General features: G+C 42.2%; 1 pseudogene; it reads right to left on the bottom strand.

Annotated features, from left to right (window-relative positions):
• Nucleotides 1-114,454: 114,454 nt before the first annotated feature.
• LOC126089643 (5S ribosomal RNA) lies at nucleotides 114,455-114,571 on the bottom strand (annotated as a pseudogene).
• Nucleotides 114,572-144,179: the final 29,608 nt, after the last annotated feature.

Raw genomic sequence — 144,179 nt, 5'->3', positions numbered from 1 at the left:
CTGCAGGCTACCTTTCTATTCGTAATGAACCCTACTCCTTTTCTACCGTTCTCTGGCGCAGTTGATATTATTCTATACTCGTCTGACCACAAATCCTTATCTTCTTTTCCGTTCAATTCACTAACGCCTGCTATATCAAGACTGAAACATTGCGTTTCCATTTTCACATTTCCTGGATTCCCTACCACATTCAGGGTTTCGACGTTACATGTTGCAACTCGTATCGTGTTTCCTTTTCATTGGTTATTCAATCATTTTCCCGCTTTTATTTCACTATTGGCAGCCGCTTCCAGAGATCGGTGTGGGGTATCATCCGGAATGTTTATCAATGGAGAGAACATCACGATAGTTTTATAGCCCACATGTCCTGTGGATAAATCATTGAGTCTTTAACACAGTGGTGACCGATGTCTTATTGATGCTCATGTGTTGATTAACGCTGATTCTGCCGGCTTGTAGGGACAATTTCCGATCCGAAGGGCAAGAGGTACTTTGAAACGCGGTCCACTCCTTGACTCTCTTTGGTATGATCGTTGACAGAACGAGGGTGACTCCTTATTTCGGAAGTCTTCGGTCTCTAGTTCTGATGGTTTTTATTCAAAATTTAAACCGTGACTAGGTTCAAATCCGAGATCCAGGACGTTTTGGTAACAAGTAAAAGAAGCTACACCAAAGCCGTGGATGCACATTGTATAGTACAGAAGTATTGGGCTGGTAAAAATTAGATGAAAAAATTTAAACAGAAAGGTGATTGAATGTTTTGTGAAGTGATTTGTCGAAAAGTAAGAAATGAAGTGGATCAGGGAAACATGTGACTCAAGTCATTTGCTGTACATTCTTTCTACCACCATTCAGAGGTGCGTCAAATATTTCTCTCTTCTCTTTTATTTCCTACTTTTAGACAAATAATTTCAGAAAACATTTGACCAATTTTTAATTCTTTCAAGACCAGAAAGAATGATAATATTGTCAACTCTGTTACTTTATCCAGCGTCTTCCGTACTCCAAATGTCGTGAATTTAGTACTTAATTGGAAAGAAGTAATTTTGACAGTATGTACCTTTTCTTGCGGTGAACAGTAAGCATTGAAGAGATGAGCTTATTGGCACTTTATTGGAGTGCCTAGCAGCAGCTGTTCATGAAATATTTTAACTTTCAGTCAAATCAGCCATTAAACTTTTTTCAACTACGTCAATAACTTTAACACAATTCAAACCTTTTATCACAATTAGGCATCACGCTGGTCAGTGTGATTCCCCGTTCGTCCATTCCCCACTCTTTGTTTACTTATGAAAATTTGGACAAATACCCATTTTGTTATTCGTATGGGGACTTGGTTTTGCTCCGCTCAAAATATTTAACCCAGAAAAGGATATCTAGTGACGGAATCAAATTCTTCAATTCTAGTAGTATAAACTGTAGCCACTACACTAAGAGGGCATCGCAACTTTACTCTTTTGAATGAAGACGCGTGTACTATATGTGACTGCAGTGTAGCCAAAATTTCTGTCTTTCACGGCAGTTTTAATTTAAAATTTGAACAGGATGAAGTACGATGAGAGATATTTCTGCACTGAGTACACACAAGGAAAGTCGCCGTGGCATACGAGTTTCCGAATTTTGGTTCACCGTCTGTATGAAAACTACAACCTCTAAAATACAGTAAAACGCCAGTTAGATCAGAACAACTGACATACCAACCACAAGTGAAATCGTCTTAAGCAGTAGTTAATAACTGCTCTCCACATCGTCAATCCAGCCAGAAACTTTTTGCTATAGCAATGAAAGTGGAAATACAATGACGGAAAAAAGTCGCAACACCGAGAATTAATTAATGTAGAGTAGTGAAATATCGGGAAAACATTTGTCTAGGTAACAAATTTAAGTTATTAACATTCCAAGATCACAAGTTAATGTAATCGGTAGATAAGCCATAGTAAAAGTGAAATACTGTACATTAATAATCGGTGTAACCACCAGAACGTAGACTGCGCGCATGCAGACGAGCGTGAATATAGTTATACATGTGCCGGATGTCGGTTTATGAGAGGGAGTTCCATGCCCGTAGCACTATGTCTGAGAGTGCTGGGACGGTTAATGACGCTTATGAATGACGCTCGAGTTGCCGTCCGATTATTTGATTGAAGACATGTCTTTGTGTCTTAGCAGTGCGAGTCAACAAGTCGTCGAAGAGCTTGTTAGATTACAACAGCGCTATGTGGGCGAGCATTATCCTGCTGGAAAACACCCCTTCGAATGCAATTCACGAACGACAGCACAATCGATCAAATCGCCAGACTGAGGTACAGATTTGCAGTCACAGTGCGTGGGGATAACCACGTGAGTGCTAGTGCCGTCATGCGAGTTCGTACTCCAGGCGATAACTCCAGGAGTAGGCGTAGTGTGTGTAGCAAGCAGACAGGTTGGGTGCAAACTGGCCTCCTCTTAAATAACATACGACCATGAGTGTTACAGAAGCAGAACCAGGTTTCATCAGAAAACACAATAGACTTTCACACTACCTTCCAATGAGCGCTCCTTTGACACTACTGAAGCTGCAAATGGCGGTGATTTGATATCAGTGGAATGCACGTTACAGGGCATCTGGTTCGTAACCGATTTGTAACAGTTCGTTGCAACACTGTGGTGCCAACTGTTGCTGAAATTCATACTGCAGATGGAGTACGATGCGACATAGGCATGACACAAACACGATTGTCGTCCTCTCTGTAGTGCCACGTTGCTATACGGAGCCTGGTCTTCTTGTGATCGCATATTCTCGTGACCACTGGTACCAGTAATCAAGTACAGTTGCTACATTCCCACCAAGTCTTTCTAAAATATAGTAGAAGGAACATCCAGCTTCTCTTAGCGCTATAATATGACGCCTTTCAGAGGTGTTCAAATGGGTCAAATGGCTCCGAGCACTATGGGAGTTAACATCGGAGGTCATCAGTCACCTAGACTTAGAACTACTTAAACCTAACTAACCTAAGGACATCACACACATCCATGCCCGAGGCAGGATTCGAACCTGTGAGCGTAGCAGCAGTGCGGTTCCGAACTGAAGCGCCTAGAACCGCTCAGCCACAACGGCCGGCAGAGGTGTCTTAAAGGCAGGTCACCATGTACAATCTCAGTGGTAAATAACGCTCACGACCGTTAAAGCATGCATTTAAAGCAAACTTAATTGGCATTCTCACAGTGGCGTTACTAGCGCTGCTGTTATGCGACTGGCACAAAATTTGGACAGACATTATCTTCCAGATGTAGAAACACGCCTACCTACTTAGGTTGTTGTCGCGCAACCCCATCTTTATACTGCAATTTTTTCCGTCAGTGAATTAAATAGGTTTAAACAAAAGGCATGAATAGTGATTATAGTCTTCACGGATGCCAGATATATACTTCGTAGAACGATTGGTATCTTAACTTAGTAGGGACGTCACCACTAATGTATACAAATTTTTGTAGACGGGGAAAGCTGATTCTATACCAGGACTGGAGCGGAGCCGTAACGCGCACTCTATTTGCGGATGATGTGGGTGTAGGGGTGGGAAGAGCAAATCCCCCTTAAGCGGCGCGCTTTCCAGCGGCGTAAAGGTAGTGGCAGTTCATTTTGCCTTGCCTTGCCTTGCCGTACGGTCTCCTCCGCGTAGGTCGGCATCTGGGTTGGAATAGAACGATTTGCCAAGCCAGCCCTCAGCGTACGACCTCGTTCCCCCACCAAAGTTCCCAAGGTTTAACGTGTTTTTTGCTGATTTTATGCATTGGCTACTACGCAGTCAATCTCAGAGCCCTGCACGTCGTTTCTTACTTCGTCCCCAACCTTCCCTGGGTCACTGTATCAGCTGGAGATAAATGCAGAATGTACGAAATGTAGGCGGTGGCTTTGTCTCATAGATGTACGTCTACATCTATACTCCCCAAGCCGCATTATGGTGTTCAGCGGTGGGTACTTTATGTACGACTGTCATTTCGCCCTGTTTCAGTCTTGAATGGGATAACGACTGTTGGTGAACTTCGGTGTGAACTCGAAACCGTCAGATTTGAACCTCTAGGGACTGTTATGCGCTAATGACTACAGCAAGATCACTGCATGGCGATAATGTGTGTGTAGGTTACCGCAGATGTGCTGGCAGATGAAATATGCATGTGATAACAGTGCCACACTTAGTTCGGAAGTTTCAAGAAATTAAGAAAGCGGTAAGCGAAAGCAGAGCCTACGCGCCAAGAAGCGTGTGAACACGAAATTAGCAGTTGTTACCGTACTATAAGTAAGGAGCCATAACACACATGAGTACCAGTATGGTACCCATCGCAGTGCAGTATCAGTTTGTTGTTGGGAAGCGTAAATGGACGCCTAGGAATTCAGCAGCGAAGCCTCGACGTCAGAGCATTGAGAGCCATGTGGTAAGGTGCAGTCTGAAAAGTATTCCACTTTGGCCAGCAACTGACTACAATAAGTAAAGTATAATAGTAATACTGGGTTTGCTTCTGTGTCAGATAATGGAATAAAAAGATCGGTCTGTACTTGCCTCTATTATTGACCTAATATACATGTTTCTGCGAGTAGTTATAAAATGTAGTGGCATGGTACTCATCTCGCATAAATCTGAATAACGAAGGGTACAATGTGTGGTATACGCATTTGCCATAAGTAAGCAGAACGAGTCATGGAACAGCACTTACCCCTGTTGGCCAAGAGTATTCGGAACAGCTTGCTATTACGCAGCTGTCTCACGCAACTATACTTTGTCTAACAAGGATTAGACAAAGTATGGAAACAACAAAAATACAGCACATTACTATAGGGAAACCGTTGGTATTTAAAAGCGTTTCCAGCAATCCCGAAATGGATAAGTAATGATCTCATATTGTTTTCAGGGAATGCAAACGTCTCAAAACTGAGATCGACAGGAAGTGCAAAATGGCTAAGCACGGATGGCTAGAGGACAAATGTAAGGATGTAGAGGCTTATCTCACGAGGGGTAAGATAGATACTGCCTACAGGAATATTAAAGATACCTTCGGATAAAAGACAACCACTTGCATGAATATCAAAAGCTCAGATGGAAACCCAGTTCTAAGCAAAGAGGGGAAAGCAGAAAGATGGAAGGAGTATATGGAGGGTCTATACAAGGGCGATGTACGTGAGGACAATATAATGGAAATGGAAGAGGATGTAGATGAAGATGAAATGGGAGATATGATACTGGGTGAAGAGTTTGACAGAACACTGGAAGACCTGAGTCGAAACAAGGCCCCGGAAATAGACAACATTCCATCAGAACTACTGACGGTCTGGGGAGAGCCATTCCTGACAAAACTCTACCATCTGGTGAGCAAGATGTATGAGACAGGCGAAATTCCCTCAGACTTCAAGAAGAACATAATAATTCCAATCCCAAAGAAAGCAGGTGTTGACAGATGTGAAAATTACCGAACTATCAGTTTAATAAGTCACAGCTGCAAAATACTAACGCGAATTCCTTACAGACGAGTGGAAAAACTGGTAGAAGCCGACCTCGGGGAAGATCAGTTTGGATTCCGCAGAAATGTTGGAACACGTGAGGCAATACTGACCCTACGACTTATCTTAGAAGAAAGATTAAGGAAAGGCAAACCTACATTTCTAGCATTTGTAGACTTAGAGAAAGCTTTTGACGATGTTGATTGGAATACTCTCTTTCAAATTCTGAAGGTGGCAAGGGTAAAATACAAGGAGCGAAAGGCTACTTACAATTTGTATAGAATACAGATGGCAGTTATAAGAGTCGAGGGACATAAAGGGAAGCAGTGATTGGGAAGGGAGTGAGACACGGTTGTAGCCCCTCCACGATGCTATTCAATCTGTATATTGAGCAAGCAGTAAAGGAAACAAAAGAAAAGTTCGGAGTAGGCATTAACATCCATGGAGAAGGAATAAAAACTTTGAGGTTCGCCGATGACATTGTAATTCTGTCAGAGACAGCAAAGGACTTGGAAGAGCAGTTTAACGGAATGGACAGTGTCTTGAAAGGAGGGTATAAGATGAACATCAACAAAAGCAAAACGAGGATAATGGAATGTAGTCGAATTAAGTCGGGTGATGCTGAGGGAATTAGATTAGGAAATGAGAAACTTAAAGTAGTAAAGGAGTTTTGCTATTAGGGGAGCAAAGTAACTGATAATGGTCGAAGTAGAGAGGATATAAAATGTAGCCTGGCAAAAGCCAAGGAAAGCGTTTCTGAAGAAGAAAAATTTGTTAACATTGAGTATAGATTCTAGTGTCAGGAAGTCGTTTCTGCGAGTATTTGTATGAAGTGTAGCCATGTATGGAAGTGCAACATGGCCGATAAATAGTTCGGAAAAGAAGAGAATAGAAGCTTTCGAAATGTGGTGCTACAGAAGAATGCTGAAGATTAGATGGGTAGATCACATAACTAATGAGGAGGTATTGAATAGGTTTGGGGAGAAGAGATGTTTCTGCCACAACTTGACTAGAAGAAGGGATCGGTTGGTAGGACAGCTTCTCAGTCATCAGGGGATCACTAATTTAGTACTGGAGGGCAGCGTGGAGGGTAAAAATCGTAGAGGGAGACCAAGAGATGAATACACTAAGCAGATTCAGAAGAAGGTAGGTTGCAATAGGTACTGGGACATGAAGAAGCTTGCACAGGATAGAGTAGCATGGAGAGCTGCATCAAACCAGTCTCAGGACTGAAGACCACAACAAAAACAACAACATCGTTTACAAAGGAGTCTTACACCGTTCTTGATGTCAAACAGTTGCAAGTTCGGGTACGATGACGGAGGTTGAAAGCAGTCACGCAGCTCCCTATAGCACGTGGCCGACAGGGGCTCAATACCATTGGGGTCTGGTGTCTGTGGTGCCCTAGGGAGATACGACAGTTCATCCTCGTGATCAAAACACCAGTCCGGGATGATGCGAGCGGTGCTGACAGGGCATGTCATGAAACTTCCCGTCGAATCAAAACTGTGTGGCGGACAGAAACTCGAACTCTGGACTTTTGCCATCCGCGACAAATGCCCCATCGACTGAGTTGTCCAAGCACACTCACGACCCATCCTCACAGCTTTACTTCCACCAGTACCTCGTCTCCTACCTTCCTAACTTGGCACAAATTCTCCTGCGAACCTTGCAAGTTTCCAAAATGAAAGGGGCCCTGTTTTGGAACACAGGATCACCATTGAGGAAAGAATGATGTCTCGTGGTTTGGACCTGATCAAAAATTTTCACTTAATCCTTGGTAATAATGCGACCCTCCAACGTGGCAAACTAATCATGAGACCTGTGGAGTACTACGATATGACTATCGAAATCACCAAACCTCGCCATGTTTCACTCATCGGACGTGAACTCGACCGGAAGTTGGAAAAAGCGAAACAAGACTTAGCGGTTCAAATTCATTTCTTCTGTTGCTCCACAGTTCAGGTTTTGTGGCTTGGACGTCATTTTCTTTTCTTGTGGTAATTTGCATCACTGATGAGTAGTTTTGGAAGTCCAACTCGCCTGCAACTCCATGGCTATGGAGCTCCTGTCCTGTGTTTTGATGCTGAGAGGATTAGCGAGTGCGGGATTCAGTTCTCCAGTGGCTGTTGTAGATATAGTCCTCAAATTTCATGAGACTCCTCTTCAGCAATGTCTGTTGTCATCATTCAACACATATTTTCATCTGCTTTTGAATTAGCGAATTTTTGTTTCTTCGTTTCCCTTTATGCAGTATAAGTCGAGGCCTCTTGAAACGGCAAAGACCTTTCTTCCCTGGTTACAGAAGCATCTACCACACGAGCACGAACAGTCTACCCACTTTATAATTCGCTTCCTTTCTACATAATGTACTCCCTACTACATCTACATCTACATCTACATTTATACTCCGCAAGCCACCCAACGGTGTGTGGCGGAGGGCACTTTACGTGCCACTGTCAGTACCTCCCTTTCCTGTTCCAGTCGCGTATGGTTCGCGGGAAGAACGACTGTCTGAAAGCCTCCGTGCGCGCTCTGATCTCTCTAATTTTACATTCGTGATCTCCTCGGTAAGGGGAAGCAATATATTCGATACCTCATCCAGAAACGCACCCTCTCGAAACCTGGCGAGCAAGCTACACCGCGATGCAGAGCGCCTCTCTTGCAGAGTCTGCCACTTGAGATTGTTGAACATCTCCGTAACGCTATCACGGTTACCAAATAACCCTGTGACGAAACGCGCCGCTCTTCTTTGGATCTTCTCTATCTCCTCTGTCAACCCGATCTGGTACGGATCCCACACTGATGCGCAATACTCAAGTATAGGTCGAACGAGTGTTTTGTAAGCCACCTCCTTTGTTGATGGACTACATTTTCTAAGGACTCTCCCAATGAATCTCAACCTTGTACCCGCCTTACCAACAATTAATTTTATATGATCATTCCACTTCAAATCGTTCCGCACGCATACTCCCAGATATTTTACAGAAGTAACTGCTACCAGTGTTTGTTCTGCTATCATATAATCCTACAATAAAGGATCCTTCTTTCTATGTATTCGCAATACGTTACATTTGTCTATGTTAAGGGTCAGTTGCCACTGCCTGCACCAAGTGCCTATCCGCTGCAGATCATCCTGCATTTCGCTACAATTTTCTAATGCTGCAACTTCTCTGTATATTACAGCATCATCCGCGAAAAGCCGCATGGAACTTCCGACACTATCTACTAGGTCATTTATATATATTGTGAAAAGCAATGGTCCCATAACACTCTCCTGTGGCACGCCAGAGGTTACTTTAACGTCTGTAGACGTTTCTCCATTGGTAACAACATGCTGTGTTCTGTTTGCTAAAAACTCTTCAATCCAGCCACACAGCTGGTCTGATATTCCGTAGGCTCTTACTTTGTTTATCAGGCGACAGTGCGGAACTGTATCGAACGCCTTCCGGAAGTCAAGGAAAATAGCATCTACCTGGGAGCCTGTATCTAATATTTTCTGGGTCTCATGAACAAATAAAGCGAGTTGGGTCTCACACGATCGCTGTTTCCGGAATCCATGTTGATTCCTACATAGTAGATTCTGGGTTTCCAAAAACGACATGATACTCGAGCAAAAAACATGTTCTAAAATTCTACAACAGATCGACGTCAGAGATATAGGTCTATAGTTCTGCGCATCTGCTCGACGACCCTTCTTGAAGACTGGGACTACCTGTGCTCTTTTCCAATCATTTGGAACCTTCCGTTCCTCTAGAGACTTGCGGTAGACGGCTGTTAGAAGGGGGCTACATAGAACGACCGACACTTACAATGTACTGAGGACGTTGAAAAAGTCCGTTTCGTGGTCAAATACAATAACGCAACCTGCAAGTTTGGCTAGTATCTGTATTTGTATTCAAGATACATTTATCGTAGTGTATCGATATTTTTGTCCAACTCTTGTAAGTCAGAGAGCCGTAATGGTAAAGTCACTGTGAGGAACCTCTCACAGTAGAGTAGATGCTTGAAATAAATTAGCTGTTTAGACGATAACTGTTTAAAATCCCGAATATATGCTACTATGAAAACAATCCTCTCAGTTAAACTCAGGAAGCCTAGGCAACAGGAGGCTTGCAGTGCTCGTCAGTTGTTGTGACTTTATTAAGGCGTCATCCCATAATTCATTGCCAATGAAGTTCAGTCTGCAGCTAATGCGGACGTTACTCGGAAGTGTGAAACTGTATGGAACGCTTTCTGGGAATAACAGAACATGGCGTCGACCTGAGTGCTGGTATCTACTGCATTTTGGATCTTATTGGCAAATAAAGATAATTGGATTTTACTCTTTTTTTATCCGTATTGATTTCTGTGGAGGAACATATCAATATCTGTGTCTTAATACGAAAGCATAGAAAATGTTCCAAATTCCTACAATACTGATGTTAGACGTGCAGATCAGTAGTTCACAGCGTCTGTTCGATGTCCCTTCTTGAAATTTGTGCCATCTAAGCTTTTGTAAAATCACCACAAGAGCTTGCTGCTGCGTTGAATTTATTGTAAATTGCTGCTAAAAGTGGAGGAGATTCTTTCGCATAGCCTACGTAGTATCGTACAGGTATCCCAATATGTTTTTCCTCAGCTGAATTTGTATCTCGTGGTCACTTCGATATCTGTCATTTTGACATTCGTGCGTCACAGAGCGATATTGTAACATAACTCTGTCAGATTCATCACCTTATGTTGAAATGTAATGATTGGCAGCGTGTAAAGAAACGTAGCACTCCATGTGAACACACGGCATTCGGCCCAGGATAAGCGATTTTTTGGATACGGACTGCAGATATGATAAATTTGTTGCTGTATTCACCAGTTATATTAGAGTTAGCCGAGAACAGGTAAGTTGTTAGTGAGATTTGTTGTGACTCTGATTTGTTCATAGTGTAATAACGAAGTGTGAAAGATTATTTCCATGCATTCAGAAATGTTCCTAACGCGGACTCGGAATAACCAGAACTTAGAGCAGCTCTTAAAGTGGAAGAAACAAGAATTATGAGACCCTTAAATAACTAACCTTTCAATCAAAGCTAAGTATTAATACCCAACGTGCGAACGCGGAATGTGTATTTCACATTGTCAGGTAGGGGAGAAACGTGAACGGATGATGCGTCAAAGTCTCTCTCCAATATTACGAACACAACCATTGAGTGGAGCTTGTGTCCCGAGTGGTACTTCCGATAACTAGCAACGAAACTAGGAGCAATGGTGTATTCTGCCATGGCTTTACACTTAGCCTTTATTAGTACCTCAACTGATAAGAAAAATCCACTACACATGTCGCCCAAGATTTAATACGACTCTTGCTCACAGATTCTACAAATGCGAAGATATATAGGAGCCCAGTGGAATCATCCTGTAGGGATATAAAAGAACTACTAGCTGATGAAAACTGGCCTTTTCGTAACTTAGAATCCAGAATATCAACGACATTTAAAAATGTGTTACGAAGTTGGAGAATGAAATCTCCTTACCCACTAGTGCAAAAATCTTATCCGAATCTAAGCACTGAAATCAAAACAGGCACCGGAAAATGGTTTTGCAGAGCGAGATGTTCGGAGCGAGAAAACGTTGCACTGGCGATGCAAAAACTGAAAATTTACTATGTGATTGCGATGTATATGTGTAAAACTATTTTCTTTGACATTTATAATAAATTATAACCTCTGTTTCGCAATATGTTTTGGGAAAGTATTGTATATTCTTCATCTTCGTATGAGTTGTTCTGTCTAACCGATTCATTCGTTAAAAAACCATTCAAAAGCCATGATCGCACAATATATTTTTTATTCAAGAAAACCGGTTTCAACAGTCTTAGCTGCGATCTTCAGGTCGTAAATACTTTTTGTAGTAAAACATGTTTATTTTACGCTGACCTCATGTACAGCAACATGTTTTGCTACAAAAAATGTTTAAGACCTAAAGACGACAGCGAAGACTGTTGAAATCGTTCGATTTGAATAAAAAAAATTGTGCAGTTTTGGTTTCTAAATGGTTTTCAACAGTTAAAACAGATCGCCCTTTCATATTCCACATAATGAGAAAATTCAGTTGATTTCTTCATTTCGTTTTGTAGTCGAATAGGCGTTAACGCACAGTAATTAGAACTGCGCAAGTTAAATTGCTGAAAAAGCTACAGATTTAAAATTCTTAAGACACAACACGTTATTCATTCGAAGTAACTGGCTGAGTTGCTTATTTTCGGTATGTTTAAGCAAATCATATGGAAGTTCTAGACAACAAGTGCAATTCATAATTACCTCGGAGAGATGGTCGCAATTTGGCTAAACAAAGATCGCCCAAGCCGGTTATTGGTGCTCATGCAGTAAGACTCTGTTTCCGCTTGGGAACTAGTCAGTTGCATATCAAAGAGGTTAACGTTAAGAAGCAATAATACAAAAGTCATTACTTGAAATAATTCTTCCCACTTATATGCGTTTATAATTATACAGGCACAGTAACACACCAAAGCCAGGAGGGAGAATGGTAACGAAGGAAGTACCAGAAGAAGAAAGTAAGGCAAAAAATATAGATCATATCACAACGATAATCTAATTTATATCTCTGGCTCCAGACTTTGAAACACTATGAATTTAATGAATCAAGGCACAATCATATTTGGTTGAAACGTCCCCTTAGAAAAATTTATGAATGACTGTGCTGATAAACCTCTTACATTATTTTATTTTCAAACAGCTGAGCAGAACTGAACGTACTCAGACATTTCGCTCTTTACCTATTCTCATCAACACTAAACTGACACAATATTTTTAGCGCAACGTAATCTGACTTTCACAAATCCCTACAAAAGAATGTCTCTGACTAATAATAACCTATAGCTTTCACAAATCACTTACCTCACAAAAATCTTCGTTACTCGAACTACTGCAATACAGCGAGCGCCACTACTGCCATCTAAATAAAAGATTCAAACTACTGAAGGCACTAACTACTGATAGGCATAGTTAGCAAATGAAAGACATTGATAGAGAACAAACAATGTATTTACCTTAAAAGTGTTCAAAAGTCATATTATATATATCAGTTCATGACATCCAGTCTTACAAATTTACTCTCTCTGATGGACACACGTCCAGATCATCCTCTCTCAAAACTCCATGTCTCTACCCACATTCACCACTGCTGGCGGCTCACCTCCAACTGCGCAACGCTAGGCGCTGTTCACATCCAACTGCCCAACACTACAATAGCGAATATTACAACCATGCTAACCAGCCACAGACCGCACACAGCACAGCCAGTGATTTTCATATAGAGCTCTACGTGGCGTTACCAACATAAAAACCTAAACAGCCTACTTACATGGTGAAAGTAATTTTACTAGCACAAGAAAAATACTGACATGTCTTTATACATCCATCTTTGACTGAGGCAAGGAAGTATTTACTTGACGAAATCAATCTTAAAATTCTTTCACTAATAACAGAGGTCCATAAATGATAAGTATTCAGCATCTGCATTAGACCAAAATTTCAAATAAATGCTTATTCGTGCGCAGAAATAAAGTTTTTCACTATTTTCGTTATCAAACGCATACATTGTTCAGATGCACATAGATAAAAGGTAAGATTATTCTATATTGTATTGAATGGTTACGTTCAGTATTCTTAATATTCACAAAGTCACAGTAGTTTGGTAATTATCACAAAGAATTGCTGCATACTACACTCAGTTCTGATTATTTAACGCTTAGCACGTACTCCCAAATGGTTTGATTTCGATTATAGTCTTTTCATTAAAAACTATGGATAAAGTTGGGTTAGTCGTATTGTTAAAAAAAAATTTAATTAGAAACCTCTTTCGGATAGGACGCGTGATGTTTCCACTGCAGACGATGGACGAGGTGCGTAGGATTGCAGATGCAATGGCACTATGTTCTTGGAACCGTCATTGAAACCAAAACCGTCCTGCAAGTTTACTCGGAATTAGTGGATGGGAATCTCGAGGTCGTTTAGGCAAGGATTTCATGGAGATAATTATGACATCCACATTCGGTGGATTATATGAAAAACATACAAACATTGTTGCAAACACGAAATACAGACCTTATATTTCTGTACAGTTAATTTATTTTCTCTTCGTCTTGTAATGGTCTTTCGTATTCTCATCTTGATTTGTTTGTAAGAAGTTCTTGAGAGTATAATTTGAAGCCATAATATTATAATATGAAGATAACAACCGTACAATTTAGGTACAGAAAACCGTAGGCAGTCTGTAAATCGTGTTTATTAGTTACGAATCAATCTATGAACAATCAAATACAGGGACAGTATACAGTATCTCTGCACATTTTTTGCATCATTTTGTCAACTTTAAAAACACTTCTTATTGTTACGTAGAACGTCGTGGATGCAGGTGTTAGAGGTAGTGCACCGACAGCAATTGAGTTTAAAGCTACCACACCACCTGTGCCTCAGTCTGAGTCGTGTAATGCTGCCAAACTGACTCGTGCTCATATGTAGCGTCGATTTAGTGAACAGTCTGGATGCGCGTGACTGGTGATTTTACAGCACTTGGCACAATTCTTTGCGTGAAGCGGTGACTCCGTTTGTGACGGGAATTACCCTCTGTCTCTACAACAGATCAGCTCTAGTAGGTGAAACGCACCTTCCTTTACAAAATATTTATTCAGTAGGCGACAAAAGTACTTCACAGTACCGCCAATTACTGTTTCACCTTTTATTCAGCACTAACAATCATAGATGCAGATACCACAAATAACTGCTTCGAATGGATAAAATAAGTTTATTCTTTACTTCTTCACTTACCTGCATCACACACAATATGCATTAGGCCTCAGTCGCGAGTAGTTTAATTTACTATTCTTCTAAGAATTCATCTGCTGTCTATATTGCGTTACAAATTATTATTGAGCACAACTTTCTTTCTCTATGCGGGGAGATGATTCAGTTAATTTAACGGATAAAATTTTCTGTGTAATTTCTGCTCGGACGGGCACACAGCTTTATACATATAGTGCTTCCGTCAGTCACTCTCAGTAAGACAGTAATATTCATTAATTTATTGATTACCCAGCTGTTAATTAAAGCTATAACTTCGTTCCTTTATTTATTCACATATAAAATAATGCCTTAGTAACCATTTTTGTGTAAGATTATTCACTAACTACAACAAATATGAAATAGTGCAGTTACCTTGCCCTATTCAACATTCTGCACTTTATTCAAAATTTGAAACAGAAGCATCTGTGTAACACACCAAACATCATATTATTATTCATAAATAACAGTAATTTGATAAATTAATTATTTATTGGATTGATTCTTTAAAATGACATTGCAAAGTTTCATAATCGAATTGTTTGGGCGTCAGCGTGGGGCACGACCCCTCTTTCTATACTGTAATCCACACCTTCTCTACACTAGAAAATTTTGCGCGTTAATTTTTCGCTCACACAAGCAGATGAGTCTAGAAGGCTGTGAGAAAGATTATCTTTGTTTGTTCCTTTGTTTACGACGTGGTTTCTTTTAATAATACGTACTACAAACTTATTGCTGATTTTAGTTTTGTTTATATCAACCTGTTTTGCTTGAAAGAGGACTCTTATTAAAAAAGTGAGGCAATGTCGAATTTCAAATTTAAAAGGTACAGGATATTTAAATAAGTGTCACATATGCTGCTCCTTAGTGTGAAGAACAATTTTCGAAAAAGTCACTGAGTTCTTTGAAGAAGAAGGTTAGGGAAGTAACTAATGACGTTGTGTACAGTATCGAACACCAGTTTTACAGTGGGTTTCGGTTAAATGACTTAGAAATATTTGCCCATATGATTAATTTTTCACGTGTATGTGGTAATTCTGGGTCAAAGCTCCTTAGACTGTATGATGGCAGTGACATATTGACATTGTAAGTAACTTACGCATTTTTTGTAAACTTTGTAAATGTGATGTTCAGTCCAACACTTAAGCTCTCCATGGGAAGATGTATGAAGCGAATACGAGATTGTGTAACACCTCTAGATGCTTAGTTGTAGGCAGAGAAGGAACAAATTTGTTTCGTGGCTTGATGAACATGACTTAGCAGCGACTAAATTCTGTAATTGCAACAGAACATTCTTCAGTGCTCTTGAAGTTGAATGCAATAAGGGCACGTAAGCAACTTTTGAGGAAGCTGTAGACATTAACAGTGAAGGGGAAGGAGGATACCATGAAGTGAAGACAGAACAGTGTGTGTCTTATGACGGAACCTGGATGAAGAGGAGCCATATGTCACTTCATTAGTGTGAATACAAGGAAAATATTAGACTTCCAAATAATGAGCAAAGACTGCTCTCAGTGTGACACAAGAAAGAACAGTGATGGCAGTGAACAATATGGTGTTAGGTATGTGAGGTATATAGGTAACTGAAATTACAGTGCTTTTAAGACTGTTTAGAGAGTTGTCCTTATGGCTCACTCAAAAACTAAAATTGAAAAATTGGAATGTGTAGGGCATGTTCAAAACCGAATGGGAAGCAGATTTCTCAGAGTGAAGAAAGAAGTGAAAGGAAAGAAATTAGAAGATGGAAAGCCGCTGGTAGGTGTTGAGATACTGACAGACAAGGAAATTCACATTTTCCAAATATATTATGGAAAAGCTATCAGGGATAACTTACATAGTGTGGGAACGAAGCGGCAAGCCGTGTGGACAATATTCTTTGACAAACTTTCCCTAGATTATAATCCTCAACATTCTCTTTGTGACATACCATGTCGCAAATACCTTCAGGCAGAACTCAGTGGAAAGCCATACAACCACAAACATCGTTTGCCACATGATGTTGTACATGTTATAAAACCGACTTTCAGTTAGATAGCCAATCCTTAGCGTCTGAAAAAGTGTGTACATGGAAAAACACAAAATACAAATGAGAGTTATAGTCACCTTATATGAATGCGTTGCCCAAAATCTGCATTTGTGTCCTCGATCGTTATGAAGATAGCTAATGTTCAATACCAGAAATGTAGTTATGATGAAGTGCCTTCAGAGACTAGGCTTCCATCCAGGTGGTCCCATCAACTGAAGATACTCAGAAGCATTGATGAGGCGCCACTGGACGAGTCTCAGGCAGCAGAAGAAAAAATGCAAAATATGGCTTGGCAAAGGAGGCAGGGATGAGATTATTCCAGGAAGACGAAGAAGAAAATAAAAATTATGGATACTGGAGGTACAGCAATATAGTCAAAAATTTAAATAAAAACTTTAAATGCTATTGCCATAAATTGACTTATTTGATCTATAAAGTACATTTTCTCAGGAACTATAAACGCTAACATGATGAAATTTGGCATAGTTCTTAACAATTATTTACTGTACAGTCTTGTGCAGCACTTTTCTGTTATCTTTTTCCTGAGAAAAGTTCTCCTTCAGAATTTGAGAAAAATAGAGCAGTCCTGGGTAAGACAAAACTACAAAATAAATTTCAAAGCAGCTGTTACCTTAAACAAAAATCTGTCCACACGTTTTATTAGTCTCTTTATGTTGATTTAAACTATGAAATTCCAGTTTTATTTCATGATTAGTTTACGAAAAGAAGTACATTATAGAAACAATGGAAATTGAAATTTCAAATCGTTATAAAATGTATGTCGATGCACATTTTCAAAAACGAATTTTACTGAACATCAAGTATTATGTTGTTTTATTCTTCTGGGAAATGTGCGTCTCATACTCAGTGATGTACGTCTCATACTCAGTGACTTCAAGGACAAAAATATATTAATATTTTCAATTACTTTATTAATGCATGTAGTTTATGGTGAAATTTCCGTATCATTGCTTTTACAGCTTCTATCCATTAACCTGAGGAAGTTACTTATATATTAGAAAAAAATCTCCAAATAACTCTTCTGATTGCGTTTAGTAAGTTAAACGGTTTCCATAATACTTAGCTTTTTCACTCTGGCTGTCATCAGTTCACTTTAATCTATCGAGTATCAATGGAATATTTTCATTCAGAGATTTTGAATAAAAACTAAGGCTTCAGACTAGGTTATGCTTACTTATTTTATTACTTCTCACAAGTAAATGTCTATTTTGGCAAGAGTTTGCCACTGCACTATTCATTCACTCAGGTGTCTAAGAACAATTCCATTTAAATTTTTTAGCTTACATAGATAATATTAATCTTCTTGTCCTTTCTTTTAGATAAGGCAGCGTTAGCTCTATTTCATACGTATTTCAAAAAATTCTTACACATTTATTTCATATCTTCCAAAAATTCCAAATTTCAGCACAAACCGTATCTAACTGCTAACGTGTCATTCGACTCCAGTTCCCTTCAATAAATCTATCCTCAAACTGCAATGGTCGCAGTACTAATTTTTCTTCACAATGCAAGGACATACCGACAGAATTGCAGCAAATAGCCACCAATGTATCCTATTTACACATAAAATAGCGTTATTACTTACACAGTGATATATAATCAAAGTATTTCAGAGATAAATAGGATGCCTATCTCATCATTGAGGTGAGTTTGGACATTTTCTTGCCACTGAGGAAAAGCTTTTTGTAGAAGTTCCAATTCATTCATAGCTGTCAGTGCAGAAGTGCTCTGTTCGGAATACACTTTGGCAATAGATTGCTGCACTGTTTTCTTTAATTCGATCTCTGATATTTCTGTAATTTGATCGTACTTTCCCCTAAATATTCATCTATTCTCGTTTCGTGATCAATGGAAAGATTTTCTACTTGGGTTACTGCCTGCAAAAGTATGGATTTCGGAGGTCGTTGCGCCAGTTGTAAAGTAATAATATTTTCAGTCGGTTTCTCTACTGTTCAAGAATACCACTAATGGTGGTACTCAAGCCTGTAATCTTGCTGGTTATGGTTTCTAGATAGGTGAGCAACACTTTGGTCGCGTAACTAGCAACCTCGGTTTTTAATTGCTGAACATGATTTCCTACCTGTTCACTAATTTGTGCAACATGACTAGTCAAATTATCCTGTTGTTCCTTCATAGGGGTAAAATGATTGGTCATAGTATTGGTTTCTGTTAAATTGACGTAATAGAATGTGTCGCGACACTAACAGTTTGAGTATTCGTCTCGTCTATAGCCGGCGACGTAATTTCACTAGCAGCAGCTATCATTTTATTTCAATTTGCCCGGCGTCGTTCAGCAACTCGACGTGGCGTGGACTCAACAAGTATTTCGGAGTAGCCTGCAGAAATATGCTACCTCTAAAGCCGTCCATAACTGCAAAAGTGTGTCAACTCTATTATGTTCCTTAAATCTTCAGTGGATGGCCAAATCATTCGCTTGATTTGTCCAGAGCGTTCTTCAAATGATCGCTATCATATGTGGTCCAGTGACATTTTTGGGAACATGAAGTCTCTTGATGGCTGGAAATTGTCCCCAAGTAGACGAACATAAAGGTTTCCCATCGATGATAGGTACATTTGGACCAGAAGACCCAGTCCACTCCATGTAAAGACAGCTCACACCATTATGGAGCTGCCAACAGATTGCAAAGTGCTTTGTTGACAATTTGAGTCCATGGCTTCGTGTGGTCGGCGCCACACTCGAACCAGCTCTTACCAACTGAAGTTGGGACTGATCTGAACAGACTGCGCCTTTCCAGTCGTCTAGGTTTCAGCCATTGTGGTCATGAGCTCAGAAGAGGTGCTGCAGGCGATGTCGTGCTGTTGCAAAGGCACCGCGTCGGTCGTCTGCTGCCATAGGCCATTTACGTCAAACTTCGCCGCACCGTCCTAACGAATACGTTCGTCGTACGTACCACATTGATTTCTGCGTTTCCTTCACGCAGTGTTGCTTGTCTGTTAGCAGTACTAACTCTAGTCAGATTCCAACATTCTCGGCCGTTAAGTAAAAACGTCGGCCACTGCGCCGTCCATGGTGAGAGGTAAGGCCTGAAATTTGGTTCAAAAATGGTTCAAATGGCTCTGAGCACTATAGGACTTAACTTCTGAGGTCATCAGTCCCCCATAACTTTGAACTACTTAAACCTAACTAACCTAAGGACATCACACAGATCCATGCCCGAGGCAGGATTCGAATCTGGGACCGTAGCGGTCACGCGGTTCCAGACTGTAGCGCCTAGAACCTCTCGGCCACTCCGGCCGGTTGAAATTTGGTATTCTCGGAACTCTCTTGACACTGTGGATCCCGGAATATTGAATTCCCTAACGATTTCCGAAACGGAATGTCCTATGCGTCTAGTTCCAACTACCATTTCGCGTTCAAAGTCTATTAATTCCTGTCGTGCAGGCATAATCACATAGGACCCTTTTTCACATGAATCACCTGAGTATAAATTACAGCTCCGCCAACGTACTGCAGTTTTATATCTTGTATATGTCACACTGTATATGTGCATATACCTATCCCATGACTGATGTCATCTCAGTGTGTAATATTTCTTTGCAAGGCAAATGTTAATCCCTACTGCAAGCCGCAAACACATAATCATGTTTATACACCATCTGGTGACCTTCTTTAACAAAATCTGCAGTAATTAAGTAATAACTGCAAATTTTACCACTGACTAGAATTCCTACTTTTCCAGTCTCTAATAAGCAAATTTTACAGCTGCAGAAAGCAGACCTAAGCGAAATGTGTAGTATTATCTTACTTCGTGTTGCACCTGCTAAAAATGTCTTGGCAGATGTGTGTTAATTGTATTATTTCCTCCTTTTTAATATTCTTTCTTTAATTTCGTTGCAGATTTCCAATAAATCCAGTTCCCCTTTAATTTTTATGAGCTTTTCGATATTAATTTGTACGTCTCGTTGGGTTACATGAAAAAGAAAGAAACACTCCTTAAATATACATATTTTGAAATGAAATTACATATACAGCATATTAATGTTCGATTTTAAGTAGTAATAGGAGCGGTCGCTAGTTTAATTGGCCGTAATTAGAAAAAAATCTGAGACACTAAATATAATTTTCTCGAAATTACTGCCTGGGCTTCGTATTTTCGAGACCGTGAAAATTTCGAATGTTGAAGTACACCAATTTGATTAGCACTGGGTAAGATGATTTTTTAATCATGTGATATGCAGTTTCTGAGCAATTACTACAATTCATAGTTATCCCGGCGAGGTGGCCACAATGGTTGCTAAACAAATATCGTCCAAGCCTGTTATGCACGCTAGTACAATGCGACTCAACTACATTACCCATTGGGAAACCGCCAGTAACATATTAAAGACGTTAATGTTGAGAAATAATAATACAGAAGTCTTTACCTGAAAAAAGTAAATAGTTCTTCACACTTACAAGGTGACAATCATTGAACTATATGACAAAATAACGTAAATTAGTTACAGATTACGGCGTGTACACTTCATTCAACAAGCAAGCATCAATACAGTTATACGGATTTAGTTTACGACATGTTCGATATGCCTACCACTATTCGCGATGATGTAACGCGGACGAATAGCGAAATTTTGCGTGACCCGCTGAAGTGTCGGAACGTCGATGCTGTCGATCACCTCCTGAGTGGCTGTTTTCAGCTGATTAATGGTTTTGTTGTTATTTCTGTGCACCTTGTCTCTAACATAGCCCTACCAAAATGAGTCGCATGCTTTCAAATCCGGAGAATATGGCGGCCAATTGAGGCACATGCTAATGGCCTCTGGCTACATCAGAGCTAGAATGTGATTCCCAAAGTGCTCCTCCAGGACATAAGACTCTCGTGCTTCGATAGGGTCGAGCTCCGTCTTTCATGAACCTCATCCTGTCGAAATTAGGATCACTTCGGATAATGGGGATTAAATCATCTTCCAAAACCTTCACGTACCATTCGGAAGTCACCGTGCCATCAAGGAATATCGCACCAGATATTCCGTGACTGGACATTGCCCACCACACAATCATTCGTTGAGGGTGAAGAGACTTCTACATCGCGAATTGCGGATTGTCGTTCCCCCGAATGCGCCCATTTGTTGACCAACAAACCCATCCAAATGAAAGTGAACTTCGTGGCTAAACCAAACTATACATGCGCATACTAATTCCCATCATGCCCCGCTGCAAACTGTACAGGTGGAACGTCTTAAGGCAAACCGTTTAGAAGCTATGACGATTTTATTTCATCCAGTTCAATAATTGTCACGCTGTTTATCTGTATACAATGATACATAGGCGTTAATAGACCATGCCAGAAGAAGAAGACAGACGGAAGACAGATATGACATCATAAAGATAGTGTAACTTGTATCTCTTACTCCAGATTTATAAACACCATCGATTTAATGGCTGTGTGCATAATTACATTTGGCAAAATTAATATTACCAGCAAAGAAAAAATGGTCAAATCTGTGTGAAATCTTATGGGACTTAACTGCTAAGGTCATCATTCCCTAATCTTACACACTACTTAACCTAAATTATTCTAAGGACAAACACACACACCCATTCCCGAGGAAGAACTCGAACCTCCGCCGGGGCCAGCCGCACAATCCATGACTGCAGTTCCCTAGACCGCTCGGCTAATCTCGCACGGCCCAGCACAAGACGAACAAGAAAAAATACTAATAGATTCTTATAAAACCCTATACAATGCTTTAACCTTGAAGTTCCTCATTCTGTCCTATTTTTCTTAAGTATTCTAGTGTTCTTGTTGTTGTGGTCTTCAGTCCTGAGACTGGTTCGATGCAGCTCTCCATGCTACTCTATCCTGTACAAGCTTCTTCATCTCCCAGTACCTACTGCAACCTACATCTTTCTGAATCTGCTTAGTGTATTCGTCTCTTGGTCTCCCTCTACGATTTTTACCCTCCACGCTGCCCTCCAATACTAAATTGGTGATCCCTCGATGTCTCAGAACATGTCCTACCAACAGATCCCTTCTTCTAGTCAAGTTGTGCCACAAACTCCTCTTCTCCCCAATTCTATTCAATACCTCCTCATTAGGTATGTGATCTACCCGTCCAATCTTCAGCATTCTTCTGTGGCACCACATTTCGAAAGCTTCTATTCTCTTCTTGTCTAAACTATTTATCGTCCACGTTTCACTTCCATACATGGCTACACTCCGTACAAATACTTTAAGAAACGACTTCCTGACATTTTAATCTATACTCGATGTTAACAAATTTTTCTTCTTCAGAAACGCTTTCCTTGCCATTGCCAGTCTACATTTTATATGCTCTCTACTTCGACCATCATCAGTTATTTTCCTCCCGAAATAGCAAAACTCCTTTACTACCTTAAGTGTCTCCTTTCCTAATCTAATTCCCTCAGCATCACCCAACTTAATTCGACTACATTCCATTATCCTCGTTTTGCTTTTGTTGATGTTCATCTTATACCTTCCTTTCAAGACACTGTCCATTCCGTTCAACTGCTCTTCCAAGTCCCTTGCTGTCTCTGACAGAATTACCATGTCATTAGCGAACCTCAAAGTTTTTACTTCTTCTCCATGGATTTTAATACCTACTCCGAAATTTTCTTTTGTTTCCTTTATTGCTTGCTGAATATACAGATTGAATAACATCGGGGATAGGCTACAACCCTGTTTTACTCCCTTCCCAACCATTGCTTCCCTTTCATGGTCCTCGACCCTTACAACTGCCATCTGGTTTCTGTAAAAATTGTAAATAGCTTTTCGCTCCTTGTATTTTACCGCTGCCACCTTCAGTATTTGAAAGATAGTATTGCAATCAAGATTGTCAAAAGCTTTCTCTAAGTCTACAAATGCTAGAAACGTAGGTTTGCCTTCTCTTAATCTTTCTTCTAAGATAAGTCGTAGGGTCAGTATTGCCTCACGTGTGCTAACATTTCTACGAAATCCAAACTGATCTTTCCCGAGGTCGGCTTCTACCAGTTTTTCCATTAGTCTGTAAAGAATTCACGTTAGTATTTTGCAGCTGTGTCTTCTTAAACTGATAGTTCGGTAATTTTCACATCTGTCAACACCTGCTTTCTTTGGGATTTGAATTAGTATTCTAGTATGCTTTTCATAATCGCCACATCTGTTGCATGCAGCTAACATTTGTTTCAGTTGCGATGAAACCCTAGTTTTACGTAAAGCATTCACATCTGTTTCAGACTGCTGATAAGCTGGCTGTATCGCTACTACGAATCTTTCAGACTCTTCCAAAGGTCAATTTTGAACAGTTGTGATACCTTTCCTGCAAACGCCATCCTTATTCTCAGCTACAGCTGCAGGATATTAAATATCCGCGCTCTTGAGATCTGTGCAGTTTATTCTATGCCTCCGAACTGCAGGAGAAGGTGAATCGCTTCTTTCGTCCTATCTTGGAAGCTTCTGTAGCGTTACACGATATCACATTTACGGTCACTGCCAGAATCCATGCGTTCTTGACAACCTCCTGCGTGCGACCCAAATTACGTGACGTACAGCTCCACAGATTTGATCAGAAACGTTTTTTCGCAGAGCTGGATTAATTCTCAGCACTTCTAGACATTTGGCATCTGCTTAAATATGAGTTGACAACCTCTCTTTGACCTGCTAGACAGGTGTAAACGTTTCACTACTCCAGAATAAATAATTAAACTCGTGCAGAAATCTGAGTGCCATAAGAAAGATTCCAAAAGCCAACCACTGGTCTGTGAAATGTACACCGCTAACAGTTCAGTACACCTGTTTAGTAGCAACACCTGTCGATAATATGCACAGCAAAAAAACTACACTTAGTTTTAATGAGGCTCCGACGGTGATTCCACACTCTGTGCGCCCATCACAATACCTGATAGACTCAGACAATACATAAAAGCCACCAGTTTTATATTGTGAGCACTGAGAAGACACAAAAGTATTAATTTTCCACTATATATTTTTCTTCAGATCAGTTTCATTTTATTCGCTTAGTTCGATTACCAAACTAACTTGTAAAAGATAACGTGAAACTTTAAACCAGAAAACTGGATCTGCTTAGAGGAGCCAATAGATTAGCGTTAGAAGAATATTGTATTCAACAACTTTAGGTAATCGGTAGCTCTTTGAGTGGGTGTCATGGTAGTATTTCGCTCGCGCAATACGATTCTGGGAAGAGCGTTATATTGTGACACAGGACAGTCGAGAACCGCATTGAAAACTCGTGCTAGCTCACACTGCCCTCCCTGCCCAGCGCCACCAGTTCTTAAAACTGTGCCTTATACAGTAAAGACGATTTGCGGTCTGATTGGATCGATTAGTGAATCACAGACCCTTTATTTTACTTTTAGTGTATCAATGCCGCCATAAAATGTCAAACGAAAATATTTGTATCAAACAGCCAGCGAAATTAGCAAAGAATCGTTTCAAGGTTATGCATACCTCAAAAGAAAGTTCGTGTATTATACAGTTACAGCAAGTTTTATGAATGACTTCGGTATAAAATATCGCAGAATCAGAGTGTAAAGAAAAATACGCGGTCACAATCTGTGTGCAGCATGCCAAATCATAATTTCGTGAAAGAGGCTGGGAGAAGTCACTCAGTTACGCATCAGTCTATTCATTCAATATGATAAAATCTACCCAAAATAAATTCCATTATTTATTTCAAATTTCAGTGGAAACAGTATGCATTTTTTCAGTTTCGTGAATCTTTCGATGCGGAATTCCTGTGTTTTTGTTCGCTAATGAAATTCCACAGATTACGTCTGCAATAAATTTTGACCGGATTTCCGATGAAACAATGGAGAGATGTGCAATTTCATGCGTATGGGCAGATTCCTGGTGACCGATATAAGCACTGATGTACGCAGTAGGGCTCCAAATAGATACTGACGACACACACACACACACTCTCACACACACACGCGCTCACTGATTCACTCACACACGCCACGCTTGCACGCACCAGCACGCACGCATATACACACACATTTTGAGAAGATGTGTAATGTACACGTGAAAGACACAATTCTGATATTTAAGAATTGTACCGAAACATGCGTATGGGCAGATTCCTGGTGACCGATATAAGCACTGATGTACGCAGTAGGACTCCAAATAGATACTGACGACACACACACACACACACACACACACACACACACACACACACTCACACACACACGCGCTCACTGATTCGCTCACGCACGCCGCGCTTGCACGCACCCGCATGCACGCATATACACACACATTCTGAGAAGATGTGTAATGGACACGTGAAAGACACAATTCTGATATTTAAGAATTATACCGAAACATAGTGAATCAGACCGATTGTAAAAAAGTGTGTTTCGAATTTTCACACAGTTTATGTAGGCAATACGATTGTAGCCACACACAATCTGACAGTTCGTCGGTTTCTGCGTGCAGACGACCCACAGAGATTTGTAATATCCTTCGCGTCCTTAAGACATTCCTGTCGAATAAATGTAGCCCCTTCTATGTAAACATGCAGTCAGCTTTTATGTCTTCCTTGTAACCATACGCCAAATGATTTCTGTTGTGGTTGGCAAGAGAGTCAACACCGGTTAACTAAAGGAGGCCGAAAGGCACGCGTTTTAGCTCACGCAAGCTGGCGTGAGGTCTGGAACAGGACAAGGAAATGAGAATTTAGAAAAACGGACGTAGCTGGTGGAATACTTAACTTTAATCCATTAATGATGAACGTCGGTCTTGACGGTACATGATTCACAATATCAATAGTAACTGATAATGGCGCCTTGCTAGGTCGTAGCAAATGACGTAGCTGAAGGCTATGCTAAACTATCGTCTCGGCAAATGAGAACGTAAGTAGGCAGTGAACTATCGCTAAGTCCACAGCTCGTGGTCGTGCGGTAGCGTTCTCGCTTCCCACGCCCGGGTTCGATGCCCGGCGAGGTCAGGGATTTTCTCTGCCTCGTGATGGCTGGGTGTTGTGTGATGTCCTTAGGTTAGTTAGGTTTAAGTAGTTCTAAGTTCTAGGGGACTGATGACCATAGATGTTAAGTCTCATAGTGCTCAGAGCCATTTTTTTGTTACCTTCATCCATAGTTCGCAGTATATCATGCGAAAGCAAGCTGATTTTGGCACGAGCGATGCTTCCTAAAACTATGCTGATTCCTGAACATCAGCTTCTCAGTGTCAAAAAAGTATTTTATATTCTAAGTGAGAATAATCTCAAGGATTCTACAGCAAATCGATATTAGGGATATTGGTCTGTAATTTTGTGGATCCGTTCTTTCCCCGTTCTTATATACCGGAGTCACCTGCGCTTTTTCCAGTCGCTTGCGACTTTGTGCTAGGCGACATATTCAAGAAACATGCACGCTAGTTGGGGGGTCAATACCGTAAAGCACTCCTTGGAAAACCGAATTAGGAGTACAGCCGGACATGATTATTTATTTGCTTCCAAATATTTCAGTTGTTTCTCTACGTTAGAGATGCTTATTACTCTGTCGTCCATGTGTGTGTCTGTCCTGTGGTCAAATAATGGTATGTATGTATGTACGATTCTCCTGTGCGAACGATATGTTAAACGTGAAATTTAAAACTTCGCCTTTAGTTTGTCTAAGTTCAACTGACACACCAGAACGGTCAATAATGGATTGTATTGCATGATCTGACTATTTATGCACTATTAACCCTAGACTTGCTTTGAATGACCCTAGAACTTTCCCAATAGAATAGGGTGGTCGCTAAAAACATACAAAACATTAACTTGGTTTCGCCTACTTCTGTTATTCGTGACCAGGTAACTACACTCTCACGGTCAACTGGTTCAATTGGCTCTGAGCACTATGGGAATTAACTTCTGAGGTCATCAGTCCCATACTTAAACCTAACTAACCTAAGGACATCACACACTTCCGTGCCCGAGGCAGTATTCGAACCTGCGTCCGTAGCGGTCACACGGTTCCAGACTGAAGCGCCTAGAACCGCACGGCCACACAGGCTGGCTCTCACAGTCAACTTCGACCTCAAAGGCGACAATTTTTGTGTCTACTGCTATGGACATTCCCCCTTCTATGGGCTCTAATCTGTCATTCAGATATACGTTCCTCAACTCACTAAACATCTAAGAGCATCGCACTTCGAGTTTTATCCAGCTCTCGGTCCCAAGAATAATTTGAGTGAGAGAACTTTCCTGAAAGGCAGTAAATACGGGGGCCTTATTGCGAATATTTCGAAAGTTTACTGACAAAATCCTGACAGTCGAAGTGTCTTTAATCTGAACGCCGTTTGACTTCCCTAGTTGCGTATCGACTGGCGCGTGTTCATCAGAGGACATCAAACTACTGCGTAGCCTAAAATCCCTCATATACACTTCACCAGTTCTCTTCTACCCGAATATCTGCTTCCTTTGTGTAGAGAACCCCTGATCTACCATGGCGAATCCTAGAAACCCCCACACCACAAAGCAGGTCTAGAAATCTGTAGCCAAGAGCGTCACAGAGTCGACGAATCGTTTGGTTGAAACACTTATACTCGGCTCAAAACCAAAGGATTCCGATCAACTCTAGGAACAAAGCAGCAAATTGGGAGTGCTAATGTGAGCCACAACTTGCAGACGACGGCACCCTGCGTCATAGGGGGTGTTCCCGTTCTCCAGAAACGTCACAATACGTGAGCGTAAGACATGTTCCACAATTGTACAGCGGGTTGAGTCAAAGATGTAGGCCTATAATTGTGTGCATCTCTCCTGCGGCCTTTCTTGAAGACGCGAATCACCTGCGTTTTTTCCCAGGCGCTAGGTAACGTTTGTTGATCCAGCGATATACAATAAACTGTTCTAGAAGGGGAATAAGTTCGTTATCATAATCTTTGTAAAATCATACCGATATCTCATCTGACTCTGATGCCTTTCCTCTAGTAAGCAGTTGCAATTGCTCTTATATTCCGCGATCTGTTATCTCTATATCTATCATTTCGACGATCGTACGATAATTCAGAGAAGGGACTGTGTTACGAGCTCCCGCGATGAAACAGCTTCGGAAGACCGAATTCAGTATTTCGATCTTCCTTCTGTATGGTCTGTATGGTCGGAGGTGAATTAACAAATGATTTCGGAACGTATACTCATTTTACATCAGACAAAAACCTGTTAGGGTTTTTACTTAGATCGGTTGACTAAATTATAAGGTCGTTGATCACTTGTCTCATTTCTCTCCTTATGCCCATTTTCACTTCGCTCAGTTTTTATTTGTCAGCTATGTCTTAACATCTCTAGAATCAGGTATGAATTTCTCTTTGTTTACGAAGCAGTTTTCCTACATGGCTATTAAACCAAGGGAGGTCTTTCCCACCCCTTGCCGGTCGCGGTGGCCGAGCCGTTCTATGCGCTTCAGTCCGGAACCGCACGACTGCTACGGTCGCAGGTTCGAATCCTGCTTCGGGTATGGATGTGTGTGATGTCCTTAGGTTAGTTAGGTTTAAGTAGTTCTAAGTTCTAGGTGACTGATGACCACAGATGTTAAGTCCCATAGTGCTCAGAGACACTTGAACCACTTGAATCCCATCCCTTCAGACTTTTCCCGAAACATACTTGTTTAAGGCATACTGAAGGATGATATTGAGGTTTTTTTCCATTTGTGCTCTACATCTTTGTCCTCATCAGTGAATATTTTATGCTGACAGATACCGTACAGTATCTATCCTGTCTCTCTTGCTAAGCAATATTTTCCTACTTTCCTCAACATTTCTCGTAATACCCGATATCGTAGCTGTTTCGCTGCTTTATGATCACTGATACCTTCCTTTGCATTAAGTGATTCGATAAGTTCAGGTGAGTTTGTTGCTACGAGGTCTAAGACATTACCTTCATGAGTTGTTTCTCTTACAATTTGCTCAAAGTAATTTTCGAACAAGACATTCAGAATAATGCGACAGGAATCTCTGTCCCTGGTACCATTTTTGATGACACGCTCTCCCAATGTACACCTGGAAACCTGAAGTCATAACAGTATGACATGGGGAAACTTGAAGTCACAGTAGTATGAGGAAAAATTATCGACGATGTTCTGCAAGTTCCCTCTGAAATACTCTTACACTTTAGCTCCTCACCCTGGTGGTCCATAAAAACATCCGATTACCACTTTTGACAGACCTTTGATGTTTAACTTCATCTAAGTTAGAATATTATCCCGTTATTGGTTAATCCATCATTTTCCCATAGCCTCGTCCCCTTGGCTGCCCCTCCGGGACATCTACATGCGGAGCTACTTTAGACTCATTTGATATGGAGAGATTTTACGACACGTTCTTTCAGTTACAGGTAACGTGTCATGTGGATACACATTATGCTTATTTAAGGTAGTGGTTTCCGTTGCCGTTGATAATAGCTGATTCTTCCGCCATTTTTGAGCGTCTCCCTCCTCACGGACAAGAGGTACTCTGAACCGCTCTCCAATTCTCCACCCTCTCCGACAAGAGCGTAATCTACTCGACTTCCAATATCATAAGTCTTCGGCCGCCATTGATGAGGACTTTTGTTCAAAATAGAAACAGTGGTTGTACTCGAACCCAAAATCCAGGTTGTTTTGATTAATAGTCAAAGGCGCACTCCTAGACCAGGAGTGTACCACATGTATACCCTATTACTCTTTATGATACCTCAAAAATTAAACCAATACTTTCAAAGTACGGAAGGTTTTGCTAGGCATTACTGGGATGCATATAAGAAACACACTTATTTCGCATAATCATATGAATTAATTGCCGATTCAGAATTTTCTTACGATGTACTACATTGGGGGGGGGGGGGGGGGGCGGGGGTTAACACGATACGGTAAGTTCAGTGAGCTTTTTTATTTCATTTACTTCAAATTTAAAGACTTTATATCAGTACTGTGTATTCTTGACTTTCTTGAATTGTGTTAGTGACTGGAATCCGATGGTAGGACAAGGAAGAGAAGGAAAAACATTGCAGATGAATATGGAGTAGAGGAAAGGAATGAAAGAGGAAGCCACCTGGTACAATTATGAACAGAGCATAACTTCATTATCACTAAAACTCGGTTTAAGAATGATGAAATGGCTGTATAAGTGTAGACATCGGAAAGTTTAACATTGATTACATAATGGTAAAACAGAGATTTATGAACCATATTTGAAATAGTAAAACATTTCTAGGGGCAGATGCACATTATGACGACAAATAATCGGTAATGAAATATAGATTAAAACTAAAGAAAATGCAAACAGGTAGTAAATTAAGGAGGTGGTGCCTCGACAAGTTGGAAGAACCAAAGGTTGTTTACACTTTCAGAAGCAGCATTATGCAAAACGAATGCACTAGACGAAAAATAGGTAGCAGTAATGAAATAACTGACATAGCAGAGGATCAAATGGGTACAAAGGCAAGGCCTAGTAGAAATCCTTGCGTAACCCAAAAGATATTGAATGGAACTGATGAGACGAGATTGTGTAAAACTACAGAAAATGAAGCAAGCGAAAAGGAATATAAAAGTCTATAAAATGAGGTTGACAGGAAATGTGAAATGGCTAGAGGATAAGTGTAAGGATTGAGAAACATATTTCACCAGAGGAAAGATAAATGCCACCTACAAAAAATTAAAAAAGCATTTGGAGAAAAGAGAACCATTTGTATGAATATCAAAAGCTGAGATGGAAAACCAGCCATAAACAAGGAAAGGAAACCAGAAAGGGAGAAGACGTATACAGAGGTTTTGCGCAAGGGAGATAAACTTGAATACTATAGAAATGGAAGAGGATGTAAATGAAGCGGAGATGGGAAATATGATAACGAGAGAGGAATTCGACAGACCACTGAAAGAACTAAGTCGAAACAAGGTCCGGGGAGTAAACGATATTCCTTCAGAACTACTGATAGCATTTGGAGAGCCTGTCGTAAGGAATATCTTCCAACTGGTGTACAAGATCTATGAGACAGGAGAAATACCCTTAGATTTCAAGATGAATGCTGTAATTACAATTCCAAAGAAAACAGGTGCTGACAGGTGGAAGTGTTACCAGACTGTCAGTTTGGTAAGTGATTGTTGCAAAACACAAACATGAATTTTTTACACGAGAATGGAAAGAAGTTGTAGAAGCTGAGGAGGGGAAGATCAGTTTGGATTCCGGAGAAATGTAAGGACATGCGAGGCAATACTGACCTTACAACTTATCGTAGAAGATAGGGTAAGCAAAGGCGAGCCTATTTTTACAGCATTTGTAGACTTAGTGAAATCTTTTGACAATGTTGACTTGAATATTCCTTTTGAAATTCTGAAGGTAGAAGGAATAAAACACATGGAGCAAAAGGCGATTTACAGCTTTTACAGAAACCAGATGGCAGTTCTAAGAGAAAAGGGACATGAAAGGGAAGCAGTAGTTGAGAAGGGTGAGTGACAGAGTTGTAGCATGTCGACAATGTCATTCCACCTGTACATTGAGCAAGAAGAAAAGGAAACGAAAGAAGAATTTGGAGATGGAATTAAAATTCAGGGAGAAGAGATAAGAACGTTGAGGTTTGCCGACGACATTGTAAACTTGACAAACACAGCACAGGACTTGAAAGAGCAATTGAACGGAATAGACAGTGTCTTGAAACAAGGGCATAAGATGAAAGTCAAAGAAAAGTAATCAGAAATAATGGAATGTAGTCGAATTAAATAAGGTGATACTGAGGGAACTAGATTAGGAAACGACATACTATAAGCAGTAGATTTTATATTTAGCCAGCAAAATAACTGATGGTGTACGAAGTAGATAGGAAATATAATGTAGACTGGCAACGGCAAGGAAAGTGTTTTGGCCATGTTAAGTTTGTTAACATCAAATACAGAGTTTAAGGTCGGCCCCCGTCAGTTGAGTCGTCAGGGCGGCGGAATGCAACGCCAAGGGGCCCGGGTTCGATTTCCGGCTGGGGTAGGAGATTTTCTCTGCTTAGAGACTGGGTGTAATGTTGTCCTCGTCATTTCATCCCTATCTCCGACGCACAAGTCACCCAATGTGGTGTCGCAAGCAATAAGTACTTGTTCTTGGCGTCCGAACTTTCCCGAATGCGGGACTCCCGGCACAATGCCGTACGCTCATTTCCATAGAGTTTAAGATATAAATTTTAGGTTTAAGGCCACATTCTGAGATATCAACAGGTCACCAGTTTAGTAAAAGAAGCATGTGTCAGGAGTAAAAATTGTGGAAGGTGACAAAGGGATGGATATAGTAAGCATATCAGAAAGATGTAAGTTGCGGTAGTTATTCGAGATAAAGAGGCTTGCACAGGACCTACGTCAAACCAGTCTTCGGGCTGAAGACCCAACAACAACAACCGCAATACTCCCGTTGTTGTGCAGAGTGTTGCACCTTGGAACACTTTTCAAACTTTCGCCCATAGGCAGCTCTGTAATACAAGTTGGATTTTTTTAATGAACTTCATGTGTGTTGCAGACTTCTTCTGAAATTATAAAAACATTTCGGAATGAAATAAGGCGTTTCTAAACGTGAAGAACTGTTACAAGTTATATCGTGGTCATACACCTAGAAACGTATATTTTATTCAAACTTAGAAGTGCTGCAATAGAGAAAAATTTGTTCATATTTCATTTGACTAACAAGGGGAGGACACAACCTTTGGAACGCGGATTTACTGTATACTTCGTACACGCATAGTACTCCATGAGGACAACAAAATGTGTAAGCAGTAGCGCGTACTTCTCAAGCGTTATTGAGAAAATTGCAAGATAATTTCGGTCGTCAAATATATACCTGTGCGTGGCCATTTTTACCATCAAGCGGCGGCAACCGAGTGGTTAGCATTCAAGCTCCGTAATCGCTCGATCGAGTCCCGTTCGTCAGTTTTTTTTATTTATATCACAGTCATTTTCTTTACTATTTATATTGCAATTGATATAATGAGAAAAATACGTGTAATCGGATGAACTTTTATTAATTTTACAATGTTATTTGGCAGTCTACAAATTTTTATTTTCACAAATAATATAATATTCATAACTATCGACTAGTAAGCGACCAAACGCCTGAAGTGATACTGAAAATGTATGCTTGTCCGTGTCTTCAAAATTGTTGGTATTTAATTGAAAGGGAAGGAGAAATTGCTTCTCGTGAAGACACTGTTAAAATACGCTCGATACTGCATGACCAATTATCAGCGCCGATATTTAAAGAAATACTGCGCTATGCATGGTTTGCTTCCAAATTATCAGCTGAAAGAGACGTTTTTGAAAATGTTAACGAGGTTTTTTTTCACGGAAAACCTCAAAAGACCTTGCGTATGCGGAAACATAACGTTTATTTACTGCAGCTGGTGCCGTTTAACATTATGTATTCCATGATTTTACGAAAAATAACGTCCTACATTTTGTACTCGTAATGTTGAAAGTGACGATTAATTGTACATCTTTCGAAAGCCGTATGTGCCGGTCAAAACTTGGAGGTAGCAAGTCGTTTCGGGCTCCTTCCAGGTATAAGGGATATCTCAACTCACGGACAAGCATACATTTTCAGCATCTCTTTATGCGTTTGGTCGTTTACTAGTCGGTATTTATGAATATTATATTATTTGCGGTAATAAAAATTTATAGACTGCCAAATAACATTGTAAATTTAATAAAATTTCATTCTATTACTCGTATTTTTCTCATTACATCAATTGTAATATAAATGGTAAAGAAAATGACTGTGTTGAAAACAAAAAAAACTGACGAACGGGACTCGATCGGTCGATCCCGCCTTTATGGGACTTGAACGCTAATGAATCGGCTGCCGCCGCTTCATGGTAAAAATGGCGACGCACAGGTGTATATTCGGCGACCGAAATTATCTTGCGATTTTCTCAATAACGCTTGAGAAGTACGCGCTACTGCTTACACATTTTGTTGTCTAATGGAGTACTACGAGTCTACGACGTTTGAAGTAAATCCGCGTTCCAAACGTCGTGGCCTTCCCTTGTAAGTGTACGTTATTATTATACCACATCCTAATAATCAGTAAGTTAAATGAATTTCAGAAGTTGTGTTATCAGTAGCCACTTACAAGTAAAATACGTTCTGAAATAGAAGGTATCGGAGAGTAACACATATTTCCTTTGTGTAGACAGGGAAAACTGGTTCTACAGTAAAGAGACTTCGTTAACTTCCGATTATAGCGTGTTCGAACGGAAAGAAGACCCTCTGTTTCAAAGTATACAATGGTGCACCGCAGACGACTGTGTTTAGTACAAAAAATATACATAATTTTACTCACCGTTGAACTCTGTGGGTGAAAGATTATCAGTATTCTGCAAATGGCTTTAACGTGATGTATGCTAATCAGCCAAGGCATTATGACCACCTACCTAATAGCCGTTATATCCATCTTCGGCAAGGATAACAGTGGCGACACGTCGTGCAGTGGAAGCAATGGGGCCGCGGTAGGTCGCTGGAGGGAGCTGGCACCATACCTGCACACCAAAGTCACCTAATTAATTGTAAATTTCGACTATGAGCTCTGACGGCACGTTCAATAACATCAGACAAGTGTTCCATCGAGTTCAATCTGACGAATTGGGGGGACATCATACCGCTGGGAACTCGTTGCTGTGTTCCTCGAACCACTCCATCATACTCATGGCCTTGTGACACAGCGCAGTATCTTGTTGAAAAATACTACTTCTGTCGGGAAACATGATCGTCATGAAGAGGTGTACGTGGACTGCAACCAGTGTACGCCAGTCTTTGGCCGTCAAGGTGCCTTGCACCAGCTCCACTGGACCCTTGGATGCCCACGTGAATAATCCCCAGAGCACAATGGAGACGCCACCAGCTTGTCTCCGTTCCGCAGTACAGGTGTCAAGGAGCTGTTCAATAGAAGACGACGATTTCGCGCCCTCCCGTCGACATGATGAAGAGGGTATCGGAATTCATCAGATCCTGCAACGATTTGCCACTGCGCCGTCTAGTACCGCCAGTCACGTGTTCTCTTTTCGGTCGTAAACGCCGATGGCGTGGTGTTAACATTGTCACATGCGAGAGTCGTCGAATGTTGAAGTCCCATCATTAGGAATGTTCGGTGCACTGTGTGTCATACACATTTTTATTCTGCCCTGTCTGATGTTAGCTCCACCACAGTTCGCCGTCTGTCCTGTTTTACCAGTCTGCCCAGGCTACGACGCACGACATTGTTAATGATGGGAGGCTGCCCAATCCCAGGACGTCTGATCGTTGTTCCACCTTGGTTTCGCCACATGATGAAGACACTCATCACAGCACTCCTCGAACACCCGACAAGTAGCGCAGTTTCCGAAATGCTCGTGCTGAGCCTCCGGGCTAGCACTGTCTACGCTCGGTTAAACTAAGCCGGCCGGAGTGACCGAACGGTTCTAGGCGCTACAGTCTGGAACCGCGCGACCGCTACGGTCAAAGGTTCGAATCCTGCCTCGGGCATGGATGTGTGTGATGCCCTTAGGTTAGTTAGGTTTAAGTAGTTCTAAGTTCTAGGGGACTGATGACCACAGCAGTTAAGTCCCGTAGTGCTCAGAACCATCCATTTTTTTGGTTAAACTCAGGTAAATAGCGAGCCTTCCTGTTCTACACACGGACAGCACGCTCACTGATACTTCATGCACCATGCGTGTGTCTGACATGCAGTCATTCCTCGTCAGGACACGCTGCTACCACCCGGAGGGGTTTATTTCGATAGTAGGGCGGTGATCATAATGTTCTAACTGATTAGCGTATGTCACTTCAATAAAGTAGAGCTCGTGAAATTTAAGAAAGCTGCACGAAACACAACCACAAGTCTCACAACAAAGGAAACAATAGAAAATATAAAAAACTGCCTCTGGCGTTCTCTAGTGCGATTTACTGCATGTAATTCTAAAAATCAGTCACTAGTCCGAAGTACCAACCAAGGAACATAATGTTTTTCCAATACACTATACTGCTAGTAATTAACAACACTGCAGTACTACTATCTTCACCTTCAACTGTTAAGTTATATGCTTTCATTTGCTAGTAGCTTGAGGAAGATGACCATGAGAGTTTCTGCTGATAAGACTCAAAAGGCGCTTAACAGATTTATTTCTGGAGGTATTACTCGGTTCGAACCAGTTTATCTACACTCTGTTTTAGTGAGATACCACACGCCACTGACGACATTCAACGTCTCACTCTGAAAGTCTGAGGCCATGAAAACGCAGTGCGAATAGTTGGACTGGATATATTACGTACAGCACGCACGTCCCACGCGTCCGCATTTAAAGAGTGCAGACGGCCGATGATAATGATCGACTCCTACTTCCAACTACAGGGCGTTTCAAAAATGACCGGTATATTTGAAACGGCAATAAAAACTAAACGAGCAGCGATAGAAATACACCGTTTGTTGCAATATGCTTGGGACAACAGTACATTTTCAGGCGGACAAACTTTCGAAACTACAGTAGTTACAATTTTCAACAACAGATGGCGCTGCAAGTGATGTGAAAGATATAGAAGACAATGCAGTCTGTGGGTGCGCCATTCTGTACGTCGTCTTTCTGCTGTAAGCGTGTGCTGTTCACAACGTGCAAGTGTGCTGTAGACAACATGGTTTATTCCTTAGAACAGAGGATTTTTCTGGTGTTGGAATTCCACCGCCTAGAACACAGTGTTGTTGCAACAAGACGAAGTTTTCAACGGAGGTTTAATGTAACCAAAGGACCGAAAAGCGATACAATAAAGGATCTGTTTGAAAAATTTCAACGGACTGGGAACGTGACCGATGAACGTGCTGGAAAGGTAGGGCGACCGCGTACGGCAACCACAGAGGGCAACACGCAGCTAGTGCAGCAGGTGATCCAACAGCGGCCTCGGGTTTCCGTTCGCCGTGTTGCAGCTGCGGTCCAAATGACGCCAACGTCCACGTATCGTCTCATGCGCCAGAGTTTACACCTCTATCCATACAAAATTCAAACGCGGCAACCCCTCAGCGCCGCTACCATTGCTGCACGAGAGACATTCGCTAACGATATAGTGCACAGGATTGATGACGGCGATATGCATGTTGGCAGCATTTGGTTTACTGACGAAGCTTATTTTTACCAGGACGGCTTCGTCAATAAACAGAACTGGCGCATATGGGGAACCGAAAAGCCCCATGTTGCAGTCCCATCGTCCCTGCATCCTCAAAAAGTACTGGTCTGGGCTGCCATTTCTTCCAAAGGAATCATTGGCCCATTTTTCAGATCCGAAACGATTACTGCATCACGCTATCTGGACATTCTTCGTGAATTTGTGGTGGTACAAACTGCCTTAGACGACACTGCGAACACCTCGTGGTTTATGCAAGATGGTGCCCGGCCACATCGCACGGCCGACGTCTTTAATTTCCTGAATGAATATTTCGATGATCGTGTGATTGCTTTCGTCTATCCGAAACATATAGGAGGCGGCGTGGATTGGCCTCCCTATTCGTCAGACATGAACCCCTGTGACTTCTTTCTGTGGGGACACTTGGAAGACCAGGTGTACCGCCAGAATCCAGAAACAATTGAACAGCTTAAGCAGTTCATCTCATCTGCATGTGAAGCCATTCCGCCGGACACGTTTTCAAAGGTTTCGGGTAATTTCATTCAGAGACTACGCCATATTATTGCTACGCATGGTGGCTATGTGGAAAATATCGTACTATAGAGTTTCCCAGATCGCAGCGCCATCTGTTGTCGAAAATTGTAACTACTGTAATTTCGAAAGTTTGTCTGCCTGAAAATGTACTGTTGTCCCAAGCATATTGCAACAAACGGTGTATTTCTATCGCTGCTCGTTTAGTTTTTATTGCCGTTTCAAATATACCGGTCATTTTTGAAACATCCTGTAAGTACTGCTGAGCTATGCCAAGCGTGCTAATAATACGACGCTCAAAATTCAAAACACGTTGTCAGAGGAAAGAGATTTGTTTTAAATGATGAATACAGCTTAATGTAGAAAGTATAACAAATACATCGATGTGGGAGGATAAAACAAAAACAAAACGATAATCACTGAGTTAAAAATAAATTTAAATTATTTAAAGGATAATGTGCGAGTTAAAAGAAAATTTTAGTAATTTAGAAGAATAATAAGGAATGATAGGAAAGAGACATAAGATGGTTGCTTGGTGCTGACGATGATCAGCAAGGAAAGCCTCGGAATAGCATAGAGTCTTTGTCCTTCGATTTGATATTACAAGTTTTATACGTAATTTGACTGTATATTAGGGGTTATTTATCAATAATGTCATTAGTTGCAATTTTAATGTGACATTTAGGTAACAAGAGCACACCAAAAGCGACACATTTTGGCGAATAGTAGTTGTTGATTCAGTCCCAGGGCACGAGTAGATCGAAAAAAGACGCAGTACGGCACATCACTCTTGCTGACAGAGCACTGTTCGTGGATAAGGTGTTGGAAATGTTTTCATGAGAAACATGATGGACCTAAGAAATGTCTCTCATTGTCTCTCTTCAGCGAACGGCACATGAATATACTGTCAAACAATGTGCATCTTTTTATTCTCCATCATCCTGCATGCGATCAGCACCTTTAACAAGGAAATTCATCACCACACCTCTTTCCAACAGCATTGCTGCGAAGAAACCTCCATGCATATGATGGTGTTAAGTGAGGCTTCAGATAACCTGACACCTCTGACGAGCCGAGTTGGGACGCAACGCATGGGTGTGTCTCAGACTAATATTCTTGTGTTGAGGCCAGTTGTTTATTTTTTATACAATCGAGGCGACTGCCACAGTTTCGACCTCTTGTGGAATAAATGCTGTCATCAGGATGAATGTTGGTACTAGAACATGATACATGGAAACGAGTAGTTCACGAGTGAAATATTAGACCATTAATTGAAGAAAGCTATAAATTTTCTAACTAGTTTTTGATTCAGGTAAACTGCTCATTTGGAACAAAGCGTTACGTGCTAGAATACTAGAAAGGAAAATGATGCTTACAACATCGTGCCGGCCGAAGTGGCCGTGCGGTTAAAGGCGCTGAAGTCTGGAACCGCAAGACCGCTACGGTCGCAGGTTCGAATCCTGCGTCGGGCATGGATGTTTGTGATGTCCTTAGGTTAGTTAGGTTTAACTAGTTCTAAGTTCTAGGGGAGTAATGACCTCAGAAGTTGAGTCCCATAGTACTCACAGCCATTTGAACCATTTTTGAACAACATCGTCGTAAAACTGACTCTCAGTCTGGTAAAAGGGTTGAAGTTTGTTTACCAAATTGTCGGACTTCTTCCCATCTATCTCTCGAAAGCCAACAAACAATTTACCCACTAAATTTGCACAACAAAATCTATCCAGTTTTCAGATAAATCGTGTTTACGGTATTCTCACTTATGTTAGGGTTTGGCTTCTGGATGCAGGAAAATAAGTGGAATCTTAAATTCATGTAGACAGTGTGCAAAATGATGGACACATTTCGATCCACACCTCCATCTCTACCCTTACCCCTCGCAATATTGAAAAAACTGTTAATAAGGAAAAGAGTAAGAGAGCTTCAAGATGGTTTCACTTTAATGGCAATGAATCAGCAGTGGTGACGCTATGAAAATAGTGCACGGACATAATTTTTTATGTTTTGGTTACTATATATGAAAAAAAAAACAATTTTGCTTACTAATGCGAACTTTTGTAGACGTCAGTTCCGACATTTATTCCTCCGTTAGTATGTTTTGATTACGACTAGTTTTAGCTCTCGTTATTAACAGAGTTCCATTCACATCAGTATGATGAAAGTATAGAAACGAATTGTGTACGCTACATTCGTATAAACTGATTAGCGACAATACTTTGGGATGTGTAAGCTTAATATTGGTGTATCCTTGTGACGTGCTGGGACTCGGCAATGGGGTGTACAACCTACCTACCACACTTACGTACTCAACACAGAAAGGTATACAACTTAGTGTACGCTTTGTATGGAATTAAACCAACATATTGGTAATCACAATAATTCAAAATCGCTGTGATCTCAACACTTCGGTAAATATAAAGTGAGCAATTTTCATTAATCTTTAGTGATGATGATAATAAAGCAAATGTTGTACAGCACACATAAAATGTTCCAAGTTGGGGCTCCTGTTTTACTATGGAACGCCGGCACAGTGACAGCACAATTTAGTTTTTAAAAAGAAATCCGTCGTATGTAATATTTTTTAATCAACGTCGCCTTACCTCGCCTGTTGGAGGACAAAAGAAAATACAATTATGTCCTTTACCGTATGAGTTTATTTTCTCAAGTTCGTAGCATAATTAAATGATATACAATTATTTGTTTGAACAAAAAAGTGAATATCAGTACAGTTAGTTATGACGAAGATGATTGCGTACTTGAAGTTCAAAAAATGTGATGTATGTGAAAATCTGTGCAGCTGGCAAACGCAAGTTGAAAACAGATCCGAAATCCTAGTAGATTAACTCACTGACTTAGGAACGTAAGTTGTGGAATACACCTCGCAATTTGTAAGCTGCGCAGAGGTAAGGTAGTGCTAAGGCTAAATATGATACTGAGGACTCTGCAAACAATGCCACCCGCCACCGGGAGCTCGCCCCATGTGGCCTCGGAGGCACACATCTCCAGACCATCCCTGTCTTCTCTCCGTCCCTCGCTGCTCCCAGAAAACGACGATGTGAAGAAATGGATTCACGACTTTCGCCGAGGTGATGAGCAAGAATATTCCTGAATACATCAAAACATAGGAGCTGTCTGCTGAAACATCTCCATTGTCGCTCAGTGAACATCAGTTAAATAAATAGTGGTTGGTACACTGCAATTCATGTGTCATCTCTCGTTGGCTTAGACATTCGCGTCACAGTTCCTATCCTGAAAACTTATATGATTGACTGACAACATCCCAAAACAGAAATTTTGTCACACTAGAGATGGCAAATGGTGGTTTCGCAGGTTTACATCAGCCTACAGATTCATCATGCCATTAGTACTCAGGGGATCTCCCGTCGCTATGATCCAACTTCAAAGTTCCGTGCCAACGTGCGGACAACGGAACCAGCCCGGCTTTCAGCAGACCTGTTCTGGGAACCCACAGCCCAAGGATGTTACAAATCATCCCGTATTCAAAGCACCAAGGCCACCCAGTCCTCTGGCAACACATCCGCAAAATTGCTCAAATGGCTCAAAGAACTATGGGACTTAACATCTGACGTCATCAGTCCCCTAGACTTAGAACTACTTAAACCTAACTAATCTAAGGACATGATACACATCAATGTCCGAGACAGTATTCGAATCTGCGAGCGTAGCAGCAAAGCGGTTCCGGACTGCAGTGCCTAGAACCGCTCGGCCACATCGGCCGGTCAACATATCCGCCATGGCCTGCTTCAGGGAAGAGAAATTCAATAATCTTACTCCAGCAAAACAAAGATAGTACAGCTGTGAAAACTAATTAATATTACAAAGCCATATGTCACTATATTGTAACAATTTTATTAACTAAGTGAAACTCATGTGGTAAAAATTTTATTAATTTGCGCATTGATAAGACAGAGCATTGGTATCCAGAAAGACAGCAGTTCAAAATGAAAAGCCACTATCCAGGTGTGCGTTTTCAGTGAATTCTGCAAACCCTTTCTGAAAAATGCTGTGTTGCTTTCCTTGAAAGGCATGCCTGATTTCCTTCCGCCGACCGCTGTGACCAAGCGGTTCTAGGCGCTTCAGTCCGGAACCGCGCTGCTGCTACGGTCGCAAGTTCGAATCCTGCCTCGGGCATGGATGTGTATCATGTCCTTAGGTTAGTTAGGTTTAAGTAATTCTAAGTCCAGACCGCAGATGTTAAGTCACATAGTGCTTAGAGCCATTTGAACCATTTGATTTCCTTCCCCATTTTCTCCGATACGAGCATATGTTTCGTCAATGGTCTTTACATTCGCAGGACGTTAAATTCTAATATTTCTCATTTATTTTCCAGTACGCCTAAGACACATAAAGCCAAATAATAGTGTTTCTTTAGTAGCTGCTTCCGTAGTGACATCCAAACAAATACAGCTATGTACATGTGTTTGCCGTTGCTTCCATCATAACCATTCAAGAGAGGTAAGACTCTTATTGTGGCTCTGTGAAATCAGTAAAAGGTACATTCTCGCACAGAATGCATGCTCGGCAATCACAACTAGAGAAACGGTTCAAGATCCAATTTTATGACGCAAATGTTAGGACACGTTTCATGCTGATTTTAATGGTGCGCCGTTTGTGATCTATCTCCCTCTTGGCAGGGAATACCTTGGACTTTTCAGATCAGGTGTTTATAAGGTTCGTAACGTACAAAATAATAAGTGAAATGAATAATTACACGAACTGGGTGGAAAGTAGTGGCAATACCTTCACGGTTCATACCAGACGTTACTGAGAGACGTTCACGGTATTAGATGCCTTCAATATAGTTGCCCCGCATTTTAATCGCCGTACCCACAGAGCTCCCCCCCCCCCCCCCCCCCCCCGTTCATGAACCATGGACCTTGCCGTTGGTGGGGAGGCTTGCATGCCTCAACGATACAGATAGCCGTACCGTAGGTGCAACCACAACGGAGGGGTATCTGTTGAGAAGCCAGACAAACGTGTGGTTCCTGAAGAGGGGCAGCAGCCTTTTCAGTAGTTGCAGGGGCAACAGTCTGGATGATTGACTGATCTGGCCTTGTAACATTAACCAAAACGACCTTGCTGTTGTGGTACTGTGAACGGCTGAAAGCAAGGGGAAGCTACAGCCGTAATTTCTCCCGAGGGCAAGCAGCTTTACTGTATGGTTAAATGATGATGGCGTACTCTTGGGTAAAATATTCCGGAGGTAAAATAGTCCCCCATTCGGATCTCCGGGTGGGGACTACTCAGGAGGACGTCGTTATCATAAATATAAATGTAGTCGAATTAGGTCGGGTGATGCTGAGGGAATTAGATTAGGAAATGAGACACTTAAAGTAGTAAAGGAATTTTGCTATTTGGGGAGGAAAATAACTGATGATGGTCGAAGTAGAGAGCATATAAAATGTAGACTGACAATGGCAAGGAAAGCGTTTCTGAAGAAGAGAAATTTGTTAACATCGAGTATAGATTTAAGTGTCAGGAAGTCATTTCTGAAAGTATTTGTATGGAGCGTAACCATGTATGGAAGTGGAACATGGACGATAAATAGTTTGGACAAGAAGAGAATAGAAGCTTTTGAAATGTCGTGTTACACAAGAATGTTGAATATTAGATTGGTAGATTACATAACTAATGAGGAGGTATTGAATAGAACTGGGGAGAAGAGAAGTTTGTGGCACAACTTGGCTAGAAGAAGGGATCGGTTGGTAGGACATGTCCTGAGGCATCAAGGGATCACAAATTAGCATTGGAGGGCAGTGTGGAGGGTAAAAATCGTAGAGGGAGACCAAGAGATGAATACACTAAGCAGACTCAGAAGGATGTAGGTTGTAGTAGGTACTGGGAGATGCAGGATCTTGCACAGGATAGATTAGCATGGAGAGCTGCATCAAACCAGTCCCAGTACTGAAGGCCACAACAACAACAACCCCACAGAGACGGAAGGCGTCTTATACCGTAAACGCTTCCATCTCTGTCGATGTCTTGCATGGACTCCTCCATGGCTAAGATGACGTCTTTGGTTGTGTTGTAGTGTGTCCCACGAAGAGGTTCCTTCATTTTGCCGACCAGCTCATAATCGCCCGGACTCGTCAGTTGAATACCATGAATATTCCGGTATCTCTCCCCCACCCCCCACCCCCCATCCCCCACCACCCCTCCACCAACCGTGGTACACAGGAGCCCCTCGACGGGGTTCACCGTGTGGCATTGTTCAGTGTCGTGAAGGATTATGGGATGCAGCCCCAGAGCGAAACATTGTTGTGCGCTCCGACCACGTGCCACCTCAGTCTCGATACACGTACGTTTTCCGTGTTTACCAAACATACTGCTACGGCGCTCGAACGGAGCTCCCGCATTTTCCGACAGTACACACAGCAACTGACTCAAACACAAATGTCGCGCCTCACTGCACTAGGTCAACTGGCCTCCTTGTATCAGGTGCAGAAAGCGGGCACGCCATGTGATGCACATCCTTCATGTTACGGCGCTGTTGCCACTAATTTTTACCGACGCATGTATTTAGATAGATAAACTTAAGAAACAGAGCTGGGAACATAATTTATTCAGTTTTTTCCAGGTGAGTTTCACCAACGAGTTATATACTTTTTAAATATAACATTTTTTTGTGTAAAACTGCCGACGTATTTAAACCACTAAATCAGTTTGAATCATTTGTCAGTTTTAGGAAAGGAGATAGCGCTGATGCAACATGCTGAATATAATTCGCTGTGTTCAGATAGATTTTCTGCTGGCGGGATGCTTATTTAAGTTAGACTTTCAAACTAATTCCCATTTACCAGAATGCAAACTTAATGCAATGTAATGTTGCTGTTGTGGTGGAGCAACAAACTTCCTCGATGCATTGTTTGAAATCCAGGGATTGTGTATTTGTTTTATGTGTGTATCATGTTTATTTTACATCAATATCTGTTGCAGACCGAACCTCATTTGCTTATACTTCCCGACCACGTCATTATTGTACTGAGCCTCCCGTGGCCATTATCGGAAACAAGCGGTGACGTTACAGTAACCGAATACAGTGGTGAGTAGCGAACACGCAACACCATAAGAATGCTTTCAGGACATTGTGCATATTCTATAAAGTGGCTTAGCGTGTCTTGTTGACATATCACTGTAAGATTGGTTTGGTTGTTTGGGGAAGCAGACCAGACTGCGAGGTCATCGGTCTCATCGGATTAAGGAAGGACGGGGAAGGAAGTCGGCCGTGCCCTTTCACATGAACCATCCCGGCATTTGCCTGGAGCGATTTAGGGAAATCACGGAAAACCTAAAGCAGGATGGCCGGACGCGGGATTGAACCGTCGTCCTCCCGAATGCGAGTCCAGTGTGCTAGTCACTGCGCCACCTCGCTCGGTATATCACTGTAAGAACTCATAATAAGCCGACCGAAGCGCCCTCACTCTCAAGTACAGTAATATAGCGGCTAACTAACACATTTAGAACTGCCATGTATGCGGCGGAGTAAGGAAATGTCCTGCGGACCGAACATACCTTAGAAAGGTAATGTTCAATGCAAAGACATTATGATTCTTTGCTGTAATTCCCTGGTAAATATCTGAATAACCTATGTTCATAACTCTGCAGAAAGGGTAACGTATCTTACCTCTGCCTGTCTAGACAAATACCCCACTCACCTATCTTTTCGTAAGCTACACAGAAAAACAACTTCTCTGAAACGCACTGTATGTATGTTACGGTGCTCTAGAGGACAGTCGCCAACTCCACTGACAAAATTTAAGAGGTTGTTCAGGGATGTTTTCTGAATCCTTACAAATTATGAAGATGTATGTATGTATTTATGTTCCACATCTCCACCTAAATCACTGGACCAATTTCAACCAAACTTGGTACACACATCACGTACTGTCTGGAAAGAGTCATTATCGTGGTAAGAGCCACCCATCAATCAAAAGGGGGGAGGATGAAAAAGCAGTGTCCCTCACGATACGCGAATTCCCATAGTTTAGCCACCTACCAAGTGTTAGAGAGAATGAGAATTTTGAGACTTAGAACAAACTTCACACATAATCTCGAACCTTTACAAGACTTCTTTCCTTTGAAGACCCCTAGAAAAATGATGGAAAAAATATTATCTCTTACTACATTTTCAATGTACATGCATTAAACCCGCCGCTTGGAGCATGGCATTTTAAATTATTATTTCTTTAGAAATAATTGTACGAGTATTCGCTACATAGTTTCAATACAGTGTTCACATGAACCGCTGAATGTACCAGCAAAATTACATCATTGTCAACACCAATTTCAGGAGATATGACGTCATAAACACTGAGATAAATGAACAGACGCATCATCCAAGACTTTTCAATTTTGAACTTCATTGCTACTAAGTCTGTTCCCAAAAGAGCCGGCCGGAGTGGCCGAGCGGTTCTGTGCGCTACAGTCTGGAACCGCGTGACCGCTACGGTCGCAGGTTCGAATCCTGCCTCGGGCATCGATGTGTGTGAAGTCCTTAGGTTGGTTACGTTTAAGTAGTTCTAAGTTCTAGGGAACTGATGACCTCAGAAGTTAAGTCCCATAGTGCTCAGAGTCATTTGAACCATTTGTTCCCAAGACTTTTCGTAGGCAGTATCAAAATCTACAGCTGAATGTACCTACAAATATATATTATTGTACGACTCATAGTTCGGAGATATGACGTCAAATACTGAAATGCATGAAAAGTTGCGGCATGATGCATTCTGTTTTATTTTATTACTCATTTACTACTAACACTATTCGCTATATATGTCGCAGACAACATTTTCACACGTCACTGAATGTACCTACAAAAATTTATCATCATAAGACACACAACTTAGAAGATATGAGGTCAAGTACTAAGATGCGTGAAAAACTGCAGCATCATGTATAACGTGTTAATTTACTACTTATGTGCTATTAACCCTCTCGCAACGAATTTCGCAGACAGTATTCACATATTCTGCTGAATGTACCTAGAAATATACACCATTGTATGACACAAAGTTCAGGAGATATGAGCTCATACAACTGAACTGTGTGAAAATTGCATCATGCATGACGTTGTAATTTATTACTTCTTTACTACTAACTATATCAACAACAGATTTCACAGACAGTAGCCACACGTTATACATGATGCTGCAGTTTTTCACGCATCTTAGTACTTGACCTCATATCTTCTAAGCTGTGTGTCTTATGATGATAAATTTTTGTAGGTACATTCAGTGACGTGTCATAATGTTGTGTCACTGGATGTACACGCAGAATTATACCATTGTACGCCACATAGTTCAAGAGAAACGACACAGAGGAGAAGGAAATAGACGGAGAGAGGGAAGAGGACGTGATAGACGTAGAAAGCAAAGAGGAGGAGATGAACAGGACGAGAGGGGATGAGGTGGACCGAGACAGGGGTGAGGAGGGGATGGACAGGGAGATGGGAGAGGAGGAGACTGACAAAGAGAGGGGGAAGAGAAGGTAGAATTAGAGGGAGAGGAGGAGATGGTCAGAAGGGGAAAGGGCAGATAGACAGAAAGGGAGAAGCAGATTGATAGAGAAAGGGAGGTCTAGCAGATGGACAGAGACTAGCGGATGAACGAGGCAGACAGAGAGATGCAGTATAGGAGATGGACAGAGAAGAGGTGCAGGAATAGATGAAGAGTGAGATGTAAAAGTATGAGATGGTCTAATAGCATAATGGAATAAATAAATACCAAGACAATGCCGGGTACTCAGCTAGTAATTTTGCAAGTCATCTGTGGCCTGAAGTGACTCGTTACAGATTAAATGCAGTACCTCCATTTTTCTTTGTACCTGTATTGCAATGGAACTATATTAATAGCGGTAAAATGTCTGCATATGCATTGTTTGTATATCTGGAAATAAATTTGTTCAATTTATTGTCATTAACAACGATACTGCCAATTTTATTTTTCACCCTCAAGCTAGCAACCAGTAACGGCCAGTTTTGTCTTGGGTTTGTTTTCCCTGTGGTGTTAGTTACTCCTTAACTGCGGTACACTGCAGTGTGAGTAGCTTTACTGATGAAGACATGTCTGTTTAGCTGATGCATAGATTCAATGAATTCAGTGGGAGAGCGGCACAACGATACGATGCGGAGGTGTTCTTGCAGCGACGGCAACCCACATATCAGATCTTATTCATGCGAACGTTGTTGTGATGTGTATTGTACGTTTCGGTGATTGCACATTGCAGACGTTTCCTCTGTTGTGAAAGCATTTAACAGAAACGGAGAGAAACAGCTGAAATAATAACATTATCATTGGGATGTAGGCATCACAATATTGTTTGTATACAGGAAAAATGGCTGCTTCAACCACACGTTATGTTTATGAACACGTGGCCGGCTTCAAAGTCTTATACACTATCATGAGATATATTACGTTACCAGAGATAGCTGACGTGATGTTACTGAGGTCTTCACTTCAAAGACGGGTTTTATGAAACTCTCCATGTTATTTTGCCTTGCAAGTTTGTACATCTCTTCATAACTACTGTAGTCTACTTCCATATGAAAATACTTACGACCTACTATATTAGAGGGTTGGTCACGCTCTGTAACCTTGACTCCTAACTCTTCCCTCTGTTACAAAGCTGACGATGTAATAAGGATGTATACCAACAGCTGATCCTTCTTATTCACAGGTTGTGCCATACGCTTCCGTTTTCCCCTATTCAGTTCATATGTACTCATTAATTATTCCGCCTACGCATGACAACTTAGGTGTCCTTCTGTAGTACCACATTTCTAAATATTCTACTTTGCCTTTTTCTCAGCCGCTTCTCGACTATGTTTTCCTTCCATAGAAGACCACATTCCATGCAAATACTTTCAAAAAAGGCTTCCTGACATTAAGAATTAAATTTTTTATTGAATACTTCAGCATTGTATTGTATTTAGAATATAATTTGTAAACGTCCAGAGACTAACTTTTGAAAGCGCGTAGGTGATCTGACGATATTCTTCAGTGCTTTTTGCGTGAATACCCAGACATTAATTTGGATTACAGGATTTGAGGTAGTTTTAAACTATAACCATTTAGTGTAGCATGTTTTTCACATTGGTTATATGGAATAAAGAACTTAAGTTCACTTTTACAGTTGTTAGTGGGAAACTGCACTTTGAATATTCAATGCTGATTTTCGTGAATTACTGTGGAGTTAAATAAGTTTTGATTTCACATGTTCATGTGTTCAAGACTCTGCTTGCACTATCAGGGTAGTCCAATATAGTGGCAGGGCCAAATATCTCATGAAATTAGCATTAAACAAAAAAATAAGAAGAACAAATCCGTTCGGCGTGCCGGGGGAAAACAGATGGCGCTATGGACGGCCCACTAAATGGCGCTGCCATAGGTGAGGTGAGATCGATAAAACTGCATTTTTTAAAAAGGTACCTCCAGTTTTATTACATATTCGTATAGTACGTAAATAAATAGGATTGTTTGATAAGGAACATTTGTTTCCCTTTGTGATGGATGGCGCTGTAACATTCTCACAAATGTAGTAACGCAGTCGATAGCACTGTACAATTCATTACTTAAATTAGGTATGCTAATAAATTTGTCCAGTCGTAATAATTACGCAGAAGACACAATCTTGCTAAAATGGAACGTTTAATAATCGCAGGAAAAGTAGATATGGTTCCAGAATTAGATTTTCACTCTGCAGCGGAGTGTGCGCTGATATGAAACTTCCTGGCAGATTAAAACTGTGTGCCCGACCGAGACTCGAACTCGGGACCTTTGCCTTTGCACAGTTTTAATCTGCCAGGAAGTTTCAGTAGATATGGTGTTTATTTACGGCTGTTGTGTTCAAAATGCCCAACAAGCTTGTGCGATGTATGTTGATCGTTATACTGACAGACAGCATCTAAGTGTCTGTACGTGTCGTTGGATAGCTAATGTTTTTAAAGAAACCGGTTTTAGCTGCAGTTGGGGCTAATCCGCACATCAGTAGCGGAAAAATTGAGCGGTAATCGGGAATTTCAAAAACGTCGGGTTTGAGAATTACACATCGTTATACATTTCACTCTTACCATATTTCTATGCATCAAGAATTGCATAGCGATGAATTTAAACGTCGTGTAAATTTTTGCCGCTGCGCACCAAATAAATTACGAGACGATAACAGGTTTTTATCAAGAGTTCTATTTATTGTCGAAGCGTCATTCACAAAGGTAACATAAATCGGCGTAATATGCACTATTGGGCAACGGAAAATCCACGAAGGCTGCGACAGGTGGAACATCAGCCACCCTGGCAGGTTAATGTATGGGTTGGAATTATGGGAGGACATCTAACTGGCCCTTATTTTATCGATGCCAATCTAAATGGTGCAATATATGCCGATATCTTAGTTAATGTTATACCGATTCTACTACAAGATGTTTCACTTCATTACAGAATGGCGATGTACTTTCAACATGATGCATGTCCGGCACACAGCACTCGTGCAGTTGAAGCGGTATTAAATAGAATAATTAATGACAGGTGGATTGTTCGCAGAAGCACCATACCATGGTCTGCACGTTCACTGGACCTTACGTCTCCGGACTTCTTTCTTTGGGGAAAATTGAAAGACATTTGTCATTGTGATCCATCAGCAACGCCTGAAGACATGCGTCAGCACATTGTCAATGCATGTGCGACAATTACTGAAGGCGACTTACTCGTTGTTGAGAGGAATTCGTTACGCGTTTTCCAAATACACTGAAGTTGAAGGATATCATTTTGAGAATTTCTTATGTTAATGAGGTAATTACGGTGGCTCACACAGTAACAGCATGCGTTCCCATAATTTATGACAAGGTCACGAAAGTAAATGTATCACATTGGATCAACAGGAAAAAAGTCCAAACGTAACTACTTTTTGTGTTTAAACTTAAAACACCACATTGTTACCAACTATTTATCTAAATGGGGGAGGCATAATGTAAATGTTGGAATATTACAGCGCCATCCATCACAAAGCGAAACAAATGTTGCAAATGAAACATTCAACTTTATTTACGTACTATATGAGTAAGTAATAAAAATATGGGACTACCTATTTAAAAAAAAAAGCAGTTTCTATCAATTGTACCTATGGCAGCGCCATCTAGTGGAGCATCCATAGCGCGATCTGTTTTCCCCATCAAGCTCGAACAGATTTCTTCTTCTTATTTTTTCGTTTGATATTAATTTCGTGAGATAGTTGGCACAGTCCCTATCAATGGATCAACTTGTATAATTAAATATCGTTTAACAACTTTTTATCACTTGAATTTGTTGTTCATGGAAGATCGCCATTCTCATGTGTGTGAACTTTAGTTGATAAACATTTATTTCATTTAAACTACAAATGTCTGGTTTCGACTACATTATTAATCCTGTGGGATTAATAGTCACTTTCTTATTTATTTTTTACTTTTCAACCAATTTACTATCAAGGGTTTAAGGATTATAACTTTGTTAAGTGTGTGGCCTTTAAGGTGACTCTGAATGCCTGAGTCCTTCCGATAACAGACAAGCCAAGCCAGCAGATAATTAAGTCATGCACTGTCCACACAGGTAGTGGCATATAACACCACAAGTACACTCATGAATTGATGTTAACAGATTTCTCTTTTCCACAAACCCTTTTCTAGTAATTACCAGATGACATTTTATATCCTTTCTACTTTAGGTATTGTTAGTTATCTTGCTACCCAAATTTGGAACACATATCTACTACTTTTAGCATCTCGTTTTCTGAAGTAAATTCCTCAGTATTGTGAGATTTAATTTGACAACATTCTTCATCTTTGTTTTCCTTTCGTTGAAGTTCATCTTAAAATCTTAAAGATACAACCCACTGCTCTGTAACAGAACATCTAATACTCCAGCATGCCTGTCATAAAGGGCAAGCTACATTTCAGAACCCAGAGAAATCATTTCTTGTCCCTGATGTTTAGGCTAACCTGCAAAGCAAGTCGTTTGGCAGACCGATACTGTTCCTGCGCAACACACCTGTTGTGCAGGGCAGCCTATAATTAAAGGGCTGTAGAAAATCCCATTTTGCTCATATCTCTACTCCCACTGGAACTAGGTTACAAACCCCACAGTGCTGATGCCTGTAAGGCCTCCTGTTTCTCTGTCGAATTTATAGGAAATCAGTCCAGAGGTTTTCTAGGTGATCCCAGACACACATACATAAAATCTGCTTTATGTATGTATTAGAGATTATTAGTTTGTAATGAGCCAAAACTGAAATACTGAAATGATATCCTTGAACATTCTCTAAGATGTAGTTGGATTTCGGGGTTCACCCTGTATGTTGAATTGCTGCAATATGAGAAACTGTTTTAACAGCAATACATACACTCTGAACTTATGGCAAAAATATTACACATGATTTTTTTATCTTCTTTTTATTGTATTTCCTTATTGCTAGTTTCGTGTATGTCAGTAATATAATGCTTTTTCTCCAGTCTTTGAGAATACTGGTCTTCCAGAGTGAAGTTGTTACAGAGGGCAGATATTGTGCAAAACATTTCCTCCAACTGAGTCCGTTTATAGCACTGCAAAGCCTTATGTGGTGCTCACAATGGCACGCGTTTCTCGGACGGTCTAACAGAGGGCGTCCCGTTGCTGGAGGCAATCAGCGCGCCCTTTGACCACGGGACAGCCAAATGACTGGGGTTCGCCCCGGCATGGCACGGCCCACGGGCCTGCGATGAATGCGGGGGCGTCCGGCCGCCGGCCCCGGTCGTAACTCTGTCTGGCCGCCACCCGCCCACGCATGCTGCCCACCGGCGCTCTGAATGACAATGAGTCCCCACCCACCTGGTGCCGGCGACGCACTGTGCATCCGGGCAGGGCCGCTGCCCGCCATTTAGAACCTACTTTATATTCCACCTGCCAAGTCAGCTTACGACCGACGGCGTCGCTCTCAGTCTCAGCTCCATCCACCCAACTTAACTGTAGATTGATGTGGACACGTGGACAGTTATCTAGGGAGCAACAGCGAAATAAGCTGAACATTTATTCCATATCATGGGAAGAAAGGGCAGTAACAACAGCAGTCACGAGTGCAGAGGTCCACGCCAACACATAAAACTGAATGTGGTAACGCAGATATTTGATGAAAGATGTTAACGGTCCTTTTCATGCGTGTGGGGTACGTCGTCAGCACTCGGCCCATGACTCTCTGTTCATATTGCGATGTAAGCCTGTAGCCACCTCTGTATCCCACCACATCAGGTTAGACCTAGACACGGCGTGCGTCATTCTGCGAACGACATTATGTCGTGCACTCTCTTTATAGAATCAAACTTCTGACGTACACACCAATCTACTTCCCATTTACAGACAGCCAGCTGCTTTTCTGTTTTGTTTCTGTACGAAGCCTACGTGTTTCACCCTGAGTAGGGAGCCTCCTTAAGCATGAGGTCATCTTCTAGGATCGCCTACAGCTGTGTGTCTGAGGAAGGATTTTTTTTACACAAATGAGGTTCTAGTATTTATACCACAAGGTGTACATCTATCTTGCTAATATCATGATAACAGTGAGAACATCTAACACCGTTAGGCATAAACCAATAGCTTCTGTACGCTACTATTAACTGCTTCATCATATCATCACAGTTCGGGTTATAATACCAGAGCTCCTGCGATGCTAATACAGCAGCAGATGTATCTATCTTGCTTCCCTAAAAAGTAAGATCTAATTCGTTCATTCTGGCACCGTTAGGCACCAATAAAACCAATCGAAGATCTTAATGAGAGCACCAGATGCGACCCCAATTGCAATAAAGAAATTGTAGAGCCGTCATAGGCTGTAAGTAAAATCTATATCCGGCAAGCGATATTGCTTTAACATTTATAAAAATTCATATACACTCGATTACGAAGCAAAAGTGACATCGTTGGCTTCCTTAATATCACATGACGTCTCAGGTTTAGAATACGTAAGAAACTTACATCTACTTTCTCCTGTATACGTTCTCCATGGAAGACCAGTAGAATCAAACCCTTGAATACTCAACCCACCTAACTTATCACTACACACTGTGCTTAGTTTCTCTCCAATTCTTTTCCTTCAAAAAATTTCTTAGTTTATTGATTATGTTTGGTTAAACGCTCAAGACGTACATGAACCCTATAAGCAGAAGTTACTACTTTGTTAATAATGTCTGCTCTGTACTTATAACCAAAAGACGCAAATTGATCCTTAACGTCATAACATTCAGGTGTACTGCAGTAATTATTTTAAAAAATTGTAACATAATGTACGTATTGAATGTATAACTAATGATAACCAAGGAAGCAAATAAATGTGTGAAGAACATCATCTGTAGAGTAAATACATCTAGCATGTATTAACAAGTTAGATGAAAACAGTATTCAAGCACTATTGGACTTAACATCTGAGGTCATCAGTCCCCCACATTTAGAACTCGTACTTACACCTAACTAACCTAAGGACATCACACACATCCACGCCCGAGGCAGGATTCGAACCTGCGACCATAGCAGCAGCGCGGTTCCCCACTGAAGCGCCTAGAACCGCTCGGCCACAACGGCGAGCGTTTGGAAAGGAAATTTACAGGCAGCAAGGGACTTATTTGATATCATATACCGATCGCGGGTGCCTATCGACTATGCTGTTTCATCATACTGGGGTCCCATCTCATCAGGACACCGAGGAACGTGGACAAGAGTTCAACGCAACATCAGCAACGAAATCACAAATCACAGACATTGAGCCGAGAGTGGCATTCACTGTTGATCGATTACAATTGGGTTGGTGCTAAGTTCGTAGTGTTTTTCCATAAGTCTAAAAAATACAACAGAAAAACGTAACAGAGACTTCAGTCATCAATAATATATTTCTTTAACTAACGTTAGGGTGAGTCTTTGACTCCACGACCCTAGAAAGACTTGGTTTTGAGGCTTAGAACTCATCGAGCCATGTTCGGAGCGCATTTTCATCCGAGAAGTAAATTTCATGAAGGTTGTTCGATAGAGAGAGAGAAAGGTGCAAATATAAGGTCACAAGGTCAAGTAAATAAAATAGGTCGAAATGACTTCCCAACTTCATACAGACTTCCTGGTCTTGGCCTGCGCCTGCAAAACTTAATTACCACAGTAAAACACTGCAAACATCTCTCATTCTACGGTAGTAGCTACTCGTACACGTACAAGCAGTTGTCATTTACGATCCTGTCAGGGGGTATGATGTAGGTTCTTTTGGTCCTGCACTTATCATCAGCATAGTCGAAAAGGGATTCCTGTGTTATTTGGAGCTGGAATGTTGGATCTACAGCCAACATCAGCCGGACATTTTCACATTCTACACAGAAGCTATCAGCATTCTGATGACTAGTTAAAGCTAAGAAATACAGTATTGCGACTAATCTTAGGTATATACCAAAACAAAGTAAATTTACATGTATTATTGCGTCATGTTGATCATGCACTATTGACTGAAACGAAAATAACTTGACATGAGCTTCTTTCCGATAAAGGATATGGATTGAATTTCTCATTGTAATACAATGTGTTCTAATTTTGGGCTTTTCATTTATGTCAGAGTGAAAAGGGAATATCTGTCGAAGTATTCGGTGATCGACAGAATATGCGCAAAATAACAGGAAGTACACTTACGTTTTAGAAAATTACAATACTACGAGAATATTACCGAAATAAACTTTCTGCCAGACTTTAGGCATGGGACAATGCTAAAGAATTCTACATGTCGTCTGAGTTTGAGAATTCAGGGTAGTGCCAGGTACTCATGTGTATTGCTGTCAGTTGCCATGATGGAAATGATTCTGTTGTTTAGTTTTCAGTACTTGTAGCAATCAAATGAAGATCACTTTGAGAATTATAGTGTAAAAATAGAGCATGGTCTTAATTAAGGAACTTTCTCGGAAATCGTTTTATGTGGTTTGAGGAGCTGTTCCTCCAAATTAGAGATTCATCTTCATAATCACTTTGCAGCGATGCTTTGAGTAAAACGCTTCACACAAATGTTTGCATGGGCTGTATCATTCACCTTGAACTGTGGCACTACGGAGCGTCTTCGAATTAAAACTGAGACATAGCAAACATATTGCAAAATGACTGTCACTAGCGCCACCCTCATTACATCCTATCTTCACCGATGGCTTCTGTTACTCAGATTTGATCTGCTCACAAAATTATAAATACTATCACCTACTGCTGCTTGCACGTCGGTTAAGAACTTTTACTTAAATACAATTCTTACCGTTGCCACATGTCATATCTATAGTAGTTTTAGCAACATAAAAGCGAGCAGTAAATTCAGGAGGATGTAAGTTCAAGAATAAACTGGGTACATGAAAATAAAGATGTAAGCATACTGGCAGAGCGACAATACCACAAAACAAGGATGGGAAAAATCTGAAAAGTTGTCTGATATGGGACACTCAAGGTAACTAATGATTTATTAGAAACTCATGATGAAAATAACGTTACAGCTGAACATACGATCGACTTTGAGGTTATTAAGAATTACGGGTATCACAGCCTGGCTTGAATAATAATGATGGAGCAAGCATGGGATACAGATACTGAAGGCAGCAGTGCTAGAATTTTTACCGAATAGTATTATTAAGAGACGGGAAACCTAAATAACTATAATGGGACGAAAACATGAAGCCCGGTAATTTTGAATGACAGTCCTGGACCTTAATCACAAAATCATCTCATGTTATAGGCAAAAAATCACGCAGTACGTGTCTACCACCGATTAATTCCTATACGTTCCTCGACGCAAAGTGGAGACATAAAATGTGATAGAGTAGACGCTGATTGTTTCCGCAGTGAATTGCCTTCCGGGCAACATCTACATTCGTTCGTAATCCACTGCCACTGCCGTCTGAACATACACTTATCAATGACCGACTGAGACGGTTGTCGGTAAACCGGCTCGATTTAAGAGATGACCAGGCACTTGAGAGAGAAACGGTATACATTCTAGCAGAGTAGCACACGGGAGTGCTCCATCCAGATTTTGCGACCGATATCCATTGGTAAAGATATAGATGTTATGTAGCATCTTTTGCGACTCTAACAAAAGTTAGGAAATCTCACTCTCTCTCTCTCTCTCTCTCTCTCTCTCTCTCTCTCTCTCTCACACACACACACACACACACACACACACACACAAACTTCCTCAGCCACAAAAAAAGGACGATCGCATCCGGCAACATTAGGACTGAAGCAGGAATCAAAAAAATCCCAACACTTGTAATGTATTACATTTTAATAGTAGTAACGTAAAACAGAGAAATGTTTACGTCATTTACAAACAGATTTGTAAGGAAAACACTTTTTTACAGTGACAAGACGTTCTTAAAGAAAGCGAAAACCGTATGTTCTAAATCAGGCATTTCCTGTAGTTGCAGAAAACGGTAAAGACCCTACAGTGAAGAGCAAAAACATAATGACCACTAACCACCGCAACGTTGGATGCCGCGTTGGTGGCGTTGCGGGCACGTGACACCGTAACAGAAGTATGTAAGTGGGACAGACACGGATTGGGTATCACCCTAGAAAAGATATGGGCTAAAAATGGGAAGATCCACTGAGATAAGTGACTTTGAAAAACAACGGATTATTATTACGCAGAGCCTGTAAACGAGTATCTCGAAAACGGTGATGATGGTCGAATCTTCACGTGCTGCTGTCGAGAGTATCTTCAGAAAGGGTAGATGGACATGGAAACTAAGATACCCATATGTGTTTGGAAGCACTCCGTTTCTCGTACTGTGTTGAATGTTGAGGCCCGTAGCACGCCACACCTCCGCATTCACATACTGATCCAACGACAACGTCAGTTAAGATTATAATGGGTCTGGGACCATTGGGACTCTACTGTTGTCTTCGGGTGAACCGCATTATTGCTACCTAAGTCGCTGGTCGTCTCCACAAACGCCGTCATCGAGGTGAACGGCGGTTCGAAAAGTGCAGCGCGCCAGGGACGCAGACTGGTCGGAGGAGTATTATGCTATGGAAGACATTCTCTTGCGCTTGCATGCGGCCTATGGCACCACTCCAAGAGAAGCAGACAGCTGTAAACCACCTACATCCCTTCATGCTTGATGTCTTCCCCGACGGTGATGTCATCTTTCATCAGTATAATTGTACGTTTCTCATAGCCAGAATGACGCTACAGTGGTTTTAGGAGCATAATAGCGAATTCGAATAGATATCTCGGAGACCAGATTCGCCTGATGGAAATCCTATCAGCGCAAATCAGCGGGTCGTTATTTACGCTATTTCCATGACATGTGCGTAGACATGTAATGCCACATGCCTCCACAAACCTATCAACGAACTGTCGGATCCCCGATATGAAGAATTAGTCATGTATTTCGTCCCAAAGACGGACAGACAAGCTATCTAACGGTGGTCATAATGTTATGGCTCATCAGTGTATATACTTTGTTTAACTGTGAATGTGGGAAACAGACCTAAAAACAGTAAATACAGCATTTACATTAGGGAACTAGCAGCTTTCGTTTCCACAGCTTGTTATGAGCTGAGGAAATCTTTAGTCTACAGCAACCGACGCTGCTTCCCATCGATCATTAACCACTTGAGAAACTTGTCTGTTAGGTCTTTTCATATCTCAAAACGCTCCCTGATAGTAATGTCTTCATGCGCGTGTGCCACATTTTTACAACTGGTAAACAGTGATATCTTTCAAGTTGGACAGAACTGAGGACATATTTTTTTCATTATAAACAAAGTATTTTTGCTAAAACTTTCAAGAAACCTGCAGAGTTAATACGAGTCTTCATGAAAAGTAAAGTGATACCTCAAAATATTTGTGTCCTGGTTTTGAAGGAAAAGCGGTTGCTATAAAACATCCACACTCTGCAGTCTACCTTTAAGGTGCGTGGAAGCAGGTACTTGTGCCACTACTAGTGGCACGAAATCTTTTTATATGCAAAAGTCACCTGTGTTTTTTTCAGCTGATGAAGCCTTTGGTTCAGATCCTCCACCTGGTCCCAAACGAAAGGACGCCGATCAAATCTGGGAACAATGCTGCAAATTCCAAGCTGTGTTTGCACCCCGTGCCAACAGCCCTCACCACTTCCGCCAGCAGCCTGTATGGACCGAGGGTGACGTCAGAACCCATGCGACAGGCGTCTTTCGTGACGGCTTAAGAAACTACCGGACCCTACACACACGACAGCCACAGGCAAGGCTGCCTTCAAACACGGATGAGGCTCCCTGGCATACATACTCAATGAACATTGACTCCCTTTCCAGCCTTGATCCCTACCCTTCTACGGGGTTCAATAACGCACCTAATGTTGGAACTCCCGATAACTAGCAAGATCCTGCTCACGTGTGCCTGCATGGACCATGGTGAAGGAACAGCCACCTGTACGCTCGCAGGATGTATAGGGATGCCAGACGGTCAGCCTCCACATTGGACCCCCGCCTCGAGCGACGGGCAGTAGTTTATCTTCCGATAAGAAACAAGCCTATACATCTATTTTGCTGAAAAATTTGTGAATTTACTAACTGACATATCTCGGGATCCAACGGAAACAGACGAACTTTTATGTGCCCAGTTCTGTCACGACGAAGTATGTCCTCCTTTATGAGATTACAGACTGTAAAATGTATACGCATTTACTTTGAAAGTGACATAGGGAGTGAAGTTCATTCGAATGTTAAGTACCAGTTTGCTGTACAGAGGAAATTTCAGAAAGAAACATAACTAAGAAGAGAGAAAACACAGAATCCTAGCACACGGTTGCGCTATGGATTATCTGTCCACAGCCCCACTAGCCCACTAGTTCTGGATGCCCGAGGTTACTACTGAACAAAGACCATCCGGCAAATTTAAATCAGTAATGTGATGTCCTACAGACCTCCCAGTAAGTAAGGCTTCCTGCAGCTGTTAAAAAATGTTGGGACTGACGATGACCTACCACTGAAGAAGGCTGAATGAAGGTCAGGAAGAAGCAGTGCTTCATTCGTTTGGACTTGGGATCTGTGTAATGGTGGTGACTGGAAAATACCGGCGGCCCATTTGTAAGATTTTCATGAATGACTTGTTCTTTTATTCACCTAACGTAGTGATGTGATGCCGCCGGTGGAGTGCAGGCCGTTGGCCCCAGGATAACGTAGTGGGACGCAGAACTCAGCGATCCACCATCAGCAGGACCGCCTGTGCAGCAGCTTGCTTCGGCAGCGTCACCAGTGATGTCAGCGAGATGGCAGTAGCTGACAGGGACCGCGCGCTGCGAACCATGAATAGCGGCCACCTCGAAGCTGCTGGGCCGCCTCGAGATTTGGATTGTAGCGAAGGGAAGGACGCCTCTCACATCGTTGCCCCGATCAAGATTGACATATAAGACGTGTGACCGCTTTGGGCGATGGTCAGCGACAAGGCGATCCACAAATAACGGAGTGTAGCAACAGAATAGCCAGCAGCTACTAATCTGGACTCGAATACAAGTTCCACCAACAAAGGGGACACCCTCAGGAGATACTAATTCAGTAGGTGACTCAGTAGAATGGAGACGCTGGGTAGTCCACATATAATCTTCTGCTCAGGAGGAGGCCTCTAGCTTCTGGAGTCTAAGCCAAGAGTAGCTGACCGGTTGCATCATCGTGTACTCTCAACGGTCTTCATCTCGAAGTAAGAGGCTGGCATTGGGGCCACAGATCGGGATCATGTGCAGACCTAGACACTGTCTGAAAACATCTTTGCACGCTGGCCCCCGGCCGGCTAGCGTTTTCCTCCGATGAACACTTTAGTCTGAAAACCAAAACAAAGTTCCGCACTGTGAAGCAATAGTGAGACTTCCTGGCTTGCTTTTCTTGTCCAGTCAGCTTATTTGGACACACTGTCGTAGATAAAAGGTGCCTCAATTTTGCTTTGCAGAGATGGTGGCACGCGCATTTTGCAAGTAAAGTGTCGAGTAATTGTTCTTAATGTTACGATGAAACAGCACCAAAATGCCCGTATAGTACTGTAATAAAAAACCAAAAATTAAGAAATTAATGTGAATTACGAAGAGTGTCGTTTGTTATTTATTTCGGATAAAAAGCAATATACAGTAATCAAAGACAGTATATAATTATTTATTTAAGATATTAATTATCTAGTAGGTAGTGTTTCAAACGTCTATCTGATTCTAATTTTGACAGACAATTCTTTTAAGTGTCGGTAATGTTTCAATTTTTAATTTTAGCAGGAATTGTTCATGTTTAAGTTTTGCTTCTTACTTTCACGTGTTTTCCACGTAATTGCAACTAAGTAACTCTCCGTTTCTCCGTAAGCTGCTTAAAATTCTGATAGATATACCCTTACCACTTTCCTAGCTCTCTTAATACTTGTAGAATTTCAGCAGTCTTACAGATATTTTAATGTACTTCGACTATTGATTCTAAGTACCTTCATTCATGCATGGAGTAAGGTCCGTAATAAGCTATTTCATTAGGGAATATCTGATATAACCTCTTAGGAAACTATAGCAAAATGAAGACGAGAATTATTTCTTCAAAAAAAATATTATTAACAGAATGGTTTGACCGTATATTTTCGGTTATAGACGAAAATCGAGTAATAGGGTCCTAATAATACTGACATTTTATTTGAAGATAAATTTCAATGACCAAAGAAAAAGGAAACCACGGTGGAGATCATCAAGATAGTACAGAAGTGACAGCGTACTCGGTTTTCAAGATGGTTAATAAAGGCGATGAAGTAGATGAACTGGAGTTGAATGCCCGTTCTTCAGTATTCTCAGAGTCTCTAAGTTTCTTTAGAGTCGTTTTACAAACACTAAAACAGGAATGTAATTCATCGACGTAAAAGTGAGGAGTATATCGCTGGCGAAATATTAGTCCAAAAGGATTGCCTCGTAAAGCAGAGTCGTCGCTGTGTGATCGGTGGTGTAAGATCCCATCCGACAGCTCCGCCGGTAACTTTATTGCTTATTGAGGACTTTCACAGCTCATTTATCTCCAACTACTTGATCCGGGCCCCGATTCGATTAATTGAAAGCCCCGCCGCCAGCTGAGTGGCGGAGTTTGGATAAGGGTGGAGATGGGGCAGGGAGGACGTGGAATCACCGCCAGTGGCAAAAAGAGGTAAACGAGAGTCGTGCGCCGTTGTGGATCACCAAAAGATCGCACAGTCGAAGCAAACAGGTCCAGGCTGTAAGATCCTTTGCATATACACTAGAACACCAGCTCATCAATGATCCGACATGATCAGTTACGAAAATATACTCTGCAAGCGTCCATAGGAACATCAAAACGTAAAAACTCAACGCAACACAAAACTGTGTCCAATTCTTTTATTTCGCACATTTTCTGAATAATAGACGGAACTGTCTACATAACATACACTACTGGCCATTACAATTACTACACCAAGAAGAAATGCTGATGATAAACGGGTATTCATTGGACAAATATATTTTACTAGACCTCACATGTGATTACATTTTCACGCGATTTGGGTGCATAGATCCTGCGAAAGCAGTACCCAGAACAACCACCTCTGGCCGTAATAACGGCCTTGATACGCCTGGGCATTGAGTCAAACAGAGATTGGATGACGTGTACGCTGCCCATGCAGCTTCAACACGATACCACAGTTCATCAAGAGTAGTGACTGCCGTATTGTGATGAGCCAGTTGCTCGGCCACCATTGACCAGACGTTTTCAATTGGTGAGAGATCTGGAGAATGTGCCGGCCAGGGCAGCAGTGGAACATTTTCTGTATCCGTAAAGGCCCCTACAGGACCTGCAACATGCGGTCGTGCATTATACTGCTGAAATGTATGGTTCCGCAGGGATCGAATGAGGGGTAGAGCCACGGGTCGTAACATATCTGAAATGTAGCGTCCACTGTTCAAAGTGCCGTCAATGGGAACAAGAGGTGACCGAGACGTGTAACCAATGGCGCCCCATACCATCGCCCCGGGTTATACGCCAGTAAGGCGATGACAAATACACGCTTCCAATGTGCGTTCACCGCGATGCCGCCAAACACGGATGCGATCATCATGATACTGTAAACAGAGCCTGGATTCATCCGCAGAAATGACATTTTGCCATTCATGCACCCCGGTTCGTCGTTGAGTATACCATCGCAGGCGCTCCTGTCTATGACGCAGCGTCAAGGGTAACCGCAGCCATGATCTCCGAGCTAATAGTCCATAATGCTGCAAACGTCGTCGAACTGTTCGTGCAGATGGTTGTTGTCTTGCAAACGTCCCCATCTGTTGACTCAGGGATCGAGACGTGGCTGCACGATCCGTTACAGCCATGCGGATGAGATGCCTGTCATCTCGACTGCTAGTGATACGAGGCCGTTGGGATCCAGCACGGCGTTCCGTATTATCCTCCTGAACCCACCGATTTCATATTCTGCTAACCGTCATTGGATCTCGACCTACGCGAGCAGCAATGTCGCGATACGATAAATTGCAATCGCGGTAGGCTACAATCCGACCTTTATCAATGTCGGAAACGAGATGGTACGCATGTCTCCTCCTTACCTGAGGCAACACCTACATCTACATCTACGTCCATACTCCGCAAGCCACCTGACGGTGTGTGGCGTTTCACCAGGCAACGCCGTTCAGCTGCTATTTGTGTATGAGAAATCGGTTGGAAAGTTTCCTCATGTCAGCACGTTGTAGGTGTCGCCACCGGCGCCAAACTTGTGTGAATGCTCTGAAATGCTAATCATTTGGATATCACAGCATCTCCTTCCAGTTGGTTAAATTTCGCGTCTGTTGCACGTCATCTTCGTGGTGTATCAATTTTAATGGCCAGTAGTGTAGTATGAAGATTTCAAAACAACCATCGAAATAGACCAACAATTTCAGAAATTATTTACTTTTGATTATGAGCTAACAAACGTTTTAGTTTGCAACTGGATTTTGCAATCATTTTAAGAGCAGCAAATAAAAAGCATGAATTCCTTCTTTTCTAAACGTTTTATAGCTTGCTCAATGCAATGAAAGGATTACTCCTTGGACGTTCTCTGCCATGATGTTCAGTGTGTCTAGACACTTCCTCTTCGTGACAAGGTTGTTGGTCGTAAATAACACTGGTAATTATTTCATCTATATCAACACGTACGAGTATACTCCTCAAGCTACCGTATTGTGAACGGTGGAGTGTGCCTCGTACTACTGAAAGTCGTGGCCGTGCGGTTCTAGGCGCTACAGTCTGGAACCGAGCGACCGCAACGGTCGCAGGTTCGAATCCTGCCTCGGGAATGGATGTGTGTGATGTCCTTAGGTTCGTTAGGTTTAATTATTGTAAGTTCTAAGCGACTGATGACCTCAGAAGTTAAGTCGCATAGTGCTCAGAGCCATTTTAACTATTTGAACTAACGGTCATTTCCTTCCCTGTTTCACTCGCAAACAGAACGAGGTAAAAGTGACTGTCTATATGCCTCTACATCTACAGCTATACACTACAATGCCCCTGATGGTGTGTGGTGGTGGGTGCTTTTTTTACAAGTATCACTTCCCACTTTCCCTGTTCCAGACGCGTGTGGTTCGCGGGAAGAACGATTGGTGGCAAGCCTCCGTGTGGGTTCGAAGCCCTCTAATTTGATCTGAATGGCCTTTTCGCGAGACAGGCTTAGGAGGAAACAATATATTCGTTTAATCTTCTGGGAACGCATGCTTTCGGAACCTTAGCTGTTCACCACTTCGTGTTGCTAAAAGCTTCTCTTTCAGCGTTTGCCACAGACGTTGGCTAAGATCACCACAACGCTTTCGTGCTTACTAAGTGAACCTGTAACGGAACGTGCTTCTGTCCTTAGGACCATATTCACTCTGTAGTTCCATCTATAATGCATTGGTCGAACGAGCATTTCGTAAACTATTTCCTTTGTTGGTGGTTTCCATTTCTTGATAATCCTTCCAATGAAACGCCTTACTCGCAATTAATTTGGTGTGATCATTCTACTTCGGATCGCATACACCCACATATATAGAAGAAACTGCTTCCAATTACTGTTATGCGATTTTGAAAACACAGAAAGAAAGAGTCTTTCTGTCTACGTATTCGCCATACGTTGCATTTGTTTGTGATGAGGGTTCATTGCCACACCCTGAAAGTAGTGTTGATCCTCTGACGATTTTCCTATATTCCGCTACAATTTTCTAGAGTCAGTACTACATCTCGTATACAACAGCGTCATCCGTGAAGAGACTAAAGGAATTATCGACGTACTAGGTCACTTGTATGTACTGTGAAAAGTAATGTTCCTGTATCTCTCCCCTGGTGTCCATCCGAAGTAACTTCTCTCGGTTCACAACCACAAGCTGTGTTCTGTTTCCTACCAACTTTTCAGTCCAGTCACACAGTTGATCTGATACTTCATACGCTCGTATTTCGTTCGTTAGGTGTCAGTGCAGAACTGTATCCAGTGTCTTCTTCCTGAAGTCAAGGGACACAGCGTCTATCTGGGCGCCTGTATATACTGATCTCTGTCTCGTGGACGAACAGACCGAGTTGGGTTTCACAGGATCGTTGTTTCCGGAACCCATGTTGGTGCCATCAGAGATGATTTTTAGTCTCCAGAAAGGTCATAATACGAAGTCGTAATACAGATGTCAGGGATATAGGCTAAGGTTTTGTGCGTCTGTTCGAAACTGTTCACGAAAATGGGAATGATCTGTGCTTCTTTTCAATCTTTAGGAACTCTTCCGTTTTCTATAGACCTACGGCACGCCACTGCTAGAAAAGGGGCAAGTTCTTTCGAATACTGCGTGAAGAATCGAACTGCTATCCCGTCACATTCAGTGGTCGTTCCTTTGTTGAGCGGTTTCAGTTGCTTTTCTATCCCAGGGTCATTTTTTCGATATCTCTTACTTTGTATTTCATGAGACAATATAAAGGAGGAAGGAATTACAGTCATCTTTCTCTGTGACATAATTTTCAAAACAGAAAGATCTTACTAGCGTTCTGTCCGCCTCCGGGAGCTAAGTGGTCAGTTCGACAGAATGTCAATCCTAAGGGCCCGGTTCGATTACCGGCTGGGTCGGAGATTTTCTCCGATCACTAACTGGGTGTTGTGTTGTCCTAATCATCATCATTTCATCCCCATCGACGCCCTGGTTACCGAAGTGGCATCAAACCGAAAGACTGGCACCCGGCGATCGTTCTACCCGACTGGAGGCCCTACTCACACGACATTTACATCTACTACCGTTCTTTGTTTTCCTATTTACAGTCGTATGCAGTGATGATGTAAGGGCATTATGATCACTGATTACCGTTCTAGGTTAACTTAGTTGAGAAGTGCGTGTCTGTTCGTCATCAGTAGGTGTAAGATGCCATCAACCTATTTTCAAGATTTAAAGGGATAGCTGCGCGACGAATGCCCTCTTTCGCCTTCGGCCCACAGATTAGCGACCACACCACTCTCTACCAATCACCGTCATTTATCTGTCGATTGGCCGAGACGTGTAGTCAGGGCGGCGCAGCAGCATCAGGGTTGCCTATTGGCTGTGAAGGTGCCAAAGCATTCGTCTCACATGCCCCAATGCCAATGCAGCCCAGGGCAGCTGCGTGAAGCCAGTCTACCATGGCCAACACAACTTGCAGCAGTTTATGGTCTTTGGCCACTTCCCACTGCATCCAAACACAAAAAGCAGATTCCCTATCCAGATTTAATCAAATAAACAAGAAAACGAGACCTACCTCTGGTGTCTATTAAACAATGCTGAGGTCGATACTAATAATCAATTTCACAAAATGAATAGCGCAAGCTGACTTATAGAGTGTAACAGCTACAAGTGCAGGTATTTGTATTGGTGACTGAGGAATGTGTACTGAACAACATTACATCAGTACTTATGTCATTTTCAGACTAATAATTATGGCCATTATTAGTAGTAGGGACTATGTTTTTAAGTTAGTTAGTACCTCCAAGTACACGTGACAAGGGCACGCCATTAATGCTTATTTTCACCTCGGCAATAGGTCAGGTGACGAACTGTGAACACACGGGTGCAAAACTGTTTGTCTGTATTGATAAGCATAGTCCAACTAGAGGTGCAGTTACGACTGTGCAAAAAAGATAAGGTAGTGAATTACGTGGCGTGTTTTTGGAAAGACTGGTCGACACAGAGAAAATAAAACAAGACCACATTGATGTGTGTACATAATAAGGTAGTACATATGAAATTGCTTGCAGTTATACCCGTTCCACCCTACATAAACAACTCACTGCACCCAAGTGCACAGCGCACAGGCAGACAACGAAGTAACACTACCAGTTGGCTGCTCTACAAAGTTAACAATTGTGGCGATGCAGGCGGCTACATCTAGACTACTAGAACTCCGATACACGTTTCTCTTGTCTTCGGATTCCTCACAAGAAATATATGTTGGCGCTAATAGTATCGTTTTGTACGCAACCATAAATGACAGTTTTCCTAATACGCGAAAACAATTCACCCTGCTTACTCCCGCCGTCACGTGCTTGTTCCGGCTCATATCGGCAAGGAAATTTGCATTTCATCCTGTATCTTTCTACATTCAGCGAACGACGACGCTTTCCCGTACACGCAGTACCATCAGCAAACAGCCGCAGATTGCGGCTCACACTGTCCGCAGGTCGTTTATGTATATACTGATCAGCCAGAACGTTATGACCGCCGACCTACTGTCGGTATAAATCCGTCGAGGCGATAGCAGCGTCACCTGGCGGGGAATGACTGCTAGTCAGACACACTCACGATGCATGTAAATCAGTGAGCGCTCTGTCTATGTGTAGTTCAAATGGTTCAAATGGCTCTGAGCACAATGGGACTTAACATTTGAGGTCATCAGTACCCTAGAACTTAGAACTACTTAAATCTAACCAACCTAAGTACAGCACACACATCCATGCCCGAGGAAGGATTCGAACCTGCGAACATAGCGGTCGCGCGGCTCCAGACCGAAGCTCCTAGAACCGCTCGGCCATACGGCCGGCTGTCTGTGTGTAGAATGGGGAAGGCGTGCACGATCTATCCGAGTTTGACCAAGTGCACATTGTGATGGCCCCGAGGCTCGGTACGGGCATTTCGGAAACTAAAAATGGTTCAAATGGCTCTGAGCACTATGGGACTCAACTGCTGAGGTCATTAGTCCCCTAGAACGTAGAACTAGTTAAACCTAACTAACCTAAGGACATCACAAACAGCCATGCCCGAGGCAGGATTCGAACCTGCGACCGTAGCGGTCTTGCGGTTCCAGACTGCAGCGCCTTTAACCGCACGGCCACTTCGGCCGGCCATTTCGGAAACTGCATGACTTGTCGAGTGTTAGAGGAGTGCTCTGGTGAATGTCTTCTGTAAGTGGTGAAACCATAGTGAAACCACGTCCAGACGTAGTGGGGTTGAGCAGCTACTCGTCATTACAGAAGTCGGACGTCACAGAGTGGCAGATTGATAAAAGTAGAGAAAAGGCGAGCTTTGGGCAACTAACATCAGACTTTAATGCTGGGCAGAGCAATAATGTATCTCACACACAGTGTTGCGAACACTCTTAATGATGGGCTCCCTCATCCGGCGATCCATGCACACGCCAACGGTAACACCACGACATCGGTAGCTACGATTGAAATGGGTACTGGACCATCAGTACGGCAATTTGGCGCAGCAGCAGAGCGTTGCATCGTCTGATGAATCTTTGCCATGCCGATTGGAGAGCGCGAATCCGTCGTCTTCCAGGGTAACACCTCCTTGACACTTGCATGGTGGAATGGAGACAAGCTGGCGTCGGCTCTATTACGCTTTGGGGAAAATTCACGCAGGCGTCCTTGAGTCCATTGGAGCTCGTGCAAGGTACCATGACGTCCTAGGAGTATCGTACGCTTTTTGCAGACCACATAGACTCCTTCATGACGATCATGTTTTCCGACGGCAGTGGCATTTTTCAACAAGATAATACGACATGTCACAAAGGCAGGAGTGTGATGAAATGATTCGAGGGAAACAGTAGTGACTTCCAATTGATGTGCTGCCCCCACCTCCAACTCGCCACATCTGAACCCGATTCAACACATGTGGGATGTGACCAAACGTGGCGTCAGAGCTCACGGCCCCCTCCCCGTAATTTACGGGAATTCGGTGGCATTTGTGTGCATATGTGGTGCCAGCTCCCTCCGACCTACCAAGGCCTCCTTGGTTCCAAGCCACGGCTTGTCGCCGCTGGTGCCCGTGCCAGGGGTGTAAATACCGGCTATTAGGTTGGCGGTCATAATGTTTCGGCTAATCAGTATATATAGAACAGACCTTCCCTGTCACACTTCCATGATGCATTCCTGCCAATAACTTTTTCTCTGGTCAACGAAAGCCGTGAAGGATAACTTATTGCGTTCGGTTATTTGCAAAAGTCTTCTTGTCAGTCAAATATCTGAGAGGTTACTCCGTACTCTCGGATCACTGTTAACAATCTGCAGTGGGGCACTGTGTCAAACTCACCCGGTAATATGGAGACTGCGTGTTGCCCTTCATAGCTGGTCAATATTTAATAGCCGAGGTCAGCAATATCAAATTCCAGCCAGATTTAAATGCCACGCTGATCGCATTCCTCACGCCTTCCGCGGCTGCAAACGATCAGATTAACAAGATATGTAAGTGGAGCTAACAATGCTACAGATACAAGTACTCACAGTCAATAGTTTCTCACTAGAGTACCGCAAAAGAAATAGTCGTGTAAACAGTTTATGAACCACGGCAAAACAAATCAGTCGATGCATTGGTAGAAAGATATCTCATAAAAAGAGAAAGGGGTAAAAATGTCGTCTAACAGATAGCGTCACTTACTGTGATACTAACAATTAAGGACTAATAATGGTATCAAGATCGTTACAATCCCCAAGAGGTAGTAGCCAGCCTATCAAAAGCTGTTATACGTCTTTTTAAATCCCCATTACTCTCGGAGGAAGGGAATGGCAAACCACCTCCGCTAGGACCTTGCCTATTCGGCGGTGCACGTCTCCTGCATGGTCCCCTACGCTCCTCGGAGTCTGGGACCTCATCATCATCATCATCAATGCCAACTAAGAAATAAAAGTATAAACAATGTACTAACCAAAGTAAAACAAGTTCGTTCTCATGCCGACAGAAGGAAGTATCATAAAACCAAAAAGTTTACACAAAATTTTAAAACAGCTGCTAATTTTGCTTACTACTAGTCTGAAAGCGAAAAATAATGAATTACTACGTTGGACATATGATGAAACAATCACCAATATTACAATATTATTTAAAAATTACAGTGTCTTCGTCTTTTTCCACATCTTTCAGAAGTAGTGAAGCCTTCAAAAAAAGGAACAAAAGGAAGAAATAAAACGAAGAAATGATTGCAAGTTCAGAAACTTGTAACTGATTCAAGAGAAAGATCTTCACAATTTGAGAAAGCAATAACGCTGTGTTATCTTGCGGAAAGTAAGCCCGGGATAGGCTGCCATTTAGCACAACAAATTTGAATGTAGTATATCGTCAAGGTACTGCTTTATTGTAAGAGTGCTGCGGATGACAACCAAAGATGCCCTGTTACTAAATGAATTCACACCTGATTGTCAGGCCGTATGACGGCTAATGGTACATCACCGCTGTCCGGGCGTGGCGTAGCGTGTATTTCTAACTATGTTTTACCGCTCCTATTTTATTCACTTTATTGAACGATTATAATAACTAGCGGTTTCTGAAATGTTCTCAAACACAGTTTTTTATGAACGTACATTTTCTTGTTTTCCTGTCCCGACAAAAATTAATGACATTGCAGAATATCACTTGAGCCTCGTTACGAATAACTTTTCCTGTGCATTTTTTTTGAAAAGACTGCAATGCAATGCTTTGTAGTAAAAAGTTAGCAACGAGAACGCCCGATATATGCCGGTCAGCAAGCGACACACAGCTGAGATAGCGACACATTCTGGACAATGGGATGATTATCGTGTAGTATCAGTTTCGACGAGTTTAATCTTAATTATTGAAATTCTGTTACGAAATTATATCTCTGATTAACATCGTGAGTCCTGTCGACACAATTATATCGCTGGTGACAATGTATGTCCTAACGCCTTTTTAAATTCGTTATTTAAATATCAGCCGTCTGGATGATCTAGAGAGAGTGGTACGAATTCTGCCTGCTACTCCTGAATTGACCATTTTTTTATGTCACAGAATATCATATACAAGATGGTTGGCTCAGCTGAGCTTTCAAACATATTTAAACTAGAACGTCAATTAAACGATAGTAAAACAAGGGTAGAATGGTAAGTTTTTCTTTTTTCAGTGTTTCATTTGTCCTGTTTTAGAGTCTGTGACGTGTGTACAAGGGGAGACCCAAAAGAAACCGGGTTGTTCTCATAAAAAATTTATTGATGAACCTTTTTACAAAATTACTTCAGTCACCTTCAAAATACTCTTCATTACATGCGATGCACTTGTCAAGTATCTTTTCCCACTGTTGGAAGCATGTTTGAAACTCTTAAAGTTTGATCTTGTCCAGTGCCCTTTGCGAAGCTGTTTTTACCGCCTCCACATCGTCATAATGCTCCCCTTTTTTTCATTCGTGGGAATAGGAAAAAGTCGCACGGGGCTAGGTACGGCGAATACGAAGCGTGGGGAACGACAGACCGCCTCTGAGATGCCAAATAGTGGGTCACTCGTAAGGCCGTGTGTGCTGGAGCGTTGTCGTGATGAAGAAACCGGTCACCTGATCGCCAAAGATCCCGGCGTTTCCTCCACACATCCTCTCGCAGATGCCTGAACATCCAAGTAAAAGTGCTGGTTAACAGTCTGGCCAGGGGGTACGAATTCCCGATGCACAATTTCATCGTCTTCACATTTGACCTCACTTGCCTTGCTTTTTTTTGGTCTGGGAGAGTTGAGTCCTCCACTGGCTTGACGCTTGCTTGGTTTCTGGGTCATACCCGTAACACCAACTCTCATCCCCTGTAATGACTTTGTTCAAGAAGTTTGTATCACGTGCAATCAGTTTTCAAGTCCTGACACACAGTCATGCTGATCGTTTTTTGCTCCTGTGTGAGAAGGCGAGGAACAAATTTAGCAGCAACACGTCTCATGTGCAAATCCTCACTCAAAATCCGTTGGCACGAGCTCCAACTGATTCCTGTCTCTGCTGAAATTTGGTCGATCGTTTGGCGACGGTCCTCGTTGACCTTTTGGCGGACCTTTTCAATGTTCTCCTCATTTCGCTATGTTGAAGGGCGTCCAGAACGAGCTTGGTCTTCAACGCACATCTCACCACATTTAAAGCGCCCAAACCACTCGAAGACCTGTGTGCGGCTCATAGCGTCCTCCTCGAAAGCTTCCTGAAGCATTTGGAGTATCTCCGTTTTAGTTTTTTAAAGCAGGAAACAAAATTTCACACACACCCTTTGTTCTTTTAAAGTTGCCATAACGACTTCACAGAGGTAACTCGTCAAAAGTCAGAGAAACACAATACCACACTTGCACGTTCAGCTCTACACTGACGCCGTCTGCACAGCTGTTTCATGAAGGTCTCTACTAACACCATCTAGCGTGAGAACCCTGCACTACGTCTACGAGTGGCAGCGCCCTCGGAGTCCGGTTTCTTTTGGGTCCTCCCTCGTATATTAACGAACGCATCTACTGCGAGAGAGGTATTGTGTGCGCATGAAATTACTTATGTTTATCCCTCCATGAAAGCTGTCTAAGATCACGGACCTGCGTGTATTGTGTTGGATATAAAGTGGTATGGGAACGTCGGACTTAAACCATATCAATCAAATATTTATTCGTGTTTATTGATCATCCAGTACCGAGTAAATTATTAGGATTAATTTTTATTAAAAACATCACACTCACCCAGCGCCAACGATGAGAACGTGTTTCTACGCTGTTACCAAGTTATTTTGTGCCAGCGCTAATACAGAGTGGCAGCAGTAACTGCTGGCAGGCAGGGGAAAACCTGTGAATTGGCCGTCATCACGCCAAAGGAAACTCCTAATCGCGCGCATGTAAATTCGAATTTGATGACTGTGTGGTTTCGGTTAACAAAGATTTCGATTGGTCTGTGTACAGGGAATCAACGCTTTGCTGTGGCTATTTCAGTAGTCCTAGGTCTGTTCATGTTGCAACGTATGCAAACTCTAGTACTGAAGAAAGTGTTAGCTGTGTCTGTCGAGTACCGTAATAACTGCATACTATTCTTGATTTAAATAAGGAAAACTGCATCAGTTACTTGTGTTTTGATGAGTAGCACAACGAGTTTCGAGAATTTATCCTGCCTCCTCTAGTTTTATTCGAGGATTATATGTGCCAAGACGAAGCATTCGAACACCTTTGCAGATGCCAGAATGTCTCTGATAATACCACCGCGTTCATTTACATGTGATGCAGCTCGGAAAAGTTCCAAGTTCCTCGATTAACTATAAATTAGGCACTCATAGTTGTGGGTCAGTCTTTCGAGATGATCAGCACACTTTTAAGTGCGTCTCCTGTATGTGTTGTTTAGCGCCGCGTTTCTCAGCCTTTTTCTTTTTGGGGGCACACCAAAGTACATTTTAAACTCTATAGACAGCCCTACATCTGCTTTTTTCCAGATGCAAGAAAACATAAAATACATATAACGCATTTTTAAATCTGGATCGAATATGAGACAAAAATTTTACAAATTTATTACATAGGACCGTTGAATATACACATATGAACAATAACATAAGGCATGCAATAAAAGATAACTCTTACTTTTAGCAGGAATATAAAAATCTCGCGACACTCCTGAGTGTATGATGTCACACCAATGTGACGCGACACGGTCGTTGAGGAACATTGGTTTAGCGCTTCGGCGATGTCATCACACTGATCCCATGGATAAGTTTCTACAGCTTTCTTGTTCATTATTTGAGACGGGACATAAAGGGCATTAATTCGACCTGCAGACACAGTGCACTGTCAAGAGTGGTTAGTGCAGTCGGAGGACTGAGCTAAAAACTTGATCCCAGAATGAGATTTTCACTCTTCAGCGGAGTGTGCGCTGATATGAAACTTCCTCACAGATTAAAACTGCGTGCCGGACCGAGACTCGAACTCGGGACCTTTGCCGTTCACGGGTACTGGCAGAACTGAAGCTGTGGGGACGGGTCGTGAGTCGTGCTTGGGTAGCTCAGTTGATAGAGAACTTGCCGGCGAAAGGCAAAGGTCCCGAGTTCGAGTCTCGGTCCGGCACACAGTTTTAAGAACTTGATATCATTCTGAGGGACGGACGCTCAAGCTTCGTTAGAACGAAGCCGAATTAGCTCTGCCGGCCAACTTTACAAAGCGAGAATATAGGAAGTTTTAGCAGCAAACCAATTATGACATGTAATACATTTTTTATCATACAGTAACCAATTGTAGCGGACCTGAAAAATCGTTCATGTATTATTAATGACTATTGTGACATCCAATAATAGCGTCCAAATAATCAATATTATTGGCTTATTAACTTCATTCTATAGTCCTGCATCTACATCGATACTTATCATGCCGCCATACGGTGTTTGGCGGAGGGTACTTCTGTTAGCACTACCTTGAGCCCCTTGCCGAATTCCATTCATAAATGCTACGTGGAGAAATAATTATGTTGTCCGACTCTTCATCGAACATACATTCTCGAAATTTCTACAGTAATCATCTTTGCAATGCCGAACACTTCTCCTTTTGTATCTGCCACGGCCAGTTGAGTAATTCCGAGACGAATCATGTCATTCTTCGTTGCATCTTCTCAATTCCTTTGTAAGATTTTTGTCTGCCACTCAATCGTACGATAAATTAACGCCGTCCTGTTAAAGCACTCTGCACACTAAATTAGATCCAGAATCTCCTCAGTAGTCACAAGCTATCAGTTTGAAAATGTAGTATCGACAACACATAGAAGAAGCTGAATCTGTACTTTCTTGATTAGATTTGGTCCCATCTCACAATTCAAACGATTACATGAAATCCTATTCCTGGGTTACTAACAATATAACATAGAATAACCTGCCAAATAGTATTAGAAAATTTGTGTATTTCTACGTCCTTAATTTCGTGAATTAACCGTATGCTGGTCTTTAGTGCTCACTCGGTTCTTTGCACCGGAATGAAGTGTTTCAAGAGTGTTACATAATTCTGCTTCATCTTTCTTCCGCTCCTTTACTTTTTCATTGTCTTGTTCCCTTTCTCTTCCTGACATTTTATTGTGAACTATAGTTACTGTATCGATAGTCCATGACACAATTTTACATATTTGCTGTAAATGACTATATAAAATTATTTGTATCTACGTTGTTAAGTGCAGTGTATCTGCCTAGGGCAAATAATCAAGTAATAAAAAGCATCATGTTTAATGAAACGAGGTAATACGACACAGAGGTTCACTCTTTTACTCTTACATGAAAATATGTCTTCGTCCATTACACTTAATAGAATGTTAACGATAACGAAGGAAACGTGGTTCAATGTAATTTAATTATCGTTTGGCTTCAGTGTAGAAACTGATGATGACACATTGTGAAAGCTCATTTTTAAGTGACTCAACAGAAATCATGGTGATTTACCTAAAGTAATGACGAATAGACAACATTTTACAGTACAATTGGGACGTCGACCTGAGGTAAAATTCATTAGGAGCAAATTATAAGAGCCGTTCTGTTCATGTTTCCTGTCTGTCAGTGACTGGTAGAGGTTTACTAATGGACGTTTACTGCTTCTAGAAGCATCCGAATTTGCTCCAGAGCCAAGGAGCTACGTGACCAGTATTTTCAAAGATCCCGCTTTGTAAAGCGCTCTCTGCTGCTAAAAGGCGACAACAGAAAAGATCCATTACCGAACGGCAGCGAGGCTGAATAGCCATTCCTTTACTGAACTCCTTCCCGATTACTGATTCATCGGCAGGTTTTTGTTCCTCTGGCGGATACCTGGAAAAGCAAGCTGCAGTCCACTGTTAATAATGAACTAAAGCGTAATAGATTGGACAGGAGGTGGGGCAGACGCAAGAATTTTAGACTACGAGGGAGTGCTGAAAAGTAAAACCTCCAAATTTTTATGTGAAACTCTGTTTTTTAAGTAAAGCAAATGTTATTAACATTCCACATTTTTATTATTGACTCCTACATACTAATTTCTCAACAGTCACCCTGGCGGCGAACACATTTCTCTTAACGAGAGACCAGTTTGTGGCTGACGATACTGATGAATGTTTGACATTGTTGACGGAACCACAACATCACATCTGCTTGCATCGCTATGAAAGTGATATCCTTGATGGTGTTCTTCGCCGGCCGCTGTGGCCGAGCGATTCTAGGTGCCTCAGTCCGGAACCGCGCTGCTGCTACGCTCACGGGTTCGAATCCTGCCTTGTTCATGGATGTGTGTGGTGTCCTTCGGTTAGTTAGGTTTAAGTAGTTCTAAGTCTAGGGGATAGAAGACATCAGCTGTTAGATTTCGTAGTGCTTAGAGCTAATTGAGCCATTTTGATGGTGTTCTTCAAGTTTTGTAAACAGAAGAAAATCGTATGAGGCTGAGTCGGGACCGTATGGAGAATCATCGATGCCAGTGAAATCAAGGCGTCCGATTGATACAGATAATGGAATGCTAGTGAGTTGTCTGCCTTTGTGATTTTCCATGTGGGCACAAACACAGATTTCTATACTCGCTTACAGCACGCTGTTTCTCACGCACCGACACAGTTGCCTTACAAACCGTCATGGTACGCGCTGCAATTCGGAGTTCCCTAACGTCAGAGGGCTGCAAAGATGTAGGCACGAAAAAAAAAATGCAGAAATTTCGATGCAGAAATTTCATAATGTCTTTTAAACAAAAAAATACTTTAAGCGTCTTCACATAAAAACTTCAGAGGCACTGTTTTCCAGTAGGTCATAGTAAATCGAAGTGGAATCACGAAATCTTACCGCACATTATTCTTTTACAGAACGTGGATCATAAAGAATATATTTCGCTTTAATTACGAGGGTTGAAACTATAATAGTGGCAACTATTTATTTACAGATCGTACAAAGTAGATACGTGTTTCAAAGTTTTTACTGACCTTCAAAGTAGTCACCAGCATAGTGTATAACCCGTGGCCAGCGATGTGGAAGTCGTAGAATACTCTTAGCAGTGCCAGTTGTGTTGACAGTTCGAGCGGCGCGGTCTATTATTGCCCGACGAATTTGTAGCAATTCTGAGGCCAATGCCGTGAAGTGTTTCCTTCAGTTTAGAAATCGAGTTGAACTCACGAGGGCATAAGTCAGGGGAGAGCAGTAGGTACTATTGCACTTAGCAGCCCCATCAGTCAAACAAATCAGTAAGAGCTTGACTATACATCAATGAGCATTGTCCTGCAAAATGATGGTCAGGTCCTGCAGAAAGTGTCATCACTTTTGTCTCTATGATGTTCATTTTTGGAACACAGTCTACGACCAACTTAGAAACAGAAGTGATGACACATTTTGCAGGACCTGACCATCATTTTGCAGGACAATGCTCAAGCACGTACATTGCAAGCAGTTACTGATTTGATTGACTGATGTGGCTGCTAAGTGCTATATTACGTACTGCACTACCCTGACTTAAGCCTTCGTGAGGTCAACTCGATTTCTTAACTAAAGGAAACACTTCAAGCATTCGCTTCAGAAGTGCTACAAATTCGTCGGACAATTGACCTCGCCGCTCCAACTGTCAACACAACTGGCACTGCTAAGATCTAAGATTATCCTACGACTTCCACATCGCTGGCAACGGGTTGTACACAATGCTGGTGACTACCCTGAAGATCAGTAAGACTTTGAAACTCTTATCTGTTTTGTACGAGCTGTAAATAAATAGTTGCCACTATTAAAGTTCCAACCCTCGTACATCAAGAACTGTTCATCGAGAGCAACAATAAAAATAGTTGCCACTATTAAAGTTCCAACCCTCGTACATCAAGAATTGTTCATGGAGAGCAATAATAACCACAGATGCTTATAAGTATTTGTGATTGTCTGCATACAGCGTCAACAATTCTTAATTGAATAGTAATATCGTAGTTCAACAAGATCCATCGTAAAGAAAATTATGTTCTAATTGTAGTTTCAAAGACTAAAAAAAGTAATACTGAACAAAACTTCCACGATAGCGCTCCACCAGTCAGCAACAGAAGTGAAACATAAAAATCTTGTTTTATGCTAAAGACTTTATGCCGAATATTTCGTCTTTTACCCTCCAAGTCAGATTACCAAGACGGAAATGCTGCTAAGAAATTTTTTTTAACAAAAAGTGCCTACATCTCTAGAAACACAAAACTGAAGTAGATAGGACCTGAATGTTAAAATGCGTTTGTATGCTGAACGATGATCTAAGTTGAACAGAACAGAGAGACTTAAAAATGGATTAATGCTGAAGTAACTGGTGCAAGGCAGACTACAGATGGTTGGAAACTGAAAAACGATGAGGAGTCTACCGTGATATATAGTTAAGATCATAAGTAATGGAAAAGGGAAGGTTAGTCTTATCACTGAAGTGAAGACGAAGAAGTGAACAATGCCATACTTTTTTGAGTCTTCAGTCCCCTGACTGTTTGTGGCCCGCCACGAATTCCTCACATGTGAAACCCCCTTTATTTCAGAGTAAAACTCGCACCTCGCATTTTCAGTTATGTGCTGGATGTGTTCCAATCTCTTTCTTCCCTTACGGTCCCTACCCTCAATTCCCTCTAGTACCATTAAGGTTATCCCCTGATGCCTTAACACATGTGCTATCATTTTGTCTCTTGCTCTTGTCATTGTTTTCTGTATCTCCCTTTTTTCGATGATTCTACGTATAACCTCCTCATTCCTTATCTTAACCGAGCGAGGTGGCGCAGTGGTTAGACACTGGACTCGCATTCGGGAGGACGACGGTTCAATCCCACGTCCGGCCATCCTGATTCAGGTTTTCCGTGATTTCCCTAAATCGCTCCAGGCATATGCCGGGATGGTTCCTTTCAAAGGGCACGGCCGACTTCCTTCCCCGTCCTTCCCTAATCCGGTGAGACCAATGACCTCGCTGTCTGGTCTCCTACCCCAAAACAACCAACCAACCATCCTTATCTTATAAGTCCATATGTTTTTCAAAGTTCTTCCGTAGCACCACATCCCAAACGCTTCGATTCTATTCCGTTCTTGTTTCCCATTGTCCACGATTCACTACCATGCAACGATGTGCTCCAAACGTACTTACTCAGAAATTACTTCCCCAGATTAATGCCAGTGTTTGATATGAGTACCATACAGTTGGCCAGAAATCCCATCTTAGCCTGTGCTAGACTGCGTTTTATGTCCTCCTTCCTCGCCCGTGGCGGGTTATTTTGCTTCCAAGGTAGCAGAATTTCTTAACTTCGTCTACTTCATGACCACCAATTTTGGTGTAAAGTTTTCGCTATTCTTATTTCTGCTATTTCTCATTACCTTTGCCTTTTCCCTCTTTACTCTCCACTCATCATGTACTCATTGGACTATTCGTTTCATTCAACAGATCCGCTAATTCTTCTTCTGTTTCACCGAGGATAGCAATGTCATCAGTGTGTCGTATCATTGAAATTCACTACCATTAATTAAATAACAATCTTTTACGGATGTGTTACTTTCTTCGGTGCTTCTTCGATGTGTAGGTATAACCTGTAGGAGCAAAAGACTGCGTCCTTGTCCTATATCCTTTTTAATTCGAGAGCTCTGGTGTTGATCTTCGAGTCTTATCGTTTCCTCTTGATGGTTTACATGTTGTATATCACCAGTCTCTTCCTATAGCTTATTCCTACGTTTCTCAGAATTTCGAACAACTTGCACCATTTCATATTCTCGAACTCTTTTTCTATATCGACTAGTCCTATGACAGCATATCGATTTTTCTTCATTCTTGCTTCCATTATCAACAGCAGAGTCAGAACTGCCCCAGTGGTTACTTCACTTTTCCTAAGCCAAACTGATCGCCATCTAACACATCCTCAGTTTTCGTTTCCATTCTTCTGTATATTATTCGTATCAGCAACTTGGATGCATGAAATGTTAAGCTGATTGTGCCATAGTTTTCGCTTCTTCGGAATTGTTTTCGCTTTTCGGAATTGGACGTTAATATTTTTCCGAAAGTTTGATGGTACGTTGCCAGTCTTATATTTTCTACACGCCAAATTAAGTAGTCTTTTGGTTACGTTTCATTCGAAGATTTTTTAAAATTCCGGTGGAATATTACCTATCTGTTCTCTCTGATTTCATCTCGAGGTTGCCAGAACTCCTTTAACTTCTGACTCTAATACAGTGGTTCATGGAGTGGGTTCCTGTAGTCATGTCCTAGTTCATGAACCACGGGGAACGTATGAGTGGCCAAGTAAGTGGTCCCGACAGTCGGGATACCAGTTACTTCGGAATAAGGCTGGGCATCTCGGGCATATTCTGAGTCGTGGTCACTTTTGTGCTCATACGGGAAAGACTACCAAATCCACCGGTTAGTCCCTCAGCCGTTAGGGGTAAAACCCAATGGGACTCGGGGCAAGTAAGGCTTGCAACCTGCTTCCCTGGTACTTTAAATATGATGCTGGCAACAATCAGAGCAAAATGCCTCGGATCTTTGGAGGTGACGGAGTCCCACCTCTAACTGACAAACCAGGGACTCCTAAGATACGACTTGGCAAACAAATGGTAATGAGATGGGGAGCTATTAATATCAATGGGGGCTACTCTAGGAAGAAGGTAGAGCTGGCAGAGGCTGCAAGTAAGATGGGGCTGGACCTTTTAGCTGTTAGTGACATTCGGGTAAGGGGTGAGAAAGAAGAGGAAGTGGGAGAATACAAGGTCTACCTGTCAGGAGTCAAAGCAGGAATAGCACAATGGGGTGTAGGGCTTTACATCAGGAAAGAAATGGAACCCAGCGTAGTTGCAATAAGGTATGTAAACGAACGACTGATGTGGATAGATTTGACAGTGTCTAGCAAGAAAATTAGGATTGTGTCAGTATATTCGCATTGTGAAGGGACAAATCAAGATAAGATGGATAGTTTTTATGAGGCACTCAGTGATGTAGTTGTTAGAGTAAAGGACAAGGACAGTGTTCTGCTCATGGGTGATTTTAACGCCAGGATTGGAAATCGAACAAAAGGGTATGAAAAGGTTATGGGTAAATTTGGAGAGGATATGGAGGCCAACAGGAACGGGAAACAACTCTTAGATTTCTGTGCCAGTATGGGCTTAGTAATCAAAAACTCCTTTTTTAAACATAAGAACATTCACCGGTATACTTGGGAAGGCAGGGGAACCAGATCTGTCATTGACTATATAATAACAGATCAGGAATTCAGGAAGGCTGTGAGGGACACACGTGTATTCAGGGGATTCTTTGATGACACTGATCATTATTTAATCTGCAGTGAAATTGGGATTGTGAGGCCGAAAGTGCAGGAGGTCAGGTCCATATGTAGGAAGATAAGAGTGGAGAAACTTCAGGATAAGGAAATCAGGCACAAGTACATAACAGCGATCTCAGAAAGGTACCAGTTAGTTGAATCTAGTCAATTACAGTCATTGGAACAGGATTGGACAAGGTACAGGGACACAGTACTAGAAGTGGCTAAAGAATGTCTTGGAACAGTAGTGTGTAAAAGTAGGATGAAGCAAACAGCTTGGTGGAATGATACAGTCAAGGCAGCCTGTAAAAGGAAAAAGAAGGCGTATCAAAAATGGCTACATACCAGAACCCAGGTAGACAGAGAAAGTTATGTTGAAGAAAGAAACAAAGCCAAACAGATAATTGCAGCATCCAAGAAGAAATCGTAGGAAGACTTTGGAAACAGGTTGGAGACTATGGGTCAAGCTGCTGGAAAACCATTCTGGAGTGTAATTAGAAGTCTTCGAAAGGGAGGTAAGAAGGAAATGACAAGTATTTTGGACAGGTCAGGAAAACTGCTGGTGAATCCTGTGGATGCCTTGGGCAGATGGAGGGAATATTTTGAAGAGTTGCTCAATGTAGGTGAAAATGCGATCAGTAATGTTTCAGATTTCGAGGTAGAATGGGATAGGAATGATGATGGAAATAGGATCACATTTGAGGAAGTGGAAAAAATGGTCAATAGATTGCAGTGCAATAAAGCGGCTGGGGTGGATGAAATTAAGTCGGAACTCATCAAATACAGTGGAATGTCAGGTCTTAAATGGCTACACAGGATAATTGAAATGACCTGGGAGTGGGGACAGGTTCCATCAGACTGGACAAAAGCAGTAATCACACCAATCTTTAAACATGGAAACAGAAAAGATTGTAACAACTACAGAGGTATCTCTTTAATCAGCGTTGTGGGCAAAATCTTCTCAGGTATTGTTGAAAGGAAAGTGCGAGTATTAGTTGAGGACCAATTGGATGAAAATCAGTGTGGGTTTAGGCCTCTTAGAGGTTGTCAGGACCAGATCTTTAGCTTACGGCAAATAATGGAGAAGTGTTATGAGTGGAACAGGGAATTGTATCTATGCTTTATAGATCTAGAAAAGGCATATGACCGGGTTCCTAGGAGGAAGTTATTGTCTGTTCTACAAGATTATGGAATAGGAGGCAAACTTTTGCAAGCAATTAAAGGTCTTTACATGGATAGTCAGGCAGCAGTTAGAGTTGACGGTAAATTGAGTTCATGGTTCAGAGTAGTTTCAGGGGTAAGACAAGGCTGCAACCTGTCTCCACTGTTGTTCATATTATTTATGGATCATATGTTGAAAACAATAGACTGGCTGGGTGAGATTAAGACATGTGAACACAAAATAAGCAGTCTTGCATATGCGGATGACTTAGTTGTGATGGCAGATTCGATTGAAAGTTTGAAAAGTAATATTTCAGAGCTAGATCAGAAATGTAAGGACTATGGTATGAAGATTAGCATCTCCAAAACGAAAGTAATGTCAGTGGGAAAGAAATATAAACGGATGGAGTGCCAAATAGGAGGAAAAAAGTTAGAACAGGTGGACGGTTTCAAGTACTTAGGATGCATATTCTCACAGGATGGCAACATAGTGAAAGAACTGGAAGCGAGGTGTAGCAAAGCTAATGCAGTGAGCGCTCAGCTACGATCTACTCTCTTCTGCAAGAAGGAAGTCAGTACCAAGACTAAGTTATCTGTGCACCGTTCAATCTTTCGACCAACGTTGTTGTATGGGAGCGAAAGCTGGGTGGATTGAGGCTACCTTATCAACAAGGTTGAGGTTACGGATATGAAAGTAGCCAGGATGATTGCAGGTACTAGTAGATGGGAACAATGGCAGGAGGGTGTCCACAATGAAGAAATTAAAGAAAAATTGGGAATGAACTCTATAGATGTAGCAGCCAGGGCGAACAGGCTTAGATGGTGGGGTCATGTTACACGCATGAGAGAAGCAAGGTTAACCAAGAGACTCATGGATTCAGCAGTAGAGGGTAGGAGGAGTCGGGGTAGACCGAGGAGAAGGTACCTGGATTCGGTTAAGAATGATTTTGAAGTAATAGGTTTAACATCAGAAGAGGCACCAAAATTAGCACTCAATAGGGGATCATGGAGGAACTGTATAAGGGGGGCTATGCTCCAGACTGAACGCTGAAAGGCATAATCAGTCTTAAATGATGATGATGATGATGATGATGATGATGATACAGCATCCCCTGTCTCTTCCGTATCGACCCTGTTTTCTTCAGTCCAGTCATCAGACAAGTTCCCCGTTCTTAGAGGCTGTCAGTGTATTCTTTCTGCATATTCGCTCTCTCCTCCGCGTTTAGCTATGGAATTCCAATTGCACCCTTAGTGTTACCACCTTTTCTTTCAACTTCATCGAAGTTTATTTAGACTTTTGTATAAGCTGAGTCAGTTCTTCCGATGGTCATTCCCATCTCGATTTCTTCACATTTTTTTCTGCAGCCATGTCGCCTTGGCTGCCTGCACTTCCTATTTATTTCGTTCCTAAGTGATTTATATTGATGTTTTCTGGTCTCTCCCTAAACATTTTTGAACTTCCCCCTCTTTCCTCAGTCAACTGAAGTATTTCTTCGGTTACTCAATGCTTTTTCGGCGTTACTTTGTTTGTACTTATGTCTGAGTGTCCAACACCTGTGATTGCCACACATTATAGAATTAAAAAAAAATCAGAAACAAACAAGATCGTAGACTAAAATAACAGAAAGAATCATCTGAAGAATAACATACAAATTTGGAAGGTTCCCTATCAAGAACAATATGGGGAGAAAAAAGGAGAACACAACGTGGGGAAGAGTCAACCTAATTTTATAAAAACAACATCCACCCTGTGAAGTCAGCGTATTATTAGTTGTAAAATTAAAATACACTATAAATATTAGTTTACGGTCATCTCACATGTGACACCCCAGGTGAAATGACAGAGTCACATCTGCAGTACGATGCTCAGAGTTTACTGGTGAACATCGTAATCTGAGTACTAGTTGAATCCATCTTATAGAGAGTCACGACATTAATTAATCTGAGTGATAAGAAAATAATATTAATGATGGAAAACGACAGAGAACAGTCATCAAAATTCCGTCGAACTGAAATAAACTGAAAACAAAGTCATTCCTATTCACATCGATGAATGTATAGGTGTAATCGGGAGATAAAGATGCCTGTCTTGGTTAAAACTGTTTTCCGTTACCTTCGTCCAATCAGTTTTGAAGCGTCAGGTGTTTAACTGTATAGTATAGATGGTGGTCATAGGTGTTTGTGTAGTGTAATCTTGTGTTTATATCGCTGTGGAAGAGAGTGGATAGAAAGGGAGACATGTAATCGAACAATGCAGCAAAATTCTAATCCAGAATAACAGGAAGGAGGCTTAATTTTCAAGCACACCATAAAATGCATGACATGCCCCATTCCACGTTACATAGTGGAGTGGTTTACTATTCAGTATAAGTCGTAAAAGTACAGTATAGTGATCTCCAAGCGATTCGAAAGCCGCATTCTGGTCGTAGATGGGCACTGTTTGCTGCAACCTGACACATTCTCTCTATAATTAATCTTATTGCTTACTACAGGAGGTTGAATTTTTTTTTTTGCGATCACTTTCATGACCATTTATGAAGATAATTCCTCTTCAATAGAACAGCGCATAGCTGTAAATGTTAACATGAAAATAATAAGGGCGATGCTCACGTTCGATAAATTCGACACATCATTTGGCTACAATGAAATATCTCTGAAAAGTATTTATGCCAAGGAAAATTAAAAAATTAAAATAAAATAAAAAAAAAAACTAGTGGAACAACACACTGGTTTCCACCGACCACCTCAGGTGAATGCAGTGTTTCTGCATGACTTGTTCTCTGTACAAGTCTTCTTTTTCTAATGCCATGAGCTCTATTTTACGAAGACGTGACATGGGTATCAGACGTTTTTCATAATGTGATACTGAAGTAACGAGTAGTCATAAAATTATTAATAGTATCGTATGACATTACGGGACACACACCCACATACGTACACAATGCGTTTACAGCTTAGTGTTCAAATTTGACAGCCAGATGGCAGCAATCGATGTCACTTCTCGCAAGTCATTCAGACCTCCTCTGAAAGAATGGAGCGGGCACAGACGAATACGGCCGAGGAAGCCATCTTGGCCGCGCAGGAGTCGCCAGATCGCTGTCTGGCGGGGCATGCCCAATCGCCCACCCTGCTTACGACCGACATGGCTATGCCAGTAGGAACCAGGCAACAAGCTCGATACACGTAAGCTTGGCTAGGAGATGAGACAATGGAGGGCCAGGTCCCCAACCGAGGGTGATCAGCTCTCGCCCTCCAAGGTAGAGGTCAATATCAGGGACGTGACACTGTTCTACACGTAGGACCATACCACATGCTGATTATAAACCGTCCTCCATAAACATCAGACCTCATCCTGTCGGTCCTTATAAAAATCACCGATGAAGATAGGAAGAGAAGAGACCAACAAGCACGGGACTCGGCCGCCAGGCATGCCATGAAGAAGCCCGATCTCGACAATGAAGACACATCTGATGTTGACAACAGGTGCGGTCCAGTACCAGCGACCGATGCAGGAACTTTTCAGTCCTCTGAGAACAATGAGGACCAACAATTTCAAACTGTCCGCCGAAAATAAACTTGAAGGGAAAAAAGTTAACAAAATCCGATGACGCCTCCAGGAGACAACTACCACTACCAATATCCAACCGATTCAAACCTCTACCTGTAGAGGGCGAGTAGATGGTTGTGACGACTCAATATGCTACAGAAAACGCTTCTCAGACAGCTCAGATGGGCCCACCACACTCTCCTAAACTTCCGTCAGCGATGATCCTGCCTATTACAATTCAATAAACCTCAAAATATTTTTCACTGCATGCGGGACTTAAGAAACACGTAACAGGCCCCATAAAAGCAATATTCAAAGGTGACACGATAAAATATCAGTTTTAGTCTTTAACTGACTGTCGGTCACAGATGCGCTTCTTCCAAAGGGCGACCTTCCCGTTCTTTATGCACCAGCGGCCAATGGAAAAAGCGCTTAAACTGGTCATCAAGTATGTATCCGCAGAAAACACACCACAAGAGGTGGAGGAGAAACTGCACTCCAGGTGTTTCCCGCAAGTGAACGTACATAACTTCAAATGCAGCGATGACATAACCAATCGACCTGTGGCACAGCCTATTATGTACTGCGTGTTTCTCCCAGTAGGGCCTACTAGCGTCTCTGTTTACTAGTTATGCATCTTTTGGACAGCAGGACCAATGTCGTAACGCACCGAGCAAGAGAGGGTCCGCCACAATGGTAACGATGCCTGATGTTCTTTCACACTACCAATTACTGCGCCTTGCCTGCCAGATGCATTAGATGTGGTGGAATGCGCCAGATACAGAACTGTGAGAAACCTCTCACTCAGAAAGAAAAGAGCACAAACTGCGGTGTTGACCACCAGGTAAAGTTGGGAGGATATATTACTTTCCATCAGGCCCTTGGGACCTATGCTGTACCAGGCAAAGCTCTGAGAGCAAGAGAACGACGAACAACTAAAGCTGCAAAACCACTGAAACCTTCGAACAACAAGGAGGTTCCACCGTTACGAACAAGCCGGCTCCACTTCGACGCCTGCCAAACCAGCTAGAGAGGAAAAACCACCGACTCCCATATGAACAGAACAAGCTTCGTTAGGCTTATCCGAGCTCAGGGGAATGTTCAGTAGCTTCAAGGATTTCATCGTTACCTTACAGCTGAGTAATATCGATCATCAGAGACACTTTATGAAAGTTTAAGGATGCGCCAAACGCCCCACTCAAGTTGATGATCTGTTCGGTGCGTCATCCCAATTTTTTACTCTAGCCATGGCCCATAGATCTGTCAGGATTAAAGATTTCGTACTATGCCTTTTTGATGGAAATGGGCTACTCAAAAAGAAACACTAATTAGAAGACTTCATTGTTCGACACCAGATACGAGAGATTTTCTTATTACTACTGAAACACACCTTCGTCCGGGTCGTGGTAGTTCATAGATTGGACAGCGCAAATGGTCGTGTGGGCGGCAAGGCAATTTTCATCAACAAATGTGCCGCTAATACCTCAGTCGCCCTACCGTCATTATTGACACGTTCACCATTTCGTCTGCTGGCGACCCACCTTGGCCCGCAGGGACCATTTGAGAAGGAGAACTTCCAAACGAATTCTGTCCATTACTGCACGGTGCTGTTGTGGGGTGACCTAAATGCCAAAAACTACCCACGGAATACGCAGCGCAACAACCCATGGGGAGTCCGCCTACACCAACAGCAGGAACGACTGCAGGCAATGACTTTTGGTCAGAAGCATCAACGCTCATCCCGTCAAAGCCTGCTCACGGCCCAGACGACTTGTGCATCGCATTGCTAAAGAACGTAAGGCTGGACCTTCAGTTACAAACCTTAAACGATCTCACAAACGTGCGGTCCTAAGTGCTACAGTCTGGAACCGAGTGACCGCTACGGACGCAGTTCGAATCCTGCCTCGGGCATGGATGTGTGTGATGTCCTTAGGTTAGTTAGGTTTAACTAGTTCTAAGTTCTAGGCGACTGATGACCTCAGAAATTAAGTCTCATAGTGTTCAGAGCCATTTGAACCATTTGCTCTCACAACGGACCATTACTCTGTACTTGGAGTTACAACAGAGGCTCTTGCATACCTACCTACGCCATCAAAACGACTACCAACTGGCAATAGTTCGAGCAGTGGCTCAATAACAATGTCAGCCCTACCGAAGGTGCGTCAGCCGCAGTGCGGATTGATTAAACTCTTTCTATTCTTACCAGTAAATTCAAATGAGCTATTCAACGCGTTTCAGTCATGGTATAACGGCATACATCGCATTGTAACACCTATTCCTCACTACTGCAGGAGCTCAAAGCATTCATAAGCAGTGCGAGGTGATGCTAGCAACGTTTCCGCGGTTCAGAAGACCGTAGAGAGACTAAGAGGCTCTCGAGGGTGCTCCACGAAAGGCGGCAGGACACAGGGAGGAAACCTGGGAAGACAAAATGGCCTCCCTAGTGTTTCAATTACGTGATCAGCTGGGCTGAGTCCGAAACCTCCATATTCCGAAATAGTCTACATGGCGACTCCAGAGACCGAAATGTCTTATATATGAGTCGTTGGGGAACGCAGAAATTTTTCTTCCACTTATTAAGACCAAAATACAATTGAAGTTCTGGAGAACGACGCAGATGCCGAGAAGATTCACCATAGCTCGCGGGAAATGGGAGAAGAACGTAGTAGTGACCTGCCACTAACAACATCTACAGATTTTCCGAAATCACTCTGCCACTGGACCAGACAGTATTACCAATGTACAACCTAAGCATATACCACGAAAACCTTTGGTGTCACTTACTAGGATAGACAATTTCCAGAGGATCGGATATTTCCCAGACCCATGGAAGATAGCTCACTCGTCCCGCTCCCTAAACCAGAGAGCTATCTGTGCTACTCTGCCCGCGACAGACCGATCAATCTCTTGTCTACATTATCGAAAATTCTGGAGAGACTAATAGTAAACCGTCTGAGACCTTTCATCACCGACCACTTTGCTTTTCAGCATTTTCTGTCGGGTGAACACCAACTTCTACGAGTCACTGAATACATAGCCTAAGATACAAATATATAAATTTCTCCAAATATACAGCTGCCATATTCTTGGACATAGAAAAGGCTTATGACAGAATTTGGAGGGATAAGCTGCTGCTGAAACTTCAAGATCTCTAACAGATCCTGAGCTATTGTATTATATTGATTAGTAGCTTTCTCCAGAATCAACAGATCATGGTAAAACTTGACAGACAGCAGTCAGGCACCAGAGAACTGAAAGAAGGTCTCCTGCAACGATCAGTCTTGTTGCCGAGTCTCTTCATCATCTACATCAACGACCAACCGATGCTGCCTCAAGTTATCCTTGTCCAAATTGTGAACGTTAGCGCCCTGTTTACTTGTGGCAGGAGGATCACTATGGCCTTCAGAATATTACAACGTCATCTAACAATAAATGAGCAATGGGCTGCAGCAAATCATGTATGCCTCAATGTTGACACACCTACAGCTATCATGTTCACTCGCCAGCATTCCAAACCGAGAGAAAAACTTGGCCTCCAGAACCTTGAACTAGCATGGCCCTACAGGTTGAAATATTTTGTGTTCACCGCTCATTCAGGCAAAGAGACTGCCACTCCTCCAAGTTCTGTACCATCTATACCCCCACACTGGCCAGTAGACAGATCAACGCTAGTAAAAAACTTCATTTATGGAAAGCAACAGCCCTACCTGTATTATTGTATGGCTGCTCCAAATTAGCAATCACTAGCCCCAGTACTTTCAGAAACGACTTCCTGACACTTACATCTATACTCGATGTTAACAAATTTCTCTTCTTCAGAAACGCTTTCCTTGCCATTGCAAGTCTACATTTGATATCCTCTCTACTTCGACCTTCATCAGTTATTTTGCTCCCCAAATAGCAAAACTCCTTTACTACTTTAAAGAGTCTCATTTCCTAATCCTTTTCCCTCAGGTTCACCTGACTTAGTTCGACTGCATTCCATTATCCTCGTTTTGCTTTTGTTGATGTTCATCTTATACCCTCCTTTCATGACACTGTCCATTTCGTTCAACTGCTCTTCCAAGTCCTTTGCTGTCTCTGACAGAATTATAATGTCATCGGCGATCCTCAAAGTTTTTATTTCTTTTCCATGGATTTTAATGCCTACTCCGAATTTTTCTTTTGTTTCCTTCACTCCTTGCTCAATATACAGATTGAATAACATCGGGGATAGGCTACAACCCTGTCTCACTCCCTTCCCAACCACTGCTTCTCTTTCTTGCCCCTCGACTCTTACAACTGCCATCTGGTTTCTGTACAAATTGTAAATAGCCTTTCGCTCCCTGTATTAAACCCCTGCCACCTTCAGAATTTGAAAGAGAGTATCCCAGTCAACATTGTCAAAAGCTTTCTCTATGTCTACAAATGCTAGAAACGTAGGTATGCAAGCGAAACATGGACGATAACTAGATTGGACAAGAAGAGAATAGAAGCTTTCGAAATGTGGTGCTACAGAAGAATGCTGAAGATTAGAGGGGTAGATCATATAACTAATGAGGAGGTATTGAATAGGACTGGGAGAAGAGGAATTTGTGGCACAACTTGACTAGAAGAAGGGATCGGTTGGTAGGACATGTTCTGAGGCATCAAGGGATCACCAATTTAGTATTGGAGGGCAGCGTGGAGGGTAATGATCGTAGAGGGAGACCAAGAGATGAATGCACTAAGCGGATTCAGAAGGATGTAGGTTGCAGTAGGTACTGGGAGATGAAGAAGCTTGCACAGGATAGAGTAGCATGGAGAGCTACATCAAACCAGTCTCTGGACTGAAGACCACAACAGTAACAGCCCCACTAAACTTAAACCCCTCCAGACTATTTAAAATAGATGGATAATGTTTTTCCTGCGTGCTTCATGATGGACCTAAATCACCAATCTAAACGTGGAACTTCAAATGCTAATGATCAAGGGCCTAATAAAGGACTCGACACTCCTGGACAAAATTGCTGCACTATGGTCAACAACGAGACACCTGAATACACCAGTTTAGTTACTATGGAACAGTGGTATCAGGCAGATGTACCTCGCACCATTATGGAGACTCCTCAGTAACAAGCTAACCTCATGAACCACCATATCAGCAACATATAAGGACCTCGAGCCCGAGCTCCAGGTTACACTTCAACAAGGATAACGTTAGCTCATATATATCCCTGGATCAGAAGTCCAGCCTCGAGGATGGTAGTACTTTGGATACCCCCCCCCCCACACACACACACACACATGCGTACACACAAAAGCTGGCAGTTCTCCACCATATTATGTCCTACTGACTGTTCTTCCACACCACAGTCACACGCAGCAAGTTGACAACTACGTCACGCCTTCCATTAACCTAATAGCACGTGTTTGACTCTCGACTATTCACGATGGGTGACATCAAACCCTGCTACATTCCTCCATGGATTTTAAATTCTATTGGCGTTTCCATGGACGGTCGCTCTAGCAGTCTTTCCTGATCCCCATGATATCGAAGAGGTCTGTGTCTCGGAGATCGAACAAGGTTGTTTGCGTAACTGCAGGCGGGTTGCTGTTGGATTCTAGAAAGTGCTATTTAGAAGTGCTCTATCTGATCCAAGGTACCCAGCCACCTATTAATAGATATTAATATGGTTGTCTCCACGCATCACCTTTCGACGGCTTCATCTCTGCTGGAGGCACTTGTAGTGAGGTGTCTGAATGCCTGTGGATGAAGTGAAAACCATTCTTAATCTAGAGTGGAAACCGCGAAAACATTAATATGGGATGTTGGAGTCTCGAGAAAAGTCGAAGTTCTAACTCTTCTCAAAGATGGGCAGGCGAGTCCATTTCAGGAATGTTATTATCCACAAACCACTGTCTCACGTATGTTGCTTTATGACAGGGTGCGTTGTCATGCTGACACAATCAGTGACGCTTCAGACTGTTCCTCAGTTGTACACAGTGCAGAATATCGCAAAATATGTACGTAAGTTTCCGCATTTAGCGTTTTCTTAAGCGCAATAAGGGCACCGCACCGTAACCATGAAAGAGACCGAGTTCTGTAACACCACCTCCTCTGTACTCCACTGTTGCCATTGCCCGTGATGAGAGGAACCGCCCATAGGAATTCACCAAAACCAAAAACGTTTTTGGGAGCCCCACCGAAAACAGAGTGATTCATCGCTGTATCTTAATGCAGGGGCATAATATGCAGTAGCAGAAATTGAAGCATGGTGTAGCTTATATGCATTTACTCCCTATTTGCTTCCTGTTATTTTGTGGAGTAAATTTACTTTTGAGTTAACCTACTTTGACAGGAATGTGAGGTGCTGCTTCATGACGTTGACAGATCAAGAATGACTCTGAGTCCATTGTCCAGTAAGCTGTCAATTATAGGCACTTGTCACGCACAGTTTCACTACGGAATGGGATAATAAAACGGAATTAGTACAGAGGTAGTGTAACTAGAAAAGAACCAGTGTCTAACCGTCCAAAGATACAAAAAAATGTGCATAGACTTCGCCATTCAACAAAAATCTCTCACATTTTCATTGCGTTTAACACACCATGCATTGTGACACTGGTTTCCGCTGAAATACGAATGCATGAAGTACTGGTGATACATACATAACTGAACCAATTTAAAGATATGCCTAACACCTATCGAAAGCCGTTGTGGTTGGCAAACTGACACGGAAAATTGTTTTATTTTGTCCCTGCTATCTAAATAAATGTTCACCACAGACAGAACAGATATACCTGATTAAATGATTGTCAAACAAAAATAGAGCCACAGCTGATGAGACATTTATACGGAATAAAGTGTCCCACCTTATTATTCTCTTTACGTTTCCGCTCTGTACTTCCCGCGTGGACCAGAATATTTTCCCGGATTCTGGAAGCTCCCCCAGTATGCCGCAGAGTCGCGCCACATAAAACTTTTATGACACACACCGAGAGTTATTACGACAGCCACCGTTCATGGCAGGACGCTGGTACGCAAGTCCAGAAATTCTTTTTCTCTTCAATTTGTGTGACGCTGGAGTCTGGAATTTGGACACTCTCAGTGGCGTTAGTACCGCCACGTGTGCTGCAGGGCGTGTAACCTTGGTAAGGTATGGGCAGCCACAGCGGATGCCAAAAGCACACCCTACTGCTAGTGCACTGTTGATTTACGGCCTTAATCATGTTTCAAACAGTCTCACAAACATGTTGATATAGTCCGATGAAGTTATTCTTGTGTGGATGTTCAAAGAATTAGAGATACAGAGTTTAATTTTCGACTAATATTGCTGTTCCGGGAATCAACATATTCTTGCATCCCAAACGAGAGTATTGCTTGGGATTGGATGACAGGATTTGGGTAGGAGGGGAAATAGTCGGTTGGCCTATGTAAGAGAGAGCGTACTCACCTGACTGTATTGTTAAAATTACCTCATCGGAAAACATTATGATAGGAATTACTGTTGAATGACGAATGCTATGAGTGTTTTACGGCTTGGATTTTATTTAGAGAGTACCTTCACACTAGTATACATTTGCCCTAAAAGAGCTGTATACACGAAATACCATACCTTCACAAAAAAACTGTGACTGACTAGCTCTGTTTCGTCTATTAAAAGAACCTGTCAGTACTAACTGGGTATACACTTATGACATGACACGCAGGAGTCTTCAGCTACCCAGCTAGGACTCCATCTGCTATTACTAACTGCTACTGGTAGCTCTGCTCAGCCCTGCTCGACTAATAACTTCCACTGCTTCTGCCAATAACGCTATCTCTCCAGTCTCACTAAGACCAGCCTGTCCAATCTGTTCTCTGCACCTGTCTGCTCTAACTGCCGTTACTCTCACTTTGGAGCGCCTGCATCCGCATTTTAATGAAACTCCCCTTCGTCCCCATTAGGGCCCGACTTGGTGTAATGTTTAAGGGGCCTCGCCATTTCATTGACTCAATTTTTATCGAGTGATCAGTCTTGTGAATGGTCTGATGCAGCCCGCCATGAATTCCTCTCCTGTGCCAAACTCTTCATCTCAGAGTAGCACTTGCAACCTACGTCCTCAGTTATTTGGTGGATGTATTCCAATCTCTGTCATCCTCTATATTATTTGCTCTCTACAGTTCCCTCCAGTACCACAGAAGTAAATCGCTGCTGTCTTAACAGATGTTCTTCAATCCTGTCTCTTCTTATTGTCAGGGTTTCCCACACATTCCTTTCCTCTCCGATTCTGCGCAGAACCTACTCATTGCTTACCTTATCAGTCCATCTAATTTTCAACATTCGTATGTAGCACTACACCTCAAAAGCTTAGATTCTCTGACTTTCCCACAATCCATGTTTCACTACCGTACAATGCTGTGCTCCAAATGTACATTTTTACAAATTTCTTCCTGAAATCAAGGCCTACGTTTGAAACTAGTAGATTTCTCCTGGCCAGTGTTAGTCTGCTTTTGATGTCCTCCTTGCTCCGTCCGTCATCGGTTATTTTGCTGGATAGGTAGCAGAATTCCTGAACTTCATCCACTTCGTGATTATAAATCCTGACGGTAAGTTTCTCACTGTTACCATTTCTGCTACTTTTCGTTACTTTCAGTTCTCTTCGATTTACTCTCAATCCATGTTCTGTACTCATTAGACTATTCATTCCATTCAGCATATCATGTAATTCTTCTTCACTTTCACTCAAGATGGCAATGTCATCAGCGAATCGTATCATTGATATCCTTTCACCTTGAATTTTAATCTCACACTTGAACCTCTCTTTTATTTTCATAATTGCTTCTTCGAAGTACAGATTGAGCAGTAGGGGTGAAAGACTATATCCCTGTCTTACACCCTTTTAATCCGAGCTGTTCGTTTTTCGTCGTCTAATCGTATTATTCTTTCTTTGCTCTTGTACTCGTACATACCATACGTTACCCGTCTCTCCGTATAGCTTACCCTTTTTTTTCTAAGGATTTCGAACATGTTGCACCATTTGATTTTGTCGATCGCTTTTTCCAGGTCGACAGTTCTTATGAATGTATCTTAATATTACTTTAGTTTTGCTTCCACCATCAACCCCAACGTCAGAATTGCCCCTCTGGTGCCTGTAGCTTCCCTGAAGTCAACCTGATCATTCTTAATTTTCTATTCCATTTTTCTGTATATTATTCTTGTCATCAACTTGGAAGCATTAGCTGTTATGCTTATTGTACAACAATTATCGCACTTGTCAGCTCTTGCAGTCTTCGGAATTTTATGGATGATGTTTTTCCCAGTGTCAGATGGTAGACTCATACATTTTACATACCAACGTGAATAATGATTTTGTTGCCATTTCCCCTAATCATTTTAGTAACTCTGATGGAATGTTACCTATCCCTTCTGCCTTACTTGATCTTAAGTCCTCGAAAGCTGTTTTAAATTCTGATTCCAATACTGGATCCCCAACTCTTCTAAATCGACTCCTGCTTCTTCTTCTATCACATCAGACAAATCTTCCCCTTCATAAAGGCCTTCAGTGTACTCTTTCCACCTATCTGCTCTCTACTCTGCATTTAACAGTGGGATTCCCGTTGCACTCTTAATGTCACCATACTTGCTTTTAATTTTGACTTTCCTATATGCTGAGTTAGTCGTTCCGACGATCATTTCTTTTTCGATTTCTTCACATTCATCACGCAGCATTTTCGTCTTACCTTTCCTGTAGTACCTATTTATTTCATTCCTCAGCGACTTGCATTTCTGTATTCCTAAAATTTCCCTAAACATTTTCGTACTCCCTCCTTTCATCTATCGACTGAATTATTTCTTCTGTTACCCATGGTTTATTTGCAGTTACCTTCTTTGTGCCTATGTTTTTCTTTCCAACATCGGTGATTGCCCTTTAAAGATGTCCATTCCTCTTTTCCTCTTCAACTGTACTGCATATTGAGCTATTTATTATTGCTGTACCTATGGCTTTAGAAAACCTAAAGGGCATCTAGTCATTCCTTAGTACATGCCTATCCCATTTCTTTGCTTATTGATTTTTGCTGACTAATATCTAGAACTTCAGCCTACTCTTCATTGATCTGAGCCTATATCTGCTCCTGGGTACGCCTTACAATCCAGTATCTGATCGCAGAATCTCTGACCATGATATAATCTAACTGGAATCTTCCGTTATCACCAGAAGTTTTCCTAGTATACGTCCTCCTCTTGTGATTTCTGAACAGAGTATTCGCTATTACGAGCTGAAGTTTATTACAGAACTCAACTAGTCTTTCGGCTCTCTCAACTTGTCCCAAGCCAATATTCTCTTGTAACTTTTCCTTCTACTCCATCCCCTACAACTGCATTTCAGTCCCCCATGGCTATAAGATTTTCATCTTCCATTATGCACTGTTTACTATTACAATTTCCTCATATTCTTTTTCTGTCTTTTCATCTTCAGCTTGCCACGTCGGTATGTATGCCTGAACGATGGTTGTCAGTGTTGGTTTGCTGTCAGTTCTATTAAGAACAACCGTATCACCGAAGTGTCCACAGTAAGACACTCTCTGCTCTACCTTCCTATTCACAACGAATCTTACTCCCGTTACACCATTTGCTGCTCTGTTGAAGTTATCCTTTACTCATCTGACCAGAAGTCCTTGTCATCCTTCCATTTCACTTCACTGACCCCCTAATATGTGTAGATTGAGCCTTTGCGTTTCCGCTTTCAGATTTTTTAGCTTCCATACCATGTTCAAGCTTCTGACATTCTACACCCCGTTTCGTAGAACGTTGTCCCTCTGTTGGTTATTCAGTCTCTTTCTCGTTTTATCGTCCTCCTTGGCAGTCCCCTCCGGAGATCTGAATGGGGGCTATTTCGGAATCTTTCGTCAATGGAGAGATCATCAGGATACGTTCTTCAATTGCAGGTCACACGTCCTGTGGATACATGTTGAGTGCATTTAATGCAGTGGCTTCCATTGCCTTCTGCATCCCCATGCTATTGATAATTGCTGATTCTTCTGCCTTCAATGGCAGGACAAGAGAATGCCCTGAACCTTTGTCCAGTCCTCCGCCCTCTTTGACAAGGCCTTTGGCAGAATGTGGATGACTTTTTATGGAGGAAGTCTTCGGCTTTAACTGTGTACTCTTTTTCAGAAGCTGACTGGAGTCGGAGAGGCGTCTGTTGTAAAATCATGTCCTGGACCTGCTACTTGCTCTTCATGACGTATGTGTGCAACTTCCAGCGCCTCTCTCTGTCATACCTCTCTTGCTCTCGCTCTGAAATGGTATTTTTGGCTTACGCACTGTTTCTTAAGCGAAGCTGGCGTATCTCTGGCGCGACCGGCGGAAAGTATTTACATCTACATGTCTGGAAGCATCTGCTATTTTATGTAAGGCAGTTGTAATGCTGTGGTGCTCAGTAGTACTGGCTAACTGCCCATATCTTTTCCCTTCTTATGCTCGCGTAGGCTCCCCCTGTTATTAACTCTTAGGACTTGGCTGTCGTAGCCATGGATACAAGACAAACTGATTTTCACATTTTCAGTAGTTGTGTAAATTAATCTTTAACAGTTACACAGTACTTCCTGTTTTGCGTCTCTATGGTCGTTAATGAACGGGGTGCTACAGTGTTAAGACCCTAGACCTGAATTCAGGACAAAGGCAGTTCAATCTTACTCCATCCATCGACATACGTATTTGCGTAGGTTCCATAAATCGCTTAGGGAGAATAAAGTTATGGCTCCTTTACATGGACACATTACATTTTATTTCTCATCCGCCTATCATTCCAAGGTTGCACTCCGTTTACTTTAATGGCCTCAGATTCCAAAACAGGTTAAACTCTGACTTGCCTCCATTTCTTTTATGGTGTTCCTTGTAGCTACCAAACTGGAAGATAGAAACACATGAACTAGGTAGTGTGTGTTACGTGATAGAGTGGACTGCCTTGATACATCAGTAAGAACATACTCATTACTTACGATACGTACTTAGTATTACACACTCAAATAGGACGTTCTGTTTATCAACCAAACAATCCAAAAAGCCAAGTTTCATTACTTTGTTCTTACATTGGAGATGAATTTTAGTACCAAATACATATAAACTGATTTGGATAAAAGTTATACAAAGAGGAGACATGGATCGATGTCCCTATGATTGCAACATCAGATTTCGAGGTATTTGGGTAGCGTATACGTAAAACATTGAAGAAACAGTTTCAGACAGAAACTTGATGTGTGGAAGCACGGTATTTTGCAGGTATTACCTGAACCTAAAGAGATCTCGGACCATCAGTACTGCAAAATCTATTGGTAAGATATTTAAAATTCTGGTAACCATTGAATTTGAGGAGAAAATCAAATTCACTAAATATATTAAGTTCAATGCGCATTTGTTTGTTCAGATCTGAAAAATTCTTCTCAGAATCTGACGTTTATTTAATGCATAGTCCTCAATCTAAGGTTGCAAAGTAGTAGAAAATTAGTTTTCAGAAAATTGAACATGTTCTTAATTTTGAGGTCAGTTTGTAAACTAATATTTAAATGCCTCATATTCGGGATCGTCGTAATCATAAAGCTTGATTTAAAATTGAATGCACCTACTTGTGTTCATAAAACACTGCGGGGAACTGTATTTCCCATTTTCATCTTTTTATTTTACCTCTGAATTCCAGTCTCTCTGCAATATCTCGTACACTTTGAACTCCCCCCCCCTTTTTGTTTTGCTTCTGTCATACAAAATTGATGAACCTTACGGGTATGTAACATTCCAGCCGGAGTTCATACATTTTCAGCGTTAGATAACTAGGTATCTCACGCTTCAGTTTCCGCATCTCGTTGTTTAGTGATTAGCATCACTGCCTCTGGATCTCGTGACCCTGAGTTCCATTCCAGGCCGTATTGTAGATTTGCTTTCTAGGGGATTGTGCGTTTGTGTTATCCTAATTGTTTCATCAGAAAGGCGTGCAAATCGCCGAAGTGACGTCAGATTGAAAGACTAACGTCAGATGATGAAACAAATCCAGAGTGGCTCTGCTAATAATACCGTAAGATAATTTGATTTCATTCCACATTTTCCATCCGAACATTTAACTTTTCGCTGAAAGAGAGAACACCACCGAAGTGCTATATTGTATGGCATCATTAAATAATTTCCTCGGCACCTTTCAATGGACGATAACATCTTCACGGTTTTTTCTGTCTACTTTTACCATAGGTGTAACAAGTTACGTTTTCGACTCAAACCCAACTATGTGTTTCTTTGCTTCTTCATCAAACACATCTATTATGCCACATCTTGTGGCATAATAGCACATGATATGCTATAATCAGTGACCCGTAACACCTAATGATAAATTTGGTGACATTACCCAATTCTCAACATACTAGTGCGATGTCTGTGCTCTGTGTGGGCAAAGAAAATGCTAGTATTTGAAACGTGTTTAGTTTTTTGATGTCCGCTTCACTAACAACTAGTTAATAAATTATTACTTATGTACATTTGAATCAAAACGTGATCGTGGCTTTCTGTTGGTTACCAAGTCAGGAATCGGTCAAACAGATAGTGTGACGGACGAGCAATCAGCCAGGATATCAGTTCACATTAACAAACACGACAGTGATATAGGTTGCCTAACTCCGAGTAAAGAGCCCTTCCGCTTTAAAAGAAGAAAACACCACTTCTGCGTTAAGGGTGAGGTTCAGTGCTCTCTAAAACGGTGATCTACTTCATTTTTTGTATACTGCTTCAAAGCATGTCATGTATATGTGTTTCAGGTCCAGTGTTAGAAGTGATAAGGAATTTCTCTTATACCTGAAGAACTGTAGTCGCCGTAAAGACATGTTGTTTGGTGACATGCATTCTGGACGTCTACCTGAACGTCAATTTTCGATATTTTATGCAAGTGGTTTCCTGTTTGCCGTTTAATAACACAGTTCAAGTCAGCACCATCCGTTTTGCTTAACTTCCATAAAAACCTTAACTTTGTCTCCCAGAGAATATGCTCTCACACTATTAGCCCATAATTAGCAAGCATTTCATATGTATATAAAGCAGTAATGTATAGAATATCAGGGTGGTGTTCTCATCATTGAGGGTTAGTGCTAAGGACAACCAAGTGGAAATGTACAGTCTAGTATTTCCGATGACTGGGCTCGGAAGGCATAAGATTTTAAAACTACAGTAAAGCACATTAATCTTATGAAGGAAGTATCTCAGTAGTCGGGATTGCAAACGTTTTTCGAAATGGTGGATGTAATGTCAGACATTAAAGTGAACTCACGGCAAATGATGAGAAGATTATCAATTAAACACTCTGGTGAATTATCCAGCAGAATAGTCTATACGTATACTGAGGCCTTAATAGGAAAACCAGGGAAGTGCAAACCGCGTTTAAGACCACTCAAGACGTATACAAAAAGAAATGCTTTTCCATAGACACAAGACATCATGTTACGAGTATGACAGTGTCATCAAGACGGTTCACTGCATGCATCTGTATCCGAAAAATGTTCATTTTCTAAAACAGAATGCAAAGGGTGGAAGAGTTAACGCAAATCTACTTCGTCGGCACTAGAAAAATGTGAAGTAATTAAGACAATCTGAAAGAGTTCTAAAATGGTTCAAATGGCTCTGAGCACTATGGGACTTTACTGCTGTGGTCATGAGTCCCCTAGAACTTAGAACTACTTAAACCTAACTAACCTAAGGGCATCACACACATCCATGCCCGAGGCAGGATTCGAACCTGCGACCGTAGCGGTCGCGCGGTTCCAGACTGTAGCGCCTAGAACCACTCGGCCACTTCGGCCGGCCTCTGAAAGAGTATTCCAGCGTAGAGAACAATTCAGTTACACTGCGCAAAGGCATGGATCGTTTGTAAGGTCCCAGTATTAGTTTCCAGGCACGAGAATTTGAGGGAGGTTTGAAGAAATGGGCACGCGAACTGAAGATGTATCACACCAAGCCTTCTTCAGAATGTCCCTCATGATTATAGGGGCCTTTCCGAGACAGGAAATGGGCAACTAGCACAAAATGACAGATTAACCGCGTTCTAGATATAGTGTTCTGTTGAAAATAAATTAGTCTAAGAAGAAATTAGAGAATCGCTACAGTTCAGTGCTAAATAAAGTTTATAGTGGTCCATGGCTAGGCGATTAACATCTTCCAAGGCTGACAGAACGTTGTCACTGGGCCTGGAAATCTGAGATTAACATAATGTTATTCCTTCTCCATGTAATTTGCAAAGAACAGTAACTTTTCTGTTCGTTTACGACTCTTTCTCCCTTGATCTAACTTTTATTTCGTTTAACTCCGTGTCGATGTTACTTTTATGCTGCTCAGATCCCATTGGACCCCAATCCATAGTAAGCGTTGCCATGTGATTTAATGCCACCATTTAAATGCAATTTTTTTTATGAGAACTAACTACGACACACCAGCACAGTAACATTGTTTCACGGGCCACTAATAATGTAACACTACTTTTCATCGTTTTCATTATTGATTCCTTCATACTGTAGCCTCTGGTGGTCAAAAGGCTGCCTGGAGTATTCGAAAACATCTACACTATCTCGCTGTTCTACAACGATCGTTTTACTAGGGGATTTGTTACACATCCAATTTTTTACCATGCTGAGTAGGCGGAACGCGTACTAGCATAGTGTAAGCTACGTTTTGAATACAAAAATAAACTCTTGGCAAAGAGTCAGTCTATGTTTATGAATTTCGCTTACCTGTAAAGCACACCGTTCTTAGACAAGATCGACTTGTTATATAATGCATTTCAACGTGTCCACGTAAGTTTTTGACCAGTCCGTGACTCAGACATTCAACTTCAGTAGTGAAAATAACGCGGAGTAAGTCATTATTTATAAACATTGATAAGCAAAAGGGCAGATTTATGGCACATCTGGAACGGCATGCAGGAACAGTTAACGTGGCTCCTTAAGGATCAGCAAAGGACAATAGTAGACCCACATAGATGATATTTCGTTTAATGATTGGCACGCTGACACTTGTTGATGACCCAGCATTGAAATCTGCAGCTATTTGGAGAAGAGTTGAGATTTTGTCACGTTGAACGATTCTCTTCAGTCGTCATTAGTCCTGTTCTTGCTGGATCTTTTTCCGGCCTCAGCGATGTCAGAAATTTGATGTTTTACCGGATTCCTGATATTCACTGTTCCTGAAATGGTCGTATGCGAAATTCCGCACTTTATCGCTACCTCGGAGATGCTGTGTCCCATCGCTCGTGCGCCGACTGTAACACCACTTTCATACTCACTTAAATCTTGATAACGTGCCATTGTAGCTCTAGTAACAGATCTAACAACTGCGCCAGACACTTCTTCTCCTACATACGCGTTGCCGACCGCAGCGCTGTATTCTGCCTGTTTCGCATGACTCTGTATTTGAATACGCATGCCCATGCCGGTTTCTTCGGCGCTTCAGTGTAGAAGGTGATGGGTTTAATAGTTACGCACAAATGAAATAACAACATGGAAGTAACTTCGTCCACAAGACTCGGCGGGTACATCGGTACCACCGACATCCACGTTATTTACATCCACATCCACATGGATACTCTGCAGATCACACTTAAGTGCCTGGCAGAGGGTTCATCGACAGGGTAGCAGACTAGCTACCAACATAAATTTGCAATACCATCATGTAAGTAGGAAAATAACAAATAACCCACTGAAGATAGCACAAAAAGTGCTGAAACATGTCTTTGTAAAACAAAATTAAGAAGGTGTCTTGAATAATGCGGAATTCCTCGTCCTACCTTCACAATAATTCTCTGTTACTCCAATCTCGAAAAGCGCGTGGAAAAAACGAACACCTATATCTTCCGCTCGAGGTCTACTTTCCATTATTTTATCACGGTTATCGTTCCTCCCTATGTGTTTCGGCGTCAACAAAATACCTTCACACTAAGAGCAGAAAGTTGGTGATTGAAATTTCGTGAGAAGATTCCGCTGCAACGAGAAACGCCTTTGTTTTAATGGTGTCCATCCCAAAGCCTGACCATGTCATGTCGATGTTCAAAGAACAACATAGTGTTTTGTATTATCGAAATGTAGGGGAGAGAGTGTCCCGGACACGATACAGAATATGGGATGGACACCCTTAAAACAAAGGCGTTTTTAGTTGCAGTGGAATCTTCCAGTGGCATCATTGGATGCGGTATGGAGGAGTGTGGGACAACACACCGCTCTCCTGGCCGTGATCAGTTTTCGCGACCTGCAGCCGCCATTTGTTAGTCAAGTAGCTTCTCAGTTGGCACCACGAGGTTGATTCCACTGCTTTCCAGGCCTACAACCAAGGAAAAATTAATGGCGTTATCGGAAATCGAACACAGATCCTCCGCATCGCAGCCTGTCTTGGTGACTACTCACTTACGAAGGTGGACATAATGTAATAATACGGGCAAAATAAGAGAAGCCAATATTAAAGCAGTCAAAAAATAATCGTGTTATGTACTCAACGACGCCCATCCTATCATGCCGGATGCTCGGCACATTCGATAATGACGAATAAAGTCTGGCGACGTTCGTTTTCTTGCAACTGTCTACACATGACTATACCGACCATGACGCTGTACGCAGAACCCTTACACTTCTGAAATGATGAAGTGGTTCAAAGCCTGTGAAACCTTTTGTCGCTAGTTGAACTATTGTTTGCTTGTCTCTCTCTGCTGTCATATCAAGGGAAGCTGAAAAAGTGGTCGCCGTGCTAACTGTCTGTGGGCTTGAGACGTCGTGCCGCAACGCCCTTGTGTATACCTGTCTTGGTGTAACGAAGCCCATTTTCTGACGGAAGATACGGGATGTGGAGAGCTGAGTGAGCATGATATCTCACTTCTCAGCAGCTAGTCTCACTAGGGCAGATGTGAGCCAACATAATGTTAGATATCGCCATTTTAAACATAGTGTTTCCGTTTTCGCAACTACTCACAGTCAACCATAATTCGAATGTGATTTCTGAATGAGGAACCTGCTGCTCAATACTTCTCGATAAATGTAATGTAGACAGCAATAGTGCTACCTGCCTCTTGTGGTTGTGCTGATATATGTATCGAAGCAAGTTCTACAATAATGCCAATTTGACAGTTATTTCTCAACATCTCCGGGGTGTCACTACGTTAGTGTGTATAAACACGGCTTGACAAAAAGATGTGAAGCAGCTAGAAGACGTGTAAATGTAACTGCATACACTTAAACATCATCTGTGAGTATGTAAATGATTATAGTTGTAATTCTCCTTGACAGGTATAATGGGCAACAGATTGTATTAGTATTCAGGTTTAGTGTCGTTACCTGGCCTGTCGTTACCTAGAAGACGTGTAAATGTAACTGCATACACTTAAACATCATCTGTGAGTATGTAAATGATTATAGTTGTAATTCTCCTTGACAGGTATAATGGGCAACAGATTGTATTAGTATTCAGGTTTAGTGTCGTTACCTGGCCTGTTAGGGTACATGAATGGAGTGAACGGCGTCATGTGTTGATTGATCACTGGGAAGGACACGGAGGTGCAGCGCATTTGTGCAATGCAGCGTTTTCACCGCCTGGCAGACGTTGAAAAGGGTCTTGCCTTATTGTAGGTCTCCATTTGGCCGTTTGATCTAATCGTACAATATCCAGCTATGTAGGGCATTCGGATGCGCAGTGACCGGAAGTTAGACTGAAAGAAAAATTACGGACAGGCAAACTCGTCGTCGCGATATTGTGCACCAAGCACATCGAGACCCGTTCAGGTCTGCGCTTGCCATTCGAGAACATGTAATGGACCCCTGCAACTTTCTGTATTATCCCGCGTCACTAGCCGGGGACCAGTATCATGTGAAATAGGTCTTACCGTCCCAGGTGTAGGTTGCCATTAACACCTTCGTGACTGGGAGGCACAGAATGCTGATGAATGGCGTCTCACTGTGTTTAGTATATCAGATGTCCATTCTCAGTGAGTATGTCGGCGACTGGAGAGAGGTTCCATACTTCGAATGTGTTGGAGGGGCTCAGCGGTGTTAATTCTAGCGCCACAGTGTGTGAAGCCATAAAGTGACTTCAAGTCAAGACTGGCAGTGGTTGAGATAACTCTGATGCCACAACGGTATGTCGTGGACATCCTGCACCCTCATGTGTTAATTCACGTGCCAATTTTAAACATGACGATGGTGGTCCACATGCGACAAGGATCTGTATGAGCCATGTCCACGACGCTGAAACGATCTCATGGCTAGGAAGAAACCGAGATCTGTCCTAGTTAGAATGTCTATGGGACCGGATTGTGTCTAAACAGGGATATTATGGACCAGATACAAGCGTTGTGGACCACCTTTCCTCAGGGAGAGGAATGAAAGTTTTTATGACACTCTTCTCAACCAAATCAGGCCATACATTGAGGCCAGAGGGAATGAACGACATACTGATCAGTGGACAGGTATTGCAAAGCTCTTTCTTAAAGTGACTCGATGTAAACTGAAGTAGTAGATCCCAGTCCAACACTTTTATTGCTGACTGAGGGCTCTGTACTGAACAACATTACATCAGCATTTACTTCATATGCAGGATAATAACTACAGCTGTTGGAGTAAAACGTTTTTAGCTTGGTTCTTACCTCCAAACACATGCGGCAGGAGCATACCATTAACGCTTACTTTCTCATGGGCAGTAGGTCAGGTGTTGAAATGATTTTGAAATGGTTAGTTTATACTGTCAGCCACAGTCAACTTATTGGCACAGGTACAATCGCGCTAAAAACATGACATAGCAGACTATGTGAAGCTTTTGTGTAAAAACTGTTAGATGAAGAAAAGAAAGAACACACTGAAGTGGGTAGATACCTGTATTAAGGTATGAATGATCACAATATCTGCACTTATACCCCTAACACCTTGTATGCAAACCTCTGGATCGATTTTAACCAAACCACAATGCACAAACCGCGCGACCGCTACGGTCGCAGGTTCGAATCCTGCCTCGGGCATGGATGTGTGTGATGTCCTTAGGTTAGTTAGGTTTAAGTAGTTCTACGGTCTAGGGGACTGATGACCTGAGATGTTTTGTCACATAGTGCTCAGAGCCATTTGAACCATTTTAGAACCACACATTACATGAGCATTAGCACTGTTGGCTCGATAACCTCCTAACTGCAGTACAAGCAGAGTTATGGACTAAGACGTATTTTTTTCAGTTTCAACCATATAGGATGCTCAGCACAACAGACAGGCACAAGCAGAGATGCACAATTGGGCTGTTGTGTTACAGCAGTAGAAACCTCTTTTATCAACATGTTTTGCAGGGATAGTGCATGTGGTTGGGCATTGTTGTGGAGAAGGTTGAGATGGATAGATGAAGCGATTGACATTTAGATAGGTAGTAGAGGATGGATGTGGAGAAACATGAGGGGGAGATGGGTAGAGAGGGGGGAGGAAAGATGGGAAGAGAAGGGGGGAACAGGTGGTGATCAGACAGTGAGAGTGGGAGGTCAGATGAACAGAGGTGGAAAGATGAGGTGGATAGTGATAGAGCGGGAGGGGGGATGGACAGGGAGAGGAGGACAGGAAGGAATGGATTCAGAGAGAAATGTCCAGGTGCAGACAGAGGGGCTGAAAGAGAGAGTGAATCGAGGAGAAATACGTAGAAAGGGGATAGGAGGAGCAGGGGGAGGAGGAGGAGGAGGAGGAGGATGAGGAGGATGAGGATGAGGCTGAAAGAGCTAGGAGCAGGAGAATATGGATAAAGAGCTAGGAGGAAGAGGAAAATGATAGGGAGAGGAAGCAAGATTAGATGGATCGGGAGTGGGGGCAGGAGGTATTGAATTGGGAGAGGTGGGATAAAGAGACAGAGAGTGGGGGCAGAAGGAGATAGGTAAGGAGAGGTTGATAGGAAGAGATTCACAAGGTAGTGGACTGGGAGGAAATATACAGAAAAGAGGTGTGAGAGTAGAAGATGGACAAAGAGAGAATAGGGAGCAGGATAAGATAGACAGACCGTGAGAATGATGAGGAGGAAGAGATTGACAGACTGAGAGGTAGCAGGAGGAGAGAGAGAGAGTTGGATAGGAGGATGGGTGGGGGGGGAGGAAGAGTAGAAGAGAGAGAGAGAGAGTGCAGTGGAGGAGACATACTGAAACAGGAGGTGGAGGATTCAGACAAAGAGAGAGTTGTAGATTGGAAAGGAGGAGATACACAGAGAGAGGAGGGAAGAGAGTGATGTTTAGGAAGCATGTGGAGTATGGATGGAGGCAGTCAGCCCACGAAAAGGTTGTGTGGTTGGGAACACAGGTGGAAGGGAACAAGGGTGTGAGGTGAAAGATATAAAACAGCCTGTGTGTATCTATGTAAGTCTGAGACCTCCTTCCACAGCCCTGAATCGATTTCAACAAAATGTTGCACACAAACTTCAGGAGCATCAGCACTGTGGGGCTTATAGCCTCCCATCTCAATTAGGACTGGAGACAGGTCAAAATTGTGTTTCCTCAACCCCTGCCATAGAGACTGCCTGGGACAAAAGGCATGTTGCATGTGGATAGTAGTCGCCTGTTTTATCTGCCACCATCACTGAGACCTTTCCATGGAGAGTTTCTATATTTATACATACCAAACATGAAAACAAGATGATCTACCCATGTCCAGCATCTACCCATGTCCAGTATCTACCTGCAACAACTGGGTCCAGGTTTGTTCACATTCTGCTTGCCTTGTTAGAATCTGTAGAGGGGAGGGGGCGAGGGGGGGGGGGGGGAGGCGTTCACAGCCTCCTGTATCTCACACAGGAAGAGATACGGTCTGGCCAAACAAGAGTTTCCTACCACTGACGCCAGGCTGCCATGCTTGAAAGATTTGTTGTGTGGCTAAAATCGGCATGCCTTTTAGGCACTAAGTGTCTTGGGAGGAGGATAGAGAGAGGATGGGGTAGAAAGGAATATACAGAGAGAGAGAGAGGGGGGGGGGGTGGGGAGGATGAGACCGATAGGAAGATCAGGGAGGAGGACTTGGGCAAACAGAGATGTGGGAGGAGGTAATGGATGGATGGAAAAGAAGGAGTAGATGGGTAGAGAGAGGAGAGATGAGGACGTGGACAGAGAGGGGGAGAAGAGGATGGACAGAGAAAGGGCAGGAGGACATGTCAGCAATACCTGTTTCCTAAAAGTCGTTAACAAACTCTTGATGAACCTATAAATAGTTAAGAACTGGCTAAGGTAATCGTTGCTAAGTACTGAGAGGAGATCATCAATCGTCACTTGAAGAATATTACGGGGAACGATCAGGTTATGTATAACTGATCCAGCCAGAGGCCTCTGAGCTACTGGTAGATGATGAGGTCCCATACTCCGAGGAGCGTAGGGGACGATGCGGGAGACCAGCACCGCTACTGGTAGAGATCGGGCAAAATACTATGGCCTCAGCGCAGAAAGGCATGCATTCTCGTCCTCCGTTATGAACGAATGCATTCCTTTGTTTTGAAGGGTCTTACTTCCTCAGTTTACTGTCACCTTCTGACCTGTATGCTTCAAGCGTTCACACTGCTGTCTCCTTACTACATAGCGTAGCATGGCATCGCAGTCTTCTCACACCATAGCTGCATATCAATTCCCTCAGAAACTGGCACATTTAATTATAAGCAATGCTATTTAATTCGTCATAAAAGCAAACTAGAACGCAAACATTTCGTCAGAAACTATACTGAACATGGTTCCAGAAACTGCTAGCTATTCAAGTCGCACAATAAAGAGAACAAATGAGGAAAGTAAACACGTGCCTGCAAGGATTCATTAACTCAGCAAAGATGCGAAAGAAAGAGTAGAAAACTTTTTGTTTATGTAGCACTGCTGAACAATTTGTCAGGGGAGGACACGTAATTTCTATGTGACACATGATCTTTAATTTACGTAGTCTGTACTGTAGTAACGATATTATCCGCTACACTACATTTTTTACACACTTTTTGTTCTGTGAGAGTCCCTTCAGGCACAACTTCAGCATTCTGCACTTCTATGGATGACATTTCGGGTCACTGGTTCATGTCCTCGATTTGTTTCTCAGAACATCCTCGAAGTTGGTTGCAACATTTCTGCAATACACTGTATATAGTATCACTGTGGAACAGAGCTTGGAAAATATTGAACTTCAATCTCAGTAGTAAACAAGAAAATTAATGACATTTCGGGTCACTGGTTCATGTCCTCGATTTGTTTCTCAGAACATCCTCGAAGTTGGTTGCAACATTTCTGCAATTCACTGTATATTGTATCACTGTGGAACAGAGCTTGGAAAATATTGAACATCAATCTTAGTAGTAAACAAGAAAATAAATCTTCTCACTACTGACATCGAAGGTCGCTTACACAACATACCACGAACGGTTTTAAATATAACCAGAAAGTATGCAATGGATATCATTCAATTGTAAGTACAGGTGTTGGAAGAAGACTTCCCCAAAGACTTATAAAAACCGATAAATGACAGTAAGTGTGCTCTACACGACAAAGAGAGTAATTTTAAAAAGAAAGTTAAGCATGAGTGAACATATTGAGAACAACGTCTTTTTGACCTTTTGGCTCTTTCCCGTAAGAAACTAAATAGAAAATGGATTTGGAAAACACGAGGTGTAACAAATTTTGGTACTTAGTATATTTTTTCAATAATGAAGGCAATTTAGAGGCTAAGGAGATTATTAATCATTGCAGAATCGGAATATTCATAAGATAATAATGTGCAATTTCAAAATTAAGAAACAAAGTTGGAGAGAAAGAAACTAATCAGACATGATGTCAGAAATTAAGATAGTAGCAGTTTAATTAGCAACAACGTAACATAGCAGGTTAAATTAAGCACAGGGTTAAGCGTCGTAGAAAATGAAGATAACTCTGATACAAACAGGTGACCAATTACTTAATAAAGCTAGTTTGGCAAACAACAGAGACAATGAATTCATGAAGAATGCCAGTGTAATGAAAGTCTCTTGAAGGAACTACTTAACACAGCAATAAAATACGGTAACATAATCAAGGTAGAAAATACTAGTCACCGCTGAGGTGATGAAAAACTTGTAACAGATAAATATTCGTAAGATTTTCCACCGATAACCTAAGTACGGCAGCAAAGTGATCTGTGTATTCGATGAAATTGTGCGGAATCAGTGCCGTGAGAAAGATCGACGTTGAGAAGTACAGAAATAAAGGAGCTATCTTGCTTGGACGTCCCCATGAACACACCATGAACGAAGCCCCTCGATTTACTGATGTATCAACGTGGACTTCTCAGTATGCGTACAAGGTACAGTTGACCACTCGTAGCCATGGTAACATGGAGTAAGGACAGGTGTGACGAAAGTTACTAAGACGGATTGGAGGATACCGTCATGCTTTGTGTATGATAATCGATATCATAACCGACAGAACGTACTACTGTCAGTGAATGGAGATCAATTTCTACAAGTTTTCAAGCAAAAATTACAAAGGAAAATGCATGCAATGAAATTCGGAGTTGGGTACGTGGGACAAGGGTATTTTACACCACGGTAAAAGGATAACTTTATTTAATTTGTATAATAATAAGCGAGATCACCAACTAGTTTTATTTTCTTACAGTTATACTGACACGGATTCTGATTCATTTATTTTACGATGATTCCAGATCCTGATAACCAACGGCATGGTGGACATGTAATACGATTTACCCATGCCTCTGTTGTACACCTTACAGATCAGAAATGTCCGATAGGCAATGACGTCACGACTGTTAAATGATTCGAGCACTGGTACTCTTTCTACTTTAGGATCACTTATTAGAGCGACGATAACCCAGCCATTGCCGTGCTGGGTGGCATCATTATACGTAAGCGTAAAGTTCAGAACACAACCACAAAACACTGAAGGACGATGCAGAATTACCTGTGCGCCAACATAGTGCTCGGTAGTAATAGCAGCATTATCGATTGCTTTAGAAACTGTCGGTCGAGTTCGCCTTCTCCACCTATAATAACGTGACATCTTCAGTGTGAGAGGTCCAATGCTGTTGCTCTAGCGTCTGCACAAAGACTGACGCCTTCTTACCAAAATCATTATTTATAAAGATGAAACTGTTGCACCCTTGAGCCCCCGGTTCTAGATGTACCCTTTTCCGGCTAGTAGCTGACTTTACAAATTTCTAAGTCACATCTTCAATGAGACAACGAACACAGGAACTGAATGTGGAGGCGTGTGGCGTAGTCCGACAGGACACGATTTTACCTCTGTCACAAGATGCAAGTCGTCGAATGCACCTACAGTCAATGAGACATTTAACCTACTGCATCTGGAGGGTTCAATTTAAGTCGAACATGGTCCTGTGACGTTTTGGGGTTATTTATCGGACCAAAACTTGGGATCAAGAAGGATATTTATTACAACATTCTGTGTGTCCAAGTCTTCATCTTCTTTCTGTGTCTTCATGATGAGTATGTTGTTGTAAACCCCTTCTTCCAAGAAGAGAAACATTTATGTTCACACGGCTATATACAAACACTTCCGGTTTGGGAAACTCGGAAGCACAAAATCGCAGGTTTACTAGTCCTCTAAATCATCCGTACTTAGTTCCACAGAAAATGTCTGGGAACTTTTGGAAGAACAAGTGAAACGTAACAACGAAGAAGTCTACACTTGGTAGCGCTATTGCATCATGTCACCAATGAGTGATGTAACTGTACACACTTGTGACCGCTCTCTCTCGCCTTTTGAATCCATTATCTATGTTAGATGAGGTATTACAATGTATTAGGGCTACGGTTTCTGGGGTTGATTAATTTTTCGTCCGGTGTACCTAGAAACACGTTAAAATGTGGTGAATAGCTCAAAACTTCTCCGAAATTTCTAAGAGACAGTGCCGGATATTTAACGAAAATTTTATAGAAGAATCGATAGGAATTCTAAAAAACAAACCGTTTGCATAAATTGAGCAGACATAATCTTTCAACAGTTAAGATGTCAGATAGCACAGTGACTAATTGAAAAGAAAATTGTAGAAGCATTCCTAGATAATTTCTATTTTAGTATACCTCTACACACGATTCAGAAAAATAAGTAAATATCAATGAAAATTATGACGTTCTGCAAGCAGTGCGGAATGTGTAAGAATTTAGAAGTATGAAGAAATGTAAACCGACTGAAGATAAGGCATTCAATTTATGGAAGTGACAAGATATTATTCTAAGGAGTATGGGATTTTAGATCAGTCAGATATCTTGCAAAATTTTGTCTTTGATGAGGCACATGTTGTAAATGTGGGTGAGTGTAACCAATCGAACAATTATTCAGTTCTTTGACCCGAAAGAAGCTCGTAATAATATACGTTTTCTTTCTTTTTTCTTTTCTTTTCAAATAACGCTTGCAAATGTAATGGCCAAGCTCAACAGCAACCCATTTGCCCTTTTTTTTCAGGAATACTAAATCCACTATCACTCTCAATTTCGACAACAATGAGGTTAAAATTAAGTTGGCCAAGAGAAAGTTTTGCCTATAAGCATAAAACTATCCCCAGAGAGAGGAAACAGAACGTGAAAGCAGATTCAGCAGAAATAATCATTAAGATAAAATTGAGTAAGATGAATAAATGTTTAACTATGAGCTCTTAAATTTTGGTCTTGAAGTAGAATTATTCAAGCTCAACTATTTAGCGTAATGTGTCTGCTTAAGAATTTTAGATTATGTCGGACAACATTTATTAAAATCCGGTTGGACGTGTATAATGGTACGAAAGGGATGAGCAGTTACCAAACTACACAACCATCCTATGGACAGGATAAGAGTAAAACATGTTTCCGAAACGGAAATTAGAGTTCGATTCTCCATAATTTTAAAGGAAAACGGAGCTCAATAATTTTGGTGGACCGCGGAAATGAAACTACAGACGCCAGATGACAGCATTCGCTACGCTTTGGCTTACTCCATTTCAGTTATTACGGAAAATGATTTTGAATTCAGAGGAAAGATGTCTGTTACGGGACAGTTTACTAATATGGGATAAGTAGACTGTGACTAAAGTAAGTGATCATCTCTGTTGGGAGGTATCAGACCTTATTTCTCACAGCGCCTGAAGCATAGAACAGAGAAATTTCCGAGCTGAACACTGTCAAGAAACCTTGATTTTAAAAGTGTATTTGCTTGTACAGCTTTGAGGCTGGAAGTACAGTAGCTGTTTCAGCAATACACGTCTGATTATATTCTTCACGTAGTACTCTTTCATTCACTATAATGATTTGTCCGTCACACTGAGCAGCGTAACTATGAGACTAGGTTTCAAGCGAAAGATGGACTACTTCTAACATATCATATCTTAATACTCGACAGTATCGCGTCCTAGGAGAGGCTACCTCACGATAACTTCATGTTGCCATCCTAGTACCAGGTTTCAGACACATTTTCCTATGCGACTTGTCAATTTTGTGAACTTTTCAAGCAAAAGTTTTGTGCCACAACTTGTTGGGCATGATATCACGTCTGTGTGATAGACAAAGCAAGAGAAAACCGTGTACGCAGTATCTCCCTATCACCTCATTCCAGGTATAAATACAACCTCTCGTGTGGAATTCATGGGACTGTATAAAACGTATTATCTCCAAGAAATATAAACCTGGTGGACAAATAACACAGGTCCAGCAGTAACCTCATTTTTATTAACTAGGGTACTTGAAGCTGCCTACTTTGAGAGCAATAACAACGAAATATGCTAGCCGGCCGCGGTGGCCGTGCGGTTCTAGGCGCAGCAGTCCGGAACCGCGGGACTGCTACGGTCGCAGGTTCGAATCCTATGTGTGATGTTCGTAGGTTATTTAGGTTTGAGTAGTTCTAAGCTCTAGGGGACTGATGACCTAAGATGTTAAGTCCCATAGTGCTCAGAGTCATTTTTTGAAATATGCTATAAACGGCATCTGGAAAACGAGACTCATCCCTTGTAAAATACATATACGTAGAGACGATGAATTTTGCAATACCCCAGGAGTTTTACATACGAGATGAAAACAACGGAGTGAATGTGAGACCAAAATTAGCACGCCACATCAAGGGCCACGAGATTTAGTAAAATCACTATACTCTAAATCCGTGTAGAAAACATTGTCTCCATACAGAGGATATTTGAAACAATTCGATGAAAAGAAAGCTGTTGCGGAATGAAAGGCGACATAAGCAAAAGTTTTGTTCTTGAAAAAGAAAAAGGTAAGGAAACTAAACTAAACTCCTCCCGAAGAGGCCATGAAGGCCCAACGGTGCCGACCGGCCGCCGTGTCATCCTCAGCCCATAGGCGTCACTGGATGCGGATATGGAGGGGCATGTGGTCAGCACACGGCTCTCCTGGCCTTATGTCAGTTTCCGAGACCGGAGCCACTACTTCTCAACCAAGTAGCTCCTCAGTTTGCCTCATAAGGGCTGAGTGCACCCCGCTTGCCAACAGTGCCAGGTAGACCGATGGTCACCCATCCAAGTGCTAGCCTAGTCCGACAGCGCTTAACTTCGGTGATCTGACGGGAACCGGTGTCACCACTGCGGCAAGGCCGTTGGAAAAAGAAAAAGGTAAGCGAAATATAATCTTCCAGTCATTCGGAGTATGATACAAACTTGATTTAGGACAATGCTTCAGATATTCAACCTGAAGAAGAAGAAGACACTGAATGTGTATTATGAAGTGGTCGCTTTTCTGAACATTAACAGAGAGAGATGGGACAGTGCACGGAATACCGCCCTTTGGATCTCGATGAATGTTGAGTTGAAAATGAGCTTTTGTATGCCCTCACTGCAGTTGTTTTCCACAATAAATGCAGAGAATGTTGGAGAGCCAGTAACGAAAGGAATATAAAATATTTAAGTTCTACCTGTTTTCATATTGGCCAATATCGTTTTCTTTGGCTACCTCATATTAAGACACCATTTCTCTTTCGATTAAAATTGACTTCTTTGTGCTTTTTGCACATTTGCATTTTAAGTAGCACGATTTTAATGAACAAAATTTAAATCGTATTAATTCCTCGTAGGTTTTCTATTAACAAACATTAAGTTACATCAAATATTGTAATAAAAAGGGCAGTAATGTGAAACGAGAAAAGTTTGACATCAGGAATGAGGCTAGTATGAGGCCCATTCACCGCTGGAGTCAATTACCAGCCTCATCTGACGACTGATGCAGGCAATAAGCCTATGGAAATACGTCACATCGTCCGCGAGACTCTCCCTGTATTCAAAAGTAGGTACGTGGAGCCGGTGTCTGCCATTGTATATTTATGTGACTTTTCATTTTAGCTCACAAATTTTCAATGGGGTTTGCTACCGGTGTTCGAAAAAGTCATTCCATCAGATCGACGTCAGCCTGTTGTGAAGACCATTGCTGAAAGATTAGACTAGTGTGTATCGCTGAGTGGTCCTCTTGGAACTGGATCATTCCATTTGGATACCGCATCCTCACACTTGACACCGTAGTATGTTTCATGAGTTTCATGACATGCTCATACTGATGCGCTGCGAGATGATCATATATTAAATGAAGTATCCTTGCTTCATCTGACGACATTCAACGGTATCCTGAGACTGTGATGCGGTCAACACGCGAATGTTTCACCACGTACTGTGGATCGTAACATGCTCCCAGTGGCCTTTAGGCCGTCATCGGACCGTCATTCACCGAGCTAAATATTCACTCATCTACATCTACATGGTTACTCTCAGTTCACACTTAAGTGCCTGGCAGAGGGTTCATCGAACCATTTTCATACTACTTCTCTACCATTTCAGTCTCGAATAGCGTGTGGGAAAAAAGGAATACCTAAATCTTTCCGTTCGAGCTCTGAATTCTCTTATTTTATTATGATGATCATTTCTCCCTACGTAGGTGGGTGTCAACAAAATATTTACGCATTCAGAAGAGAAAGACGGTGATTGAAATTTCGTAAACAGATCTCGCTGCAAAGAAAACCGCCTTTGTTTCAGCGACTGCCACCCCAACTCCCGTAACATATCAGTGACAGTCTCACCCCTATTGCGCGATAACACGAAACGAGCTGCACTTCTTTGCATTTTTTCGATGTCCTCCGTCAATCATGCCTGGTAAGGATCCCATACTGCTCAGCAACATTCCAGCAGAGGACCGACAAGTGTAATGTAGGCTGTCTCTTTAGTGGGTTTGTCGCATCTTCTAGGTGTTCTGCCAACAAAGCGCAGTCTTTGTTTCGCCTTCCCCACAATATTTTCTGTGTGGTCTTTCCAGTTTAAGTTTCTCTCAATTATAATTCCTAGGTATTTAGTCGAATTGACAGACCTTAGATTTGTGAGATTTATCGTATACCCAAAATTTATAGGATTTCCTTCAGTACCCATGTGGATGACCTCGTACTTTACTTTCTTTAGTGCCAATTCTCACTTTTTGCACCATACAGAAATTCTCTCTAGACCATTTTGTAATTGGAATTGATCGTCTGATGATTTTACTAGACGGTAAATTACAGCATCATCTGCAAACAATCTAAGGGGACTGCTCAGATTATCACCTAGATCATTTATATAAATCAGGAACAGCAGAGGGCCTATGACACTACCTTGCAGAATGCCAGATATCACTTCTGTCCTACTCGATGATTTACCGTCTATCACTACGTACTATGTCCTCTCTGAGAGGAAATCACGAATCCAGTCACACAACTGAGACGATACTCCATATGCACGCAATTTGATTAATAGTCGCTTTTCAGGAACGGTATCAAAAGTCTTCTGGAAATCTAGAAGGCCGGCCGAAGTGGCCGCGCGGTTCTGGCGGTGCAGTCTGGAACCGCGAGACCGCTACGGTCGCAGGTTCGAATCCTGCCTCGGGCATGGATGTGTGTGATGTCCTTAGGTTAGTTAGGTTTAACTAGTTCTAAGTTCTAGGGGACTAATAACCTCAGCAGTTGAGTCCCATAGTGCTCAGAGCCATTTGAACCATTTTTTGAAATTTAGGATATGGAATCGATATGAGATCCTTTGTCAACAACACTCATTACTTCATGAGAATAATGAGCTAGCTGTGTTGCACAAGAACGATATTTTCTGAATCGGTGTTGGTTATGTACCAATAAGTCATTTTCTTCAAGGTGATTCATAATGTTCGAGTATAGTATATGCTCCAAAATCCTACCGCAAATTGAGATCAGTGATATGAGTCTGTAATTCAGTGGGTTGGTTACTCCTGTTTTCTTGCTTGAATATTGATGCGACCTGTGCTACTTTCCAGTCTTTAGGAACAGACCTTTCGTCAAGTGTGCGGTTGTATATGATTGCTAAGAAAGGCGCTATTGTGTCTGCATACTCTGAGAGAAACCTGACTGGTATACCATCTGGACCGGAAGACTTGCCTTTCTTAAGTGATTTGAGTTGTTCCGCAACACCTAAGATATCTACATTTATGTCATTCATGCTAACAGCTGTTCTAGTTTAGAATCCTGGAATATTTTCTTCGTTTTCTTCCGTGAAGGACTTAAGGAAAACTGTATTTAGTAACTCCGCTTTAGTGGCACCATCATAGGTAACATTTCCATCGCTATGCTATGCTGATGGCATGGAATCAGTCACAGTCACCATTTAATTAAACGAAGGCAACCGTATAAAGTTTGTGCCCATCAGGAAAGGCCTATTAAGCAGCCCTATGTGCTCTAAGGACAGCATCCGTTAAGCGGTTGTGAATCGTTTTGTGAGCGTCCAGAGAAATTTATCTCTTTCTTGAGTTGGACAGAATTGAAAAATAGAGTTTCATAGGGCGGTCACACTTTGTTTTGCTGAAGCGTCGACACCTTTCGGAAGCCCGACCATCGAAACCGGCCGATTACTCCCGTTTCGTGACACTGAATTACCTAATTCAGGGCATGGGAAGACCGAACGCCGCACATGGGTGCCGCTTAACGCTCGCTGCGTCCATCATATTGGACGAGTGCCAGGACACTGTCTCTCATGTTTTGCCTATCCGAACCATCAAGGCAGTGAATAAAAATTTATCGTACACGAGATTGTGGCGCCGTGAGTTATCATTTTCAGCATACCCCTGTTATGTTCGTGTTACGCTTGCAACACATTATCAAACAGTAGAATGTAAAAAAGTGTATTATATCAATAGGACGTGAACCACAATTGCTTCAGTGTGATCGCAAAGCCTCTAACGCAGCCACACGGCTACCAAGTAACTGGAGAAGTTTACTTTTATCTGTTAATTCGAATCTGTAGTAGCTCGGCGTTTCAAACTGGTAAAGGTGTAATACACACTGAAGAGAGAAAGAAACTGGGCAGCTGCATAATATCGTGTAACGACCCCGCGCGCTTGCAGAAGTGGTGCAATACGACGAGGCATGGACTTGACTAATATCTGAAGTAGTGCTGTAGGGAACTGACACCATGAATCCTGCAGGGCTGTCCATAAACCTGTAAGAGTACGATGGGTGGAGATCTCTCCTGAACAGCATGTTGCAAGGCACTCCAGATATGCTCAAGCGGAAGTGTTTAAACTCAGAAGACTGTTCATGGAGCAACTGTGTAGCAATTCTGGGTCTGCAGGATGTCGCATTGTCCTGCTGTAATCTACCAATGGACATGAATGGCTGCAGTAATAACAAGATTGCCGGTGTCAAGAAACAGTACACCTGTCGCGTTAGAAAACAATTTTTACCGTAACTAGTGTGCTATTTCCACACATCGACATTTTTCAGAAGCAGACAGGACAATTACGTACGTGTCACCTGTCAAAGTCGTATCTAGACGTATCAGGGGTCCCATATCACTCCAACTGCACAGCCCCCACATCATTACAGAGCATCAGTAACCGATCTAACAACTGTGGCAGGCACTAGTTGTCTGATATAGGCGTTGCCGACCGCAACGCCGTATTCTGCCTGTTTACATATCTCTGTATTTGAATACGCATGACTATACCAGTTTCTTTGGCACTTCAGTGTATATTGGATTGATGCATAAGTTCACAGCGTTTTTCCATAGCATAATTAACATTACAGATACACATAACAGAGACTTCAGTCGTCAGTGCCAACAATATATTCTCTTTAACTATGTACAACAGTCTTCCAACGCTGAAAAAATTTTTCGAATCCACGACTGTAGAAATCACGTGGCTCTGAGGCAAAGAACTCGTCAAGTCGTCTTTGGAGCGCATTTCCATCCGGAAACGAATTTTCTTGAAGGTTGTTCGACAGAGAGAGGGAAAGGTGAATGTCTGAGAGCGCAAGATGAGGTGAATAATGTGGAATGCGGAAAGACTTCGAACCCAGCTCCTGTACAGTGTATTTTGTCAGTTTAGCAGAATGCGGGCAGGCGTTATCGTGGAGTAGGATAACTTCGCGCAGTCTACCTGGTCGTTGTTCTTAGATTTTATATGGAGACGTCTCATTTGTCGAAAATAAATGGCAGCAGTGATGGTTACTCTCGGCGAAGCAGTTCGAAGTACACCACACCGTTGCTGTTCCAGCAGACGCAAAACATTACTGTGGATGCGCGCAGGTTCTTGAATGGGGAGTTTCTTCTTTGTTTGGACTCTTTCATACCTTTATTTACGTTTTGTTAACAAAAAGACACCATTTCTCCTCACCATTGACGATAAAGAATAGGAATTGACGGAGGCAACTGATGACGAGCAAAGAGAGATGCAAATATGAACGCCCACTGATTTATTTGGTTTCAGCTTGGAGCTTGTGGTACCCAGACACTCGAATTTTGAATATTACCTGTTGCATGTAAATTTCGCACCATGGTTGAGTAATTTCAGTTCATCACATGTGCCAGTCCTCGAGTACACTGATGTTGATCATTGTGGGTTAATGCGTTTAAAATGTCTTCCTGAACGTAGTGTGTGTGTGTGTGTGTGTGTGTGTGTGTGTGTGTGTGTGTGAAAGCCATTTTTTAGCCGTGCTCTGTCCAACGGCATTGTCCCTATACATTTCATAAATGTTTCTGGCTTTCTCCGATGCTGTCATCACTGTATTTAACTGAAATAAAAGAATAACTGAAATGGAAGAATATGCCGGAAGTATTCCGATCTCTCCACGTATCTCTCCATTTTCTTGCGTGTACAGCCCCATTCATTATCTCCAGATGACATAATGACAATATATAAACTCAAATAGCAACAGTGAGCTCCAAATATAATATGACAATCCATAAATAAACATATAGTAAACGGGATGCCAACATGCAAAACAATAAACGCTAAGAACTTACCCACCATCGAATATAAGATAATATGCTGTAATTAGAGACAATTTCAGAAAATCATGAAGGTCTATAAATAAAGTCGTTAGAAAAAGATTGGTAAAAGTGTGTTACATGTTGTGCAGCCGCAGTTGCCAGAGTGTGTGGCATTACTAATGATACGAGCTCTACACAACCGAAGCCACACGAACTTATCAGGAGATGCGGACGGTTTTGTTTCGTCGACTGTGCATTTATTACCGCATCATTAATACAAATATAAATCTCAGGGTCATTTGGCCTAGGTATAGACACGGATTCAGTAAATGGCAAGTAGGAGGATGGGATGAACCATCATTCAATGTAGTCAGTCACTGCATGAAGGAACGTGTGGCAGAAGTGAGGTCGGCCCGATGTGTCGAACATCTCGTTGTGGTGGGGTGAGGAATTGATATGATATACTGCAACATTCATCTTCCTTGATCAGCAACGTTGAGGAGACGGCAAGGACTGGCTTCTGCACTGAATGACCCTCTTAAGGTAGCACTCTCGGCGGCTGACACGGCATTCGTGTGCCTCCGCTTCCAGAGGCTACTGTACGCGGAGATCGTGTCGCCGAAGCAGTATTATCGCTATAACTGGACGCAGATGTGCAGTCGAATGCTTGAAGACCCAACCACTGGACGACTAGGTAAATCTATTCAGCATAGAGTGGGAAAAGAATAAGTAACACCGTGACGGTAAACGTTGGCATGGAAATAGGGATCTGATTCAGTATCTGGTGAATGAGTAGATAATGGCTTGACAACTCTCCAGAAGGACAACTTCCTGTCTAATCCCCGTCTCTTCACTGTTCCTGACTGCTCAATGTCCTCCTGCGCTCTCGCAGTCTCCTCAAGTGACCGCCTTCGGCCTCCTTTCAGACAAGAATCTCTTGGTTGCCGACATTACTTACAGGCTGCCAAAATTCTCTACCGTAACGGCGTTGTCACTTTGGGGCCGAATTCTCAATTCCAGTCAATGGCCCGCCGACGTCTGCGGCCACCGCAAACAGTCTTTTTGTAGGGTGAAAATTTCTGGTCTTTCTACGGCCAGTTGTATGACTCGGGAACTTTTTATTTTATTATTCACACGTCTAGTTCCGTAGGACCAAACTGAGGATCAAATCTCCAAGATCATGGAACGTGTCAGTAGATAAATTTACAACATAAAATTAACAACAGATAAAAATAAAATGTTTATGAACCCGAAAATGTCAACACACAAGTATAAGTAAACGCAATCAACAATATAACAAGAATCAGCTTAATTATTCAAGGAACTCCTCGACAGGATGGAAGGAGGACCCATGGGGAAATTCTTCAGTTTCTATTCGAATGAACGTGAAGTACTGCTAAGAATTTTGAATTCGAGTGGTAGCTTATTGAAAATGGATGCAGCAGTGTACTGCACACCTTTCTGCACAAGAGTTAAGGAAGTCCGATCCAAAAGCAGGTTTGATTTCTGCCGAGTATTAGCTAAGTGAAAACTGCTTATTCTTGGGAATAAGCTCATATTGTTAAGAAGAAATGACAGTAAGGTAAATATATATTGAGAGGTCAATGTCAAGATAACCAGACTCGTGAACTGGGGTCGACAAGAGGTTCGCCAACTTACCAGACCTATTGCCTCAACCGCCCGTTTCTGAGCCAAAAATATCCTTTTAGAATGGGAAGAGTTACCCTAAAATATAATACCATACGACGTAAGTGAATTAAAATAATCAAAGTAGATAATTTTGTGTCGAACGATCACTTACTGCAGATGCCGTTCGAATAGTAAAAATGGCAGCATTAAGTCTTTGAACAAGATATTGAACGTGGGCTTTCCACGACAGTTTACTATCTATCTGAACACCTAGAAAGTTGAACTATTCAGTTTCACTAATCATATGCCCATTCTGTGAAATTAAAACGTCGGGTTTTGTTGAATTGTGTGTTAGAAACTGTAAAAACTGAGTCTTACTGTGATTTAGTGTTAGTATATTTTCTACAAGCCATGAACTTAGGTCATGAACTGCACCATTTGAAACCGTCCCATTGTTGCACACATCCTTTACTACCAAGCTAGTATCATCAGCAAACATTAATATTTTAGCTACTCGTAATATCATTAATATAAATAAGGATCAGGAGTTGCCCCAACACTGATCCCTGGGGCACCCTCCCCCCCCCCCCCCACTTAACCGTACGCTACTCAGACCTTACTTCATAGCCATTCTCAACATCGTGAATAATGACCTTTTGCTGTCTGTTGCTAAAGTAAGAGGTGAACCAATTGTGAGCTACTACCCGTATTCCGTAATGATCCAACTTCTGGGGCAAAATTTTGTGTACAACACTATCAAACGGCTTCGTTAAATCAAAAATATGGCTATCTTCGAATCCTTTCGTTTACTCCATCCAGTTCCTCACAGAGAAAAGAGAATATAGCATTTTCAGTTGTTAAACGATTTCTAAAGCAGAACTGTACATTTGACAGCAAATCGTGTGAATTAAATTACCAATTATCCTTACATACTAAGCCCTTTCAATAACTTTAGCAAACACTGATGACATAGAAACAGGTCTAAAATTGTCTACATTATCCCTTTCTACCTTTTTATAAAACGACTTCACTACTGAGTACCTCAATCGTTCAGGTAATTGACTATCCCTAAAGGAAAAAAATAAAAAATATGGGTAAATTTAGTATTCGAGGGCAGCGTGGAGGGTAAAAATCGTAGAGGGAGACCAAGAGATGAATACACCAAGCAGATTCAGAAGGATGTAGGTTCCAGTACGTACTGGGAGATGAAGAAGCTTGCACAGGATAGAGTAGCATGGAGAGCTGCATCAAACCAGTCTCAGCACTGAAGACCACAACAATACAAGGGTAATACGTGCAGCACTGTACTTCAATATTCTGCTAGGCTCTCCATAATATGTATCAAACTCCGTCGTCTTCAGTGATTTAATTATTGACTCAATCTTCCTCTTGTCTGTATCACAGAGGAGTATTTCAGACATAAATCACGGAAAGGCATTTGCCAAGAGAGTTATATGATTCCCTGTAGAAGCTAAATTTGTATTTAATTCGCCATCAAAACTCAGAAAATGATTGTTAAATTCTATATATATATATATATATATATATATATATATATATATATATATATATATATATATATACATATATATATATATATGATTTATCAGAAACAGAAATATTTTTACCGCGAACTGTCTTCATATTGTCGACCTTGTGCTGCTGACCAGACACTTCCTTCATAACTGACCATGTGGTTTTAATTTTATCATGTGAACTGCCTATTCTATTTGCTTACCACATATTCTTTGCCTTCCTAATAATATTTTTAAGCACTTTACAGTACTGTTTGTAATGGGCTACTGTAGCTTGATTGTGACTACTTGTAACATTTTCATATAATTCTCGCTTTTTTCTACATGATATCTCATTAGTCAGCCACCTGGGCTGCCTTTTACTATTAGAACACCGTTTACGGCGTTCTAATGCAACGTAACTCTCAAAAAGCATGAGAAATGTGTTAAGGAAAGCATTGTATTTGTCATTTATATTATCGGTACTATAAACGTCCTGCCACTCTTGTTCCTTGATGTGGTTCAAAAAACTCTCTATTGCTGTTGGATTAGCTTTCCTCCAAAGTTTGTAATTATATGCGACATTTGTTTGACTACAGAAGCCTTTTAGTGTTAAAATTTGTGCATCATGGTCTGAAAGTCCATTCACCCTTTTACTACGAGAATGCCCATTTAGTAATGAAGAATGAATAAAAATACGGTCTATGGCTGTGCTACTGTTCCCTTTCACCCTAGTTGGAAAAAACACAGTCTGCATCAGATCATACGAATTTAGGAGCTCTACCAAGATCCTTTGTCTTGCATAATGATATACTAAATTAATACTGAAGTCACCACGTGTAACTGATTTCTGGTACCTCCTATCACGTGTATCAACAATCCTCTCTAGCTTGAGCACTAATGCTTTGAAGTCAGAATTAGTGGACCTATAAACACAAAAATTACAATTACACTTTCACTAAATTCAACTGCCCCTGCACAACATTTAGATATCTGTTCAGAGCAGTGCCGTGATATATCTATGGACTCCAATGGAATACAGTTTTTTACGTACCTGGCCACTCCCCCATCCCGCAAGGAACTCCTAGAAAAACAGCCAGCTAATCTGTATCCTGGTCAAGGAAGCCACTCAATTGCAAAATTATTTAAGTGGAGCGCCGATATACCAATATTTTCAGAATCAACATCTATCAGCAGTTCACTAACTTTATCTCTAATAACTCATATATTTTGATGAAATATGATAATTCCTTCTCTTGTCTTGTTACCACGTGTACCACGTAGCAGATCCCAGCTCTGGTTTCAATTTCTCATCCTAACTGTTCAAGTGTTGAGCTGCATACCCGAATTGTCACGAAAGCAGCCACGCAATATCAAAGTCTCTCGTCCATGACGTGAAGCCTGCTCTTCGTCCAAGTGACTGCAGGTGTCGGGTTACCTATTGGCAACCTTCTTACTGTGTGCCAGACTTCATGCAGTCCAACCCGTCCTGGGCGAGCCAAACTCTTTAGAAGTATTCACTGTGTGGCTTCAAGTAGTCTTACATACCGGTCGCGACGTAAGTGTCCCTGTCTTGTCCTCGGTACGGCGCACGGGTCAGAAGTATTACACAGTCTAAAGTAGGACAAATCTTTGGTTGTAGATAAGTCGCAATGGACGAGTTGCAAATCATTTATGAGATTTAAAATCAGACCTATGTAATTGAAATGCAAAATTTACGTGTGATTCATAGACATTGAGGAAGTTTAGAAATTAATATTATCATTCCTGACAAAGAAGGCATTGACGTATCCCGTCTAAGTACACTGAAGAACATTTACTTCAATGCTACAATTTCCATTAGGCTTCACCAGGACAGTGGGAAGTTTGGAAACTTTACAACTGAAACAGCAGTCAAGACAAAAACGTTACACACTGCCGAAACTACTCTCACTGTTCTACAGGTGCTTTTCCGATCCTTAAACTGGGATAAAGAAAACCGAATACGTGTATATGGATAAGGTATATGAACTACAGTCGTTTCGAGGATGATGCTGTTTTGCTTTCTTCCACCGTATATAAGCCTAAGCAGGAATGAAAGAAATTAATGGAAGGAGTGTGCAAGCAGGTAGGGAATAACTTGTAATATTCACAATATGTGTCTTAAAATGGAAGTTTACAATGGATATGACTTAACTGTTTGGGCTTCATACAGTGAGACACGGTACTTTAGCGTAAAAACCAATCAAAAATAGAGGGTCGCTCAGCGAGTCATGAAAAGGCTTAAGCTGGGAATTGTGGGGAGAGACAATAAAAGAACTGAACGGCTCAAGGGACAGACTAGAAGCCTTAATTATGACTGTAATGAATATGGAATGTTGTCTACTGTGATATGAAACAAGCTGAAAGAATAGTAGATGGAGCAAAGGCGTTCTTCGCTGAATTACAAGAGACAAGCAAAGAATAATATGACGGAAGGTTGATAGATAAGATAGGAAACCGTGGATATCGTCATCTAAGATGAATGCCCATGTAAAACATACACTCCTGGAAATTGAAATAAGAACACCGTGAATTCATTGTCCCAGGAAGGGGAAACTTTATTGACACATTCCTGGGGTCAGATACATCACATGATCACACTGACAGAACCACAGGCACATAGACACAGGCAACAGAGCATGCACATTGTCGGCACTAGTACAGTGTATATCCACCTTTCGCAGCAATGCAGGCTGCTATTCTCCCATGGAGACGATCGTAGAGATGCTGGATGTAGTCCTGTGGAACGGCTTGCCATGCCATTTCCACCTGGCGCCTCAGTTGGACCAGCGTTCGTGCTGGACGTGCAGACCGCGTGAGACGACGCTTCATCCAGTCCCAAACATGCTCAATGGGGGACAGATCCGGAGATCTTGCTGGCCAGGGTAGTTGACTTACACCTTCTAGAGCACGTTGGGTGGCACGGGATACATACGGACGTGCATTGTCCTGTTGGAACAGCAAGTTCCCTTGCCGGTCTAGGAATGGTAGAACGATGGGTTCGATGACGGTTTGGATGTACCGTGCACTATTCAGTGTCCCCTCGACGATCACCAGTGGTGTACGGCCATTGTAGGAGATCGCTCCCCACACCATGATGCCGGGTGTTGGCCCTGTGTGCCTCGGTCGTATGCATTCCTGATTCTGGCGCTCACCTGCACGGCGCCAAACACGCATACGACCATCATTGGCACCAAGGCAGAAGCGACTCTCGTCGCTGAAGACGACACGTCTCCATTCGTCCCTCCATTCACACCTGTCGCGACACCACTGGAGGCGGGCTGCACGATGTTGGGGCGTGAGCGGAAGACGGCCTAACGGTGTGCGGGACCGTAGCCCAGCTTCATGGAGACGGTTGCGAATGGTCCTCGCCGATACCCCAGGAGCAACAGTGTCCCTAATTTGGTGGGAAGTGGCGGTGCGGTCCCCTACGGCACTGCGTAGGATCCTACGGTCTTGGCGTTCATCCGTGCGTCGCTGCGGTCCGGTCCCAGGTCGACGGGCACGTGCACCTTCCGCCGACCACTGGCGACAACATCGATGTACTGTGGAGACCTCACGCCCCACGTGTTGAGCAATTCGGCGGTACGTCCACCCGGCCTCCCGCATGCCCACTATACGCCCTCGCTCAAAGTCCGTCAACTGCACATACGGTTCACGTCCACGCTGTCGCGGCATGCTACCAGTGTTAAAGACTGCGATGGAGCTCCGTATGCCACGGCAAACTGGCTGACACTGACGGCGGCGGTGCACAAATGCTGCGCAGCTAGCGCCATTCGACGGCCAACACCGCGGTTCCTGGTGTGTCCGCTGTGCCGTGCGTGTGATCATTGCTTGTACAGCCCTCTCGCAGTGTCCGGAGCAAGTATGGTGAGTCTGACACACCGGTGTCAATGTGTTCTTTTTTCCATTTCCAGGAGTGTAGTTTCTTAAATGTCAAGTGTGCTTCTGTGACTATAATACAACTAAAGGTTTGTGTCTCAATATCTGTGCGTCAGAAGATAAATATATATCTCCCTTTGTTACTTGTGTATTTGTCTTGCTATGAACAGGTGAATGGAAAATACGGAATAAAAGTGAACCTTTCTTTGTCCACAGTGAATGTGGCCCACCTGTTACAGACATTCGAATGCAAAACAAGCCGTATTGTGTGTTGAATGTAAAATTTCGGGATGTTAATTACCTGAACAAAAGACACAGCGGCATTTATGGCTATTGTATTGCGTCACTTTAACATAGAAATTTCACTGAGAGCGATAATTTTAATTACAAATAAAACAATTACTCGGAAAGGTATAAAATTAGCGTATACCGACACGGTGAGTATCCATTCTCTGCAAATTACTGTGAAGTGCTTGACAGAGGGTACTTCCAGTATACCAGTTATTAGGACTTCAACCCATTCATGTATGGAGCGCCGGAGGAATGACTGTTCAAATGCCTCTTTCCGCACTGCAATTCGTTTGATATTGTCCTCGCGATCACTGCTGAGTATACATAGGAAGTTACAGTATATTACTAGGTTAATAACTAGTAAATGATGAGTTGGAAATTTTATAAGTTGGTTATCATGACAAAATTTGCGTCTACTTTTTTTTTTTAAAAAAAAAAAAAGCTTCTATGTGACTCCCAAATAAACTTGTCACCATTCGTGATACATTTCTTATACTGGATGAAAAATAATCGCAACATCAAGTATAATAAATTTAGAGGATTGAAATTACGGGAATACATTAGTCTCTATAACATATTTAAGTCATTAATATGTGTTAATGTAAGTGAGAGATAACTCATCGAAAATGAGAAATGCTGATACATTAATAACGGATATAAACACCAGAATGTTGGATGCAGTCGTGCGAAAGTGAATGAACTGTTGTGCATAGGTGCCGGATGCCAGTTTGTGGGATGGAGTTCCATGATTGTGGCGCTAAGTCTGTCAGTACAGGGATGGTTAATGGTGTTTGTGGATGACGCTGGACTTGTCGTAGAGTGATATCCCACATGATATCGATTGGAGTCAGATCTGACAATCGAGCAGGCAAGAAACGTATGGACATTCTGTACATCAAGTTGTCAAAGGTATGTGGGCACGCGAAAACAATTCGTGGAGCTGTTAACTCAAATGGCTCTAAGACTATGGGACTTAACGTCTGAGGTCATCAGACCGCTAGACTTAGAACTACTTAAACCTAACTGCCGCAGCTCGTGGTCGTGCGGTAGCGTACTCAGTTCCAGCGCCCGGGTTCCCGGCTTCGATTCCCGGCGGGGTCAGGGAATTTCTCTGCCTCGTGATGACTGTGTGTTGTGTGATGTCCTTTCTAACATTCTCCGTGGTGTCTGTTTGTTCTAAGTCGTGTCTCCCTACCACTTTCGCGCAACGACGCTCTGAGCGTGTTTTTTAGGGAATTGACTAGTTTGAACCTGGGACCTGTTGCTGGTAAGGAGACGCCAGACCACACATGGCATGTAGAGTAGCGGTGATATAACCAAATACTTAATGATTTCAGTGTCAGCTTCACTGCACTGCATGTAAAAGAATCATAATACTATCTAAATTTATAAAAAAGGGGTTCAAGGCTTTCCTATTTTTAGTTACTCGGTAAAATAACGTCGAAAAAGCAGTTAAATTTACCGATGGAAATTTTATTCTACTCACAAAATATTGTTTATAAATTGCACTATTGATAAAAGGAAATATCTGAATACAGGATGGTAAAAACCAACTGCGTTCAACAAAAATGTGAACGAATATTTCCTGAGTGGGTTTCCAATTTCTACAATGGATCGAAACATGACCTATGCCATATCACATCTATAATCTAGGTTTAAATTAAGTTTCACAAAAGAGAAAACAATCAAAATGGTCTACAGTGACCCTCAATTATCTTTAATTACTTATCTAACCTGTCATAAATTACAGTGGCTCATGTGGCTTCTCAATAATTATATAACAGAGAAATCATCGCGTTTCAGATTTTTACTTACATAGCAAATGTGAATACCATGAGATTTAATTGACGATCGACACTAGTATTACGTAAGAAGGGGATGTAACAGATGAGACTTCCGCAGTTCAGAGTGAAGCCCTATGCGCTCAAAAATCTGGCATCGCGTGCGTTCATTACCTTGTCAGTGTTCGTCAGGGGGCAGCGGCCGGCGCAGCTCTATACAGCTCGCCGTCTCGGAAGCAACTCTCTCCTAACTTCTCCTTACTACAATTTACCGAATTTGTTTAAAAAAAAACTATTTGGTTGTGTTTTCATCTGACCAATCAGAGTCTCAATGTTAACCTTAAGCTCTGCCTACAAAAATTCTGTCTATCCAATGAGAAACGTTATACTTTTCGTGGTGAGGCAATGTTTTCAAAGTTTGCAACGTAACAGAGACGCGAAAAAGTCTCACGCAAAAACTTGCAGCTGGTGTGGCCCTTTCAGTATTATCATAAGATCTATACTGTTCTTCTGCAGGGCTCTATCTTTTAACATGGGCTGAGGGGTGGTCCTGGCGGTTACTTTTCGTTGTGGGGCAATGTTATTAACGTTTGCAGCGTAACAGAGACGTGAAAAAGTCTCACGCTAAATCTTGCGGCTGGTGTGGCCCATTTAGTGTTATCGTAAGATCTATACTGTTCTTCTGGAGGGCTCTAGCTTTTAACATGGACTGGGGGGTGGTCCTGGCGGTTAGCTGGCGACGTGGGTGTCCGCCCCTTATCGTAGGGCCTTCTTGCTTAACACGGTTCTGCTCTCGGCTTCTGTTCTCGTTTTTCCCCTCGGAACTGCGTCTGTCTCACGGTGGGAAGGTATGAGATGCATTTAGGCATTCTTGTGTGTGTTGGATTTGCCTGACACCTTACACCATAGGTTAGTTAGGTTTAAGTAGTTCCAAGTTCTAGGGGACTGATGACCATAGATGTTAAGTCCCATAGTGCTCAGAGCCATTTGAACCATTTGATCTTAAACCTAACTAACCTAAGGCATCACACACATCCATGCCCGAGGCAGGATTGGAACCTGCGACCATAGCGGCAGCGTGGTTCCAGACTGAAGTGCCTAGAACCGCTCGGCCACAGCGGCCGGCGGAACGCTATTAATGAATGGCAGCACTACAGGTCGAATCACGAGATTGACGTACCAATTTGCAATCAGGGTGTGTGGGATAACCACGAGAGTGCTCCTGCTGTCATACGAAATCGCAGCCCAGACTGGTATAGAGCCTGTGTGTCTAACAAGCAGACAACTTTCTTTGAGGCCCTCAACTCGCCTCCTCCTAACAAACACGCGGGCATCATTTGCACCGAGTCAGAACCACTTTCATCGGAAAATAACAAACCTCCACTCTGCCCAACAATGAGCTACGTTGGTGTTTGGAGTCAGTGGAATGCACGCTACAAGGCGTCTGGCTCGGAACTGTCCTTGAAATAACCGATTTGTCACAGTTTTTTGCGTCACTGTGGTGCCAACAGCTACTAAAATTGCTATTGCATATGCAGTAAGATTCGTCGGAGTCCCACGCCGTACGCGATGGTAGTCCCTCTCGGTAACGCAAAGTGACAATCGGGTGCCCGGTCTTCTTACGAACGTACATTCTCGTGACCACCGCTGCCACCAGTCGTATACGATGGCTACATTCCTTCCAATTCTTTCTGAAATATTGCACAAGCAACATCCTGTTTCTCGTTGCGCTATTAGACGAACCCATTTAAACTCAGTGAGGTGCTGATAATGGCGTCTTTGTCGTCTTGAAGGCATTCTTCACTAACATCAGCTCACCACATCCGATCTCAAAAGTAACTAACGCTCACGAAGACGGTTACAGCGTGTATTTAAAGCAAACCTGGTGTGTGGCTCTACTATCACCTGTCTGACGTGACTGGCACGAAATCTGAATAGACATCTTCTTTCAGATGGAGAAACGTGACATTTTTAGTTCTATTGGGAATCAACTGCACACACTATAGCAATATTCTACGTTAGCTCGCAATAGTGCTTTATAACCTCCGTTGTACATCAGTTGCATTTATGTAGTATTGAATCTAAATGTGACAAATGGCTCAAATGGCTCTCAGCACGAGGGATCTTAACTTCTGAGGGCATCAGCCTCCTACAATTTAGAACTACTTAAATCGAACTAACCAAGGACATCACACACATCCATGCCCGAGGCAGGATTCGAACCTGCGACCGTAGCGGTCGCGTGGTCCCAGACTGTGGCGCCTAGAACCGCTCGGCCACCCGGCCCGCTAAGTGTGACTCCTGCTTTACCTACAACTGAGCCTCTGTGATTGTAATACATCACACCCCTATAAAATGTTACATTCAGATATTTGAGTTTTATAGATTCGAACTGTGACTGACATATTTTCGTCAGACGGTGCTACTTTTTTGCGTTTTTTGCAGTGCACAGTACTACATTCCTGTATATTTAAAGGAAGCTGCCAAACTGAACTAACTGAATATTTGTACAGTTACTTTCAGACACTATATCATTGTAGGTAGGTGAATTATCTGAAAAAAGTCTGAGGTTAAATGATTCAAATGGCTCTGAGCACTATGGGACTCAACTGCTGAGGTCATTAGTCCCCTAGAACTTAGAACTAGTTAAACCTAACTAACCTAAGGACATCACAAACATCCATGCCCGAGGCAGGATTCGAACCTGCGACCGTAGCGGTCTTGCAGTTCCAGACTGCATCGCCTTTAACCGCACGGCCACTTCGGCCAGCTTAGTCTGAGGTTACTATTAATATTTTCTGCAAGGTTATGATACACAACACGAAGAGCAAGAGTTCCAAAACACTTCTCCGAGGGCATACCTGAAGTTATTTCCATATCTGTAGATTATCCATCACCCAATATCACATACTGTGTCTAACCTGCAAATCTTCAGTCCCATCAAAAATTTCCGTTTATATCCCATATGATAGCATACTAAAAGGTATCAGATAGATTATATAATGGTAAGACAGAGATTTAGGAACCAGGTTTTAAATTGTAAGACATTTCCAGGGGCAGATGTGGACTCTGACCACAATCTATTGGTTATGACCTGTAGATTAAAATTGAAGAAACTGCAAAAAGGTGGGAATTTAAGGAGATGGGTCTTCGATAAACTGAAAGAACCAGAAGTTGTACAGAGTTTCAGGGAGAGCATAAGGAAACAATTGACAGGAATGGGGGAAAGAGATACAGTAGAAAAAAATAGGTAGCTTTGAGGGATGAAGTAGTGAAGGCAGCAAAGGATCAAGTAGGTAAAAAGACGAAGGCTAGTAGAAATCCTTGGGTAACAGAAGAAATATTGAATTTAATTGATGAAAGGAGAAAATATAAAATGCAGTAAATGAAGCAGGCAAAAAGGAATACAAACGTCTCAAAAATGAGATCGACAGGAAGTGCAAATGGCTAAGCAGGGATGGCTAGAGGACAAATGTAATGATGTAGAGGCTTATCTCACTAGGGGGAAGATAGATACTGCCTACAGGAAAATTAAAGAGACCTTTGGAGATAAGAGAACGACTTGTATGAACTTCAAGAGCTCAGATATAAACCCAGTTCTAAGCAAAGAAGGGAAAGCAGAAAGGTGGAAGGAGTATATAGAGGGTCTACACAAGGGCGATGTACTTGAGGACAATATTATGGAAATGGAAGAGGATGTAGATGAAGATGAAATGGGAGATATGATACTGCGTGAAGAGTTTGACAGAACACTGAAAGACCTCAGTCGAACAAGGCCCCGGGAGTAGACATCATTCCATTGGAACTACTGACGGCCTTGGGAGAGCAAGTCCTGACAAAACTCTACCATCTGATGAGCAAGATGTATGAAACAGGCGAAATACCCTCAGACTTCAAGAAGAATATAATAATTCCAATCCCAAAGAAAGCAGGTGTTGACAGATGTGAAAATTACCGAACAATCAGTTTAATAAGCCACAGCTGCAAAATACTAACACGAATTCTTTAGAGACGAATGGAAAAACTAGTAGAAGCCGACCTCGGGGAAGATCAGTTTGGATTCCGTAGAAATACTGGAACACGTGAGGCAATACTGACCTTACGACTTATCTTAGAAGAAAGATTAAGGAAAGGCAAACCTACGTTTCTAGCATTTGTAGACTTAGAAAAAGCTATTGACAATGTTGACTGGAGTACTCTCTTTCAAATTCTAAAGTTGGCAGGGGTAAAATACAGGGAGCGAAAGGCTATTTACAATTTGTACAGAAACTAGATGGCAGTTATAAATGGTCGAGGGAAATGAAAGGGAAGCAGTGGTTGGGAAGGGAGTAAGACACGGTTGTAGCCTCTCCCCGATGTTATTCAATCTGTATATTGAGCAAGCATAAAGGAAACAAAAGAAAAATTCGCAGTAGGTATTAAAATCCATGGAGAATGTATAACTTTAAGGGTTACCGATGACATTGTAATTCTGTCAGATACAGCACAGGACTTGGAAGAGCAGTAGAACGGAATGGACCGTGTCTTGAAAGGAGGATATAAGATGAACATCAACAAAAGCAAAACGAGGATAATGGAATGTAGTCGTATTAAGTCGGGTGATTCTGAGGGAATTAGATTAGGAAATGAGACACTTAAAGTAGTAAAGGAGTTTTGCTATTTGGGGAGAAAAATAGCTGATGATGGTCGAAGTAGAGAGGATATAAAATGTAGACTGGCAATGGCAAGGAAAGCGTTTCTGAAAAAGAGAAATTTGTTAACATCGAGTATAGATTTAAGTGTCACGAAGTCGTTTCTGAAAGTATTTGTATGGAGTGTAGCCTTGTATGGAAGTTAAACGTGGACGATACATAGTTTGGACAAGAAGAGAATAGAAGCTTTCGAAATGTGGTGCTACAGAAGAATGCTGAAGATTAGATGGGTAGATCACATAACTAATGAGGAAGTGTTGAATAGGATTGGGGAGAAGAGAAATTTGTGGCACGACTTGACAAGAAGAAGCGATCGGTTGGTAGGACATGTTCTGAGGCATCAAGGGATCACCAATTTAGTATTGGAGGGCAGCGTGGAGGGTAAAAATCGTAGAGGGAGACCAAGAGATGAATACACTAAGCAGATTCAGAAGGATGTAGGTTGCAGTAGGTACTGGGAGATGAAGAAACTTGCACAGGATAGAGTAGCATGGAGAGCTGCAACAAACCAGTCTCAGGACTGAAGACCACAACAACAACAACACCCTCGATAATAAGCGAAGGTGTGATACCGGTTCAAGTGACTTTTGGACTGGCTTCATCCATGACTTTCAGGACCTCATGTGAGAAAAGCCAAAGTTTGGCTTCACATGGTCGTTGTCTTCGGTATCCTTGGTGGTTGGCATGAAGGAGGTTTCTCCGTTAGAGATACTTCATTACATTAGAGCTCAGGATGACTTTCAAGTTTCTACAACAAATGGCTGTTTAGGCTAGGACATTATAAGGTGTTAAGTTGTCCCGTCACATTAGCCTGACCACCTGCCAAAAGTCTGAACAGCCAGATTTCGCTGTGCGGAACACTGCGAGACGTGAAGGAAAAGAATCAATGAGATTGTGGAAAGCACCAACAGGGATGGGGAGACGTGCCGACTCCAGTGCTGTGGCCAGCTGCTCCAGTTTCCTCTGTTGAAGAACCATGGCGTGAACATCCCGATCGTGGTGGTCCCACATGTCCTCTATTGGGTTTAAGTCAGGCGAGTTTAGTGGCCAGCAGAGCACGGTAAACTAAACCTGCTGCTCTTCAAACCACACATATACATCATGAGCTCTGTGAGTAGTTACACTACTGACCATTAAAACTGCTACACCACGAAGATCACGTGCTACAGACGCGAAATTTAACCGACAGGAGTAAGATGCTGTTATATGCAAATGATTAGCTTTTCAGAGCATTCACACAAGGTTGGCGCCGGTGGCGACACCTACAACGTGCTGACATGAGTAAAGTTTCCAACCGATTTCTCATACACAAACAGCAGTTGACCGGCGTTGCCTGGTGATACGTTGTTGTGATCCCTCGTGTAAGGAGGAGAAATGCGTACCATAACGTTTCCGACTTTGACAAAGATCGGATTGTAGCCTATCGCGATTGCGGTTTATCGTATGGCGACATTGCTGCTCGCGTTGTTCGAGATCCAATGACTGTTAGCAGAATATGGAATCGGTGGGTTCAAGAGGGTAATACGGAACGCCGTGCTGGATCCCAACGGCCTCGTATCACTAGCAGTCAAGATGACGAGCATCTTATCCGCATGGCTTTAACGGATCGTGCAGCCACGTCTCGATCCGTGAGTCAACAGATGGGGACGTTTGCAAGACAACAACCATCTGCACGAACAGTTCGGCGACGTTTGCAGCAGCGTGGACTATCAGCTAGGAGACCATGGCTGCGGTTACACTAGACGCTGCATCACAGACAGGAGTGCCTGCGATGGTATACTCAAAGACGAACCTGGGTGCACGAATAGCAAAACGTCATTTTTTCGGATGAATCCCGGTTCAGCATTATAATGGTCGCATCCGTGTTTGGCGACATCGCGGTGAACGCACATTGGAAGCGTGTATTCGTCATCGCCATACTGGCGTATCACGTGGCGTGATGGTATGTGGTGCCATTGATTACACCTCTCGGTCACCTGTTGTTCGCATCGACGGTGCTTCGAACAGTAGACGTTACATTTCAGATGTGTTACAACCTTTGGGTCTACCCTTCATTCGATCCCTGTGAAACCCTACATTTCGGCTGGATAATGCACAACCGCATGTTGCAGGTCGTGTACGGGCCTTTCTGGATACAGAAAAAGTTCGACTGCTGCTCTGGCCAGCACATTCTCCAGATCTCTCACCAACTGAAAACATCTGGTGAATGGTGGCCGAGCAACTGGCTCGTCACAATACGCCAGTCACTACTCTTGATGAACTGTGGTATCGTGTTGAAGCTACATGTGCAGCTGTACCTGTATACGCCATCCAAGCTCTGTTTGACTCAATGCCCAGGCGTATCAAGGCCGTTATTACGGCCAGAGGTGGTTGTTCTGGGTACTGATTTCTTAGGATCTATGCACCAAAATTGCGTGAAAATGTAATCAGATGTCAGATCTAGTATAATATATTTGTCCAATGAATACCCGTTTATCATCATCATTTATTCTTGGTGTAGCAATTTTAATGGTCAGTAGCGCACATTATCCTGCCACAGACGCAACTCTGCCGATGAAAACCAAACAGCACATCGGTTGAACATGGTCTCCAAGGATAGATGAGTATTCTGTTAATCCATGTGCCCTCTAGAACGACAAAGAACACTCAGGGAATGCCACAAACACATTATTCAGACGATAATGCTGAGTATCTGCTTTCAAATGTTTCACGCCGTACACGGCAACTGTTATCAGTCCGATTGGGCACAAAACGTGATTCATCTGAAAAGGCCACCTGTCGGCCATCAGTGCTCGTCCAGTTGCGGTACCGACCTGAAAATTTCTTTCTTCGGCCTAGGACGGTAGTCAGCACTGGTACATGAGCAACGCGCCTGCTGCCGAGGCCCTGATGCAGCACGCTTGACGCGAAAGCCGATATTCATGCCCTCTTGGACCTCGGTTAAATCCCACAGCTTCAACATTACAACGACTACAATGTTTTCCGCATCCCCTCACCATCATCGATACGCTTTATACACTGAAGCGCCAATGACACCGTTAAAGGCCTGCGAATCAAAAACAGAAATGAGTAAAGAGGTAGAATACAGCATTGCGGTCGGCAACGCTTGTATGAGACAACAAGTGTCTGGCGCAGTTGCTACATCGGTTACTGCTGCTGCAATGGCATGTTATCAAGATTTAACTGAGTTTGAACGAGGTGTTATAGTCGGCGCACGACCGATGGGACACACAAATGAAGTGGGGATTTTCCGGTACGACTATTTCACGATGTACCGTGAATATCAGGAATCACACTATCGATATGGGCCTTCGGACCCGTAGGCCCACTCGTGTACCCCTGATGACTCCACGACACTAAACTTTACGCCTGGCTTGGGCCTTTCTACACTGACATTGGAGTGTTGATGACTGGAAACATGTTCCTGGTTCGACGATCTCGTTTGCAGTTGTATCGAGGGGATGGACGTGTGTGGGTACGGAGACAACCTCATGAATCCATGGTCACTCCTTGTCAGCAGGAGACTGTTCAATCTGGTAGAGTCTCTGTAATGGGCGTGTGCAGCTGGAGTGATATGGGACCCTAGAAACGTGTAAATACGACTCTCACAGGTGACACATACATAAGCATCCTGTCTGATCCCCTGCATCCATTCATGTTTATTGTGCATTCCGACGGACCTGGGCAATTCCAGCAGGACAATGCGACACACCACACGTCGAGAATAGCTACATAATGGCTCCAGGAACACACTTCTGAGTTTGAATGTTTCCGCTGGTCACCAAACTCCCCAAATATGAACATTATTGGGCTTATCTGTGATGCCATACAACGTACTCTTACAGATTTATGGACAGCCCTGCAGGATTCATGGTGTCAGTTCCATTCAGCACTACTTCAGGCATTAGTCGAGTCCATGTCACGTCGTGTTGCGGCGCTTCTGTGTGCTCACGGGAGCTCTAATTGATATTAGGCAGGTGTACCAGTTTCTGTGGCTCTTTGCTGTACTAACCGTGAATATCGATTATTTAAATTCTGAATAATCCGTTTTACTTACGGACGCAACGAAAGTAACCAGGTCAGGGATTTCCAGCAAACACCAAAGGAACATCAAAGACGAAAGCTCCGGTGAATAAATTCTTCAATAAATAGGGACACAGCTGTAATTTCGTTCAGTTACAAAGGTAAGAAACAAGTATATTCTCACCTGGTTATGAGCGTGTCTTAATATGACGTCTAACTGAATGTAAACACAGTTTATGTTGTTGACAGTTGTGAAATTCCAAATTGCCACTTATAGCTTGCCTTGCACCATTAGCTGAGTAGCAGCCCATCTGTGATTGGTTGGCGCTCAGAATTTAATGGCGGACAGCACGACTTATGCGGTATGGCACACACCACAACAAAGCACGTAAATTCATATAATAAAAACACCACACACATGTACCGAATCATACCCCTCCAAAAGAATACGTAAAGCACATGCAATAACAACTACAATAAAAAAAAACGAATAAGAGAGAGAAAGTAAACAGTAATAACATTCATGCAAGTGCCAAGAAACGCTCTATCGTTCTTGTTAACAACACAGGCGTTGCAATATCGTATTTATCCGGCTACACTAGGTATCGTCCTTCAAGTAAAATGTCATCCTTTACACAGTAATTACATGACATGTGTATCAGTACAGGTTATGACGCAGTTTTTAGCAATACACAGCGTCATTTTCACTCTCCTAACGTGAAGTTACATTCGTCCCCTTCAGTATTCACAATCGCGAATTAATAGTTTTGATGAAAGCAGTGCCACACATCATAAACAGTTTAAAATTGCCCTCGATGTCTGTTATGTTTTAAAGCTCGCTTCAGCTCGTTAAGTAGAACACAAGATAATAATTTCAAAGTACATTGGTTCGTGAAACGTAGTTACGTGCAAAACTGTTCGGTTCAAACCACGACAATCACAGTCTATTAACATAAGCGTTGTCACTGCTCCTGACAGTATTCAATAAAGCTTATAAGATTCACAGTCCAACAATAACGTCCACGTCGAAATTTAGTTCAAACCGCGACCATCATACAACATACACGCATACGACACGACACTGCACACCCACTCAGTGTCACTGTCTGACTGACAATTATGGATATCGCTGTTGCATCACGGTCAAAACAACAGTGCTACATACTACATCAGGTTCACACAGCCAATTTCACAAAAGCTTTACAAAGAACGCCAAACGCATACTGATACTTTTGCATATTCAATTAAAAGAAATTCATATAGCAAAACTAATAAAGCCAAAACAGTTACATTTCATACTATAGAACAAAGCGACAAATATTATAAACCGTCAAAGATTGAGGTAATATACATAAGAGTGCACAATCAAAGAATAATCTTACATAACTGGGTTATTATTAATAGGAAAACAAGGTCATTTTCGGTCCATATTACTTAACACAATATCTATATCTTCAAGAAGCAACTTTCATTGAATTTCTCTAAAATACAAAAAGATGGGAAATGCGCACTCTCTCGTTCACCTGCGTTTAAGAGTACGCAAAACAAATACAAATAAGTATACATTTAGCAAATGTTACAAGTGAATGAATTAGTAACCTTAAATAAAGATCACTGTTCGCGCCACCATCTCTCACACTTAACGTACTGTATCCAGTCCTCGAATATTGGCTCGTTACACTGCTCTTCACATCCTGGACAGAAAATGGCCATCCTATCTGCTGTCTCTTCAGCTGCAGATGTAGTGTTCCAGCTCGAAAAGGATGCCTCCCCAGTGTTAGGCCATTAGGTGAATTTTATCTTGGTCCCAGTAGCTATTTGCTATTATCTGTTGGTATTTATCTCCAAAATACAATATTTATATAGAAAGGATGTAAGGAGCTTGACTCCGGGGGCTTGTCAACTCCTCTTTATTGGTTGTTTAGTTTTTGATAAATGCAAGATTTCTGCGCGAGACACTGTTGTTTTGCTGTGTTCTCACTTCCCACTCAAGGAGATTTTCTACCTGGGTCAACATGGAAGGTGCTGTTAAATACGGTCTCTTGGCTTCTCGGCTGCAGCTGCGTATGCAGTTTTCAGTGGTCCAAATAATCCACGCTCTACGTACGGACTGAAGCTTATGACTGGTGGGTTGTGCTAGGGACATCAAAGTTTCATGGTGATCTCGAGAATACAGGACAGCTTGAAGTCTGCAATGTGATATGTGAGTATCGAGTGGACTGGGTCATCCATAGTTTCCTTTAGTCGCTGGACCGCTTTAGGCAAGGAGACCACAGTTTACGAAATAATTGTCTGCGGTTATGGCGAGAGCATCTTTGAAGAGCTCAGGCTACATCCTTATTCCTAGAAAGCTTATTGTTGGTGCCATGAAAAATGGGACAGGATTAATGCTCACACATCTGAGACTCTTTTGCCTCTGTCTGCTGACACAACCTTCATAACCGTGCATCCAGATCTCTTGCACGTATTCCTATTCCAACCAATCGCAGAAGGTCATTTACAAATCCAGTAAAGAAAAGACACCACATATTAGGAGTACTTTGGTCACAGAAAATTTATTTTTGTATTGGCAGTTTATCAGGACAAAGCAAAAAAGACATATTCCTTACTCACAGCTTTCATGTTTTCCGTAAAGTAGACTCTTTCGTCCCAAGAGCAGCTTCAACTTCCCGTTTGCTTTCTCCGTCTTCGTTCCTTGTCTGGCCTCACTGAACAGTTCTTCTATAAACGATAGCTTCCTGTCCGATTTTCGTACATGATTTGAAGTCATTCTGACATAAAACCTACCCTTCTGACTCCAAAACATACGCAAACTTGTGCAAATCTGTGGCCTAAAGAACACTCACACATAATTTGCGTGCGTTATACGCACGCTTTTACGTACGTTAGCTATGATTTCAAGCAAAGGTAATAGACGACAGCACACGTCACATTTGCAACACATGCGAAAGCCAGCCTTTCAGAATGCAGTCAAAGATTAAAGGCTGTTTCTCGTGTATTCTGCGAATGTTTTACAACAGAGTACAAGAATTATATCAAGAATGCTCAAAAATGATTCTTCCCTCTTCTTAATTCGTGAATACGGAATTTCTCCACACAAATTCAACGAAGCGTTTCTTCTACCACTCTGAACACAATTACAGATATACCCTGCTAACCAGTTTGGTCAACTGTCAGGAAGATAAACTGCACTCTTTTTGAGAATGAACATACTTTGGCACATTTACGCTAGATCTACAGAGTAAATGATGCTCAAGAAAAGAAGGGAAATAAGAAAAAAAATGTCCGTCATAATTAGCAGCGTCTTCACAAACTGACTCCCAATCGAAAATACCACTCAACCGAAGCCACAGCTGAAATGTTGCAGTCTTATCAGACCAGTGAAAATGACTTTTTTTAGCCACCTAAGCAAAATACACTAGTGCTGGGTGTATCAGTGACCCCGACCCCGCAAAAAAAAAAAGAGTGGAAACAGGTCGATCCATCACCGCCGAAGCAAATAAAGAGACATCCGACGACGCGGAAGGTTGCGCTGAATGTTTTTAGAGCTGCCATGATGTGGTGCTATCACATTATCCTCGTAAAAAGCCTTCTTCCTTTTCTTCTCGTTAACGCTAATCCCGTATAGTGCAGGATTTCGCAATTTATTTTGTTTACCTTTGCGGTATCAGCCCCCTTCTGCTGCCTCAGTTTTCAAGGTAACCTTAGCGAGTAAAGTCGTGTGCGACACCTGTCTATGAATCGTATGTTCTGTATGTATCGTATCTGAACTGTTTGTGTAAAGTATCGTCTGAGGTGGAAATTGCTGACCAGCACAGCATTTACCAAAATGAGAGTGGTAAACAAACTAAAAATCACCCTCTGGCTGACCAGTGCACCGGCCATGGTCATTAATTCAGTCCTTGGGTGACTCACATTCATCTGTAATGACTGTGCTGTCGTCAGGACCAACTCTAATCATCCTTCCCCCCCATGACCTATCTTCCTCTCCGCATGCTAGCATGCTGCGAGTTACGCCATACGAGCAGGAAAACCGTCACAAAAGTATACTGGCGAAATCTCCTGAAGAGGTTAGGGAGACTGCCCAGACGATACCTCGCGTGAACCTGTCCAACAAGGCATATTTCCTCCGAGGCAGCAGCATAGTTCATTCTGCAAAGGACTCAATCACCACCCGTCCTGCTGCTTTCGGCTTTTATTATTAGCTCCCTCCCCCTCCCCCCCCCCCCACACACACACACGCACACAAAATTATTTTCCTGATATGACTTCTTCCCTCAGATGAAGTTTTTCCAGAATGGAGACGAGATCGTATTCGAGAGGGGAGACAGTGGAAATGAAGATTTCTACAACTAACGTCTCAGTGAGCTGTGTCATCTTCGTTTCGAAAAATGTGTCGTTTTGAAGTTAGGGAGTAAAACAATGATAAGTTTTCACGCTCGCGGCTTGATACTTTCAGAACGATAACTAAATGTGTGCGACTATACTTTGTGGTTGGTATTTCGACTTTAAATCCCTCCGAACAGACACTTCTATACCTTTGAAGGTATTACTTGATTCCAGTGGTCTATAGCTAAAAGCATAGCCTCACGATATCTTATATTGCGTCAGTTTATGTACGTTACGCTACATTTGTTTTGCGAACAGCAACCTGGCAGTCTTGATGTTAAGTTATCAGTCAACGTTGGTCCGAGTATACGAATGGCTACATATAGGCCTACAGGGAGGTTATAATTAAAATGCAGCTGCTCACGCAGGTCCTGTGGGAGTTGTAACTATCGCATGGTAGCGGAATTTAGTAGTTATGCTAATGCGTTAATGCGGAACCTAATTACGATGGAAAAACGTTGGTTGCACTTTTGGGCGCTACGTCCAAATCTTGCCATGTGAATACAAAAAAGACGTACAGAAATGTTTCCATATGTAATGGATTAGGAACGAGACGTGGGCCGAATAGGTCAAACAAGTGAGAAAGGCATAACGCTGATTTTATTATTAATCGCCGCTTACACAATTTGTTTAATATGAGCACCTGATACGTTGAAGAGATGCTGCATACGTACAACGAGGTCAATAACAGTTGTTCGCAGCGGTTTCAGGGGAATATGAGCAACGTGTTCCTGTATACTGGCCTCCAGATCAGGTAGGGACCGAACGCGTCCCTGGTAAATGCGTTTTTTCAGATATCCCGAGTCAAAAGGCACATGGATTCAGTTCAAGTGGTCTTGCAGGACATGCATTTGGGAAACCTCTGCAGATAACACGTCCGTGGAGGCGTCACATTAAGTACTTTTATCACTGTGTGAGCGACATAAGGTGTTTCCCATTCTTCCATGAAAGCAGTCATTTTCACACAGTTGCGCTCTTCCAAAGTAGGAGTAATGTGCTGTACAAGGAGGACTCGATAACAGGGATATGTCACCATATACCTGACACGCACTTTGGATGTATTCTCTTGAAAGAAGAACGGACCAAGAATAAAGATGTTTGTGAATACATACCGCTTAGTCTCATACGGCGAATACAATGGCTCTTCTCGCAAAACAAAGGGTTCAAATGGCTCTGAGTACTACGGGACTTAACTTCTGAGGTCATCAGTGCCCTAGAACTTAGAACTACTTAAACCTGATTAACCTAAGGACATCACACACATTCGTGCCCGAGGCAGGATTCGAACCTGCGATCGTAGCCGTCGCGCGGTTCCAGACTGTAGCGCCTAGAACCGCTCGGCCACCCGCCCGGTTCTTCTCGCAAAACATGCAGTTTAACAGTACCCCGTATTCGGCAGTTCTGTGTATTCGCTGCATTCTGTAGTGTAAAATGTGCCTCGTCGTTCCATAGAACATTGTCCGTCCACATGTCACCCATAGCAGAAACGGAAGAGCAAAATAGGAACATTACTACGGATCATAGGGTTACAGTTGTGGTTGTGGTACCGTTTGGATCGTGTACGGGTACCAGTCTAAAAGAGACAGTATAACTTTCCGTACTTTTGACCATGGGATGGACAATTCTCATGAGCCAGCACGAGCCCTAGCACTAGCCGGGGGCACGTGCTGCATGGTCAGGCAACAACCACCTCGTCAATAACTTCCTCCAGAATAGTGCGCCTTTCTCTTCAGGTGCCACAC

This window comes from Schistocerca cancellata, chromosome 6, assembly GCF_023864275.1.
Source record: "Schistocerca cancellata isolate TAMUIC-IGC-003103 chromosome 6, iqSchCanc2.1, whole genome shotgun sequence".
Taxonomy (NCBI): Eukaryota; Metazoa; Arthropoda; class Insecta; order Orthoptera; family Acrididae; genus Schistocerca; species Schistocerca cancellata.
This window is presented reverse-complemented; position numbering and strand designations above follow the sequence as displayed.